The sequence below is a fragment of the Microchirus variegatus genome (assembly GCF_963457635.1).
Source record: "Microchirus variegatus genome assembly, chromosome: 22".
NCBI classification, from domain to species: domain Eukaryota; kingdom Metazoa; phylum Chordata; class Actinopteri; order Pleuronectiformes; family Soleidae; genus Microchirus; species Microchirus variegatus.
Genome location: NC_139823.1, coordinates 7,814,746 through 7,942,500, shown reverse-complemented (window position 1 = coordinate 7,942,500; position 127,755 = coordinate 7,814,746). Strand labels below are relative to the sequence as shown.

Sequence of the window (127,755 nt, the reverse complement as noted above, 5' to 3'; positions counted from 1 at the left end):
TCCCTCCTGCTATAATGCTATAAAGAAAGTTCATATTTGCATAGAGAAGCTTGTATGGAAGACACTGTGGTGACGTCTCGATGACGTTGTCTTTTACCGCCTTGCGTCCTGTCCAATCGGCATATAACAGCTTTAAATAACCTTTATGATAGGAATTCAGCGACCTACATTACTATTCTCAACAAGTTGATTTTAATTCTGTGTGTGAGATTTGTTGTTATCGCTAACAAACTAAACATTTACACAAATATATGCTGACAGAAAGACTTTTTCATTTTATTTTCTTGAGTTACAAACACATTACTTTAAAAAAAATCACCATTCCTATACATTAGCACCAGAGTATAGTATATTTTTAGTACACATTAAACCGTTCAACAAATATACAGAAAACAGCAAAATAATTTTTTTTTTTTTTACTTCATTTTGCTCATCAAAGAAATCATGAAACTTGTAACAACTTATTAAATAGGCAAAGTACAGTATCTACAACGTATCCACATGTCGGTCAAAGCTACAGTATATACATCTTTTATGTATGCTGGGCTCGGGATGGGAGATGCATTTGTCTTAGACGATATGTCCCAGGCGTTTCTTGATAAAGTGGGACACTAAGGCTTGAGGCCTCTGCTGGTACTCCACCAGCACGTCATGGGAGGAAGTGATCTGGTCTCCCTCGAAGCGGTTCAGGAGTGCGACACAGATGACAGCCGCTGCAGAAAAAAAAGAGATACATATAGCCATTATTGACCTATATATCAAAGTAGGTTATATCAGAAAACTATTATTTTCAAATTCAATTCAAATTTCACCACAATAACAAATACCTTTGAGGCCACAGACGCGGCACATTGCTGCAAATACAGTGGACTCCATTTCGATATTCCTCACTCCGGCCTCGTAAGCTTTCCTCAGATATTCCAGTTTTTCTTCATGAGAGAAGGAGCAGAGCGCCCCATCCAGTCTGCCTTGACCTAGAGAGACACAGCCCATGATTTGTCATTAACGATGTACGTGACCAGAAGACGTTCCTGATTACCAAATAGGATAATAATCGCAGATAACCCGTGCAGAACACACTGTTCATTTACCTTCGTAGAAGTCGTGGGTGCACATGGTGTTTCCGATCACTGATGGGACGTTTTGGAGCTCCAAGGAGCACTGCAGAAGCTCGCGGGCCACTCCCTCATCCAACTCCGTACTCCTGGTGATAATCTTACCCAGAACCACCTGCTCAAACTGGGGCTGGAAGGAATAATCCACTGCTTTATCTGTGATTACCACTGTCCCTGGAGCCAGACCTGTAGTGACAACGGGGGGGGGGGGGTAGATTAAAGTTCTGTCTCGCTGCCACTCACTCTGAAGGGTGAAGATAATGTTAACAGAAAACCCAGAGAACTCACCGACTCCACCGGATGTTCCAAGGCGAAAGAGGACCACATCGTGGCACTGGGCGTGGTGCAGCAGTTTGATGAGCTCATGCAGCATAATGGAGATGGACGGGACGCCCATGCCGTGCTATATAATGTGAACAATGTAGATGGAAAATAAGTTTAAAGAACAATGTAACTTGCCAACAGAAGTAAAGCCTAAACAGTGATGTTTGCCATCCATTGTGGAAAACTAGAAAATGAAATACTCACACTTATAGACAGCACTGGTCCCACTTTGTACATGCAGTAGCGATCTGTTCCTTCACAGATATCTTTGACTTCCTCCGGGTTCCCAGGAAGCTGCAGCTCCTGGTGGATGAACTGGGCAAAAGCCTTCATGCGATTGGCACTGCCGCCAACACACACAAACTGTGGGAGACAGAAAAGGAGAGAGGACTTCTGAATTTAGTATTCCGGCTTTTGGAGTTGTGCACTCCTTCTGAAAACCTGTCCTCATTTCACAAACCTTAATGTCTCCGAACATTTCTGGAAGGTTGTGAGTCTTGGTGCTCAAGCTGAAGTGGTAGAGAATGTCCTCTTCCATAGTTTCCAAGTAGGGATTTTTCACTTGGACGTGTTGTCTGAGAAAATAAAGTTGTATGTTATTACATTGAAAGAACACCCAAGTGAATCCAAACAGTTGGACCTAAGAACATGCTTTTAATGGACAATTTAACGCGTGTCCAAAAAATACTTACTTGATATACTCATTGTGGTCATTCCCCATACAGTTTAGTAAAATCGGTGCCATGACTGAAGGAGAAAAGTTGATAATGTCTTCAAAGTTGCTCTCTGATAAAACGTCTTGTCTGCTCACCGCTCCTGTTTGATATTTACTTTGAGTTTCTCTGTCTACGCGGCTGATATAGTGTTGACCTCTGACCCTGCCCGTGATTGGTTCCAGTGGAGAGGAGTAGCACCTGTCCTCATGCGCATGAAAAACATCCACGAGTCGCGAGCAAACAAAGCCGATCCATCAGGTGAAAGACGATTGGCCCATTTCCAAGTGGTCAGTATGCCATCCAAAAAGAAAACCACATCATATACAGCGAAGGAAACAACCCCATGTGATGTAAACTAACTATAAGAGCGCGGAGACTGACAAAAACAAGAGTGTCGTAATGCCCTGACAACCTGTCGGAGGCTAATGAATAACAGACGCAGACAACATACATACTGACGCTTGATAACCTCCGCGATAACCTCTGTCAATGCCAAGCAATACTTTCAAAACAATGACAGGTTAACACAAATGTTTGTTATGACAAAATCAAAATCAGCTCAATCAATTTATACGCCGCATTAGCTGCTTTAAAAGTCATTTGCAAATAAGATAAGATTATGAGATAATCCTCTGTTAGTCCCAGCAGCAAAAACAGTAAAGATAATAAATAAAAAACCCGCATTTCCACATGTGAAAGTACAATAAAAAGTTCAAATGGAATGTACATTATAGAGTTACCAGAATATTTACAGTGCAGTTAAATGTGCCGTTATTTGTAATTATATTAATGTTGATCACATTTCCGCCTTTGTGCTCAAGAGAAAAAGACTGGGAAGCATTTTTAATTTGTTACGATTATAAAACAATTTAAAGACATTAACACAGGAGATATGTGAGTGCGGGGTGGTTTTCTTACTTCAGCTTAAACGTTCCACGCTCGGGCACTCCTCTAATCTGTTAAATTGGAAATATACACCCATGTGAGTCATTCATTTAATCCCTGTCACACTCATAACCTCTGCATTATACAGCCGTCGTGCATCATAAGATGGTAATTGCAGCAACCTGAAAGTTTCACATTTTGTAAGCATTTGCATCACACAGTGTGTGAGTCATACAGTACCACGTCCATTATGACGATGATTCACAGCTTAGGTTCATTTTGTTTTATTAAAACCGGAGGTCAGTGTTTTTCACATTTAAAATACCTCGCACATGAGCTGTTTGTGCATAATCATGAGCTAATAAAACAAAGTGTTTCAAAGAGTCGGCATCACTCACAATCCTTTAACTTTATCATGTGACACATGTGGCGTGGAAGAAAACAAGTAAGAACACAACACAAGAGACCCTTTGTAAACAGTTTGTGTACTGAGATGTGGCAAAAGTATTTTCGAAATCATTTCGGTGTGTGTTTGTTTACCGTCTCTGTGCCGTTTCTGCTGCTTCCATCCTTCTCCGTGGTCGACATGTTGCTCCAGTACTTTCTTCTGTCTTCTAAGAAGTGACTAGTTGGTAAAAAAAAAATGGAAAGAGTAAATTAATAAGGCAACGTTTGTCATTAACAGACACAGTTTAAATGTGAACTCTTATCCTTTTAACTATATGAAAACAAAGTCTGGTTACTTATTACAACTCCAATGCCAACTGCCAAATAGTTCATATACCGTTCCACCAACTCAGCAAAAACTATCCATCCAGAGTGATTTCATTTTAGATTCAGCCATTTTTGTGGCAAACAAAACAAACAAACACAGAGGTGAATATCCAGGTTTGTCGGAAAGCAACTGCTCTGTGGACTGTTCAAGTTCGACCCGTGTGCGGCCTGAAAATGAGAATCTCTGTCTCACCTTTGGCACGCACAATATTGAGAAATATCTAAACATACTGATAATTCCACCTCGATGTATCTTGAAATATGGATGATTGACGACTCTTTAAAAGATAAAATACCACTGTTGTGTAACGATGCTTTGATGAAAAGAAGTGACCACCTCTGACGCGTCTTCTCTGGCATATAAAAAGACAAAAGACCCGCAGAATCTGAGGTATTCAATCCTGGCAGTTGACAACATCTAGCCTAAAAGTAAAACAAAGGAGGGGAATAGCCTGGTGGGTAAAACTGTCCTTAAGCCTGCTGGTTCTGGTTCCGATATATTTAACGATAGCTTTTGCATTACTTATACCACATGTGTCAAACTCAAGGCCCGGGGGCCACGTCATTTTATGTGGCCCGCGAGTGATTAATTGGTCTTAAAAATCTGTGTTGAAATGGGTCTATACTGCTTTAAGGCCTGCATTGACCATAAACTACATTTCCCATCATGCATGGCGATTGCGTTATCCGCAAAGTGACAGCATCCCGCCACTAGATCGCAGTGTTTCATTGTATATGCATCATGCGACGAGTGAAATTGAGATTGAGACTGAGATCGCAGCAGAATGTGTTCACAAACGCCACAACCAAAAACGACGAGGCAGTGAAAGCTCGCTTTATTGTGGCTGAAGAAATCACCTGTGCTTCAAAGTCTTTTTCTGAGGGTGTGTTTTTGAAGCAGTGCATGTTGAAGGTGTTTGAGCAGGTCTGCCCTGAACAGAAACAGACTCATAAAACTGTTAGTTTGTCAAGAAACACCATTTAGTTTACATTATATTTAGTTACATTTCGTTACATTTGACGGTTACGTCTGGACCTTTGAGGGTAACCATTATGCTGATGTGGCCCTCAGTGAAAATGAGTTTGACACCCCTGACTTATACAAACTAGAAAAGCACTCGGAGAGCGCAGACCTCCGCCAAGGCAGCTTAGCCCCCCACAAAGTAGCGATAAAAATAGATAGCGTCTACGGATCACGCAAAATTTAATCACTTGTTCCCGGTTATGCAGCGAAAGTTAGCGGAGTAATGTAGTTATGTTGCAGACTGACAGACAGACAAACAAACAAACTCCGGCAAAAACCTATACCTGTCGGAGGTCAATGTCAAACTTTGTTTGTTTGAAATCAATTTAGATCAATCGAGAGATATGGGAATAGCACGCGCACACACACACACACACACACACACACACACACACACACACACACACACACACACACACACACACACACACACACTGCTCAACATGCTCTCCTTATATATGACATATGACGACATCTAGCCTAACGTAAAACACAGGTCCAAAAATTGTCTGCAATCGACCTTCAAAAGCCCTGATCGGTAATGAATTCGAAAAATCTCAGTCAGGTTTGTCAATGTAACAAGGGCCTTTCTGCATGGATGTTCTCCGTGTGTGTGCATGTGTGGGCTTACTCCAGGTTTCCTCCCACAGTCCAAAAACATGCAGATTTGGGGATTAGGCAAATGTGTATGCATGTTGTAATGGAAGAACAAATCATTACTTTACTATGGTTAAAAAGTCATGCATCTGTACTTTACTTTATTTGTATTTCTAGCAACTTTTACTCACCCATTCACGCCCCTTCTCACGCAAAAACATGGAGTTAAGTGTCCTGCTCAAGGACACATATAGACTAGCAGAGCCAGGAATTAAACCCGCAACCTTCCAGTTGAAAGACAAATCGCGTAGCACATGTCTTTCTCCATTGCGCCTGCATGGGACGTGAATTGTTATATTGGACACCACATCCTCGACAATATTTGTGGCAGCAGTTTTTAAATGAGGCTTTGCCAGATTAAAGCTCCCTTTTTAACAGAGGTATAGCCATTCTAAACAAGTTGCAGAAAATACCCCTCAGACCTTGTCCGTATTGTGTACTAGACCCAATAAATCTTGGTAGTTCACCGCCGGCTTGGATCATATAGTATGCCATATATACAGTACTACTACCATGGCTCAATCCAATTTTTAATACTTTTTCGTCTAAAACTAAAGTACGTTTTATATCAGAAAATTATTTTTGACATATTATGCCCTATTTCTCCAAGTTAACCTAGTTCCCTGGTGTCCTAATGAACATGTCTGTGACATGCTTTGGTCAAAATACCATAAGGATGAAGCACCACAGCAGTTCAATCACCCTGACAAAACAGCCCTGTTCAGAACGCTCTGTTCAGTAGTATCTCTTTAGGTCCACCTTAAAAAAAGTAAAACGAAACTTAAGGAACAGGAAATGACATCAGCCACAGAGGCTATTGGGAGCTAAAAGCAGTTAGCATTTGGAGTGATCAATTGTAGGCTCTAGCAGGCACATTGACGTTATATATATAACATGTATCCACTGACAGATAAATCCTCTGAGGCTGGAAGTTTGTGTAGGACTCTGTGCTGCACTGTGGAGCCAAGAATAGAACTTTTCTGGACTTTACGGACAAAGCGAAGGTCAAGATCGCCTGTGTTATCTCCTGTACTTAGACTGAGGAGGACCACAAAAACATGAGTGAGTCATCTTTTTTCACACTTTGCCGACTGATAGGACGTCCAGAGTCCCAAATATAAGGATTTAAATGATTAAAAAGTTGATTTTGCATAATATGTCCCCTTTAAATATCATATACTTCAAAACGTTTACTTAAGTAATATTATAGTGGCTTCAACTTCTACCAAAGTCATTTTCTGGTAAGATACTTTTTACCCTTTGAGGTACTTTATACAACACTGGGTGTGAGTGTGAGAGTGAATGTGGCCCTGTGATGGACTGGTGACCTGTCCAGGGTGAACCCTGCTATGTCAGCTGGGATTGGCACCAGCGCCCCCGTAACCCTCATGTGGAGGATAAAGTGGTAGAAGATGGCGGTGAAGGTGCTCAGTTCTGGTTCTTCTTGATCTCAATACTGCATTTGACATGGTTATTCATCCTACCGTTATGAACGACAGGCTGAGAACATGGTTTACATCTATGGGTCTGCCCTCCAATGTTTCTACTTATCCTTTTCCCCTGACTAGAGTTTGTTGTGTCTGTGGGTGACGTTACCTTCTTTCAAACGTTCTCGTGTCTTGTTTGCAGAACAATAGCGCCATCTTGTGCCCACATGAATGCACACACTGAATTGAGCGGGTGGTGGTGGTTTTGGTGAGTGGTTAGTGCAATTTCTCCATTCAGCTGCAATAAACAGTGAACCCAAAATGATGGTGGTTCATTTTGGGATTGTAAATAACATCCATGTCCAAACAAAACTTGAACCAAAAGTTCAAAAACTTAATCATGTAACAACTAAATAAGGAGGTAGAGTATAGGATCATTAACAATCCTTTAACTTTTCCATAAAATACAGGGTGGTAATAAACAACCCAAAAGACAAAGTGTATAGAATTTGCTGTGTTTTGGGCTAAATTAATGACTTTGGTCATTTCTCTGTTTATCTTAGCTGTGCAGTTGATGCTCCTGACATTACTCAGAGTGAGGTTCTCATCAATGACATTCTCCTGTACCTTCAAAAAGAATAATGCAATGTTTTGTTATTATTTTTACATTAACCAGAGAGATTAAAACAGTGGAATCCATCTGAGCAGGTAATCTAGTTTTAGCCGCAGCCATTTTGTGTTTGCCTTCTTTGTGCCTGGTCATTGTTATTTTTCATAATCAGTCATTCTTGTTTCTTTCCTAGTCTCTGTAGAATTGTTGTTTTTTTATGAGTCGATGACATTTCCCCCCCAAACGTACAGGGACACACACACACACAACACGGGCCATGTGAGACAAAACAAACACCAAAGGTGAACATAAAGGTTGATCCAGAAGCCACTGCTCTGTGGGTCATTCATTTTGACCCGAGTGGTGCAGCCTGAGCTACTCCTGCTCAATTACAACAACACGGAGAAACATGGTGAATGTACGGACTACGCCACTTGGATGAACATGTCTTTTTCAGTATCGAACAATCATATAGTTATATTGTGCTGTAACAAAATACTGGCTTTCATTTGAAATAACTGTAATGCTTAAATTCATAATATCAAGTATGTATATGACAACACACCGTCATTTTTCCCTGTGTTTTATCCAAAATGACTGATATTGTCTGGCTTATAAATAATAATCTCTGGAATTGTTCCTATCCTATCCTAAATACTGTTTCTGTGAGTTGTGAAAACACCAACCACAGAACAATGGCACCATCTTGAGCCCACACGAACCTACATACTTCTGAATTTGTTGTTGTTCTGATCATATTGAATTGGGTGACTGCAGTTTCGCCATTTAGCTGCAGAACTACAACATTGATGGTCTGCAAAACCCAAAATGTCAGTGTGTACTAGTTACATTTTTACTACTTTACTTCTTAAATATGCTCTGGACCAAAATAAATCCAGTTAGTCGCCTACTAAATATGTAGCAACTTTAGCCATTGAAAACAATGCTGCCATTTTATTTTTGCATTTACATACAGTGTGCCTGTAAATATATGTATATATATATATATTTTTCTTTTTTTTTACAGTGGTATGCTAAATTCATTCTACAAGATTTTGGAATTGTTGTGTAGCCTGATTATTATTCAGTGGTTGTATTACATCCTCATGTTTTCTGTGATAAGCTCTAAAAGATTACTTGACGCTGATATAACTTGCCACTGAACATGTAACATGTTTACATGTTCACACATATACTGAGTAAAATGTGCATGTGCATATAGCCCTCCTATACATTTACCACCCTCCATAAGTGCTCACAATTTAATCAAAATCTGTAAGTGATATAGAAAAAAACATTACTAGTCTATCTTTATTTCAAGTAACCCATTAATTTAATGCTCTATGTAGGTTATTGGTTATTTAATACCCCCCAGTTTTAGTCATTTAATCATGTTTGTTTTCTAAAATAGAAATATAGAATAAAGATTCTAGCAGGTTATTCCAGAGAGAGTTTGAGTCTTCCTGATGCTAATGACATATGTTTAAAGTCATGATAGACATGATGTCATCTTGAGGATTTGGAGGTAGTCTGTGTCCATGCTACCTCAATCCTCTTTGGTCCACCGCCTTACGGAGTTACAATACCGTTTGTCTGCTTCTCATCTAATAGGCAGTGCTGTGTTACTAAGGAGATTATGTATTCTTTATATTAAAGATGACATAATCAAATAACATATTATATAGCATCACATGCTTGATTACAAAGCAAAATTAAACACAAATGATTTGCTCTTACACTTGAGGACAAGTGGCAATAGCAGTTATGTCCTTTTAATAAGCTGCAATTAAAAATTAATAAGTCACTAAGTCCTTGCAAGATGTTTAATTATTTATCAATAATGATTTATCAATTACAAGTCAATTTACAATTTAATTAATACAATAATGGCATAAGGAACACATTAATTATTGTGGTTTTTATACCTGGTATAAACATTGCTAGTTGACAGCAGGGCAAACATACAGAAACAAACAGACATTTATTCTCACACACACCTAAGGTCGATTTGTCTGTCCAGTCTAACCACAAGGTGATGCAGTGGCTTGCATTGTTGCCTTACAGCAAGAAGGTCATAGGTCCAAATCCCGGTTTTACCAAGGACCTTGCTGTGTGGAGTTTGCATTGTGTGCATGGGTCTTCTCTAGGTACTGCAGCGTCCTCCAACTGTCCAAAAACATGCAGATTGGGTTAGACATTAAATAATTTAATTACTTTTATGGATTTATTTGTGTGATTTTATTGTTTTTGTTTTTAAAATGTCCTGTCTCATTTTATGTGATCTTGTCCTTTTGCAGTTTTATCTTACCGTGTATATTTCTGTTTTCAAAGGTGTTGTTTAAATAAAAAAATAAATAATGCAGTTATATGTCCCCCACACATGTTTTAAGATAAATACAAATAGCTAAAATCGTCTTCCGATAATCGCTCGCTATATTTGCTTTTATTTTGAAATGGTTAGCCGGAAGCGTGTGCGTCACTGTTTCCGCTTACCTCTGAGGTAATCGATGCGAGGTTAACTTCCTCCTCCAGTTCGCAGTTCTGGCTTTTTGCCTTCGCAGCGAAACGAGTTGTGAAGTCCAGACGGTGCTAATGTGTGAAGAGTGGCAACGGAGAACATGTCTCCTCGTCTTTTATCTTCCTTAAACCCCGACACCGAGTGAATTTGTCACTTTTTTTTATTGAATTTTTTATCCCACCGAGGCTCCGCCAGCGACAATGTTGGCGTCATGTAGGCTGTGCTCCTCAGACTTTGGAAAACAAACCGGGTATTGTCGGTGAATTCTCGGGAGATGGCAGAATAGTTCGACCCTTGTCAGTCCCGGAGCCTTCGTCAGAGCACTTTGTCAAGGTAAGTCTCCTCATTTCGTGTCTCAAATGTCGTTTTAACCAGCGTGTGTTTGTCCGACGGTGCTGTATAATGAGTGCAGACGTGGAGAAGTTTGCTGATTTCGTGGAAAAGGCTTCGTGACGCTCTCTCACTAGAAACTCTGTCGTCTCCCTATGAGCCTTTTCAACGACTGCTTTTTACAGTGAGGCACATTTTATACAGTTTATCCACCACTTTCTGTTCATAGTGAATACGCTGAGTGAGCAGAGGATTAGATTTCCCGCTGGAAACCGTGTTATTTTGTAGTGTCTGGGTCACAGAGGTTGGTCTGGTTTGTGTGTTGATTAATAGTGATGGTTTCTCTCCTCTGACCACAGCAGCAGGGATGGGACGATATGTGATATATTATCGCGATAAAAAGCTCTGATTGTGGCACATTCTATTAATTGCTATTGATAATGGAGAGAATAATTAATATTTAATGTTTGTGACTCGAAAATCCTATTTTTCTAGTCATTCCAGGATTTGTTCTTTTACTTTCTAAATGTATGTTTACTAACATTACATTAATTTTTTTTATTAATTTGTCATATTCCTCTGTATCCGTTTTAAAAAAAATCTGTACAAATGTCAGACAAGTCTATACTAAAGCACATCTTTTTTTTATATAATCAACGCAATTATAATGTGATTCAACAACAACCCTGCAAATTAAAAGGCCCCCTCTCTCTGTTGCTGTAATTTCAATTTAACAATTAAATCAAGCTCTGAGCATTGCTGCTACTTGAGACCCTGTGAGAGTTTATTGTCATGCAAACAGTCTTTGGGAGGGTCGTTCCTCCTTGTGTCTCATCATTTCATGCTGAGCACATTTAACATCACAATTGTCCTGCAGGGGGTAAGAGCCAAAAGACATTAGAGAGCTTTCTGTGTGGGTTTAAGTTGTCTGTGCTGTATTTGATTTTTTTTTAAAACTACTATTTAAGAAACACTTTAATAAAAAAATCGTCAAAGTATTCTGCATAGAAGAGGCAAAAATATTTGTAGACATTCTGAGTTGGGGAACAATCGGCCCAAACAGGAAATGGTGATGAGAGGGTGCAAACTTCATTACTAAGGTGTTGATGCTAGCTGAAAAACACTCAATAGATAATTGAGCTGATTAAAAGATGTGTGAATGGGAATGTCTCACACTGAACTGTTGTTTTTCTCAGAATCAACTCATTGTGTTAAATCCTTGGTCCAACAAAAAATACATTTCTACATACTAATCAGGCTCCAGCAATAGTTCAGATGAGTCGGGGGCATTGGTGTTTGCTGTTGAAATGGGAATATCCACTGTTTACAGATTTTATATCAAGTAACCAGGAATAAAATGACTTTGTAGTCCTCGTCGGTGGGTCACTGTAGCCCAGCAGTGTCTATTGTTGTCTAATATTGTTATTCAGTGACACTTTCTAATTTCTTGACATGGGGAATTTAGATTTAAAAGCCCCTGGAAGTTCCACAATTAAAAAAAATGTTTTCACCTTGAATACTATAGAAATAAATAAATAAATAAAAAAGTTTTAAACTGTCACAGTTATTCAATGCTGACTTGTTCATTTTGTGAAATTGACATTACATTACATTACATACCTACATTGTAGCATTTGCATGACAGTCTGATAGGCAAACGTTTATAGTTATAGTGTCTGGCATGATGGGTATAAATCAGCCTGGATTCGCCTCTTGGAATTGAAACAGGATAGCGACAACAACTGAAAATGTTGATGATGTTGTGCCTTAGCCTTCGATGGATTGTGAGATACTGATGTTTCCCAGTCAGAGACATAACAGAAGAGGTCATGCTGGGGTTGGAGAAATCACACTTGAAGTTACTCATCATGGTGAGTGGCTGTATTAAGTGGCAGTTAATGGCGAGGTGTTTGTGTGGTTGGTTGATGAGCTGGACAGCGTAATCCCATAGCCGGCCAGTCTCTGGGGTCCAGCCTCATTGTGGGAGCCTGGCATCCGCAGCCACTTGTAAGCGTCGCGTCTGGTTGATAGTGGTCGGATAAAGGGACGTCAGTCAGTCTGGGCTGAGATATGGTTCAACTCCAGGGGAGTCTCTGGGATCCTGTTCCTCTAAGCGGAGGTGACAGGCCCCAGCATGATAGTGTTGACTCACCTTGCTATTGTGACTGGCCTCCTCCCCCTTCTTGTCTCCTGGTCTACAAAAAGTGTATTGTTTGGATTTGGTTCAGTGTCATTGTTTCAGGAGCCAATGTCTCATGAGTCTAACCATGTATTTCCAACAATGGGAGTGGTATGGGCCAAACACACCTACATTTTTCTTGGTGTTCTAGAGGCCTTAAAACTTTCTTAATCTGGGTTTGTAGCAATATTTGGCACCTAAGTAATGTAAAATAGTAATTTTATTCCAGCTTTCCTCTTTGTGTAAACATGCATTAGGGGGGGGGGGGGGTGGCAGAGCTGGGATCTGTGAGATTGGAGGTAGTCACAAGCCTGTATCTCTGTCTCTGTAAATGGGCATAGATGTTCCAGGATGGTGGGACAGATGTAGACACTGTTGTGTTTCATATTTGGCTTCCAATATAGAACACTGTCATGCGATCCAGAATCACACACTGGGGGCAACATTGTGTTGACCAGCATAAAATCGGGGTGAGTCTCGGTATTAAAGGTACAATCGTCCTACAGCATTATTGTGCAAGTCGACACTTGATGAATTGTTGAAGTTTTTCTGTCAATATAAGGGGTGTTTAGGTATGGGGACATAAATGTCCAATAGCAATAATTTCTCAGCTCGGTAATTTGGTCGTTAGAAGCATCTGGCACTTTGGGTTGGAACAATGTAGAGTGAGAGGGAAGCACTCACTTCAGAAAACCCTGAGAGAGCATTTGGGGGTTGGGTGGAGTGTGTGTATGTGTGTATGCATATGTCTGTGAGGAATCAGGTTACACAGTCTGTCATTAACAAGAGAACTGCAGTTATGAGACCAAGATAGACTGCTTCAAGTCTGAACACGAGTCTGAGACTCTGCTTTTCCATGTAGGTGGCTTTCAAGGAAGGGGAGGGAGCATGGAAAGAGAGCAGGATTTGGTTAGCACCAACCCAAGCCTTGGCGATATTTCTTCAGCTTTTGGCCAGATGTATGTGTCTCTGTGTCATGCTGACTTACTCGAAATTTTTTACAAGCAACAGACCTGGCATTCGATGAGGCAGCAGGCTCCAGAGGAACACAGCATTTGGGTTAAATTTGCTTCGACTCGATGATCTTTCTAGAAAGGGACTCTCTGTCTGTGATGTTATTTTTAGTCAAAGGGAAAAAAAAAATCATAAGCCTTATAATTATCATTAGACTTAGCAGCTCAAGCACATGAGCAGAAATGCTGTCTGGGACGTGTGGGCACTGCAGTCTCAGCAGGACACGGGAAGTTAGAGGGAGAAAGAGAACAAGATAAAAGACTGCCTGTGCATCTGCCAGATTTTAGTCTTGAATTAGTGTCTGCCATTTTACATGTTCCTTGTCTTCTGGTGGCTCTGCACAGACTTATTGATTCCTTCTGTTCAGTTTCCAAATGTAGACGGTGGAGACAGTGAGAGGGGAGACGAGACACTACTGTCTGCACAGATGCGCGCACACTCTCAGCTCTGCAGTGCTTCTGGCTCCCCTCCTCTCTCCTCACTAACCCCAGACTGCACTGGAGACAGTCTGCAATACACATTTTATGAGCCCTTCACTTGCTCCAGTGCTCTTCTCTTATCGCTCAGCTGCTGTGGCTTTGTTTCTGTTACTGCCTCTCTCTGGTCATCCCAGTCCCAGATATTGGCTCTAATTTTGTGCCGTGATTTTGACAATGAATTGAAAATAATGTAGAGAAAGACTCTTGGTAATGGGGTCGTAAGCTGCAGTAGTAGTGGTGGTGGTAGGTGGAAGTCCAGTACATTTATCATGTTGGGACCAAAATAACCTAGTTTATATTATTAAGAAAAACACCAGTCACAGAACCCAACCCATAGACTAACATGATAAAATTATGTTGTATTTGTTGTGCTTAATGATTGTGGACATCTGTTTAATTTATTAACAAATACCTTATATATTTTCAGCCTTTTTCTATATGTGCTGAATCGTCTTGAGCATCTGGTATCAGAGATCTAACCTTGATCAGAATCTCCATTGACCCATTAATTAGCACACTAAATAAGATTGATGAACAGAAATTCTACCAAGCCCTAAATATAAATGAACAGTTTCTATCCCACTTCCTTATTTGTGAGCTTAAAACTAAGTTGTAAGAGACTGTTAATCACTGGTCTTTTTCCTTTAGGCCACACTATACTTTTCCGACTGCGTAATGCGTTATCCGTCTGCGTCGCCACGTAGACCACTCGAGCCTTTATACTTCTGCGTCGTGGTGACGGATAGGCGCTGCAATTTCCCGCCCGATCAGTAGGGGTCGCTGCGCAAGGTTGTTGTGCTTTTGGCTACAGTGAGCAATGGCGTCCGAGGGAGGAAGACTGTTGTTGTTGAAACAGTGGCCGTTTGTCACTTTTCTGTGTCCCGGAACACAGTTTTAAGATAATTTGAGGCGAGGAATTGGCCATTTAGAGTCTAAACATGTGCTGTGTGTGTTAAGATATGACGTATTTATAGTTCGGCAGCGACGAAGTCGACGGTGTTCAGCGGTGTTCAGCTCCGCCCTCTGTGGACGCTTGGTGCTCACTGTGAGCCGGCACAGAGCAGCTTCGCTCGGCCTGTCCTGAGGACCAATCGCAGCTCTTGCCGTCTCCGTTGTCCCTTGACGGAGTGACGGACACTTAAAAAATATTTCGTGCAGCCAGAGACGACCCAGAGACTCTACAACAGGTTCTGCGTCGACGCAGAGGACTCTGCGTAACCTACGCAGAGCACTTTACGCAGGAGAATAAATTGGGCTTTAGAAGTTTCTCCTCCCTGGAAGACCAGGAAACTCTTGACCATAAAGACTCCATTGGCAGCAGGATGAAGTGTCGCAGGTCAGTCACGCTACAGACCATAGTGTTGTTAACACATTCATTGTTTTGTTGCAAGTTGTTTGCTGAGTGATTATCATCACAGTGGTGAATGGTTTGGTCGATGTATGTGGGCTGTCGGCTAACTCTGAATCCTGTAGTGCTGTCTCTGCCCAGATAGAGACCAGAATCTATCGGGTCTAAATATTTCCTAAGATTTGAGGATCGGCACATTCAGTTCCTGGGATTGTTTGCCTGATTTACTCCTTTCATGAGGATGGAAATGTATTACAACGATGGACAGGGATACAAATCAAGGTGTCCTTTTGAGAAAAGCACTGCCCCAGAGCAGTGAACTTTGTGAGATGGTCGTTTTGGAGGGAGAATGTTTGTGCATTCCTCTGTTGGCAAACACAGCTCAGGGCCATAAGGACAGTATTTGAATTGGCCGTTTCAGATGTTTTGATGGCTGTGTGAAAATGAATGTCTAATTGCTATGGTGACCATTACGTAAAACACTTCACAAATGCTGTAAAACCTGAGGAGTTGTGTCTCACGAGACTTCACACAACACAAAGCTACCATAAATCTAACGAGAGCCACAGAAATCTTGTCCATAAATTTTACTGTGTTGTGCTTCTCTGTGCAAACAACCTTCAAAGTTTCTACATAATCACGAAACAGAACAATTGTCTGTGGGTTAGACTCTCCCAGACCATCAGTCTTTGTTTCTGTCTTCAAGTATCCCCCGTCTTTCTCACAACTGTTGCCCAGCAGTAATCTTGTCCTGTCTGCTAACAAATCACTTAAAGATACAATAGAACAGATAGTAATCACTCAATTCAGAAATGCTTTACTTAAATTGGGGGTGATTGTTGCAGAGGTGGAAGGTTGGGTGGGATCACAGCAGGAAGAAAAGACAGATGTCTCCAATTACATTTGGTGTTGGTCAAATACTGTGTTTTTCTGTTTTTTTGTGTGTGTAATGACAAACTTTTTTTTTTTTAAAGTGACTATCCTAAAACATAGCCCCAGTTTGCAACTATAGAAAATCTCACAATGGATTTGCCTCTAAAAAAGATCAGGAACTGAAATAGAAATGTACTATTAATGATGCAGAATAGAATGGCAAATGCAACATTAAGTGCAGTTTTTAAGTTAAAAAATAAATAAAAACAAAACTGAAGGTGCCACTGCTCAGGTCAAAACATGCTTTGCATTTAATTTAAAACATTATTTTTTTCCGCCTACATTTCGTCAGACATCCACCACACAAGCCGGCACCTCCCAAAACCGATATAGTGCAGCCTGACACAGATTTGTTACCAAGACTTTATTTAGACCGTCATTGCATGAACCCGCATGTTTGCTGTGATCTCACAGTGTTTAGGGTCCTTCAGCCAAATGCCAAACACAAAGCAATCTTGCCACTAGATGACAGGACTAATCACACTTGTCGTAGATAAATTAGATTCAAGATATTTTAGAGGTCGCAGTGTGGTTTGGGGTTATGTCCTCAGACACTCGCAGGAAAGTGCTGGTACATTCTAAAATAGTAATTTACTTTGAAAATCCAGGTTTAGTGCAGCAGTGCTGTCTGGATTGCAAGCTTTAATTTCAATTCAGCATTGGTTTGCACCCCTGCCCTTGAAGAGAGGATTCATTTTTATTTTACATTCGACTCCAGCACAGTATGAAATGTGTAATGTCCTAATTTTCAAGTAGAAAAAAAAATAAAGGTGTGTGCAGTTTTCACTACAAAAAGTTTTGTATTTGCATACAGGCAGAAAGTTGAATGTGTGGATTTGCTGAGTAGTAGTGTGAATATGAAAGTAGGCTGCTGCAGAGAGAACGGCTTTTGCCCTCAGGTCTATATTACACCCACAGCCACCTAGGAGCAAGCCATCTGTGTGTCCCTGATGGCATGCTGGTACTTTGGCTGTCTGGGTCGGGGACAGGGACAAGAACAGCAGGCTCTGCATTGCCCCAGTCTTTGCCATTTTCCTCCCTTTCCCTCCTGCAGTTTGCTGCAGTTTCTTCGGTGCGCAGGCTATTTGTGCCATGGTAACTGTGCCAGCCTGCCAGCTCAGACGCAGATTCTACCTCTTGTCTCCCTCTTTGCCAGCATGATGACTCAGCAGCTCCTGCAGAGCTTCGAGCCTCCTCCCAGCTCAACCTCAGTGATACACCATGCTCATCAGACAGAGTAGTGTTCTGTCATTTTCTCCTTCCCCCTGACCTGAATACAAAACAAACCAAAAATAATAAACCACCCAAAACCAAATCTGTTTTGTATGCTATTGGGTCAGTTTTATAATCAACAAATCGTTTATCCTTCATCAACAAAGTATAAAGTCTTTGGGAATGTGCACAGCACAGGATGATTGTCTTTTTGAGTTCTCTTTTCTGAGTCTGATTTGCACGTCATGTTTAACAATCATTGTCTAATCACTTTTAGCTCTGCTCGACTTCTCAGTGAAGTGCTCATTAAAGGGTTACAATGATACCCCATTTACTTGCAACTGTATACTGTAGATGTAGGCATATACCATTATTGAGTCCGGTGCTGCCCCAGTGTACTCACATTTGTATTCATAAACTGCTCTTACACTGCTGCACCTGACCTTATACCCCTTAACTAATTCAAGTCTGCTGAGCAGGTGTGCGGCAATAAGCCAATGTGTCACCATTTTGAAAATATGATGTCATCGTGCATTGTCATGCTAGGTTTCTCGCTGCTGCGGCCATCAGGCACAGCCCACACCTGGCTTACCAAGCAAAAGTACTGTTCAACTCGATCAAAACAAAAGCCTGACCCAGGGCTGTACCGTTCCGTACCGTTCCGTACTGTACCAAACTGACTTGTACCATGATGGAAACACAGCATGAGAGAAGGAATGGCGACATGTTTAAACAGCAATATTATCTAATTTTGTATTTCATTCACAGTGAAAGTGAGACAGTGAGTACTGGTATTATTGGCAAGTACTAAAAATAAAGAAAAAAAGTGATCTAGGTGCATCCCTAGTTACAAGTCACTGCTTTTTCACCAAATGTAACCCAAACTTTCTTGAGCTAATTAGCTAAATAGCACAGCATCACAGCAAAATGTGCTGTTTGCCAACCATTTGTTGTGAATTTAGAATAAACACAACATAAATATTGATGGTGGCACCGTTTCCCCAGGTGGTTATTGATATTTCAGTACTGCCCAGTGAGGATTTTACCAGTTTCTTGATACCAAATCCAAAACTATAGTAGATGTGTTTTTAAATGAAATCAGAATAATGTGGACGTAGCACCATTATTGTAGCTCTTTCTTTCTACCACTACTTTACAGAAATACACTGAAATGAAAACCAATAAAAACAGCTTGACCTTCAGAGAATAAAGGAAGGCACTGAAAGAGTCAGACTGACCATCACCACTTTCTCAGTGTTAACCAGTATATTAAGATCAGGCCATTCTTTCTAAGCTTTTGTAAAATTGTGTTTGTATTAAAGTTTACTCAGACCCATGACATGGTTAGTTCCGTTAAAACGTGAACATTTTCAGCTTCAGTTATAATTACCATGTGGTGGTTGCCTATTACAACGCCACATTAGATGATACAGGAAGAGGGGATAAAGGGAAAGATGGTGGGTGAGACAGATAGTGGGGGGAAATAAGATCACACCATTGGCAGGATGTCAGCTCTGTGAAGATACACTGCAGAAGACTGCAAGAGAATTCAATATGCAAGGATAGACGGCTGCAACATACACGTACTCACGTTCACATGCAGAACACATTTGGTTCTGCAAATGCTAGCCCTGCCTCTCGCCTTCCCAAGAATCCTGTCTGAGGTTTCTAGTATCAGAACTAGTCCTGGCCATGTACTCATCAGGCAAACCCGTTAGCTTAATTCATGATATATGACACCGGCTAACCATGGCTCATGTCTTTGCTAGATGTGGAGCAGTTTCCTTTTATTTTTCTGTGCTTCCATAAATCAACACTGTATATTTTACAGTGTGGGAACCACATGTTTGCATTGCATAGGCTGAAAGGTTTACTGTATACATACAACAAACATATAACATGGATAGCTGCTTGATAATAATTGTATGGCTCACTGCTTTTTGTATTGAGCCAATACAAAACGTTTGCGTGGGGGAGATGAATTGAGACAGAGATTATTTCAATGCCTGTTAGTGTCTCGCAGCTGTAAATGTAAACAAAAATGAAAAATGCAGCAAATCATTTACCTACATTAATTGAAGCCATGAAGTGGAGCCCTGTGACATGCCCTACTTAGTTAATTGAGGTGAGTTATTGATCTGCCAGCTGGTGTGAGGATATTCAGCTCTCTGTTGGCTTTCTACATGAATGATATATGAGTCAATAACAAGAAGACTAGTCAGACAAAACCAGTTTATTTAGGGTCTAAGCAAAGGGCTCCAGACTATTGTCTTTCACTCCCCTGCTTATCTCTTTGTCCTGTTTCCTTTTGCCTCCTAGCTTTTCAACAGCCCAGTCCACTGCCAGCATGGTGCCCTTCTTCCCCCTGTCCCCGTGGGTGCTGACACTAGACACCTCCGTGTCCCACTTCTTTTCCTTTAGCCCACCTCAGCCCAGTCTAGCCCATGTCTCTCTCTCTCTCTCTCTCCATGGCCCTGTTTACTGTCATTCTCTGACCCACTGCCCCCCACTTGCCCGTGGTTACACCTCCTGCCTCAAGCCTTCCTGCCCCCTGCCTCCACTGGTGCTCCCCCTTATCCAGGGGGGGCGACAGAGCTCCCGATTATCTCTGTGTGGCAGCCTCTGTTTTGTGCTCCGATTAAGGTAGCAGCATGCAGTCTGTGTGTGAGTGGTCTGTACAGATGCAGCCATTGGGCTAATTCGAACACTACATGCTTAATCATTAATGTCTGGGAGATGGGCACAAAGGCTTGAGGGGGGTGGAATTAGCTGGGGGTGCTGGGGTATTTATCAGTGGCACAGATGCACTGAGGCTCATACACTCACACACACATGCTGCCAAGATAACGGCCCCTTGTGCTCAGTATTGCATAAACGGGTCTCGCTCCAGGCTATGATGTTTCCACAAAACTGACATATTATCTTAATAAAATGAGTCGTTAGAGGCCTTTTTCCTCCCTAGAGTTTACAATGTGAGCTAAACTATTGCTCTCAAATCTGTCACTGGATAAACCAGAGCAAACAAACGCCAACTACACACCGTATGTTGATGCTGCTAGAGACACATTAAATATTGAAAGATAAGATGTCTCCAGGTCTCTAAATGATAGTATTTGGGCACCCACACTCATTCTCCCCGCTGTGCTCCTCTTTCTCTTCCTCCTCCTCTCATGTCTGTCTGCCTCTCTCCCCTCACTGCCAAGCAGTCTGTCCCTCCAACACACGTACACAGAAACATGCACACACAAAGGCACAGCCAATAGGAGAGAACCAGTTTCCCCATTGCTTGCCAGTCAATGCCTTGTTACTAGGACAACAGGAAGGCATGGGACCCACTTTACTTGAGTATTTTAAAGTTGAAGTTGACTCTTTTTCAGAGAGAAGGTCTCCCGGCTTGAAAATTTCTCTCAATAATATGCATAGGTTGACAGCTAATCCTGTTGATATTGCTCTCTTTGTCTTAGTTGTCGCTGAATTATTTGATGATTAAGGTATTTTAAAGCATAATATAAATATCACCATCCTTTATTTCACACCCAATTGCTGACTTTGTTCGAGTGGCACTAATCACACATCCATTAACCACATCCATTTCAGCCGAGCTCAGTCTTGGTGTTCATGTTTTGTGTTTGTTTTCTTTCTCTTCTAGGTCAACAATGACAGCTGGCGACATGTTTCTCTTGGTTTTGATAGTCCTGGTCATTCCCTGCTCTAGCTTGGAGGGTAAGTCTCACCCTCTTCCACCTTCTCAGCATATTCGTCTCAGAAATATTAGACCTAAAGGGAGGATAGGTTTCGGTTAACACAGATGGGCCGGACCTGGTTGAATTTGCGACTCTTGCTACATCAGATCATAGCGTTTTATGTTGCCAAGCTATCCACCTCATTACAGTACAGTAGGCTACATATTGTCTTAAAATGTGTGCAAATATAATGTTCCCATTTTTGTTTCCCCCGTCAAGTGTCTTACATGCACAGACCAAATGTTCACACATTTTTTCCCTCCTCTCATCACCTCCCCCTGTCTGTCTCCCTCTTTTCCACTGTCTCTCAGTGTTATTTTTAAACAACTGCAATGGTGGTGGAATGCAGTGGAAAGTGGACTTTTTAGGCACTTGTCCCCATACCTACTCCTTATATACAGTGTACTATATATATCTATATTGTCTTTCTTTTTTTGCAGGTGAGAGCAGTGTAAGGAACTTTGTGTGTTTGTGTGATGGATCATCATGCGATAGTGTGGACCGGTGTTCTGGCCAGCAGTGCTTCACCTCTCTTTCAATCCTGAATGGGACATCAGTCCTTCAGAAGGGCTGCATTGTGGCTAATGAAGGGTCTCTGCACTGTGGGAGCCCACCATCGCCCGAGCTGGCGGTACAATGCTGCTCTGGGGATTTGTGTAACATGAACGTCTCCTTGGAATCACATGTGAAAGGTGAGCTATTAGTATTTGTAACACTGTGAGAGAAATGCCCTGGATAGAATTTTCAAAAAATTTTCCTATAAATTCTCATGAAACTCATACCCTCAAGTGAATGATATATATACATTTATATATTTCTCAACTTTAATTTTCATGGATGATCTCATTGAGACACTAAGAACAGCAGCAAAACAATAGAGTAGGGCATTCAGTACAGAGGCAATAATGTTCATTAAGTGATGAAGTGCAAGCAGATTTTTAATAGCCAGTTGATGGCAAGAACATTTACCCACAGCCTCTCTCTTCATATCATATCAAGGTAAATATATTGTCCATATGTTGTGTGCTATCTTTCCTAAAGGTTGGGAAATAATATCGATGACCATTTTTTGACTTGTTAGGCAGTCAACAAGATGAGCTCTATTTATATCATGACTGTGGTTAAAATCATTAAACCTATAGACCACATATAAAATATAGATGCCAACCATGAAATTAGAATATATTAAATAGCCATTACAGGTCGACTTTGCTTAAAGAACTCCATTTGAAGTTGGAAGTCTATGGGGAAATGAGTACTTCTCACTTGATTTATAACATCTCACAGTTAACACTTTCCCAGTGAGTTATTGTTCTCAGTCATTCCCATGATGCCAATTTTGTTCCACCATAGATGAAAATGGATGATAAAGCACAGCACATACGAGTGGGCACCAGTGTGATTGACTGCTGGTATTGTCCAATAAGAACCCAGGTGCAGGTGATGCCTATGAACTCTGGGTTGCACACTTGTTGCCAAATCCCGATCGATTCTTGAGGCTTCCTGTGCCGTCACAACTGGTTGCCACTTAAAATAACACCATATAACGTACAATCGACTGGATCAATACATAACGCGAGGCCAAATATATGCACATGAGATAATGGAATTTCATGGAAAGCATAATACCAAATCATGTCTCACTATGATCTATTTTCCCACCAGACACAATTCTAAAAATGTGTCACATAAAACTCAGGATACCTGTTTGTATTTAATTTTGAATAACAAATTGATGAAAAGATGACACAATATAATTAACAAATTATATCTAATCTAATTTCATCAGTGCATACGAAGAAATCACAAGTGTAGCTGGCGGGAAATGTTTGGGAGTTCTCCAACAGCCATAGAAAACTGCTAATTTTATATTCGGTTACAGATAATTTAAACGTCAGCAGCCTCTTCAATAGCTGGCCAACACAGTCATTTTCAACCTGCATGTTTTCTGAACTGAGAGAATGCCATTTAATTTAATGGAATACTAATGGTATTGCTCTAATGGGTTTCCCCCATATCTCTTTCTACTGTTATCAGATACAGAACTGTCTGCTGGCAGACCAGTCCTCAGAGACCAGGAGTGTGTGTGCGAGGGTGGCGTGTGCGAGCGTGACCGTCGCTGCACAGGGCAGCAGTGTTTCTCCTCTCTGAAGATGATTGATGGGGTGGCTGTCCAACAGAAGGGCTGCCTGAGGGACAACGAGGAGGGCAGAACCACCTGTGCCATACCGCCTTCATCGGCCCATGTTATAAAGTGCTGCCAGGGCCATCTGTGTAACATGAACGTCACTGTGCAAGCTCCTGGAAAAGGTGACTTTGTACACATTGTACACCATTGTCTTGGCTGCTGTTTGTGATGGACCTTATGTTACTTAGTTATTTGTGTGTATACTTGTTATAACTTGGGGTGTCTTGTTATAATTCTGCTAGTCATTAGTAATCATGTGTATGCTGCGTCTTTTATCTGAAACCAGGATCTGTCAAGCAAGGAGCATTTATCCCATCAAACCATGAAACGGCTGTTTTTTTTTTAGTTGTAGAATTCATTTCTGAGACTTTTTGTTGGGGCTTCATACTCCAGCCTTTGCAAGTGCAGAGTTGCTATTGCCTCCATCTATCTTGACAGAAAACAAATCACTTCATGTCAGCATTGTTATAATGAAAAAGTTGTGTGGCATTGTTAGGCTTAATCAGCACTGTTAGAACTTTGACTACTCTTGTATAATTCCCTTTTTTTTTTGTTTATGAAACTCTCTTTGCAGTTGCACTTTGTAAACACCATCATTCTTATATCGACGCATACTGAGTGTTTACTTGTTAAATACTAACCTTGTTTTCTTCCTGAATCTTTGCAGAGGAGGAGGTGAAGGCCCTGATTAAACAGGAACATGAGTGCATATGTGAAGGCACCTCATGTGAAACTGGAAATCGCTGCATGGGCCACCAGTGTTTCTCCTCTCTGACAGTCAACGGAGGCTCCTTGGTGTACCAGAAGGGCTGTTTTAAAGTCTACGAGCAGAGCACGTTGACCTGTAAGACCCCACCTTCCAGGGACCAGATTGTGGAGTGCTGCCAGGGGCCCCTGTGTAACATGAACAGCACTGTGGAGTTGCCTGTCAAAGGTACAGTTCTATACTTCCCTAAATGCAACACAAATTCAGTTTGTTTCCCGACTGTGACGCTCAAGGGCTCAATCTGTTTGTGTCAATGGAAATGCGAATCACCATGTAGTTCAGCCATTGCTTGTGTTTTAGAAGTAACATATAATTTCCTGATGAGTTGGCCGTTGCTGTTCTGTGTCGACCTGATGTACACCTCTGCACGGTCTCACTCCTGGCACTCCATGAAACAGAAGTGACGAGGCAGACGGGGCAACTCGAATATTATTTAGTCACGGTCCACTTCCCACCTGTCCTCTCGGAGTCTGTCAGAGCTGGCTGACACAAGCCAAGAGTGTGAAGCCACCTGAGAGTGAAGGACAAGCAGGCAACTAAACAAAGAGTTATTGTGAACTGTTTTGTCTCTTTTCACCTCTACTTTCTCTCTTCATGAAAGAATATTTGAACCTAAAATGACTCTCTTGCATTCAGGAAGTGAAGGCAGGTAACTGTCGTCATTTCTAAAGACCACACTAAGACACTGCCATTCAACTGCACCGTCTTGTTGAATGTGTTACTAGTTATGTGTATTTGGGAGAAAGAGTTCATTATGTGAGTTGAGAAAAGGGGATCATTGTCTATGCTGCAGGCAGAGCTGAGCACTCTTTCCCTTGGAATTTTTTTTGGAAACTGTGAATGGTGGTCAGTTCTTGAGGCTTGAGATTTGCTTGCACTCTTACCCTCAACTGGTGTTCTGAGAAACTCAGCAGAGTGCTTAAATGTGCATCATCGAGCCTCAGCATGTGTTGTCTGGTCAGAGTTAAAAGGCTATTTAAATTGAATTGAATCCAATATACCACATTTTTCTTTTGTCGTTTTTCATCAAGCGTCTACCGTGTACTCGGCCTCAATTTGCAGCCAAAAGAAAAAGTTAATAGTCAGAAAGTTAACATTTTGTTATATGAATAGGCCACATCAATGACCCTGAAGAATTTCACACATTTTAAATCTTTCTCCACCCTCACAGCTGATGAGCTGCCAAACTACAGTGTGACCACACTGACTGTTGTCATTGTGGCGCCCATCATCGTCCTCGTCATCCTCTCTGCTATCGCGATCCTGGTGTTCAGACGCATTCACCACAACCAAATGGAGAGGTTAACATCCCGAGATGCTGAATACGGAACTATTGATGGCCTCATAGCATCAAATGTGGGGGAGAGCACTCTGGCGGTGAGTAGTGGAATACTAAAGAGTTAACCATCAGCACAAGAGAATGCCGCCCACTCATTACAAAAACTGATGCTAAGAATATTTTGAAAATGTAGGTTATCTTAAGTGTTTGTTTTATGAAAGCCTAAACAAAGGTGGCTTTGTGCACAACTTCCAGGAAGATACAAACCATATGCTTTGTCTTTGAAATACTTCATTTTGTTGTCGTTATGGTTGCACAGTTGATAGGTCTGTCTGTTTTATTTGAACACTTAACTAAACAAACACTCATCTGCACCAGAAAAAAGTAAAGATTTTGTTGCTGTATAGTGTTTTAATTTTTAAATGACCCATCTATTATTCAAAATAGTTAGAGCACATCACCGTGTTGCAATTTTGGGTGGTAGGTTGAGTACTTGTTGTGTGTCTTTAAAGTCAACTCTTGAGATGTATATGTGTGCACTAGTACTGGAAGTTGGATGGAAAACCCCTTCTAAAATTATGTGTTGTGTTAACTTGGGGGGATTGTGCTGACTTCTCCTTATTTTGTGATTTTCTAATCCTGCTTTGTGATCAAGGCATTCATGCGGCGGCACTGTTATCAACAGCTAAGTCTTCTGTGCTGTGATTGGAACAAACATGGCACGAACCCTAAACTGACGACATCTTGTAGTTGCTCAGACATAATTTTTTTCTTTTGAACAAAATGGTTGTCAAATGAGACTCTTCATTCTTTTAGCTATTTAAATCACAAATCAGTGAAGAGTAGACCTTTATTTATTTTTTGTTAAATGTCATAACTTACCTCTTTATTTCAGTAAATGTTATGAACATATATACACTGGTACAGAGAAAGTTACAGTCCTGAATTTAGTTGAACTCTGTGTGGGTGGTGCTCGTGTACAACTTGTTTTGCATCTTCTCTGCCATTTTTCCAGTTGGTTAGAGGAATGTCTTTTTGCTGTTTATTTTCTCTCCACTCAACCGTGGACTGCAAGTTCTCTTGAGAGTGGTTTGTGTTTTGAGGCCCGCTAAGCCGATCCAGAGTTTAGGTGGAGTCCTGTGGTTAGCGTTTAGTTTGAAAGACAACCCAGCTCATTTATTGGCTCCCACACTGTGTAATCATGTTGTATGCTCACAGTCTAGTTTGTCCCCTAACAAAATACATGGCTGTTGCCATCCATTTTCTGATACCGTGTGGTTATAAAAGATGTTATTGTACTGTAGTGTAATTTTTTTTTAATTTGTGGAAGCCTTTGCTGTCATCTTTGTCAACTTGTCAAACCCATACTTATTAGCTTTATGAAGTACCATGTCCAATTAGTGTATGGTCATACATGTGCCGAGAGAAATTGTTTATTTTGGCTTTTTTTCAAGCGCTTTCCAAAGTCCATCAGTACTCCTGGCAACGGAAGGGTCCAAACGTGGAGCAGCAGAACGTTTGTTTCAGCATAATTAAAAAGTGCCTGGCAGCAGCATGAGAAATGTTATTAGCAACCGTGGTTTAGCTGCGAAAAGCAAATCGCACTGAACCACATGTGCCTGTCCCTCTGCAGTCTGCTGCCCAGAAGTCATCTGTGAATATTGCAGTGCTCTGATTGCTCTGCTGCCTAACAGCCTTGTCCAGATATATGTTCCCTAAAAACAATGCTCTCTCTGCAGAGTAGCTCATCATTCATTTTGTGGCATCTGCCTTTCATTCCTGTGTTGCGATTCCAAATAGTCTCTCAGCATCGCCGCTCTCTGTTGTTTTTTTGTCAGTGTGCGGTCATTGTCTTTGCTCGGCAGCTCCTGTCTCTGTGGACGTGTACTGCCCTCCTGTGGCAGCACCAGTGTGCTGCACACTTTAGAGCAGAGATAAAAATAAAAGGCTCAGCAGCAATGCACCTGTTTTGGAGTCTGGATTTGGCTGATGGATTAGATCAAATCGCCAGCACCCACACCAGTCATGAGGGAGGGGGATAGCACTTCTGATGTTTACTCAGCAGGGGGCACTCTGCACCTCCAGCAGTGACACACACAAATACTCAGCTTATACCCGTCCATCCCCTGTGGGTGCCACATCAAAGGACGCCTGTCTGTATTAGTATTTGATCCGTCCCACAAGCTCCTTATTTCGTCATGTTTAGCCTTGAGCCAAACATGACAAGCTACAAGATTCTTTTGGAAAGGTTTTTCATTTAGATGACGCACATTCAAATACACAAGTCTTAATGTAGTCTTTATTTCTGTCTTTCTCTTTCCCAGGATTTACTGGATCATTCGTGCACTTCTGGTAGTGGCTCCGGACTTCCATTCCTTGTTCAGAGAACTGTTGCTCGACAAATTACACTCAATGAGTGTGTGGGTAAGTATCCTGGTCATGGCTGTTTTTTTAAATCTATAATAGCCTTCTCATTCATTTAAATAAGTTGCTTTCCGCAAAAAAGGTGGTCCTTGCTCAGTTTACGCCTCAGAGCTTAAGCAACATCATGTCAGACATTCAACATACAGTTTTTCTAGTGGTGCATATCATGTCAATGGTTCTCTTCCTATTCAAGTCAATGGGAAAGATATTCTGTAGATCCCACTTTTTTGTGTGTACGTTTACTGATGATGATTCATTCTCCTGTGCCTCCTCATGGTAGATCTTCAGAGTTAATTAAATACATGCAAAACAAGTACTTTTTGTACACAAAAAAACAACAGTTTGAAGCACATTTTTTGGTTGCAAAATGGATGAGGGCTGTGTTTTTCTGAGACTGAGCCAGCATAAATGTGCAATAGTTCCAGCAATGATGTCCCTTGAGACCAAAATTGCCCAAACTTGACTTTTGATGAGTTGTGGTGTGTTAAGTGTCTTTTACCAATGGCATAAACATGTTGTCATTGTCTTCAGGGTTCAAGGTCAACTCGTATTGCAATAAGAGGCTAACTCATTGTCTTACACCACTTACAGTGTCTGTTGCTTCCCTTCTTCAAGTCTGTATGAATTTATTTATGGCCACTATGGGGCAATACAATTAAAACACATTCACCCACAAATGCCACTTTTTTTTCCAATAGTGACCTGAAGTCACTATACAATCAAAATATAACAACTATGAAAAAGTGTAAAAAGTGAAAACATGCTTGGTTTCTGTCTGTTAATTTGGTCCATTTGCTTTTTGTCTTGCAGGTAAGGGCCGTTATGGTGAAGTGTGGCGGGGTCAGTGGCAGGGGGAAAGTGTTGCTGTCAAAATCTTCTCCTCCAGAGATGAGAAGTCCTGGTTCAGAGAGACTGAGATCTACAACACGGTGCTGTTGAGACACGAGAACATCCTTGGTATGTACGGGGTTTGCACGGACGCTTTAAATCCTTAAAACATGTTCGTTAAAATGTCAGTGTCAAAGCATCATATGCATTGAGTTGACTTATCCCATTTATATCTGTAAACACAGGCTTCATAGCTTCGGACATGACCTCGAGGAACTCCAGCACTCAGCTGTGGCTCATCACTCACTTCCATGAGATGGGCTCTTTGTACGACTACCTTCAACTCAGCACCCTTGACGCATCCAGCTGCCTCCGCATGGCACTCTCCATCGCCAGTGGCCTGGCACATCTCCATGTGGAGATCTTCGGCACTCAGGGCAAACCGGCCATCGCCCACCGAGATCTCAAGAGCAAAAATATATTGGTTAAAAAGAATGGACAGTGCTGCATTGCTGACCTTGGTGAGAATACTTAATTGTATTTATTTTTCTATGTTGTCATATTTTTTGCACATTGTCTCACCTCTTTTTTCATGTATATATCATTAAGTTGCACCAGTTACTACAAACATTCATAATTTAGGTATGCAAACATTTATAACTTCTATTGGAGGAACCAGAAGTGTACAAACATTTACAGAGTGTTGCTGAATGTCAGGCAAATATTTATTAAAGGACGCACGACACATATTACCATTAAATTAAATAGTTCTCATTAAATAAAACACCACAGTGTGAATTTCCATAACAGTAAAGCTACAAAAATTGCTAATTTAATGTTTTTGTTTGTGGGATTTGCATGAGAGTTGCATTTGCAGTGTTGTCACTCCACTCGCATCTTTCCTCTCACCATAATTTTTGTAAATGCTGGAAGAACAACCCGCTATTAAATGAACCTCTCAGCCCTTAACCGAAACTAATTTAAGAAGAACTCGGGCTACTTCATCCAATAAGCCTATGTTCACTCAGCAGGTACTTGAATACACTTTCAGGTACAAGCCATAACAGGCTTGACATGGTTACAAGAGCGATGTAATAAATTCTGCTCCGGATGACGCATTCTCTCGTCCTGACGAATATGGCAGCAGTTGTTTGTCTCCCAGGAGACTTGTTGTATGTGAGTGCATCCTACACACAAAGTAGTAATTCAGTGTTAAACCTGCTCATAATGTGTTTTTGTCAAAATCATTTGCTTAATGGAAGCTGATAATGGACTTTCACAAAACTATCACAAGTGTTAGATGATGTTTTTTTGGTGCTGAAGTGCATGGGTTGTGTGTTGGAAGGGGATCTTTAAAAGTCTCTGTGTTGTCCTATTAGGTCTGGCAGTAATGCATTTTCAAGACACCAACGAGCTGGATGTGGGCAACAACCCTAAAGTGGGCACAAAGCGCTACATGGCCCCCGAGGTCCTTGACGACTCTATCCAGATGGACTGTTTTGAGTCCTACAAGAGAGTGGACATCTGGGCTCTGGGCCTCGTCCTGTGGGAGATCGCCAGAAGAACAGTCAGCAATGGTCAGTGTGTTTTACGAACGCAAACACACCTCCGTATCTGCTTTTTAAAAAAAATAAATCATCTCATAATCTGATGTCTATACACCTTAATGTCTTTCTATGTTCATCAGTTGTCAGTATTACTACTATTCGACTGCTTTATTTGAAGAGATCTGACTCCAGTCATGAATGTTCTTCTGTACTCGCAGGCATTGTCGAGGACTACAAGCCGCCTTTCCACGACGTGGTCCCAAGTGATCCCAGTTTTGAGGACATGAAGAAAGTTGTGTGTGTGGATCAGCAGAGGCCCAACATCCCGAATAGATGGTTTTCAGACCCTGTAAGTCAATATTTTCAACCCTGCAAGTCAATGATTTTGCTCTCCAGAAGAAAAGCTCATCGATGTATTTCTCCAAATTCACTTTCAGACTTTATCCTCCATGGCCAAGCTCATGAAGGAGTGCTGGTACCAGAATCCATCAGCCAGATTGACAGCGTTGCGCATCAAAAAGACTCTGACAAAGATCGACAACTCTCTGGACAAAATCAAAACAGACATTTGAGCCTGCCTTGAGAACATGAGACAGACGTACACTAAAGGCCTTTAAAGACATCATGAGGGTGGACCAGTGTCGAGAAATCTCAACAATCAAAAGACTTTGATAGGATCAGTGCCCTTATAGTGGTACAGACCGATATTTATTTTGAAACACTTGGCAGGACACATTTTGGCATCCAAAGATGGCTTACCGGGCATTCCTGAGACTGCCAGTGGTCTTGGAAAATAGGAAAATATCTACTCCACTTATTATAACACTGTTAGGAACGTTCTTCAAGGAAGAAACTGGTTACCTGGGCATTTCAGTAGGCTTGTATTTGTTAGAACTACATTTTTTTTTTTATTAGTTTGGAAAATATCATTAACATATTAGCAGCATCACGTTATCTCTTCATTATAGTACTTCAGTTTGCCTTTGATTTATCGTGGATTGGTTTGGAGAAGAAGTCAACTTGCCAACTGAGCTTGCCAATTTACCCAGCATACTTTTTGAAACACTAAAGTCTGGTTTATACTCGGCGCAAGGGTTTGTGGACAGAAATGAAGTCTTCAGAACTGTTCGGTGTGCTATGGATCCAAAAGTTCTCAGCGCTGAATTTTTGTGTCTACTTTAAAGGAGCGATTGACAAACACGGGGCAGGAGTCCGATGTCAGCATTATCAAAGGCTGTTTGGGGTACAGACACTATCTCTTTTACTACAGCATATTAGATGGTATTCTTATACGTATTTAACCTTTATTTGTACTTGGAAGTCACATTGAGATCAGAATCTCTTTTACAAGTGAGACTAAGACAAGACGGGGTCAATGAGCAGCATCATACTTGTAATTGGTTCAACAAATAGCATTAGAAAACTATAGGGACTAAGAGTATAGATGAAGACGTGTGTAAATCGGTCAGACTTAAAGGTCAGGACCCTCAGATGGGTCACAGGATAAAACATACATCAAATAAATGTGATTTATTTATGAAAAATATGTCGCCTTTAAGTGGCTGGTTTATCTTGTTAAAAATAATATTAGGTGTTTTAGAACTGCTTTTGTCAAAACATATATATATATTGTGAATTGGGATGCAATGATATGTCGCCCCTAAAAAGTGGCTCCCCGTATAATAATTAAAATGCTAGTGTAAATAAAAGGTGACAATGTTTAAAAAAAATAATGTAAAAAGTGGTTCACATAAGTTATTTTTTAAACAAAGTTATTCATAGCGGACACTGTTACAGCAAATACCGGTCAACACTGCATTAGTACCTGAATATAGCCTTTCGTGTACTCTGATGTAACCACTAATGTATAATATGCATCTAAAGCAGGCGCTATTTCGAGGAAATATTCTTCTTGTTGACTTCCCGGCTTATCCACATGCCTCGCGGTCCACAGCATATTGACATTTGACGTCGCCTCACGCGAGTATAAACAAGGCTTCAGGGTCACAGCATGTAGTGTTTTACTTTGTGGTGTCATGCACTCCTGTTTACAATGCGGTCAGAACAAGTTTCTCAGGATCTCGCCGATCCTTCTCAACATTCTAGCTGTACAGCTGTCAGTGGCGCTGCTCTTTTTCCTCACTCGTCCATCACAAAGGTACTCCCGTTGCAGTCGTTTTGTATATCACCATGGATTTTTCTTTTTTTTTTTACATTGAATTATACCGTATACCTGTTGTTTCTTCAGCTTTACAGACACAAACACTAAAAAAAAAAGAACAAATAAAATATCTGCTAGATGACACTGAACTCGTGTTGTCCAGAGGCCTGTGAGTGAGTGAGTGAGTGAGTGAGTGAAGCCTGTAAAGCCTGTAAAGCCTGTATACTGTCGTCTTAACGCGTGCATTGTTGTCTTAATGCGTGCACTGTCAAGTAAATGAAGTCAAACTTCAGCTTTTTTTTATTATTATTATTATTTCTTTAACATTTTATATCAATTAGTGATTTATATGAATTAAATAGAAAAAAAATATTTAATCTGTCTCACTTGTCTTGATGCTGTTGTCAGTTTGCGTCATCCTGAAGAATCCTGAAGTTATTCATGGTACTTGCCGGTGGTTTTAAGTGACATTTATTCTGATGATTACTTTAATTGCATAATAGCTTGGGATCTTGTGTATGAATTGTGTTGATGTTGACATGACACTTTGGTCTCTGACCACAATTGGCTGCAATACTAATGACACTCACTCCACCAGCAGCAGTTCTAGGTTTCCGTGGTGTTCTGTGCTAAATAGCAAATGTCTAATATTAGTCACACTTTTACCGCTAAGCACAAAAAATATATTATACATTATTATATTCTAGTTTCACTGAGCTGATTAATTTTCACCTACATCTGACCTAATTATCATATCAAATACTGATCCATTTTTAAAGATTTTAACCCTTCAAATGCCAGTTTTTGTTGCGATGCCACCATTTATTTAGATGGAAAAAATTCCATATATTAACTTTATACGTCATGGATTATTAGAGCCTGGGATATGTCACTAATTAGCAGCAATACTTGTGACAGTGCCATCTATTGGAAATTGCATGTTTTTTCCTATATACAGTATATCCAACAATGATGCCATTTGTAGTAAAAAAAATATAATTTCTGAGGCAAAAGCCCACAATTATTGACACCTACATATAACATACATGTTTTTTGCTTTAATGGAAGTGAGATCAACATTTTTAATGGGTTTCAGTGGCACATTGTCACGCAATGTCAATTTTAAGTGTCCAATTTACCTAACCCCAAATCTGCATGTATTTGCCATTGTGTGGCAACATTTGGCAACGGTTTGCATGTAATTGACATATTTATTAAATTTAAAGGCACAATATGTGAGAATGTGGCCAAAAACGGTTACTACACTCAAATTCAAAATACCATATAGGTTTCTTTTTCTCCGCCACTGTAGCTCAGACGTAACTGGCAACCCGTGGTTGGTCGGCAGCTGAGAATCTACTGACTGCAATGATTGGTAGACGGCGGTAGGTGGCGCTGCATGCCAAAACATGATTTCAAAACATAAACATGATTTGCGGTCTGCAAAAGATACACATATTTTGGCTGTACTGTTATTGGTGAGTTCAGTTTGTTATATGAACATTATTCCTGAGTCTCTGTGACATATTAGGAGGATTTTATGGCCAGTTGCTTTAGATTTATTACATAATGCACCTTTAAACTGTACACACACTGCAGCTTCAATCAATTCATTAGCCAGGGATTTGGTTGTTTATTTTTTTTAATTTGACATCTCGTACAGTCTGTACAGTGCCAGCTGAAGTACATCGCTGCAGCTTTGAGACTATATTCGTTACTTGAAACACAAACTCCATATTTCAGTGGCTGCCTTTACTTTCATATTTCATAATATTCTTCGCACTAATGTATAGCTTTGCACTTTGACAAGCTTGAAATCTGCACTTATGATGCACCAAATCAACATTTGGCTTGGAAAAAAGGTCAAAAACCGCACTGAAACTACATTTACAACAGAAATCCGGGCAGATCAGTCAAACACGAACGATAGATTCAAGTTCAAGTTCGAGCAGTGATTAATATACTACGAGAAGATAGATGCTTGGAGACTTTTTGAATATTCAGAGTCAATTGATCTGTGTGGCACAGAGCAACAGAGTCAACCCGGTTTTTGTATTTCCTTATGGTTCTGTGTAATTAATAACTTAACCATGAATGAACTGCTCTGTTATTGGCTCGTTATCAGTTAACTTTTGCCAGCCATAACATTATAATCTCCACTTAGTACAGTAGTATGGTACAATAAGAGCAGGAGTTTCAGTATTAGTGGCGTTTGTATAAGTAATAACAGAGCAGCAGGTAGTTCTATTGTTTTCAAAGCTGTGATGTCTGTAGTTTGCAACCTTGCTGCATTTTTCTCGTGTAGTATCTGGGTTTAAAGCTCAGTTCAGCCCTTCACTGGCCCTGGTGACACTGGCACCTGTTGTTGCCATGGAGCCTGAGCAGCAGAAACACGACTCATATCACATGTTTCTGACCTGCTGTAAATACCTGGTCGCGTACAGGTGAGCTTTGCACACAGGAGAGAGTCCAACGGACACGTTCAGCTTTAAATGTGACCCCGCGTGTGTTTTACTTGGCGTTGGGAATCCATTTCGCGCTGCTCTGATCCGAGTGCCGCTCACATCCGCACAGGAGGAGGAATTGCAGTGCCCACATGGGTGTGAGGTAGGCAGCTTAGGGCTGGATTATCAAACAGGCAAAGTAAAGAACTGCCAGTTCACCCAGGAGCCACCACAGTGTTGTTAATTCATCTTTGGCAGATTCCGTGTGTGCTTACTTTCAAGTTCAGTGTCAACATCACAGATATTATTATTCTATTTGGTGGCTCTGTGCCAGGACCCAGGATTAACTGTAAATCTACGAATCCCGAACATTCATGTAATATCAGCCGCACACGTGTGCACATGGAGTTCGAGAAAGTTAAATCTCCTGTCATGTTCATATTTCTGTAAGCGTGTGTGTGTGTGTGTACGTACTTGTTTTTATTGCCTTTTTAAGCAACATCTCTGGTATAACACTGTCTTTTCTGAGAATAGTAGTCCTCATGGGAACCAAAACCCAGTCTCAGTGAGGAAGAACCTCACCTCTGCAGGCTAAAGTTAAAGGTGCATTATGTAATAAATCTAAAGCAACTGGCCATAAAATCCTCCTAATATGTCACAGAGACTCAGGAATAATGTTCATATAACAAACTGAACTCACCAACAACAACAGTACAAACAAAATATTTGCATTAAAAAAAATATTTTGCAGACTGCAAATCATGTTTATGTTTTGAAATCATGTTTTGTGGCATGTGGCGCCACCTACCGCCGTCTACCAATCATTGCAGTCAATAGAGTCTCAGCTGCCGAGCAACCACGGGTTGCCAGTTACGTCAGAAAACGAAACCTAAAAGACCTCGGTATTATGAATTTGAATGTAGTAACCGTTTTTGGCCACATTCTTACGTATGGTACCTTTAAAGTTTAACTGGTTAAGGTTAGGGATATAGTTTTAGTTAGATGTCCTATTTTATTGAAGTCGATACACAGTTGTTCTGTGTATTTGTTATCTGTTAAGGTTAAGGTTAAGTTTGAGATTGAGATTGAGATTGAGATTAAGGTCAAGGTAAAATGTGAGTTGTGATTAGGTTAAGATTATTAGAGTTTAAGGCTTTGTTCAGGTTGTCTTAATGAGGGAAAGTCCCTGCAAGAAAGCTCTTGTTTTCATTTTGTCAGCACAAAATTTTGTATTATTTTTTACACTTTGGCTTTGGCAATGCAAACAGTGGCGTGCACAGACATTTGGAGGGCAGGGGGAGGAAATTCAAAGTGCACCTACTGTGCACCAGTGGGATAGCAACCACTAACATATAATTTTCTGTACAGCATTGAACATCATTTCCTCTAAGGCAGGCAAGTCCACCCTTTAGGACACTGTCATGAAGGGACAGTAGGGAACTTCATAACGTCACCCTTTTCGATTGGAAAGGCACTCATAGGAAACAAAGCTGCAAGGTCGTTTTATAGAGCACTCATTTAGAAACAATCCACTTTTAAAATGTATATTTTGCTTTATAGGTCATAAGAAAAGTCATTTCTGACTTCTGAGTAAGCGCTGCTCCCATCTGGATGACACCACAGGGTTCCCATCAAAAACAGGAACAGATATTCTGAATAGATACAAGAACTCATGCATTCCCATATCTGTCCATCTCCTAAATTCAGGTCATTGAGAAGGGCCTTGAAGTTTCCTTCAGGACAAATAAAGCAAAACGTGTGTATTTCAGTTCCAGATAGCTGTGACTAAATGTTTTGTGTCTTTGTAGTTTCGCCGTGATCTTGCACGCGTCTAAATGATAAACATATTGTTGAAATTGCACTTATTTTTCCTCAAGAAATTCCAGGTTGTTCATAATATGTTTTCTAAAAAAAAAAAGGGGAGTTATTATGCTATTTTTTTACTGGTCCGGTCCACTTGAGTTCAAATTGTGCTCAATGTCAGTGTTTCCCAACCCTGGTCCTCAGGGAACACTGATGTGCCATGTTTTACATGTTGCCCTGCTCCAAAAACACATGATACAAATTTTGGCTATTTGGCTATTTTGGCAATTTATTATTATTATTTTTTTAAATGTCATATTTCAACTTTTGTCATTCTTCTTTTTCAAAAAATGTTGTTTTAACTTTTGTCAAAAAGAAATTCAAAAAAATTTGAAATTTTCAAATGTCTTTAAAAACAGAAAATATGTATAATAAAAAAATGTATTATAATTTTTTTTTTTTCAAAAATGTAATGTTTCAACATTTGTAAAGAAAAAAAAATTAATGTGTCATTTGAATCAGGTGGGTTTTTTTTGGAGCAGGGCAACATCTAAAACATGGCATGGCCGTATTCCCTGAGGACCAGGATTGGGAAACACTGCTCTATGTGGCCCCTGAACTATTTTATTTTAAACTTTGTTTATTGAGCAAACTTCAAAGCAGGTTACAAGCAGTTTACTGATTCACTTTAAGTGAGAAATCTGGCATTTTGGCCTTGACGACCCTGTGTCATATATACATTATGTGTCAGTGATGTCGAACACGTTGATCTGGTTTGGTCACTAAGTAAAAATAAAGTAAGTAAGTGAGTAAAGAGACAGCTGGGTGGGCAGAGGTCATTTGCATATGTAGCAGTAGCAGCACAGACAGTTGTGTTTGAGCAGCAGCAGCAGCAGCAGCAGGTCTCACTCCTTCACATGTCTGTCTGTGTGTCTGTGTGTATCACAGGTTCTGCAGAGATAATCCTCTTATATTCTCCACAGCAGAGGCGGAGCAAACTCTCTCTCTCTCTCTCTCTCCCTCCTGCACGTTGCCTCTCACTCTCTCTCTCACTCTCTCTCTCACTCACTCACTCACTCACAGAGAGAGCTTCAGTGTCAGGGCGCATGGCCGACAGACTTCAGCACACAACATGCAGCGCTGCGTTTGGAGGAGAGTAGCAGGTGCGTGAACCGTGCGCTTCTGCTGCTGCTGCAGGAGGAGAAGGGGAACGAAAGAGGAGCAGATGCGTCTCTTGCCATGATTTGTGCCAGGAATCAGAGCTTTAAAACGGCGTTGATCTTCCTGTGTGTCGCCCATCTGACAGCAGGTATAGTATAAACTGACCTGTAACTCAACTGAACTACAGTAGAGCTGGTACACAGAGTACACCGAGTACACAGAGTACTCTTACTTTACCTGACATTAAGAATCTAAATCTTAGCATTATTCAGTCGTGGATAATTAGTTAAAGTGTCTTTTAACTGACTTAAACTCAATATTTTATACAAAAAACTCTTATTTTAGGGGCTTTAAACTTTAAACTGAACTGTTTAGCAATTCAACATTAAAATGATATGTTGATATTCCATCATGATGTTGCTGTTAAAAAATGTGTTGGATGATATCACACACCTTTTCAAAGTAAAAGTGTTTGTTTTGATATATGTATATATGTATGTGTATATACATATATATAGTTCACAGCATAATGACATACTTTTTATTATATGATGCAAAAAATGAATCTGCAAATAATAAAAACAGACATAAATGGCATTGAACCAAAGTAATAAAATAATAATAATGACAATAATAAATAATAAAATAATTGTACTTAAAACACTACACAAGTTTATATATAATTAAATATTGAATTTAATAATGTGATAAATATAACCTAATATATAATAATAATAATAATAATAATAATAATAATGTAGGGCCACAGGACATGGACTGTGGGGCCACAAGTGACGAGTTTGAGACCCCTGAAAAAAAAGCAGCAAGATTTGGGCTGTTGTTGTTGTTGTTGTCGTTGTTGTCGTTGTTGTCGTTGTTGTTGTTGTTGTTGTTGTTGTTGGTGATTGAGCTCTAAATTCAAATGATTACCTCCAACAAGCAACCTTTTTGGTGCATTTAAAACATTACATATTGTACTGAATATTGTGAGAGTTAAATTGGCTTTTCCATACATATGCTGTAAGACTGTGGCGAGGGCATAACATTTATTATGACATTTATTACAACATTCTTATTTACACAATTATCGAAAGAAGTCACAGAAATGAAACTCAATGGCAGCTGCCGTAAAAAAACACCAGTAATAAACAGATACACATAGTTAATGTTGATGAAATTCACATACAGTCATATACTATACAGTCGTGACTTAATAGATAAGACTGACTTTTACAGCCCTTAAACTAAGTTTGTTCAAGTATGTAAATGTTTAACTCACTAAAGCGTACTTCTAAAGACATTCACATTCAGTGTCTTTAACTGAATTTGTATTCATTTATTTGTCCCTGAATTTATTTATTCAGATTTCCATCAAATTTTTCTCCAGTTTCACTCACCATTATCCATCTTTTCTCTCTAAGCATTTGATTTATGGATTTATTTATTACACTGATTTCAGACCAACATGTTTTAACAGGACAGGAACAGAAAAATTCACCTTCATCTGAATGGTGTTTATTTATTTTTTTGTAGACCAAATTTGTTTCATTATTCCCCAGATTTAAAACAAATAGTTGGTTAACAATTAACCTGCAATTATTTTGATAAATAATTATTTATTTCGCTTAATAACACCAGACTCTCCTATTATTTTAGTTGTGTATGAGGATATTCCACTTCTCTTTTTTTGTCATATATGGGAATGGTTTGCTGGTTTTCAACCATCTGGCTCTAGAAATTTCAATTAGCATATTTTCCTCCTCATTTTATAGACTTCATTGTGAAAATACTCAGAAAAACGAGTTCATTAAGAAACTCATCATCATTTCCATATTTGCTAATCGCACTGCATTTTCACAGTATATTATAAAGTGGCAGCTTCCAGACTATAAATGAAGGACCAACGGTTTCTTCTTCTTCTTTTTTCTGTTATGATTCATTTTAATAATATTAATAACAATAATCATTTCAGGCAGAGTGTACACTGAGGGGTGTAATGCTGCCCTCCACAGCAGATGAAAGTGATTCCCCTTTCTACTAGACAAAAAACATCTTGTATATGTAGAGTTACAGACATGAATATGTGCACCAGGTGAAAACAAGGTTTTGTGTGTTTTGTGTGTGTGTGAAAGTTAATTTTGAAAGGGGGTAACATTTCAATAATAACAGAATCTGACTTTTAAACACAAATTCAGCTCATACGATTATGTGTCTCTTGTCTATGCTCACAATATACTTTCACGGGGTGTTTTTTGCATTTGACCAATCACAATGTGCATTTTAACATTGGGGAAAACACAGCCCCCCCAAATCTCACTCAGTGTGCTGTTAATTTCCACATCTCCTTCAATGGGACAGAAAAGAGACTTGTGTTGCACTTGGCAAACTCTCTCCTTCCACTTAGACCCATTTTCTTGCGACTGTCAAAAATATCGCTGGCAGCATTTTTGACTATTGAGTGCAATGAGTCTGCTCGCCCGAGGAAATGATTACTCCAGTCTCTGATACTCTTTTTTTGAGTCAGTGTGGTCCAATTTAATTACACAAAGTCAAACTAGACCTCTCTTAGTCTCTCAGTCGTCATAGTTTTTACCTTTTTCTCTCTCTTTTAAAGATTACCTCAACACAAAAGGCCCATGACGACTTTACTGAGCGTCTCAGAGCCAGTCCTTTATATTCTGATTTGCTATAAACACACATAAACTCAGTGATTGTGCACATTATCAACGTTGTTCCATCATATAGTTTATAGGATCAGAGCTGCACATGTTTCTAAACCCATGAGGACGTTCTTGGCAATGAGGAACACTTGAACGCAGGCCAAGATGTGCAGTTTCTTCATCAACCCCAGAGTCACAGTCGCTGATGGATTTACAAAAACTTTGTTGACCTAATAAAACAAAGCAAAGCTCTCAAAGGGACAGTTCATAATGTACGTGAGGTTAAACGTGATTCCTCTCTGTGCTCAGAGAAGCAGCTGCAGGAGCTCAGTGATCATCTGCAACAGTAAAAAACAAGAATACTGTTTTATCTCAGCATCACGCAGCCTTTTCCAAAAGTTGTTGTTGTTTGTAAACCCCTCACTCCCTCACACCAAAGTCTATAGAGAATTATATAGAGAAAAGGGAATTTGAACCACTGCTGCCTTCATCCATGACATCAAATGTCTTATTTTGTGACTTTGGTGATTTGTAACAGTGACAGAAAGCGACAGAATGAAGCAGCAGTCTACATCAGCTGCTCCTGTGACCAGAGGTGGAAAAAGTACTAAAATATTGTACTCAAGTAAAAGTACCAATACTTTGATGAAATATTACTCAAGTAGAAGTAAAAGTAGTTCATGTACTTTAAGTAAAAGTTACTCAGTCACTTTGCGTGGGGTGTGAGGGTAGTAGAAATATGAAAAGGGGTCAGAAATCCAAAACTATTTTGGAGCTCACACAGGATATTACGTCGCTTTTGTGCTGGTGCTAATCACATCATCATTCGTCTGGTTCTGGTGTATATAGGATAGGATTTATAAAGTAACTAAGTACAATACTTGAGTCTATATATACTCAAGTAAAATGCAAAATCCTGATTTTAAATTGTACTTAAAAAAATACAAAATACACAAAAACAGTATTCAATACAGTAACTTCAATAAATGTATTTCGTTACTTTCCACCTCTGCCTGTGACCATGTGAGCTGAAAAAGAAACCCACCGGTTTTCTCTGTGGACTTTTGTGAAGGGAGAGCGATCAGTTTACACAAACTTCACAAATATCTCTCGGCTCTGTTGCGCTCACATGTCTGTGACATGTGGACTGTGTGTGTGTGTGTGTGTGTGTGTGTCAGTACCTCTCGCAGCCACGCTGCGTAACACTTGACCTTTCCCCCCTTCACACGTTCAAGGACAAACAGCAATAAAAGTGGTGACTTCAAACTTGACCCCTGTCGAGCCCCAATTTCACAACAGCTTATATCTTTGCCTTTGAGGGAAAAAACACCCAAAAAACTTAAATAAATGTACAAACTGTGATATTTCAGTGAAAACATATGGGCAACAGTTTTGTCACAGTGTCATTTCAGAGGCAAAACTATCACTTACTGTAAGGTGTACAGTTCGTACCACAATATGTCAGTTTTGTGCAGAGGATCCCTTCAAATATATGGTCTGTTATTAAGCAACAAACACTATCTTCATAGTATTTCATATTTCTCTACCATTATTTAAGGCAGGGTTCATACACAGCAACTCAAAGTGCTTTACAAAGGCACAGAAATACATAAAAAAAAAAAAAAGACAGAAGCAAGACATGAAAATGACATTAAAATCAACATTAAAATTAGAATGATAAGAGATACAAGTGTGATTTGCCAATAAAATGTGTTCATTCTTGTCTCTCAAATGCACTAAGATGATTATGTGAGGATTTAAGGGAAAGCTTCACGAAACAATAATGTTTTTAAAGCCTGATTTAAATGCGCTGACAGTCTGAGCAGCAGCAGCAGCAGCAGACCTCAGGTATTCAGGAACGTTTGTTCCACAGGTGAGGAGCAGAATAACTCTGGATGCTTCATTAAAGACACCAGTGTACATTTTTGGTGTTATACCACACAGTGGTGCCATGGCCAGAATTTATTCCTCACAGCTAGAACGTCACATGTTGAGATCCCAGTTAAAGACTTGATATCTCCGTCTTATCGCCTTTATTGTACCTGTACCTGTATGAATGACTGTGTGTGTGAGTGAAAGCTACAGCTCCCCCTGTGACCCTCAATAAGACAGCACTGTTGAAATGAATGAATGAATGAATGAATGAACGATGCAACACAATTAATTGCACAACCCTGCTTCTTATTCTTGACTTTCAGGGCTACAGAAATAAGTAACTTTATTTAATTGTCATTGTCCTTGCTCACGTTGTTGCCAGGCAACTCCCCAGGTATGCGGTGACGGAATTACTTCTCTCGCTCTCATTCCAGCCATGTTTGTTCTGAACTTAAATCCTAATCTGTTTTTTTTTTTTTTTTTCTTTTTGGTCTGCTCTTTACAGCGGCTAGAGCTTTACAGAACTCTTTATAGAAAAGATATTTCTGATTGAGGATATGTTAAGCACAGAATAATGGCTAGTTTACTTAGCAACAAACAGCAGGTGTGACATGTTTTCTTTCTCCCATGACCATCAGCATATTTCAGGTGCAGTAAAATGCATGTTAATCCCTCTTCAAAATTGCTATATAATAAAACACCATTTAAACCCATTGAAATAACATGTTCAGTCGGTCAAAATGTGCCTATAGGTCAGACAGTGAGAGAGACATTACATTTTTTAATCTCAGATTTAAGTTTAAGTTTTTTACTCCTCATATAGACGTGGTCATCTCGTCTGACCTTCTTCTCTAAGAAGATTTTCAGAATGTTCTTTAATGTTTCTTCCAAGTGTCAAGGATTGACCTGTGTCCCATTGTCCTCATATTTTTTTTCTTCTTTCTAACAAACACTGTGGAGAGAATTGAAAATAGCTGTGGACATTTTTACTTCAGCTGTATTATTATGGATAACTGATGCAGTAAAATGTGGAGCCTTCCTATGATTTTTAAATAATATCTTTAGGTTTTTTTTTCTTCCATGTTCTCTTTTATACAGTGAGCTGGCAGTGCAGCCTCTCTTATCAATCACTCACCGTGTTATCAAACAAAGCATGACAGCAGTTCCCAAGTAGAACACAAGATTATCTGGGTGTTAAAGTAAGAGGCATTACACAGGTTGCTCCACCTTCAGCCATCTAAGGGCATAGACCTCCTTACGTAACAGGTGCATCCATATGCTTTAACTGTGACACTGTGAATGAAAAGCGTTGCTACTGTGAATAAAACAATTCCCTTTAATGCTTTCAGGTCTGAGGTGCGTGTGCCAGCTGTGTGCCAACCACGTTTGTGAAACGACCTCCGACGGTGCCTGCTGGAACTCTGTGATGCTGATCGACGGCAAGGAGGAGACGGTGAAGTCCTGCCTGACGCCCACCGAGATGAAGGGCCAGATGTTCTGTTACAGCTCCCGTAACAACGTGTCCAAAAGAAACTGCTGCTTCACCGACTTCTGCAACAACGTGACTCTGCACCTTCACTCAGGTAAAACCCCCCCCCTCCCCGAGTGCAACATCATTGTTATTTTTATTGACATTTAAACAACCTGGCGCTCCCGCAGCGACGCTTTTGCTCCAAAACTGATTCGCTCAGTCAGATTTTTGTTTGTGCGTTCATTTCGGCAGCAGCAACAGCCCTAATCAGTGTGGGATTTCCCACTCATTCTGGCCCTGACTAGACGAGGTGGATGTTGAGCCTACTAGATCCTGTGACATAACAAATCTGGCAGAGGCTGTGAGATGGTGTTTAGTGATCCTCACCCTCCCTCGTCTGATTTATAAATAAATACTTTGTCGGGCTTGTCGTCCTGCTGTGAGTTTAAAAGCCTCTCATGCATCTGTTGTTTGGAATTTCTCCTTAAAGCAGAGGGCGATTACTTTTTTCACCCACGGACACAAAACCCTAAACTGCTAAATGTATGGGTTTATTCATGCTTTTAAAGATTATATTTTTTATTGTTCATCCAGACTAACTTCTCAGTTCACCATATAGGTGTACACACATTTAGAAAACACTGTGTTGCATTCAAACTATTATTTACTCTTAAGTATTACAAGTGCTCCTGAGTTAAAGGTGCCATATGTAAGAATGTGGCCAAAAACGGTTACTACATGCAAATTCAAAATACCGTGGTCCTTTAGGTTTCGTTTGCTGACGTAACTGGTAACCCGTGGTTGCTCGGCAGCTGAGACTCTACTGACTGCAATGATTGGTAGATGGCAGATTGGTAGAATATTTGTTTTTAATACAAATATTTTGTCTGTACTGTTGTTGTTGGTGAGTTCAGTTTGTTATATGAACATTTTTCCTGAGTCTCTGTGACATATTAGGAGGATTTTATGACCAGTTGCTTTAGATTTTTTACATAATGCACCTTTAAGGTGGCAAAGATGTTTATCAGGACTGAGGGTGATTGCTGTCACGCCGCAGGAAAAGTGATGTGCTGGCTGAACTCCTGAACACAAGAGAGGAAGGTGAAGTATCAGACAGTTTGCCAATGTGTCAGTTCCATGAGGTTTATTGACAATCTGGCACAAAAGTTGTGTACATAGACCATAGAGCATAATACAAATGGACATGGAGTCTTCTGGTTTGCTGGTGAAGCTAATCAGGAAGTAAGAATATATTGAATAGCCACCAGGGGGCAACTCCAGGGTCTCAGTTTGAATGTATAACATCAGTAAACATGAGGAGTTAATGGCGTTTTAACACTTTTTCAATAGAACATCATTCATTAAATTATAGTATGTCCTAGGTACAGCCGAGTAAATCCTAGTATGAAACAAGCATGTGTCCACTTTTGATTTTTAATTCCAAATAAAACAAAAAAACAAACAAACAAGGAAGACTGTCCATTTCCTCCACTGATGTTTGCATCAAACGTATATTTAAAGCTTGCTGAAATAGTGCGAGGGCGGCCACTTTCACAAAACGTGAAGGTTTTACAGGAGATTTAGCGCGAGGAGCCCTGCAGACTGTTGATAAGACTGTTGGAGCGACAGCCTGAGGCCGGGATGGTGTTGACTGTGAATGAGGGAGACTACAATGAGTTTGTTCCACTGTGCTGCTCGTGCGATATTTAATGTGTATTTCGTACATGGAAACTTGAAATTGCAGTTTTTTTTATGTGATAGCAGTTACTAGTTTTGTGCGGCTGCATTTTCACTTTAGTTTAATAGTGTCCATCCGTCAATTGCTGAGAGGATGTGTCAAGCAGTTTGTTGCAAAATCGCCTCCTCGTCTCACGCGGAGCGAAACATCTCTGTGTCTTTTGCCACCAGGTCAGAGTAAAGTCTTGTTTTTGCATCATATCATCTGAGCCCCAGTTGGACACATGGCAGGATGTGTTTTTTAGGTAAAAGGCTACAGATGTCTGAGGAAACTGTGGTTTGGTTCACGAGGCATTGCGTCGCCCACTGGGGCATCTGTAGATGTGTTGCTCTCCTGGTGGAGACATTTTATGCTTTTGGGAGTTTGAAAAAGGCTAAAAAAACAACAAAAGTGAAGGGATTGGATTTTTTTTTTACCCCCCAATAAAGAAACACCATGTGGGGTTTCTCAGCAGCGGCGCCCTCTGTAGGCAAAGGTTGTTATTAATTTCAGATTGTGAGCTGTGAAGTGGTTTTTAATCACCTCATCTGAGTTTTTGACTGTGCAGTCCCACTCAGTGAACTGAAACGCTGCAGATTAACGGTGAATAATGGTTCTCCGGATTAGGCAGATTGGACACTCTAAATTGACCGTAGGTGTGAGTGTGAGAGTGGATGGATGTGTCCCTGTGATGGACTGGTGACCTGTACAGGGTGTACCTCACCTTTGGCAATATGTCAGCTGGGATTGGCACCAGCACCTCCATGACCCTCATGTGTGGAGAATAAAGTGAATATTTTTCTTCATATTAAAACAACAAAAACTAAAATTGAACAAAACACTGATTCATTGAAATAAAAATAAAAACTAGAGTTAACCCCTCGATAACTAACTAATACTGAATTGTGTGTTTAAAAAAATAACTAAAAATAACTACAATTGTGGTGAAAATGTCTTAAAATTAAATTAATCAAGTGTATTTTTTTTTCTCTGCTGGCAATTTTGAAAAGTTCCATTTGAGACATAATACTTATTATCACCTTTTTGTATCTTGCACCTGGCAAGTGCACCATATTACAAAAAAAACTCAAACTAATAACTAATAAAAACTAATTAAACTAATTAAAATGAACTAATTTTAAAAATAAAAAGTCAAAAAGAAATAAAAACTAAAACTAATGAAAAACCCAAAACTATTAAAGGTGCCATATGTAAGAATGTGGCCAAAAACAGTTACTACATTCATATTCAAAATACAGAGGTCTTTTAGGTTTTGTTTTCTGATGTAACTGACAACCCGTGGTTGCTCGGCAGCCGAGACTCCACTGACTGCAATGATTGGTAGATGGCGGTAGGTGGCGCCACATGCCAAAACATGATTTCAAAACATAAACATGATTTGCAGTCTGCAAAATATTTTTTTTAATGTGAATATTTTGTCTGTACTGTTGTTGTTGGTGAGTTCAGTTTGTTATATGAACATTATTCCTGAGCCTCTGTGACATATTAGGAGGATTTTATGGCCAGTTGCTTTAGATTTATTACATAATGCACCTTTAATACCTTGGCTCTGAGAAAAAGAAAGAAAACTCACATAGTGGTGCTTTAAATCTGCATTATATCATATGTTAAAATACTCCAAGTTGAGATATTAGTTCCTGCAATCATGCAAGTTTTCCATATCAAGGTATCCTTTAAAGTAATGTTTTGTTTTTCCTTAGACCTCTCATTTAATAATATGAATGCTTAATAATGCTAATAATAATAATAATATGCTACAGTGCTGAACACCTTTGTAAGCACTATCTGTAAATCTCACTTTAACACCATGGCCACCAGCTTTGCTGTGTTTTTCTGTGTGTGTCAACATCTTTGTCCCGCCCACACAAACAGAATGAAGGTCATGGATGAAGATGCCAGGTTACATCGTTCTGCCAAGGCCACTGTGCTGTTTATCACAAGGCTTTACTGCACAGCACAGCTGCTTTTGATCGGAGCATCGCGACGACGATGACTTACTTTGACGGGCAATGATTCAAATTTAAGACACTCGAGGAAGAAATAGTCTGCCACGTTTTTTTTTTATTGGCAGGAATAAAAGTTCACCGTTTCCCTCCATCTCTATAACTTAATATTATCTGTTAATTATATATTGTATATTAGAAGGGACGATTTCAATCCATAGTGTCTTTTCAACAATCACCACCAGAGGGTGCAACCATCATAGGGAGGGAAAAAAAAGTTATCTCTCTCACTATTCTACAGCTTCATCGTCTTCAAACTGTTATTTTAGGGGAACACTGTTGCATTTAATTAATCTCACTGCAAACATTTACATGTGTGTGTTGTATGTGTATTGTCAGAGAGGCCTTTGGAAGAACCCAGCTGGAGCAGGCTGCAGCTCACTGTGGTCGTCCTGGTGCCGTCCTGCCTGCTGTTCGCCGGGGTCCTGCTCGGCGTTCTCATTGTGCAGGGCAACTACTGTGCCTACAGTCGAGCCCACAAGCAAGACCCGGAGGAGCCTCTGGACGACCAGATGCTCATGTCACCTGACAAATGTCTCAAAGAACTCATCTATGACATGAGCACGTCAGGTTCTGGATCGGGTGAGGGAAAAAAAAAAAAAAACGCTGCTTCACAGACACAAAAGCACAGACTGTGCTCATTTGCTGTTAATTTTAAAGCTGCCTTAAAGGCGCCATATGTAAGAATGTGGCCAAAAACGGTTACTACATTCAAATTCAAAGCTGAGACTCTACTGACTGCAATGATTGATAGACGGCGGTAGGTGGAGCCACATGCCGAAAACATGATTTGCAGTCTGCAAAATATATTTTTTTAATGCAAATATTTTGTCTGTACTGTTGTTGTTGGTGAGTTCAGTTTGTTATATGAACATTATTCCTGAGTCTCTGTGACATATTAGGAGGATTTTATGGCCAGTTGCTTTAGATTTATTACATAATGCACTTTAAAGCTCCTGTGTGTAACTTCTGTCACCAAAACATCGCTAATGTTGCTTTACCACTTGTTCTTTTTCAGCATTCATTTTGGTATCTCACTATCCAATCCAATCCAACTTTATTTGTAAAGCACTTTAAAACAACCACAGGTAACCAAAGTGCTGTACAGAAGAATTAATAAAACACAGAATAAATAATAAAAGGCATAATAGCTCACAAGAGGCAACAACATGCATCTAAAAACAACTAAAATAAATTAAAAATGTGTTTTAAAACCATAATAAAAACAGATCAAATGAAATAAGTAAAACTAAACTACCACTATCACTACCTCACTCATGTCTCAGAGAACCGAGAAGTTCAGAATATTACATATGACCTTTATTACTACAATTCCTTCTATAGCTGTGATGCACTGAGACAAAAACATTCTCTGCCGCTCATCATCATCATCATCATCATCATCCTTTGCTTCTCAGGTCTGCCTCTGCTGGTCCAGAGAACCATCGCTCGGACGATAGTGCTGCAAGAGACCATTGGGAAGGGTCGATTCGGCGAGGTGTGGCGGGGCAAGTGGCGAGGAGAGGACGTGGCGGTGAAGATCTTTTCCACCAGGGATGAGAGGTCCTGGTTCCGCGAAGCCGAGATTTATCAGACGATCATGCTCAGACACGAGAACATTCTGGGATTCATTGCTGCTGACAACAAAGGTCTGATTAGCTATGATGAAGTCACCTCACTTATTCAGCTCTGTAGATATGTCGCAAATAAGTGTGCGAACGTATTATGTTCTGTGTGCTGCAGATAACGGCCTGTGGACTCAGCTGTGGTTGGTGTCAGAGTACCACGAACACGGCTCCCTGTATGACTACCTGAACAGATACACTGTTTCTATGGAAGGCATGGTTGTCCTGGCGTTATCAATAGCCAGTGGGCTGGCACATCTTCACATGGAAATCATTGGCACGCAGGGTAAGACCATACCATTAAGATCAAGAATAATGAAATTATATCAGAGAATTCAAAGGATTGTGACAATGGTTTGCATTTATATAGCACTTTTCTTGTCTTGATGACCACTTAACGATGCTTTACACTGTAGTTTTGACATTCACTCATTCATCTATCTTTCATCTTTCATTCCCATTCACTGCTGGTCCACCCAGAGTTAAGTCTCTCATGGGGCTAGGGGCCAATTCCAATTCCTATCTTAACCCTCAATCTTAACCCTCAAGCTCAACCCTTAATCTTAACTGGCCCTCAAAAACCAAGTGTTGAGGGTTATTTTGTCACTTAGAAATGAGACACACATTAAATGCAGATACGTCTTCAGACTGTAGGGGGCAGAATAACGCGAAAGCTGCGTCCAGTCTGTCAACTCCAAAAAAGAAGAAGAAGAACATATTTACGTCACGATTATTTATTACGATCCATTTGTCAGTCAAGTTATTAGATTGTCAGTTAGTTATAAGATGATAATCATACAAATACCACACACCACGGCTTATTGAAAAGTAAACAATAGCAAACTATCGCGTGTCCGCACCGGCCTGCTATTGACAAAAGATCGTAAAATAAAAATAAATGTTACGCAACGATGACGTAAGTAATCAATAAAATGGGCCTAAACTAAGATAATACAATGGTTTTCATAATTTTTATATCTCTATAAGTGTCACATCAGCATTGAGACTAGCAGAGCCGGGAATTGAACCCACATCCGAGTTGAAAGACATGCTCTACTACTGAGCTACCGTGTGTGTGTGCGCAGTAGAACCAGTGGCAGGTGGTTGTGACTTCATCCATAAGAATCTCAACCCCTGATTTGAAACCTCGAGATTTGCATAACAGGCAGCACTTTGTTGATGTTTTTTAAAACAGACATTCACAGATGTTTGGACACAGCTGTCACAGTGGTGTCATCATGTGCTACTGAAGAAGACCTGAAACTTGAGACAGATCTCTTACTCCTCTGGAAAACCTTTACTGACTTCCATTGAAAAAAACAAAAACAAAAAAAAAATTCTGCCCCCTGGTGGCCATTCTGTATACTCTCACTTTTGATTAGCTTTTGACCGGCAGACAATGTCTACTTTTTATGTACGCTCTATGAGTAAAAGCACTATATACTGTACTAAAATATAATCTAATCTATAATCTAATGCTCAAGAAGTATAATAATCAAGATTCATATTCCAGTGGTTTGTCTTTTTATCCTCAAGACATTAGATTTAAATTGGATATGTACAGTATATATTATATTTTGTTAACAATTCATATGTGAATCTACAGAATATGTAATTCTGTAATTTTAATCAATTGTATTTTTTTTTTATTTCAGGGAAGCCTGCTATTGCTCACAGAGACCTTAAGTCTAAAAATGTCCTGGTGAAGAAAAACGGCACTGCAGCCATCGCTGATCTGGGTTTAGCGGTGAAACACGACTCCAGCACCAACACCATAGACATACCGTCCAATCACAGAGTGGGAACTAAGAGGTAGGATAACGGCGCATCACACAGTAAAACACACGTCAAAACGAAAACATCGAATCAAATGGATGTTTTGTATGAAAGCACACAGCCCACAATGTTCTTCACATCTACGAGAACATCACATTTATTATATGTCGCTTGTTTTCGTGGAGCTGCTCCGTAGTTCGACGATGATAATGTGTCCTGCAGTTCTGAATTTAGTCCACACTCACATCCATTAAGGACATCTAAAAGGGTTGTTTTTACATTAGACTTTAATCATTTTGTCCTCTGCAGGTACATGGCCCCAGAACTCCTGGACGAGACAATCAATATGAACAACTTTGAGTCATTTAAGCGAGCGGACATCTATTCGCTCGGCCTCGTGTTCTGGGAACTGGCCCAAAGATGCTCTGTTCGGGGTAACTTCTATGACACGCAAAAACTCTCACACAAATATACACACCCATCAACATTTATATTACTGCTAAATGAGAAGCTAATGTATGGTTTAGTTCGCTGCACTGTGGCAGTAATGGTACATACGTGACAACACTCGCCCCCATCATTTTCAGTTGTACTTTGTACTCATTTATAGTTAGTATGCTGTGTTTTTTTTGCGTACACTGAACACATGATCCATCTTGTGTGTGTGTGTGTGTGAAAAGCGTGATCATTAAAAGAACCGTTTGTGTCATTTTAACAGAACTTAATGAAGATTTCCAGCTGCCTTATTACGACCTTGTGCCTTCAGATCCGTCCATTGAGGACATGAGGAAAGTGGTGTGTGATCAGAAACTCAGACCCAGTATTCCTAACCAGTGGCAGAGTTGTGAGGTGAGATGAAATGATCGGGCCTGACGTAGCCTCACATAACATGCTGTCACTGTCGCTGTGATGATGTCATTCCTTGGTGCGTGTGTTTATATAAAACTGTAACTCGTAGCGAGTGATATTTTTGTAATTAAAAGGTCCTAGGAGTAACATTTTTGAGCGTTTATTGGCAGAAATTGAATATACTGCGTAAGCATATAATCCCTTTAAAAATAATAATAGAACAGATGTGTCAAACTCAAATGCCCTCGGGGCCAATGAGCGTCTAGTCTGGTCAAGAGGGGGCGGACTAGAGAAAAAAAGTGGGGACAAAATAGCTGAGCTAAAATTCTTTTGTACAATGATTTGAGTGTGGTATCGAAATAAAGACATTCATGATGATATTTCACAGAATTGCAAAGCAAAAGTGGGTTAGTGTTTCGATAAGGAATGATGTAAACATACCTGACAAAAGTGGTCATACTATAGCAGGTCAAATTTTGGACAACATGCTATAGTATGACTTTTTTTCATTTTTTGGACGACATGCTATAGTATGACTTTTTGGTCAAATTTTGGACGACATGCTATTGTATGACTTTTTTCCAAATTTTGGACGACATGCTATAGTATGACTTTTTTTTATTTTTTGGACGACATGCCATAATATGACTTTTTGGTCAAATTTTGGACGACATGCTATAGTATGACTTTTTGGTCAAATTTTAGACATGCTATAGTATGACTTTTTTTTTTTAATTTTTGGACGATATGCTTTAGTTTATCTTTTTGGTCAAATTTTGGACGACCTGCTATAGTATGACTTTTTGGTCAAATTTTGGACGGCATACTATACTATGACGTTTTTGAACATTTTTGACCATTTTTGGACGACATACAATAGTATGACGTTTTTGACCATTTTGGACGACATACAATACTATGACGTTTTTTACCAATTTTGACCATTTTTAGACAACACACCCATTTTTGGTATGTTGTCACGATTCGATTTAAAATCGATTCCCAATTCAAAAATGGGGTTAGTGTCTAAAAATAGCATGACTCTTTTGACCATTTTTGGACGACATACTATACTATAAATTTTATGACCATTTTTGGACGACATACTATACGATGACTTTTTTGTCCATTTCTGGATGACATCCTGTACTATGACGTTTTTGACCATTTTTGGACGACATACTATAGTATGACTTTTTTTGACCATTTTTGGACGAAATACTATACTATGACTTTTTTGACAATTTTTTGACGACATACTATAGTATGACGTTTTTTGACTATTTTTGGACAACATACTATACTATGACTTTTTTGACCATTTTTGGACGACATGCTATAGTATGACTTTTTTGACCATACTATTTCGTCCAAAATCTGACCAATATTTTGGAAAAAAAATGTTGGTCCAAAATTTGACCAAAACGTCATTCTACACTATGTTGTCGACCTCAATGTCATACTACAGTATTTCGTCCAAAATCTGACCATTTTTTGAAGAAAATATTTTGGTATACAATTTGACAAAAACGACATACAATACTATGTCATCAAAAATCGGTAAAAAAAATGTTTTGCCCAAAATGTGACAAAACGGCATACTATACTATGTCGTCGACCTCAATGTCATACTACACTATTTCGTTCAAAATCTGACAATTTAAAAAAAAAAAAAAGTTTTGCTCCAAAATTTGACAAAAACGTCATACTATACTGTCGTCGACCTAAATGTCATAGTACACTTTTTCATCCAAAATCTGACAATTTTTAAAAAAAAAAAGATTTTGGTCCAAAATTTTACAAAAACGCGTACTATAATATGTCGTCCAAAATCGGAATTTTTTTTGAATTTTTTTTTTAGCCCAAAATGTGACAGAACGTCATACTACGCTATGTTGTCGACCTCAATGTCATACTACACTATTTCATCCAAAATCTGACCATTTTTTTTAAGAAAAAATGTTGGTCCAAAATTTGACAAAAACGACATACTATACGATGTTGTCCAAAATCAGGAATTTTGTTTAAAAAAATTTTTTTAGCCCAAAATGTGACAGAACGTCATACTACACTATGTCGTCGACCTCAATGTCATACTACACTATTTGTCCATAATCTGACCATTTATTTGAAAAAAAATATTTGGTCCAAAAATTTGACAAAAACGACATACTATACTATGTCGTCCAAAATCGGGAATTTTGTTGAATTTTTTTTTTCGCCCAAAATGTGACAGAACGTCATACTATACTATGTCGTCGACCTCAATGTCATACTACACTATTTGTCCATAATCTGACCATTTATTTGAAAAAAAATATTTGGTCCAAAATTTGACAAAAACGACATACTATACTATGTAGTTCAAAATCAGAAATCTTTTTGAATTTATTTTTTTTGGTCCAAAATGTGACCAAAACGTCATACTATACCATGTCGTCGACCTCAATGTCATACTACACTCTTTCGTCCATAATCTGACCATTTATTTGAAAAAAAATATTTGGTCCAAAATTTGACAAAAACGACATACTATATTATGTCGTCCAAAATCGGGAATTTTGTTCAAAATTTTTTTTTTAGCCCAAAATGTGACCAAAACATCATACTATACTATGTCTTCGACCTCAATGTCATACTACACTATTTGTCCATAATCTGACCATTTATTTGAAAAAAAATATTTGGTCCAAAATTTGACAAAAACGACATACTATACTATGTAGTTCAAAATCAGAAATCTTTTTGAATTTATTTTTTTTGGTCCAAAATGTGACCAAAACGTCATACTATACCATGTCGTCGACCTCAATGTCATACTACACTATTTCGTCCAAAATCTGACCATTTTTTTAAAAAAAAGATTTTGGTCCAAAATTTGACAAAAACGTCATACTATACTATGTCATCCAAAATCTGTAATTTTGTCGACATTTTTTTTTTTTTTAGCCCAAAATGTGACAGAAAGTCATACTACACTATGTTGTCGACCTCAATGTCATACAACACTATTTCGTCCAAAATCGGACAATTTTTTTGAAGAAAATATTTTGGTCCAAAATTTGACAAAAACGACATACTATACTATGTCGTCCAAAATAGGAAATTTTGTTGAATTTTTTTTTTTTAGCCCAAAATGTGACAGAACATCATACTACACTATGTCGTCGACCTCAATGTCATACTACACTATTTCATCCAAAATCTGAAATTTTTTTTGAAAAAAAAGATTTTGGTCCAAAATTTGACAAAAACGACATACTATACTATGTCGTTCAAAATCAGAAATCTTTTTGAATTAATTTTTTTTGGTCCAAAATGTGACCAAAACGTCATGCTATACCATGTCGTCGACTTCAATGTCATACTGCACTCTTTCGTCCAAAATCTGACCATTATTTTGAAAAAAAAATGTTGGTACCAAAATTTGACAAAAACGTCATACTATACTATGTCGTCCAAAATCAGGAATTTTGTTGTAAATTTTTTATTTAGCCCAAAATGTGACAGAACGTCATACTTTACTATGTCGTCGACCTCAATGTCATACTACACTATTTGTCCATAATCTGACCATTTTTTGAAAAAAAATATTTGGTCAAAAATTTGACAAAAACGTCATACTATACTATGTCATCCAAAATCTGTAATTTTGTTGACATTTTTTTTTTTTTTAGCCCAAAATGTGACAGAAAGTCATACTACACTATGTTGTCGACCTCAATGTCATACAACACTATTTCGTCCAAAATCGGACAATTTTTTTGAAGAAAATATTTTGGTCCAAAATTTGACAAAAACGTCAACATAGTATAGTATGTCGTTTTTGTCAAATTTTGGACCAATTTTTTTTTTCAAAAAATGGTCACATTATGGAAGACATAGTATAGTAGGATGTACTACATAGTATAGTATGACGTATTTGTCAAGTTTTGGACCAAAAAAACGTTTTTCCAAAAACTTGGCAGATTTTGGACGACATAGTATAGTATGTCGTTTTTGTCAAATTTTGGACAAATTTTTTTTTGAAAAAATTGTCACATTATGGAAGACATAGTATAGTAGGACGTATTACATAGTATAGTATGACGTTTTTGTCAAGTTTTGGACCAAAAAAAGTTTTTCAAAAAATTTGTCAGATTTTGGACGACATAGTATATTATGTCGTTTTTGTCAAATTTTGGACCAATTCTTTTTTTTCAAAAAATTGTCACATTATGGAAGACATAGTATAATAGGACGTACTACATAGTAAAGTATGACGTTTTTGTCAAGTTTTGGACCAAAAAAACGTTTTTCAAAAAATTTGTCAAATTTTGGACGACATAGTATAGTATGTCGTTTTTGTCAAATTTCGGACCAATTTTTTTTTTTCAAACAATGGTCACATTATGGACGACATAGTATAGTAGGACGTACTTCATAGTATAGTATGACGTTTTTGCCAAGTTTTGGACCAAAAAATTTGTCAGATTTTGGACGACATAGTATAGTATGTCGTTGTTGTCAAATTTTGGACCAATTCTTTTTTTTCAAAAAATTGTCACATTATGGAAGACATAGTATAATAGGTCGTACTACATAGTATAGTATGACGTTTTTGTCAAGTTTTGGACCAAAAAAACGTTTTTCAAAACATTTGTCAGATTTTGGACGACATATTATAGTATGTCGTTGTTGTCAAATTTTGGACCAATTTTTTTTTTCAAAAAATGGTCACATTATGGAAGACATAGTATAGTAGGACGTACTACATAGTATAGTATGACGTATTTGTCAAGTTTTGGACCAAAAAAACGTTTTTCCAAAAATTTGTCAGATTTTGGACGACATAGTATAGTATGTCGTTTTTGTCAAATTTTGGACCAATTTTTTTTTTCAAAAAATGGTCACATTATGGAAGACATAGTATAGTAGGACGTACTACATAGTATAGAATGACGTTTTTGTCAAGTTTTGGACCAAAAAAAGTTTTTCAAAACATCAGTCAGATTTTGGACGACATAGTATAGTATGTCGTTTTTGTCAATTTTTGGACCAATTTTTTTTTTCAAAAAATTGTCACATTATGGAAGACATAGTATAGTAGGACGTACTACATAGTATAGTATGACGTTTTTGTCAAGTTTTGGACCAAAAAAACGTTTTTCAAAAAATTTGCCAGATTTTGGACGACATAGTATAGTATGTCGTTTTTGTCAAATTTTGGACCAATTTTTTTTTTCAAAAAATGGTCACATTATGGAAGACATAGTATAGTAGGACGTACTACATAGTATAGTATGACGTTTTTGTCAAGTTTTGGACCAAAAAAATGTTTTTCAAAAAATTTGTCCGATTTTGGACGACATAGTTATAGTATGTCGTTTATGTCAAATTTTGGACCAATTTCTTTTTTTCAAAAAATGGTCACATTATGGAAGACATAGTATAGTAGGACGTACTACATAGTATAGTATGACGTATTTGTCAAGTTTTGGACCAAAAAAACGTTTTTCCAAAAAATGGTCAGATTTTGGACGACATAGTATAGTATGTCGTTTATGTCAAATTTTGGACCAATTTCTTTTTTTCAAAAAATGGTCACATTATGGAAGACATAGTATAGTAGGACGTACTACATAGTATAGTATGACGTATTTGTCAAGTTTTGGACCAAAAAAACGTTTTTCCAAAAAATGGTCAGATTTTGGACGACATAGTATAGTATGTCGTTTTTTTCAAATTTTGGACCAATTTTTTTTTCAAGAATGGTCACATTATGGAAGACATAGTATAGTAGGACGTATTACATAGTATAGTATGACGTTTTTGTCAAGTTTTGGACCAAAAAAAGTTTTTCAAAAAATTTGTCAGATTTTGGACGACATAGTATATTATGTCGTTTTTGTCAAATTTTGGACCAATTCTTTTTTTTCAAAAAATTGTCACATTATGGAAGACATAGTATAGTAGGACGTACTACATAGTATAGTATGACGTTTTTGTCAAGTTTTGGACCAAAAAAACGTTTTTCAAAAAATTTGTCAAATTTTGGACGACATCGTATAGTATGTCGTTTTTGTCAAATTTCGGACCAATTTTTTTTTTTCAAACAATGGTCACATTATGGACGACATAGTATAGTAGGACGTACTTCATAGTATAGTATGACGTTTTTGCCAAGTTTTGGACCAAAAAATTTGTCAGATTTTGGACGACATAGTATAGTATGTCGTTGTTGTCAAATTTTGGACCAATTCTTTTTTTTCAAAAAATTGTCACATTATGGAAGACATAGTATAATAGGTCGTACTACATAGTATAGTATGACGTTTTTGTCAAGTTTTGGACCAAAAAAACGTTTTTCAAAAAATTTGTCAGATTTTGGACGACATAGTATAGTATGTCGTTTTTGTCAAATTTTGGACCACTTTTTTTTTTCAAAAAATTGTCACATTATGGACGACATAGTATAGTAGGACGTACTACATAGTATAGTATGACGTTTTTGTCAAGTTTTGGACCAAAAAAACGTTTTTCAAAAAATTTGTCAAATTTTGGACGACATAGTATAGTATGTCGTTTTTGTCAAATTTCGGACCAATTTTTTTTTTTCAAACAATGGTCACATTATGGACGACATAGTATAGTAGGACGTACTTCATAGTATAGTATGACGTTTTTGCCAAGTTTTGGACCAAAAAAATTGTCAGATTTTGGACGACATAGTATAGCATGTCGTTTTTGTCAAATTTTGAACCAACATTTTTATTTCAAAATAATGGTCAGATTTTGCATGAAATAATGTAGTATGACACTGAGGTCGACAACATAGTATAGTATGACGTTTAGGTCACCTGTCTAAGGGCACTGTATAGCTCAGATGGTAGAGCACCCAACCTATTCATGTGTTGAAGCAAGATTCCTTACTGTGGCCAACACTGGTCTCGAATCCCAAACCAAGCGGTATTTCCTGCATATAATTTCCCACCTGTCTGTTTCCTGTCTCTCCTCCCCACTATACTATCTATTATAAACGCCCAAAAATATTGTCAGATTTTGGACGACATAGTATAGTATGTCGTTTTTGTCAATTTCTGGACCAAAATTATTATTTTTTAAAATGGTCAGATTTTGCACGAAATAGTGTAGTATGACACTGAGGTCAACAACATAGTATAGTATGACATTTAGGTCATTTCACTGTATAGCTCAGATGGTAGAGCAACCGACCTATTCATGTGTTGAGGCAAGATCCCTTACTGTGGCCAACACTGGTTTCGAATCCCAAACCAAGCGGATTTCCTGCATATAATTTCCTGTCGTTGAAATAGTGCAGTATGACACTGAGATCGACAACATAGTAAAGTACAACGCTTTGGTCACATTTTGGGCTAAAAAAACAAATTTCATGAACATTTCCGATTTTGGACGACATAGTATAGTACGTCGTTTTCGTCAAATTTTGGACCAATTTTCTTTTTTTCAAAAAATGGTCACATTATGGAAGACATAGTATAGTAGGACGTACTACATAGTATAGTATGACGTTTTTGTCAAGTTTTGGACCAAAAAAACGTTTTTCAAAACATTTGTCAGATTTTGGACGACATAGTATAGTATGTCGTTGTTGTCAAATTTTGGACCAATTTTTTTTTTCAAAAAATGGTCACATTATGGAAGACATAGTATAGTAGGACGTACTACATAGTATAGTATGACGTATTTGTCAAGTTTTGGACCAAAAAAACGTTTTTCCAAAAAATGGTCAGATTTTGGACGACATAGTATAGTATGTCATTTTTGTCAAATTTTGGACCAATTTTCTTTAAAAAAAAATGGTCACATTATGGACGACATAGTATAGTAGGACGTACTACATAGTATAGTATGACGTTTTTGTCAAGTTTTGGACCAAAAAAACGTTTTTCAAAAAATTTGTCAGATTTTGGACGACATAGTATAGTATGTTGTTTATGTCAAATTTTGGACCAATTTTTTTTCTTCAAAAAATGGTCACATTATGGAAGACATAGTATAGTAGGACGTACTACATAGTATAGAATGACGTTTTTGTCAAGTTTTGGACCAAAAAAAGTTTTTCAAAACATTTGTCAGATTTTGGACGACATAGTATAGTATGTCGTTTTTGTCAATTTTTGGACCAATTTTTTTTTTCAAAAAATTGTCACATTATGGAAGACATAGTATAGTAGGACGTACTACATAGTATAGTATGACGTTTTTGTCAAGTTTTGGACCAAAAAAACGTTTTTCAAAAAATTTGCCAGATTTTGGACGACATAGTATAGTATGTCGTTTTTGTCAAATTTTGGACCAATTTTTTTTTTCAAAAAATGGTCACATTATGGAAGACATAGTATAGTAGGACGTACTACATAGTATAGTATGACGTTTTTGTCAAGTTTTGGACCAAAAAAATGTTTTTCAAAAAATTTGTCCGATTTTAGACGACATAGTATAGTATGTCGTTTATGTCAAATTTTGGACCAATTTCTTTTTTTCAAAAAATGGTCACATTATGGAAGACATAGTATAGTAGGACGTACTACATAGTATAGTATGACGTATTTGTCAAGTTTTGGACCAAAAAAACGTTTTTCCAAAAAATGGTCAGATTTTGGACGACATAGTATAGTATGTCGTTTTTTTCAAATTTTGGACCAATTTTTTTTTCAAGAATGGTCACATTATGGAAGACATAGTATAGTAGGACGTATTACATAGTATAGTATGACGTTTTTGTCAAGTTTTGGACCAAAAAAAGTTTTTCAAAAAATTTGTCAGATTTTGGACGACATAGTATATTATGTCGTTTTTGTCAAATTTTGGACCAATTCTTTTTTTTCAAAAAATTGTCACATTATGGAAGACATAGTATAATAGGACGTACTACATAGTAAAGTATGACGTTTTTGTCAAGTTTTGGACCAAAAAAACGTTTTTCAAAAAATTTGTCAAATTTTGGACGACATAGTATAGTATGTCGTTTTTGTCAAATTTCGGACCAATTTTTTTTTTTCAAACAATGGTCACATTATGGACGACATAGTATAGTAGGACGTACTTCATAGTATAGTATGACGTTTTTGCCAAGTTTTGGACCAAAAAATTTGTCAGATTTTGGACGACATAGTATAGTATGTCGTTGTTGTCAAATTTTGGACCAATTCTTTTTTTTCAAAAAATTGTCACATTATGGAAGACATAGTATAATAGGTCGTACTACATAGTATAGTATGACGTTTTTGTCAAGTTTTGGACCAAAAAAACGTTTTTCAAAAAATTTGTCAGATTTTGGACGACATAGTATAGTATGTCGTTTTTGTCAAATTTTGGACCACTTTTTTTTTTCAAAAAATTGTCACATTATGGAAGACATAGTATAATAGGTCGTACTACATAGTATAGTATGACGTTTTTGTCAAGTTTTGGACCAAAAAAACGTTTTTCAAAACATTTGTCAGATTTTGGACGACATAGTATAGTATGTCGTTGTTGTCAAATTTTGGACCAATTTTTTTTTTCAAAAAATGGTCACATTATGGAAGACATAGTATAGTAGGACGTACTACATAGTATAGTATGACGTTTTTGCCAAGTTTTGGACCAAAAAATTTGTCAGATTTTGGACGACATAGTATAGTATGTCGTTGTTGTCAAATTTTGGACCAATTCTTTTTTTTCAAAAAATTGTCACATTATGGAAGACATAGTATAATAGGTCGTACTACATAGTATAGTATGACGTTTTTGTCAAGTTTTGGACCAAAAAAACGTTTTTCAAAAAATTTGTCAGATTTTGGACGACATAGTATAGTATGTCGTTTTTGTCAAATTTTGGACCACTTTTTTTTTTCAAAAAATTGTCACATTATGGACGACATAGTATAGTAGGACGTACTACATAGTATAGTATGACGTTTTTGTCAAGTTTTGGACCAAAAAAACGTTTTTCAAAAAATTTGTCAAATTTTGGACGACATAGTATAGTATGTCATTTTTGTCAAATTTCGGACCAATTTTTTTTTTTCAAACAATGGTCACATTATGGACGACATAGTATAGTAGGACGTACTTCATAGTATAGTATGACGTTTTTGCCAAGTTTTGGACCAAAAAAATTGTCAGATTTTGGACGACATGGTATAGCATGTCGTTTTTGTCAAATTTTGAACCAACATTTTTATTTCAAAATAATGGTCAGATTTTGCATGAAATAATGTAGTATGACACTGAGGTCGACAACATAGTATAGTATGACGTTTAGGTCACCTGTCTAAGGGCACTGTATAGCTCAGATGGTAGAGCACCCAACCTATTCATGTGTTGAAGCAAGATTCCTTACTGTGGCCAACACTGGTCTCGAATCCCAAACCAAGCGGTATTTCCTGCATATAATTTCCCACCTGTCTGTTTCCTGTCTCTCCTCCCCACTATACTATCTATTATAAACGCCCACAAATATTGTCAGATTTTGGACGACATAGTATAGTATGTCGTTTTTGTCAATTTCTGGACCAAAATTATTATTTTTTTAAAATGGTCAGATTTTGCACGAAATAGTGTAGTATGACACTGAGGTCAACAACATAGTATAGTATGACATTTAGGTCATTTCACTGTATAGCTCAGATGGTAGAGCAACCGACCTATTCATGTGTTGAGGCAAGATCCCTTACTGTGGCCAACACTGGTTTCGAATCCCAAACCAAGCGGATTTCCTGCATATAATTTCCTGTCGTTGAAATAGTGCAGTATGACACTGAGATCGACAACATAGTAAAGTACAACGCTTTGGTCACATTTTGGGCTAAAAAAACAAATTTCATGAACATTTCCGATTTTGGACGACATAGTATAGTACGTCGTTTTCGTCAAATTTTGGACCAATTTTCTTTTTTTCAAAAAATGGTCACATTATGGAAGACATAGTATAGTAGGACGTACTACATAGTATAGTATGACGTTTTTGTCAAGTTTTGGACCAAAAAAACGTTTTTCAAAACATTTGTCAGATTTTGGACGACATAGTATAGTATGTCGTTGTTGTCAAATTTTGGACCAATTTTTTTTTTCAAAAAATGGTCACATTATGGAAGACATAGTATAGTAGGACGTACTACATAGTATAGTATGACGTATTTGTCAAGTTTTGGACCAAAAAAACGTTTTTCCAAAAATTTGTCAGATTTTGGACGACATAGTATAGTATGTCGTTTTTGTCAAATTTTGGACCAATTTTTTTTTTCAAAAAATGGTCACATTATGGAAGACATAGTATAGTAGGACGTACTACATAGTATAGTATGACGTTTTGTCAAGTTTTGGACCAAAAAAACGTTTTTCAAAAAATTTGTCAGATTTTGGACGACATAGTATAGTATGTCGTTTTTGTTAAATTTTGGACCAATTTTTTTTTTCAAAAAATTGTCACATTATGGAAGTCATAGCATAGTAGGACGTACTACATAGTATAGTATGACGTTTTTGTCAAGTTTTGGACCAAAAAAACGTTTTTCAAAAAATTTGTCAGATTTTGGACGACATAGTATAGTATGTCGTTTTTGTCAAATTTTGGACCAATTTTTTTTTTCAAAAAATGGTCACATTATGGAAGACATAGTATAGTAGGACGTACTACATAGTATAGTATGACGTTTTTGTCAAGATTTGGACCAAAAAAAGTTTTTAAAAAAATTTGTCAGATTTTGGACGACATAGTATAGTATGTCGTTTTTTTCAAATTTTGGACCAATTTTTTTTTTCAAAAAATGGTCACATTATGGAAGACATAGTATAGTAGGACGTACTACATAGTATAGTATGACGTTTTTGTCAAGTTTTGGACCAAAAAAACGTTTTTCAAAAAATTTGTCAGATTTTGGACGACATAGTATAGTATGTCGTTTTTGTCAAATTTTGGACCAATTTTTTTTTTCAAAAAATGGTCACATTATGGAAGACATAGTATAGTAGGACGTACTACATAGTATAGTATGACGTATTTGTCAAGTTTTGGACCAAAAAAACGTTTTTCCAAAAAATGGTCAGATTTTGGACGACATAGTATAGTATGTCATTTTTGTCAAATTTTGGACCAATTTTCTTTAAAAAAAAATGGTCACATTATGGACGACATAGTATAGTAGGACGTACTACATAGTATAGTATGACGTTTTTGTCAAGTTTTGGACCAAAAAAACGTTTTTCAAAAAATTTGTCAGATTTTGGACGACATAGTATAGTATGTTGTTTATGTCAAATTTTGGACCAATTTTTTTTCTTCAAAAAATGGTCACATTATGGAAGACATAGTATAGTAGGACGTACTACATAGTATAGAATGACGTTTTTGTCAAGTTTTGGACCAAAAAAAGTTTTTCAAAACATTTGTCAGATTTTGGACGACATAGTATAGTATGTCGTTTTTGTCAATTTTTGGACCAATTTTTTTTTTCAAAAAATTGTCACATTATGGACGACATAGTATAGTAGGACGTACTACATAGTATAGTATGACGTTTTTGTCAAGTTTTGGACCAAAAAAACGTTTTTCAAAAAAATGGTCAGATTTTGGACGACATAGTATAGTATTTCGTTTTTGTCAAATTTTGGACCAATTCTTTTTTTTCAAAAAAATGGTCACATTTTAGAGACATAGTATAGTATGACGTACTGCATAGTATAGTTTGACGTTTTTGTCAAGTTTTGGACCAAAAAAATGTTTTTCAAAAGAATTGTCAGAATCAAAAAGGACATAGTATAGTATGTCGTTTTTGTCAAATTTTGGACCAAAGTTTTTTTCTCCAAAAATGGTAACATTTTTGAGACATAGTATAGTATGAGGTACTGCATAGTATAGAATGTCGTTTTTGTTTAATTTTGGACCAAATTTTTTTTCTCCAAAAATGGTCACATTTTAGAGACATAGTATAGTATGAGGTACTGCATAGTATAGTGTGACGTTTTTGTCAAGTTTTGGACCAAAAAAACGTTTTTCAAAAAAATTGTCAGAATCAAAAACGACATAGTATAGTATGTCGTTTTTGTCCAATTTTGGACCAAATTATTTTTTCTCCAAAAATGGTCACATTTTAGAGACATAGTATAGTATGAGGTACTGCATAGTATAGAGTGACGTTTTTGTCACGTTTTGGACCAAAAAAACGTTTTTCAAAAAAATTGTCAGAATCAAAAACGACATAGTATAGTATGTCGTTTTTGTCCAATTTTCGACCAAATTTTTTTTCACCAAAAATGGTCACATTTTAGAGACATAGTATAGTATGAGGTACTGCATAGTATAGTGTGACGTTTTTGTCAAGTTTTGGACCAGAAAAACGTTTTTCAAAAAAATTGTCAGAATCAAAAACGACATAGTATAGTATGTCGTTTGATTCCAAAAATGGTCACATTTTAGAGACATAGTATAGTATGAGGTACTGCATAGTATAGTGTGACGTTTTTGTCAAGTTTTGGACCAAAAAAAGTTTTTCAAAACATTTGTCAGATTTTGGACGACATAGTATAGTATGTCGTTTTTGTCCATTTTTGGACCATTTTTTTTTTTCAAAAAATTGTCACATTATGGAAGACATAGTATAGTAGGACGTACTACATAGTATAGTATGTCGTTTTTGTCAAATTTTGGACCAATTTTTTTTTTCAAAAAATGGTCACATTATGGAAGACATAGTATAGTAGGACGTACTACATAGTATAGTATGACGTTTTTGTCAAGTTTTGGACCAAAAAAATGTTTTTCAAAAAATGTGTCCGATTTTGGACGACATAGTATAGTATGTCGTTTATGTCAAATTTTGGACCAATTTCTTTTTTTCAAAAAATGGTCACATTATGGAAGACATAGTATAGTAGGACGTACTACATAGTATAGTATGACGTATTTGTCAAGTTTTGGACCAAAAAAACGTTTTTCCAAAAAATTGTCAGATTTTGGACGACATAGTATAGTATGTCGATTTTGTCAAATTTTGGACCAATTTTTTTTTTCAAAAAATGGTCACATTATGGAAGACATAGTATAGTAGGACGTACTACATAGTATAGTATGACGTATTTGTCAAGTTTTGGACCAAAAAAACGTTTTTCAAAAAATTTGTCAGATTTTGGACGACATAGTATAGTATGTCGTTTTTGTCAAATTTTGGACCAATTTTTTTTTTCAAAAAATGGTCACATTATGGAAGACATAGTATAGTAGGACGTACTACATAGTATAGTATGACGTTTTGTCAAGTTTTGGACCAAAAAAACGTTTTTCAAAAAATTTGTCAGATTTTGGACGACATAGTATAGTATGTCGTTTTTGTTAAATTTTGGACCAATTTTTTTTTTCAAAAAATTGTCACATTATGGAAGACATAGCATAGTAGGACGTACTACATAGTATAGTATGACGTTTTTGTCAAGTTTTGGACCAAAAAAACGTTTTTCAAAAAATTTGTCAGATTTTGGACGACATAGTATAGTATGTCGTTGTTGTCAAATTTTGGACCAATTTTTTTTTTTCAAAAAATGGTCACATTATGGACGACATAGTATAGTAGGACGTACTACATAGTATAGTATGACGTTTTTGTCAAGTTTTGGACCAAAAAAACGTTTTTCAAAAAATTTGCCAGATTTTGGACGACATAGTATAGTATGTCGTTTTTGTCAAATTTTGGACCAATTTTTTTTTTCAAAAAATGGTCACATTATGGAAGACATAGTATAGTAGGACGTACTACATAGTATAGTATGACGTTTTTGTCAAGTTTTGGACCAAAAAAACGTTTTTCAAAAAATTTGTCAGATTTTGGACGACATAGTATAGTATGTCGTTTTTGTTAAATTTTGGACCAATTCTTTTTTTTCAAAAAATTGTCACATTATGGAAGTCATAGCATAGTAGGACGTACTACATAGTATAGTATGACGTTTTGTCAAGTTTTGGACCAAAAAAACGTTTTTCAAAAAATTTGTCAGATTTTGGACGACATAGTATAGTATGTCGTTTTTGTCAAATTTTGGACCAATTTTTTTTTTCAAAAAATGGTCACATTATGGAAGACATAGTATAGTAGGACGTACTACATAGTATAGTATGACGTTTTTGTCAAGTTTTGGACCAAAAAAAGTTTTTAAAAAAATTTGTCAGATTTTGGACGACATAGTATAGTATGTCGTTTTTTTCAAATTTTGGACCAATTTTTTTTTTCAAAAAATGGTCACATTATGGAAGACATAGTATAGTAGGACGTACTACATAGTATAGTATGACGTTTTTGTCAAGTTTTGGACCAAAAAAACGTTTTTCAAAAAATTTGTCAGATTTTGGACGACATAGTATAGTATGTCGTTTTTGTCAAATTTTGGACCAATTTTTTTTTTCAAAAAATGGTCACATTATGGAAGACATAGTATAGTAGGACGTACTACATAGTATAGTATGACGTATTTGTCAAGTTTTGGACCAAAAAAACGTTTTTCCAAAAAATGGTCAGATTTTGGACGACATAGTATAGTATGTCATTTTTGTCAAATTTTGGACCAATTTTCTTTAAAAAAAAATGGTCACATTATGGAAGACATAGTATAGTAGGACGTACTACATAGTATAGAATGACGTTTTTGTCAAGTTTTGGACCAAAAAAAGTTTTTCAAAACATTTGTCAGATTTTGGACGACATAGTATAGTATGTCGTTTTTGTCAATTTTTGGACCAATTTTTTTTTTCAAAAAATTGTCACATTATGGACGACATAGTATAGTAGGACGTACTACATAGTATAGTATGACGTTTTTGTCAAGTTTTGGACCAAAAAAACGTTTTTCAAAAAAATGGTCAGATTTTGGACGACATAGTATAGTATTTCGTTTTTGTCAAATTTTGGACCAATTCTTTTTTTTCAAAAAAATGGTCACATTTTAGAGACATAGTATAGTATGACGTACTGCATAGTATAGTTTGACGTTTTTGTCAAGTTTTGGACCAAAAAAATGTTTTTCAAAAGAATTGTCAGAATCAAAAAGGACATAGTATAGTATGTCGTTTTTGTCAAATTTTGGACCAAAGTTTTTTTCTCCAAAAATGGTAACATTTTTGAGACATAGTATAGTATGAGGTACTGCATAGTATAGAATGTCGTTTTTGTTTAATTTTGGACCAAAAAAAGTTTTTCAAAACATTTGTCAGATTTTGGACGACATAGTATAGTATGTCGTTTTTGTCAATTTTTGGACCAATTTTTTTTTTCAAAAAATTGTTACATTATGGACGACATAGTATAGTAGGACGTACTACATAGTATAGTATGACGTTTTTGTCAAGTTTTGGACCAAAAAAACGTTTTTCAAAAAAATGGTCAGATTTTGGACGACATAGTATAGTATTTCGTTTTTGTCAAATTTTGGACCAATTCTTTTTTTTCAAAAAAATGGTCACATTTTAGAGACATAGTATAGTATGACGTACTGCATAGTATAGTTTGACGTTTTTGTCAAGTTTTGGACCAAAAAAATGTTTTTCAAAAGAATTGTCAGAATCAAAAAGGACATAGTATAGTATGTCGTTTTTGTCAAATTTTGGACCAAAGTTTTTTTCTCCAAAAATGGTAACATTTTTGAGACATAGTATAGTATGAGGTACTGCATAGTATAGAATGTCGTTTTTGTTTAATTTTGGACCAAATTTTTTTTCTCCAAAAATGGTCACATTTTAGAGACATAGTATAGTATGAGGTACTGCATAGTATAGTGTGACGTTTTTGTCAAGTTTTGGACCAAAAAAACGTTTTTCAAAAAAATTGTCAGAATCAAAAACGACATAGTATAGTATGTCGTTTTTGTCCAATTTTGGACCAAATTATTTTTTCTCCAAAAATGGTCACATTTTAGAGACATAGTATAGTATGAGGTACTGCATAGTATAGAGTGACGTTTTTGTCACGTTTTGGACCAAAAAAACGTTTTTCAAAAAAATTGTCAGAATCAAAAACGACATAGTATAGTATGTCGTTTTTGTCCAATTTTCGACCAAATTTTTTTTCACCAAAAATGGTCACATTTTAGAGACATAGTATAGTATGAGGTACTGCATAGTATAGTGTGACGTTTTTGTCAAGTTTTGGACCAGAAAAACGTTTTTCAAAAAAATTGTCAGAATCAAAAACGACATAGTATAGTATGTCGTTTGATTCCAAAAATGGTCACATTTTAGAGACATAGTATAGTATGAGGTACTGCATAGTATAGTGTGACGTTTTTGTCAAGTTTTGGACCAAAAAAAGTTTTTCAAAACATTTGTCAGATTTTGGACGACATAGTATAGTATGTCGTTTTTGTCCATTTTTGGACCATTTTTTTTTTTCAAAAAATTGTCACATTATGGAAGACATAGTATAGTAGGACGTACTACATAGTATAGTATGACGTTTTTGTCAAGTTTTGGACCAAAAAAACGTTTTTCAAAAAATTTGCCAGATTTTGGACGACATAGTATAGTATGTCGTTTTTGTCAAATTTTGGACCAATTTTTTTTTTCAAAAAATGGTCACATTATGGAAGACATAGTATAGTAGGACGTACTACATAGTATAGTATGACGTTTTTGTCAAGTTTTGGACCAAAAAAATGTTTTTCAAAAAATGTGTCCGATTTTGGACGACATAGTATAGTATGTCGTTTATGTCAAATTTTGGACCAATTTCTTTTTTTCAAAAAATGGTCACATTATGGAAGACATAGTATAGTAGGACGTACTACATAGTATAGTATGACGTATTTGTCAAGTTTTGGACCAAAAAAACGTTTTTCCAAAAAATGGTCAGATTTTGGACGACATAGTATAGTATGTCGATTTTGTCAAATTTTGGACCAATTTTTTTTTTCAAAAAATGGTCACATTATGGAAGACATAGTATAGTAGGACGTACTACATAGTATAGTATGACGTATTTGTCAAGTTTTGGACCAAAAAAACGTTTTTCAAAAAATTTGTCAGATTTTGGACGACATAGTATAGTATGTCGTTTTTGTCAAATTTTGGACCAATTTTTTTTTTCAAAAAATGGTCACATTATGGAAGACATAGTATAGTAGGACGTACTACATAGTATAGTATGACGTTTTGTCAAGTTTTGGACCAAAAAAACGTTTTTCAAAAAATTTGTCAGATTTTGGACGACATAGTATAGTATGTCGTTTTTGTTAAATTTTGGACCAATTTTTTTTTTCAAAAAATTGTCACATTATGGAAGACATAGCATAGTAGGACGTACTACATAGTATAGTATGACGTTTTTGTCAAGTTTTGGACCAAAAAAACGTTTTTCAAAAAATTTGTCAGATTTTGGACGACATAGTATAGTATGTCGTTGTTGTCAAATTTTGGACCAATTTTTTTTTTTCAAAAAATGGTCACATTATGGACGACATAGTATAGTAGGACGTACTACATAGTATAGTATGACGTTTTTGTCAAGTTTTGGACCAAAAAAACGTTTTTCAAAAAATTTGCCAGATTTTGGACGACATAGTATAGTATGTCGTTTTTGTCAAATTTTGGACCAATTTTTTTTTTCAAAAAATGGTCACATTATGGAAGACATAGTATAGTAGGACGTACTACATAGTATAGTATGACGTTTTTGTCAAGTTTTGGACCAAAAAAATGTTTTTCAAAAAATTTGTCCGATTTTGGACGACATAGTATAGTATGTCGTTTATGTCAAATTTTGGACCAATTTCTTTTTTTCAAAAAATGGTCACATTATGGAAGACATAGTATAGTAGGACGTACTACATAGTATAGTATGACGTATTTGTCAAGTTTTGGACCAAAAAAACGTTTTTCCAAAAAAATGTTCAGATTTTGGACGACATAGTATAGTATGTCGATTTTGCCAATTTTTGGACCAATTTTTTTTTTCAAAAAATGGTCACATTATGGAAGACATAGTATAGTAGGACGTACTACATAGTATAGTATGACGTATTTGTCAAGTTTTGGACCAAAAAAACGTTTTTCAAAAAATTTGCCAGATTTTGGACGACATAGTATAGTATGTCGTTTTTGTCAAATTTTGGACCAATTTTTTTTTTCAAAAAATGGTCACATTATGGAAGACATAGTATAGTAGGACGTACTACATAGTATAGTATGACGTTTTTGTCAAGTTTTGGACCAAAAAAATGTTTTTCAAAAAATTTGTCCGATTTTGGACGACATAGTATAGTATGTCGTTTATGTCAAATTTTGGACCAATTTCTTTTTTTCAAAAAATGGTCACATTATGGAAGACATAGTATAGTAGGACGTACTACATAGTATAGTATGACGTATTTGTCAAGTTTTGGACCAAAAAAACGTTTTTCCAAAAAATGTTCAGATTTTGGACGACATAGTATAGTATGTCGATTTTGCCAATTTTTGGACCAATTTTTTTTTTTTAAAAATGGTCACATTATGGAAGACATAGTATAGTAGGACGTACTACATAGTATAGTATGACGTATTTGTCAAGTTTTGGACCAAAAAAACGTTTTTCAAAAAATTTGTCAGATTTTGGACGACATAGTATAGTATGTCGTTTTTGTCAAATTTTGGACCAATTTTTTTTTTCAAAAAATGGTCACATTATGGAAGACATAGTATAGTAGGACGTACTACATAGTATAGTATGACGTTTTGTCAAGTTTTGGACCAAAAAAACGTTTTTCAAAAAATGTGTCAGATTTTGGACGACATAGTATAGTATGTCGTTTTTGTTAAATTTTGGACCAATTTTTTTTTCAAAAAATTGTCACATTATGGAAGACATAGCATAGTAGGACGTACTACATAGTATAGTATGACGTTTTTGTCAAGTTTTGGACCAAAAAAACGTTTTTCAAAAAATTTGTCAGATTTTGGACGACATAGTATAGTATGTCGTTTTTGTCAAATTTTGGACCAATTTTCTTTTTTTCAAAAAATGGTCACATTATGGAAGACATAGTATAGTAGGACGTACTACATAGTATAGTATGACGTTTTTGTCAAGTTTTGGACCAAAAAAACGTTTTTCAAAAAATTTGTCAGATTTTGGACGACATAGTATAGTATGTCGTTGTTGTCAAATTTTGGACCAATTTTTTTTTTCAAAAAATGGTCACATTATGGAAGACATAGTATAGTAGGACGTACTACATAGTATAGTATGACGTTTTTGTCAAGTTTTGGACCAAAAAAACGTTTTTCAAAAAATTTGTCAGATTTTGGACGACATAGTATAGTATGTTGTTTTTGTCAAATTTTGGACCAATTTCTTTTTTTCAAAAAATGGTCACATTATGGAAGACATAGTATAGTAGGACGTACTACATAGTATAGTATGACGTTTTTGTCAAGTTTTGGACCAAAAAAACGTTTTTCAAAAAATTTGTCAGATTTTGGACGACATAGTATAGTATGTCGTTGTTGTCAAATTTTGGACCAATTTTTTTTTTCAAAAAATGGTCACATTATGGAAGACATAGTATAGTAGGACGTACTACATAGTATAGTATGACGTTTTTGTCAAGTTTTGGACCAAAAAAACGTTTTTCAAAAAATGTGTCAGATTTTGGACGACATAGTATAGTATGTCGTTTTTGTCAAATTTTGGACCAATGCTTCTTTTCAAAAAATGGTCACATTATGGAAGACATAGTATAGTAGGACGTACTACATAGTATAGTATGACGTTTTTGTCAAGTTTTGGACCAAAAAAACGTTTTTCAAAAAATTTGTCAGATTTTGGACCACATAGTATAGTATGTCGTTTATGTCAAATTTTGGACCAATTTTTTCTTTCAAAAAATGGTCACATTATGGAAGACATAGTATAGTAGGACGTACTACATAGTATAGAATGACGTTTTTGTCAAGTTTTGGACCAAAAAAACGTTTTTCAAAACATTTGTCAGATTTTGGACGACATAGTATAGTATGTCGTTTTTGTCAATTTTTGGACCAATGTTTTTTTTTCAAAAAATGGTCACATTATGGAAGACATAGTATAGTAGGACGTACTACATAGTATAGAATGACGTTTTTGTCAAGTTTTGGACCAAAAAAACGTTTTCAAAACATTTGTCAGATTTTGGACGACATAGTATAGTATGTCGTTTTTGTCAATTTTTGGACCAATTTTTTTTTTCAAAAAATGGTCACATTATGGAAGACATAGTATAGTAGGACGTACTACATAGTATAGTATGACGTTTTTGTCAATTTTTGGACCAAAAAAATGTTTTTCAAAAAATTTGTCAGATTTTGGACGACATAGTATAGTATGTCGTTTTTGTCAAATTTTGGACCAATTTTCTTTTTTTCAAAAAATGGTCACATTATGGAAGACATAGTATATTAGGACGTACTACATAGTATAGTATGACGTTTTTGTCAAGTTTTGGACCAAAAAAACGTTTTTCAAAAAATGTGTCAGATTTTGGACGACATAGTATAGTATGTCGTTGTTGTCAAATTTTGGACCAATTTTTTTTTTCAAAAAATGGTCACATTATGGAAGACATAGTATAGTAGGACGTACTACATAGTATAGTATGACGTTTTTGTCAAGTTTTGGACCAAAAAAACGTTTTTCAAAAAATTTGTCAGATTTTGGACGACATAGTATAGTATGTCGTTTTTGTCAAATTTTGGACCAATGCTTTTTTTCAAAAAATGGTCACATTATGGAAGACATAGTATAGTAGGACGTACTACATAGTATAGTATGACGTTTTTGTCAAGTTTTGGACCAAAAAAACGTTTTTCAAAAAATTTGTCAGATTTTGGACGACATAGTATAGTATGTCGTTTATGTCAAATTTTGGACCAATCTTTTTTTTTCAAAAAATGGTCACATTATGGAAGACATAGTATAGTAGGACGTACTACATAGTATAGAATGACGTTTTTGTCAAGTTTTGGACCAAAAAAACGTTTTTCAAAAAATTTGTCAGATTTTGGACGACATAGTATAGTATGTCGTTGTTGTCAAATTTTGGACCAATTTTTTTTTTCAAAAAATGGTCACATTATGGAAGACATAGTATAGTAGGACGTACTACATAGTATAGTATGACGTTTTTGTCAAGTTTTGGACCAAAAAAACGTTTTTCAAAAAATGTGTCAGATTTTGGACGACATAGTATAGTATGTCGTTTTTGTCAAATTTTGGACCAATGCTTCTTTTCAAAAAATGGTCACATTATGGAAGACATAGTATAGTAGGACGTACTACATAGTATAGTATGACGTTTTTGTCAAGTTTTGGACCAAAAAAACGTTTTTCAAAAAATTTGTCAGATTTTGGACCACATAGTATAGTATGTCGTTTATGTCAAATTTTGGACCAATTTTTTCTTTCAAAAAATGGTCACATTATGGAAGACATAGTATAGTAGGACGTACTACATAGTATAGAATGACGTTTTTGTCAAGTTTTGGACCAAAAAAACGTTTTTCAAAACATTTGTCAGATTTTGGACGACATAGTATAGTATGTCGTTTTTGTCAATTTTTGGACCAATGTTTTTTTTTCAAAAAATGGTCACATTATGGAAGACATAGTATAGTAGGACGTACTACATAGTATAGAATGACGTTTTTGTCAAGTTTTGGACCAAAAAAACGTTTTCAAAACATTTGTCAGATTTTGGACGACATAGTATAGTATGTCGTTTTTGTCAATTTTTGGACCAATTTTTTTTTTCAAAAAATGGTCACATTATGGAAGACATAGTATAGTAGGACGTACTACATAGTATAGTATGACGTTTTTGTCAATTTTTGGACCAAAAAAATGTTTTTCAAAAAATTTGTCAGATTTTGGACGACATAGTATAGTATGTCGTTTTTGTCAAATTTTGGACCAATTTTCTTTTTTTCAAAAAATGGTCACATTATGGAAGACATAGTATATTAGGACGTACTACATAGTATAGTATGACGTTTTTGTCAAGTTTTGGACCAAAAAAACGTTTTTCAAAAAATGTGTCAGATTTTGGACGACATAGTATAGTATGTCGTTGTTGTCAAATTTTGGACCAATTTTTTTTTTCAAAAAATGGTCACATTATGGAAGACATAGTATAGTAGGACGTACTACATAGTATAGTATGACGTTTTTGTCAAGTTTTGGACCAAAAAAACGTTTTTCAAAAAATTTGTCAGATTTTGGACGACATAGTATAGTATGTCGTTTTTGTCAAATTTTGGACCAATGCTTTTTTTCAAAAAATGGTCACATTATGGAAGACATAGTATAGTAGGACGTACTACATAGTATAGTATGACGTTTTTGTCAAGTTTTGGACCAAAAAAACGTTTTTCAAAAAATTTGTCAGATTTTGGACGACATAGTATAGTATGTTGTTTTTGTCAAATTTTGGACCAATTTCTTTTTTTCAAAAAATGGTCACATTATGGAAGACATAGTATAGTAGGACGTACTACATAGTATAGTATGACGTTTTTGTCAAGTTTTGGACCAAAAAAACGTTTTCAAAACATTTGTCAGATTTTGGACGACATAGTATAGTATGTCGTTTTTGTCAATTTTTGGACCAAATTTTTTTTTCAAAAAATGGTCACATTATGGAAGACATAGTATAGTAGGACGTACTACATAGTATAGTATGACGTTTTTGTCAAGTTTTGGACCAAAAAACGTTTTTCAAAAAATTTGTTAGATTTTGGATGACATAGTATAGTATGTCGTTTTTGTCAATTTTTGGACCAATTTTTTTTTTCAAAAAATGGTCACATTATGGAAGACATAGTATAGTAGGACGTACTACATAGTATAGAATGACGTTTTTGTCAAGTTTTGGACCAAAAAAACGTTTTTCAAAACATTTGTCAGATTTTGGACGACATAGTATAGTATGTCGTTTTTGTCAATTTTTGGACCAATTTTTTTTTCAAAAAATGGTCACATTCTGGAAGACATAGTATAGTAGGACGTACTACATAGTATAGTATGACGTTTTTGTCAATTTTTGGACCAAAAAACGTTTTTCAAAAAATTTGTTAGATTTTGGACGACATAGTATAGTATGTCGTTTTTGTCAAATTTTGGACCAATTTTCTTTTTTTTTAAATGGTCACATTATGGAAGACATAGTATAGTAGGACGTACTACATAGTATAGTATGACGTTTTTGTCAAGTTTTGGACCAAAAAAACGTTTTTCAAAAAATTTGTCAGATTTTGGACGACATAGTATAGTATGTCGTTTATGTCAAATTTTGGACCAATTTTTTTTCTTCAAAAAATGGTCACATTATGGAAGACATAGTATAGTAGGACGTACTACATAGTATAGTATGACGTTTTTGTCAAGTTTTGGACCAAAAAAAAGTTTTTCAAAAAATGTGTCCGATTTTGGACGACATAGTATAGTATGTCGTTCTTGTCAAATTTTGGACCAATTTTTTTTTTCAAAAAATGGTCACATTATGGAAGACATAGTATAGTAGGACGTACTACATAGTATAGTATGACGTTTTTGTCAAGTTTTGGACCAAAAAAACGTTTTTCAAAAAATTTGTCAGGTTTTGGACGACATAGTATAGTATGTCGTTTTTGTCAAATTTTGGACCAATGCTTTTTTTCAAAAAATGGTCACATTATGGAAGACATAGTATAGTAGGACGTACTACATAGTATAGAATGACGTTTTTGTCAAGTTTTGGACCAAAAAAACGTTTTTCAAAAAATTTGTCAGATTTTGGACGACATAGTATAGTATGTCGTTTTTGTCAATTTTTGGACCAATTTTTTTTTTCAAAAATGGTCACATTATGGAAGACATAGTATAGTAGGACGTACTACATAGTATAGAATGACGTTTTTGTCAAGTTTTGGACCAAAAAAACGTTTTCAAAACATTTGTCAGATTTTGGACGACATAGTATAGTATGTCGTTTTTGTCAATTTTTGGACCAATTTTTTTTTTCAAAAAATGGTCACATTATGGAAGACATAGTATAGTAGGACGTACTACATAGTATAGTATGACGTTTTTGTCAAGTTTTGGACCAAAAAAACGTTTTTCAAAAAATGTGTCAGATTTTGGACGACATAGTATAGTATGTCGTTGTTGTCAAATTTTGGACCAATTTTTTTTTTCAAAAAATGGTCACATTATGGAAGACATAGTATAGTAGGACGTACTACATAGTATAGTATGACGTTTTTGTCAAGTTTTGGACCAAAAAAACGTTTTTCAAAAAATTTGTCAGATTTTGGACGACATAGTATAGTATGTCGTTTTTGTCAAATTTTGGACCAATGCTTTTTTTCAAAAAATGGTCACATTATGGAAGACATAGTATAGTAGGACGTACTACATAGTATAGTATGACGTTTTTGTCAAGTTTTGGACCAAAAAAACGTTTTTCAAAAAATTTGTCAGATTTTGGACGACATAGTATAGTATGTCGTTTTTGTCAAATTTTGGACCAATTTTCTTTTTTTCAAAAAATGGTCACATTATGGAAGACATAGTATAGTAGGACGTACTACATAGTATAGTATGACGTTTTTGTCAAGTTTTGGACCAAAAAAACGTTTTTCAAAAAATGTGTCAGATTTTGGACGACATAGTATAGTATGTCGTTGTTGTCAAATTTTGGACCAATTTTTTTTTTCAAAAAATGGTCACATTATGGAAGACATAGTATAGTAGGACGTACTACATAGTATAGTATGACGTTTTTGTCAAGTTTTGGACCAAAAAAACGTTTTTCAAAAAATTTGTCAGATTTTGGACGACATAGTATAGTATGTCGTTTTGCTTTTTTTCAAAAAATGGTCACATTATGGAAGACATAGTATAGTAGGACGTACTACATAGTATAGTATGACGTTTTTGTCAAGTTTTGGACCAAAAAAACGTTTTTCAAAAAATTTGTCAGATTTTGGACGACATAGTATAGTATGTCGTTTTTGTCAATTTTTGGACCAATTTTTTTTTTCAAAAAATGGTCACATTATGGAAGACATAGTATAGTAGGACGTACTACATAGTATAGAATGACGTTTTTGTCAAGTTTTGGACCAAAAAAACGTTTTCAAAACATTTGTCAGATTTTGGACGACATAGTATAGTATGTCGTTTTTGTCAATTTTTGGACCAATTTTTTTTTTCAAAAAATGGTCACATTATGGAAGACATAGTATAGTAGGACGTACTACATAGTATAGTATGACGTTTTTGTCAATTTTTGGACCAAAAAACGTTTTTCAAAAAATTTGTTAGATTTTGGACGACATAGTATAGTATGTCGTTTTTGTCAAATTTTGGACCAATTTTCTTTTTTTTTAAATGGTCACATTATGGAAGACATAGTATAGTAGGACGTACTACATAGTATAGTATGACGTTTTTGTCAAGTTTTGGACCAACAAAACGTTTTTCAAAAAATTTGTCAGATTTTGGACGACATAGTATAGTATGTCGTTTATGTCAAATTTTGGACCAATTTTTTTTCTTCAAAAAATGGTCACATTATGGAAGACATAGTATAGTAGGACGTACTACATAGTATAGTATGACGTTTTTGTCAAGTTTTGGACCAAAAAAAAGTTTTTCAAAAAATGTGTCCGATTTTGGACGACATAGTATAGTATGTCGTTGTTGTCAAATTTTGGACCAATTTTTTTTTTCAAAAAATGGTCACATTATGGAAGACATAGTATAGTAGGACGTACTACATAGTATAGTATGACGTTTTTGTCAAGTTTTGGACTAAAAAAACGTTTTTCAAAAAATTTGTCAGGTTTTGGACGACATAGTATAGTATGTCGTTTTTGTCAAATTTTGGACCAATGCTTTTTTTCAAAAAATGGTCACATTATGGAAGACATAGTATAGTAGGACGTACTACATAGTATAGTATGACGTTTTTGTCAAGTTTTGGACCAAAAAAACGTTTTTCAAAAAATTTGTCAGATTTTGGACCACATAGTATAGTATGTCGTTTATGTCAAATTTTGGACCAATTTTTTTTTTCAAAAAATGGTCACATTATGGAAGACATAGTATAGTAGGACGTACTACATAGTATAGAATGACGTTTTTGTCAAGTTTTGGACCAAAAAAACGTTTTTCAAAACATTTGTCAGATTTTGGACGACATAGTATAGTATGTCGTTTTTGTCAATTTTTGGACCAATTTTTTTTTTCCAAAAAATGGTCACATTATGGAAGACATAGTATAGTAGGACGTACTACATAGTATAGAATGACGTTTTTGTCAAGTTTTGGACCAAAAAAACGTTTTCAAAACATTTGTCAGATTTTGGACGACATAGTATAGTATGTCGTTTTTGTCAATTTTTGGACCAATTTTTTTTTTCAAAAAATGGTCACATTATGGAAGACATAGTATAGTAGGACGTACTACATAGTATAGTATGACGTTTTTGTCAAGTTTTGGACCAAAAAAACGTTTTTCAAAAAATTTGTCAGATTTTGGACGACATAGTATAGTATGTCGTTTTTGTCAAATTTTGGACCAATTTTCTTTTTTTCAAAAAATGGTCACATTATGGAAGACATAGTATAGTAGGACGTACTACATAGTATAGTATGACGTTTTTGTCAAGTTTTGGACCAAAAAAACGTTTTTCAAAAAATGTGTCAGATTTTGGACGACATAGTATAGTATGTCGTTGTTGTCAAATTTTGGACCAATTTTTTTTTTCAAAAAATGGTCACATTATGGAAGACATAGTATAGTAGGACGTACTACATAGTATAGTATGACGTTTTTGTCAAGTTTTGGACCAAAAAAACGTTTTTCAAAAAATTTGTCAGATTTTGGACGACATAGTATAGTATGTCGTTTTTGTCAAATTTTGGACCAATGCTTTTTTTCAAAAAATGGTCACATTATGGAAGACATAGTATAGTAGGACGTACTACATAGTATAGTATGACGTTTTTGTCAAGTTTTGGACCAAAAAAACGTTTTTCAAAAAATTTGTCAGATTTTGGACGACATAGTATAGTATGTCGTTTATGTCAAATTTTGGACCAATTTTTTTTTTCAAAAAATGGTCACATTATGGAAGACATAGTATAGTAGGACGTACTACATAGTATAGAATGACGTTTTTGTCAAGTTTTGGACCAAAAAAACGTTTTTCAAAACATTTGTCAGATTTTGGACGACATAGTATAGTATGTCGTTTTTGTCAATTTTTGGACCAATTTTTTTTTTCAAAAAATGGTCACATTATGGAAGACATAGTATAGTAGGACGTACTACATAGTATAGAATGACGTTTTTGTCAAGTTTTGGACCAAAAAAACGTTTTCAAAACATTTGTCAGATTTTGGACGACATAGTATAGTATGTCGTTTTTGTCAATTTTTGGACCAATTTTTTTTTTCAAAAAATGGTCACATTATGGAAGACATAGTATAGTAGGACGTACTACATAGTATAGTATGACGTTTTTGTCAAGTTTTGGACCAAAAAACGTTTTTCAAAAAATTTGTTAGATTTTGGACGACATAGTATAGTATGTCGTTTTTGTCAATTTTTGGACCAATTTTTTTTTTCAAAAAATGGTCACATTATGGAAGACATAGTATAGTAGGACGTACTACATAGTATAGAATGACGTTTTTGTCAAGTTTTGGACCAAAAAAACGTTTTCAAAACATTTGTCAGATTTTGGACGACATAGTATAGTATGTCGTTTTTGTCAATTTTTGGACCAATTTTTTTTTTCAAAAAATGGTCACATTATGGAAGACATAGTATAGTAGGACGTACTACATAGTATAGTATGACGTTTTTGTCAAGTTTTGGACCAAAAAACGTTTTTCAAAAAATTTGTTAGATTTTGGACGACATAGTATAGTATGTCGTTTTTGTCAAATTTTGGACCAATTTTCTTTTTTTTTAAATGGTCACATTATGGAAGACATAGTATAGTAGGACGTACTACATAGTATAGTATGACGTTTTTGTCAAGTTTTGGACCAAAAAAACGTTTTTCAAAAAATTTGTCAGATTTTGGACGACATAGTATAGTATGTCGTTTATGTCAAATTTTGGACCAATTTTTTTTCTTCAAAAAATGGTCACATTATGGAAGACATAGCATAGTAGGACGTACTACATAGTATAGTATGACGTTTTTGTCAAGTTTTGGACCAAAAAAAAGTTTTTCAAAAAATTTGTCCGATTTTGGACGACATAGTATAGTATGTCGTTTTTGCCAATTTTTGGACCAATTTTTTTTTTCAAAAAATGGTCACATTATGGAAGACATAGTATAGTAGGATGTACTACATAGTATAGTATGACGTTTTTGTCAAGTTTTGGACCAAAAAAACGTTTTTCAAAAAATTTGTCCGATTTTGGACGACATAGTATAGTATGTCGTTTTTGTCAAATTTTGGACCAATTTTTTTTCTTCAAAAAATGGTCACATTATGGACGACATAGTATAGTAGGACGTACTACATAGTATAGAATGACGTTTTTGTCAAGTTTTGGACCAAAAAAACGTTTTTCAAAACATTTGTCAGATTTTGGACGACATAGTATAGTATGTCGTTTTTGTCAATTTTTGGACCAATTTTTTTTTTCAAAAAATGGTCACATTATGGAAGACATAGTATAGTAGGACGTACTACATAGTGTAGAATGACGTTTTTGTCAAGTTTTGGACCAAAAAAACGTTTTTCAAAACATTTGTCAGATTTTGGACGACATAGTATAGTATGTCGTTTTTGTCAATTTTTGGACCAATTTTTTTTTTCAAAAAATGGTCACATTATGGAAGACATAGTATAGTAGGACGTACTACATAGTATAGAATGACGTTTTTGTCAAGTTTTGGACCAAAAAAATGTTTTCAAAACATTTGTCAGATTTTGGACGACATAGTATAGTATGTCGTTTTTGTCAATTTTTGGACCAATTTTTTTTTTCAAAAAATGGTCACATTATGGAAGACATAGTATAGTAGGACGTACTACATAGTATAGTATGACGTTTTTGTCAAGTTTTGGACCAAAAAACGTTTTTCAAAAAATTTGTTAGATTTTGGACGACATAGTATAGTATGTCGTTTTTGTCAATTTTTGGACCAATTTTTTTTTTCAAAAAATGGTCACATTATGGAAGACATAGTATAGTAGGACGTACTACATAGTATAGAATGACGTTTTTGTCAAGTTTTGGACCAAAAAAACGTTTTCAAAACATTTGTCAGATTTTGGACGACATAGTATAGTATGTCGTTTTTGTCAATTTTTGGACCAATTTTTTTTTTCAAAAAATGGTCACATTATGGAAGACATAGTATAGTAGGACGTACTACATAGTATAGTATGACGTTTTTGTCAAGTTTTGGACCAAAAAACGTTTTTCAAAAAATTTGTTAGATTTTGGACGACATAGTATAGTATGTCGTTTTTGTCAAATTTTGGACCAATTTTCTTTTTTTTTAAATGGTCACATTATGGAAGATATAGTATAGTAGGACGTACTACATAGTATAGTATGACGTTTTGTCAAGTTTTGGACCAAAAAAAAGTTTTTCAAAAAATATGTCAGATTTTGGACGACATAGTATAGTATGTCGTTTTTGTCAAATTTTGGACCAATTTTTTTTTTCAAAAAATTGTCACATTATGGAAGACATAGCATAGTAGGACGTACTACATAGTATAGTATGACGTTTTTGTCAAGTTTTGGACCAAAAAAACGTTTTCAAAAAATTTGTCAGATTTTGGACGACATAGTATAGTATGTCGTTGTTGTCAAATTTTGGACCAATTTTTTTTTTCAAAAAATGGTCACATTATGGAAGACATAGTATAGTAGGACGTACTACATAGTATAGTATGACGTATTTGTCAAGTTTTGGACCAAAAAACATTTTTCAAAAAATTTGTCAGATTTTGGACGACATAGTATAGTATGTCGTTTTTGTCAAATTTTGGACCAATTTTTTTTTTCAAAAAATGGTCACATTATGGAAGACATAGTATAGTAGGACGTACTACATAGTATAGTATGACGTTTTGTCAAGTTTTGGACCAAAAAAAGTTTTTCAAAAAATTTGTCAGATTTTGGACGACATAGTATAGTATGTCGTTTTTGTTAAATTTTGGACCAATTTTTTTTTTCAAAAAATTGTCACATTATGGAAGACATAGTATAGTAGGACGTATTTGTCAAGTTTTGGACCAAAAAAACGTTTTTCCAAAAAATGGTCAGATTTTGGACGACATAGTATAGTACGTCATTTTTGTCAAATTTTGGACCAATTTTCTTAAAAAAAAAATGGTCACATTATGGACGACATAGTATAGTAGGACGTACTGCATAGTATAGAATGACGTTTTTGTCAAGTTTTGGACCAAAAAAAAGTTTTTCAAAACATTTGTCAGATTTTGGACGACATAGTATAGTATGTCGTTTTTGTCAATTTTTGGACCAATTTTTTTTTTCAAAAAATGGTCACATTATGGAAGACATAGTATAGTAGGACGTACTACATAGTATAGAATGACGTTTTTGTCAAGTTTTGGACCAAAAAAACGTTTTCAAAACATTTGTCAGATTTTGGACGACATAGTATAGTATGTCGTTTTTGTCAATTTTTGGACCAATTTTTTTTTTCAAAAAATGGTCACATTATGGAAGACATAGTATAGTAGGACGTACTACATAGTATAGTATGACGTTTTTGTCAAGTTTTGGACCAAAAAACGTTTTTCAAAAAATTTGTTAGATTTTGGACGACATAGTATAGTATGTCGTTTTTGTCAATTTTTGGACCAATTTTTTTTTTCAAAAAATGGTCACATTATGGAAGACATAGTATAGTAGGACGTACTACATAGTATAGAATGACGTTTTTGTCAAGTTTTGGACCAAAAAAACGTTTTCAAAACATTTGTCAGATTTTGGACGACATAGTATAGTATGTCGTTTTTGTCAATTTTTGGACCAATTTTTTTTTTCAAAAAATGGTCACATTATGGAAGACATAGTATAGTAGGACGTACTACATAGTATAGTATGACGTTTTTGTCAAGTTTTGGACCAAAAAACGTTTTTCAAAAAATTTGTTAGATTTTGGACGACATAGTATAGTATGTCGTTTTTGTCAATTTTTGGACCAATTTTTTTTTCAAAAAATGGTCACATTATGGAAGACATAGTATAGTAGGACGTACTACATAGTATAGAATGACGTTTTTGTCAAGTTTTGGACCAAAAAATCGTTTTCAAAACATTTGTCAGATTTTGGACGACATATTATAGTATGTCGTTTTTGTCAATTTTTGGACCAATTTTTTTCAAAAAATGGTCACATTATGGAAGACATAGTATAGTAGGACGTACTACATAGTATAGTATGACGTTTTTGTCAAGTTTTGGACCAAAAAACGTTTTTCAAAAAATTTGTTAGATTTTGGACGACATAGTATAGTATGTCGTTTTTGTCAAATTTTGGACCAATTTTCTTTTTTTTTAAATGGTCACATTATGGAAGACATAGTATAGTAGGACGTACTACATAGTATAGTATGACGTTTTTGTCAAGTTTTGGACCAAAAAAACGTTTTTCAAAAAATATGTCAGATTTTGGACGACATAGTATAGTATGTCGTTTATGTCAAATTTTGGACCAATTTTCTTTAAAAAAAAATGGTCACATTATGGACGACATAGTATAGTAGGACGTACTACATAGTATAGTATGACGTTTTTGTCAAGTTTTGGACCAAAAAACGTTTTTCCAAAAAATGGTCAGATTTTGGACGACATAGTTTAGTATGTCGCTGTTGTCAAATTTTGGACCAATGTTTTTTTTTCAAAAAATTTTCACATTATGGAAGACATAGTATAGTAGGACGTACAACATAGTATAGTATGTCGTTTTTGTCAAATTTTGGACCAATTTCTTTTTTTCAAAAAATGGTCACATTATGGAAGACATAGTATAGTAGGACGTACTACATAGTATAGTATGACGTTTTTGTCAAGTTTTGGACCAAAAAACGTTTTTCAAAAAATTTGTCAGATTTTGGACGACATAGTATAGTATGTCGTTTTTGTCAAATTTTGGACCAATTTTTTATTTCAAAAAATGGTCACATTATGGAAGACATAGTATAGTAGGACGTACTACATAGTATAGTATGTCGTTTTTGTCAAATTTTGGACCAACATTTTCATTTCAAAATAATGGTCAGATTTTGCATGAAATAATGTAGTATGACACTGAGGTCGACAACATAGTATAGTATGACGTTTAGGTCACCTGTCTAAGGGCACTGTATAGCTCAGATGGTAGAGCACCCAACCTATTCATGTGTTGAAGCAAGATTCCTTACTGTGGCCAACACTGGTCTCGAATCCCAAACCAAGCGGTATTTCCTGCATATAATTTCCCACCTGTCTGTTTCCTGTCTCTCCTCCCCACTATACTATCTATTATAAACGCCCAAAAATATTGTCAGATTTTGGACGACATAGTATAGTATGTCGTTTTTGTCAATTTCTGGACCAAAATTATTATTTTTTTAAAATGGTCAGATTTTGCACGAAATAGTGTAGTATGACACTGAGGTCAACAACATAGTATAGTATGACATTTAGGTAATTTCACTGTATAGCTCAGATGGTAGAGCAACCGACCTATTCATGTGTTGAGGCAAGATCCCTTACTGTGGCCAACACTGGCTTCGAATCCCAAACCAAGCGGATTTCCTGCATATAATTTCCTGTCGTTGAAATAGTGCAGTATGACACTGAGATCGACAACATAGTAAAGTACAACGCTTTGGTCACATTTTGGGCTAAAAAAACAAATTTCATGAACATTTCCGATTTTGGACGACATAGTATAGTATGTCGTTTTTGTCAAATTTTGGACCAATTTCTTTTTTTCAAAAAATGGTCACATTATGGAAGACAGTATAGTAGGACGTACTACATAGTATAGTTTGACGTTTTTGTCAAGTTTTGGACCAAAAAAACGTTTTTCAAAAAATTTGTCAGATTTAGGACGACATAGTATATAGTATGTCGTTTTTGTCAAATTTTGGACCAATTTTTTTTTTCAAAAAATTGTCACATTATGGAAGACATAGTGTAGTAGGACGTACTACATAGTATAGTATGACGTTTTTGTCAAGTTTTGGACCAAAAAAACGTTTTTCAAAAAATTTGTCAGATTTTGGACGACATAGTATAGTATGTCGTTTTTGTCAAATTTTGGACCAATTTTTTTTTTTAAATGGTCACATTATGGAGGACATAGTATAGTAGGACGTACTACATAGTATAGTATGACGTTTTTGTCAAGTTTTGGACCAAAAAAACGTTTTTCAAAAAATTTGTCAGATTTTGGACGACATAGTATAGTATGTCTTTTTTGTCAAATTTTGGACCAATTTATTTTTTTCAAAAAAAGGTCACATTATGGAAGACATAGTATAGTAGGACGTATTACATAGTATAGTATGACGTTTTTGTCAAGTTTTGGACCAAAAAAAAGCTTTTCAAAAAATTTGTCAGATTTTGGACGACATAGTATAGTATGTCGTTTTTGTCAAATTTTGGACCAATTTTTTTTTTTTTTTAAAATGGTCACATTATGGAAGACATAGTATAGTAGAACGTACTACATAGTATAGTATGACGTTTTTGTCAAGTTTTGGACCAAAAAAACGTTTTTCAAAAAATTTGTCAGATTTTGGACGACATGTCGTTTTTGTCAAATTTTGGACTAATTTTGTTTTTTCAAAAAATTGTCACATTATGGAAGACATAGTATAGTAGGACGTACTACATAGTATAGTATGATGTTTTTGTCAAATTTTGGACCAATTTTTTTTTTTTTAAATGGTCACATTATGGAAGACATAGTATAGTACTACATAGTATAGTATGACGTTTTTGTCAAGTTTTGGACCAAAAAAACGTTTTTCAAAAAAATTGTCAGATTTTGGACGACATAGTATAGTATGTCGTTTTTGCCAAATTTTGGACCAATTTTTTTTTTCAAAAAATGGTCACATTATGGAAGACATAGTGTAGTAGGACGTACTACATAGTATAGTATGACGCTTTTGTCAAGCTTTGGACCAAAAAAAGTTTTTCAAAAAATTTGTCAGATTTTGGAAGACAAAGTATAGTATGTCGTTTTTGTCAAATTTTGGACCAATTTTTTTTTTTTAAATGGTCACATTATGGAAGACATAGTATAGTAGGACGTACTACATCGTATAGTATGACGTTTTTGTCAAGTTTTGGACCAAAAAAACGTTTTTCAAAAAATGTGACAGATTTTGGACGACATAGTATAGTATGTCGTTTTTGTCAAATTTTGGACCAATTTTTTTTTTTTAAAAATGGTCACATTCTGGAAGACATAGTATAGTAGGACGTACTACATAGTATAGTATGACGTTTTTGTCAAGTTTTGGACCAAAAAAACGTTTTTCAAAAAATTTGTCAGATTTTGGACGACATGTCGTTTTTGTCAAATTTTGGACTAATTTTGTTTTTTCAAAAAATTGTCACATTATGGAAGACATAGTATAGTAGGACGTACTACATAGTATAGTATGATGTTTTTGTCAAGTTTTGGACCAAAAAAACGTTTTTCAAAAAATTTGTCAGATTTTGGACGACATAGTATAGTATGTCGTTTTTGTCAAATTTTGGACCAATTTTTTTTTTTTAAATGGTCACATTATGGAAGACATAGTATAGTACTACATAGTATAGTATGACGTTTTTGTCAAGTTTTGGACCAAAAAAACGTTTTTCAAAAAAATTGTCAGATTTTGGACGACATAGTATAGTATGTCGTTTTTGCCAAATTTTGGACCAATTTTTTTTTTCAAAAAATTGTCACATTATGGAAGACATAGTGTAGTAGGACGTACTACATAGTATAGTATGACGCTTTTGTCAAGTTTTGGACCAAAAAAAGTTTTTCAAAAAATTTGTCAGATTTTGGAAGACATAGTATAGTATGTCGTTTTTGTCAAATTTTGGACCAATTTTTTTTTTCTTAAATGGTCACATTATGGAAGACATAGTATAGTAGGACGTACTACATAGTATAGTATGACGTTTTTGTCAAGTTTTGGACCAAAAAAACGTTTTTCAAAAAATTTGTCAGATTTTGGACGACATGTCGTTTTTGTCAAATTTTGGACTAATTTTGTTTTTTCAAAAAATTGTCACATTATGGAAGACATAGTATAGTAGGACGTACTACATAGTATAGTATGATGTTTTTGTCAAGTTTTGGACCAAAAAAACGTTTTTCAAAAAATTTGTCAGATTTTGGACGACATAGTATAGTATGTCGTTTTTGTCAAATTTTGGACCAATTTTTTTTTTTTAAATGGTCACATTATGGAAGACATAGTATACTACTACATAGTATAGTATGACGTTTTTGTCAAGTTTTGGACCAAAAAAACGTTTTTCAAAAAATTTGTCAGATTTTGGACGACATAGTATAGTATGTCGTTTTTGTCAAATTTTGGACCAATTTTTTTTTTTAAATGGTCACATTATGGAAGACATAGTATAGTACTACATAGTATAGTATGACGTTTTTGTCAAGTTTTGGACCAAAAAAACGTTTTTCAAAAAAATTGTCAGATTTTGGACGACATAGTATAGTATGTCGTTTTTGCCAAATTTTGGACCAATTTTTTTTTTCAAAAAATTGTCACATTATGGAAGACATAGTGTAGTAGGACGTACTACATAGTATAGTATGACGCTTTTGTCAAGTTTTGGACCAAAAAAAGTTTTTCAAAAAATTTGTCAGATTTTGGAAGACATAGTATAGTATGTCGTTTTTGTCAAATTTTGGACCAATTTTTTTTTTCTTAAATGGTCACATTATGGAAGACATAGTATAGTAGGACGTACTACATAGTATAGTATGACGTTTTTGTCAAGTTTTGGACCAAAAAAACGTTTTTCAAAAAATTTGTCAGATTTTGGACGACATGTCGTTTTTGTCAAATTTTGGACTAATTTTGTTTTTTCAAAAAATTGTCACATTATGGAAGACATAGTATAGTAGGACGTACTACATAGTATAGTATGATGTTTTTGTCAAGTTTTGGACCAAAAAAACGTTTTTCAAAAAATTTGTCAGATTTTGGACGACATAGTATAGTATGTCGTTTTTGTCAAATTTTGGACCAATTTTTTTTTTTAAATGGTCACATTATGGAAGACATAGTATACTACTACATAGTATAGTATGACGTTTTTGTCAAGTTTTGGACCAAAAAAACGTTTTTAAAAAAAATTGTCAGATTTTGGACGACATAGTATAGTATGTCGTTTTTGTCAAATTTTGGACCAATTTTTTTTTTTTAAAAATGGTCACATTCTGGAAGACATAGTATAGTAGAACGTACTACATAGTATAGTATGACGCTTTTGTCAAGTTTTGGACCAAAAAAAGTTTTTCAAAAAATTTGTCAGATTTTGGAAGACATAGTATAGTATGTCGTTTTTGTCAAATTTTGGACCAATTTTTTTTTTTTTAAATGGTCACATTATGGAAGACATAGTATAGTAGGACGTACTACATAGTATAGTATGACGTTTTTGTCAAGTTTTGGACCAAAAAAACGTTTTTCAAAAAATGTGACAGATTTTGGACGACATAGTATAGTATGTCGTTTTTGTCAAATTTTGGACCAATTTTTTTTTTCAAAAAATGGTCACATTATGGAAGACATAGTATAGTATGACGTACTACATAGTATAGTATGACGTTTTTGTCAAGTTTTGGACCAAAAAAACGTTTTTCAATTAATTTGTCAGATTTTGGACGACATAGTATAGTATGTCGTTTTTGTCAAATTTTGGACCAATTTTTTTTTTCAAAAAATGGTCACATTATGGAAGACATAGTATAGTAGGACGTACTACATAGTATAGTATGACGTTTTTGTCAAGTTTTGGACCAAAAAAACGTTTTTCAAAAAATTTGTCAGATTTTGGACGACATAGTATAGTATGTCGTTGTTGTCAAATTTTGGACCAATTTCTTTTTTTCAAAAAATGGTCACATTATGGAAGACATAGTATAGTAGGACGTACTACATAGTATAGTATGACGTTTTTGTCAAGTTTTGGACAAAAAAAACGTTTTTCAAAAAATTTGTCAGATTTTGGACAACATAGTTTAGTATGTCGTTGTTGTCAAATTTTGGACCAATGTTTTTTTTTCAAAAAATTGTCACATTATGGAAGACATAGTATAGTAGGACGTACTACATAGTATAGTATGACGTTTTTGTCAAGTTTTGGACAAAAAAAACGTTTTTCAAAAAATTTGTCAGATTTTGGACAACATAGTATAGTATGTCGTTTTTGTCAAATTTTGGACCAATTTGTTTTTTTCAAAAAATGGTCACATTATGGAAGACAAAGTATAGTAGGACGTACTACATAGTATAGTATGACGTTTTTGTCAAGTTTTGGACCAAAAAAACGTTTTTCAAAAAAAAATTCAGATTTTGGACGACATAGTATAGTATGTCGTTTTTGTCAAATTTTGGACCACTTTTTTTTTTCAAAAAATTGTCACATTATGGAAGACATAGTATAGAAGGACGTACTACATAGTATAGTATGACGTTTTTGTCAAGTTTTGGACCAAAAAAGCGTTTTTCAAAAAATTTGACAGATTTTGGACGACTATACTATGTCGTCCAAAATCTGACAAATTTTTTGAAAAACGTTCAAAATCAGAAATCTTTTTGAATTTATTATTTTTGGTCCAAAATATGACCAAAACGTCATACTATACCATGTCGTCGACCTCAATGTCATACTACACTCTTTCGTCCAAAATCTGACAATATTTTTGGGCGTTTTTAATAGATAGTATAGTGGGGAGGAGAGACAGAGAGGTGGGAAATTACATGCAGGAAAGACTGCTTGGTTCGGGATTCGAAACCAGTGTTGGCCGTAATAAGAGATCTTGCCTCAACACATGAATAGGTCGGGTGCTCTACCATCTGAGCTATACAGCACCCAGAAAAGATGACCAAAACGTCAAATTATACTATTTTGTTGACCTCATTGTCATACTCCACTATTTCGTGCAAAATCTGACGATTTTTTTGAAAAAAAAATGTTGGTCCAAAATGTGACCAAAACGTCATACTATACCATGTCGTCGACCTCAATGTCATACTACAACTCTTTGGTCCAAAATCTGACCATTATTTTGAAAAAAAAATGGTCCAAAATTTGACAAAAACGTCATACTATACAATGTCGTCCAAAATTTGACATTTTTGAATTTTTTTTTGTAGCCCAAAATGTGACCAAAACGTCATACTATACTATGTGGTCTACCTCAATGTAATACTGCACTATTTCGTCCAAAATCTGACAATTTTTTTGAAAAAAACATGTTGGTCCAAAATTTGACAAAAACGACATACTATACTATTTCGTCCAAAATCTGACCATTTTTTTGAAAAAAACATGTTGGTCCAAAATTTGACAAAAGCGACATACTATACTATGTCGTCCAAAATCGGAAATCTTTTTGAAAAAACTTTTTTTTTCCAAAATGTGACCAAAACCTCAATGTCGACCTCAATGTCATACTACACAATTTCGTCCAAAATCTGACCATTATTTTGGGAAAAAATATTTTGGTACAAAATTTGACAAAAATGACATGCTATACTATGTCGTCCAAAATTGGAATTTAAATTTTTTTTTTTTTTTTAGCCCAAAATGTGACCAAAACGTCATACTATACTATGTGGTCGACCTCAATGTAATACTGCACTATTTCGTCCAAAATTTGACAATTTTTTTGAAAAAAACATGTTGGTCCAAAATTTGACAAAAACGACATACTACCATGTCGTCCAAAATCAGAATAATTTTTTTCTTAGCCCAAAATGTGACCAATACGTCATACTATACTATGTCGTGGACCTCAATGTCATACTACACTATTTAGTCCAAAATCTGACAATTTTTTTGAAAAAAAAATGTTGGTCCAAAATTTGACAAAAACGACATACTATATACTATGTCGTCCAAAGTAGGAAATTTTTTTGAATATTCTTTTTTTTTAGCCCAAAATGTGACCAAAGCGTCATACTATACTATGTCGTCGACCTCAATGTCATACAACACTATTTTGTCCAAAATCTGACAATTTTTATGAATAAAAAATGTTGGTCCAAAATTTGACAAACACGTCATACTATACTATGTCGTCCAAAATCGGACAATTTTTTGGAAACATTTCTTTTAGCCGAAAATGTGACCAAAACGTCATACTATACTATGTTGTCGACCTCAATGTCATACTACACTATATCGTCCTTAATCTGACCATTTTTTTGTCGTGACCATCAAAAATTTGTCAAAAACGTCATAGTATAGTATGTCTTCCAAAAATGATAAAAAATGTCATACTATAGTATGTCTTCCAAAAATGTTCAAAACTGGTCAAAAACGTCATACTATAGTATGTCGTCCAAAATTGGTCAAAAACGTCACCGTATAGTATGTCGTCCAAAAATGGTAAAAACGTCATACTATGGTATGTCGCCAAAAATGATCAAAAACGGCATAGTATAGTTTGACGTCCTAAAAAGGTCAAAATTGGTAAAAAACGTCATAGTATAGTATGTCTTTCAAAAAAGTCATACTTTAGTATGTCGTCCAAAAATGGTCAAAAACGTCATAGTATAGTATGTCGTCCAAAAATGGTCAAAATTGGTCAAAAACGTCATAGTATAGTATGTCTTTCAAAAAAGTCATACTATAGTATGTTGTCCAAAAATGGTCAAAAACGTCATAGTATAGTATGTTGTCCAAAAATGGTCAAAATTGGTCAAAACAACATTGTATAGTATGTCTTTCAAAAAAGTCATACTATAGTATGTCGTCCAAAAATGATCAAAAACGGCATAGTATAGTTTGACGTCCTAAAAAGGTCAAAATTGGTCAAAAACGTCATAGTATAGTTTGACGTCCTAAAAAGGTCAAAATTGGTAAAAAACGTCATAGTATAGTATGTCTTTCAAAAAAGTCATACTATAGTATGTCGTCCAAAAATGGTCAAAAACGTCATAGTATAGTATGTCGTCCAAAAATGGTCAAAATTGGTCAAAAACGTCATAGTATAGCATGTCGTCCAAAAATGGTCAAAAACGTCATAGTATAGTATGTTGTCCAAAAATGGTCAAAATTTGTCGAAAACGTCATAGTGCAGCATGTCGTCCAAAAATGGTCAAAACGTCATACTATAATATGTTTTCAAAAATTTTCAAAATTGGTCAACAATGTTATCGTATAGTATGTCGTCCAAAAATGGTAAAAAAAGTAATTGTATAGTATGTCGTCCAAAAATGGTAAAAAAGTCATACTATAGTATGAAATGAAACGAAAAAATAAAATGTCATACAATAGCATGTCTTACATATTTTCTTGATGAAAAGTCATACTTTAGCATGTTGTCTAAAAAATAAAAAAAAGTAATTCGATAGCATGTCATCCAAAATTTGACCAAAAAGTAGATTACACCCCCCCCCCAACCAGAAATGTTCCTTTCTAAACAAATTTGAAATATTCTCATTATTTTATTTTTATTTTTTAGTTGTCTATTTTAAGTGATATGATGAATGACACTGTTTCCATGTCCATGTTCCAGGCCATGCGTGTTATGGGCAAACTGATGAGAGAGTGTTGGTACGGTAACCCTGCTGCTCGACTCACTGCTTTACGGGTCAAGAAGTCTCTGTCTCAGTTGACCGTCATCAAGGACACAAAAGAATAGATGGATCTGTTGCCCTGCAGATCAGCACCGGTGTTGGAACTGTTGCAACAAGAGGAACTGAGAGCAAACGAGGACCAACTGAGCTCTCTGTCTGCCTGAGGCTGCCCCCTGCAGGACATAGTTACACTGCGCACCCTCAGAGAGCCTCATCAGGTGGTTTTTGCTGTTGTTGTTGTCGTTGTTGTTGTCGTTGCCAAAGTATTCAGGAGGTGTCTGAGGCTGCTTTTTGTTTTGCACACAGACATATGAAATGAACCTATTTGAACCAAACAGCTCCTCTTTAGAAAGGAAGAGCCGTGAAGAAATAAATGTATGTTTAATGTATATACAGATTATTTTTGCTACCTCACACATTTAAGTTGCCAAAGCTTGAAGTTGCACATTGTGGTGTGTTTGTTTTTTTTGTGTGTGCCATATTTTGTAGCAAACACAGTGTTGCTGTGCTAAAGGACAATCACAGGAGGAGAACATTGGATTAAACAAAAATTGAATTGATTGCTCCGGAATGGTTGCTCCTTGACATTTCCCTTCTCATCTAAGAGGCTTCTTCAGTTCTGTTTTGCGTTGAAGGATTTTTACTCCCAAACAACCAGCAAACATCCTGGTCATAGTTCTACTTATGCCATTAAATCAGTAGCAACGAGCCTCGTTGGTCAAGAAATCTACAAATCCAGTTTCTACTGATTCAGAGACATTTGCACAACTGTGACCGAGATACGTGAGAATCTACACAGATATTTAAAGGTGGAGGAATGAAAAACAAACAAACAGTGACTTAGCTCTGATGAGCGGTTTGCCATGCCAGCTGTAGTTGGTTGCAGTGGTCAGTGATCAGTCTGTTGGTCCAAACGCATCCACACCTATACTGACTGACCTTTCATATTCCCCAGGAGACGACCTCTGATTCCTGGAGTTAAGACACAACTGAGGTTCACAGAAAACTGCTCAAAACTAATGAAAGCTGAGTTCACTTCCTGGTCTGTCTTTAATTGTGGTTACAGTAGGAAACACTGACAGATGCAACAACTTGACCTTTTCCCCCGACTCCACCCTCAGGGCAAACCCTTGCTTTTAACCGTCTTTTAAGAGTGCAAAGACGTCTCTCAGTTTTGACGGCCCGGCTTACCCGCGATGAGAATGTACAAGTGTTAAACTTGAGAACCGAAGCTTGTGAATTTTTGCACACTGAAAACTTTTCAGCTCACCGTTTAATCCTAGTTTTTTTTGGACAAAATAAGCTCTATCGTGAATGTGGAAAAATGTGTTTTACTCAATTTATACCTTATTTGCACTTTGGAAATTCAAACAGTTTGGGTTATGGATGCAAACGAATTGTCCATTGTCATGAGAGGCTTTTGGGAAGTGCTCACAGGTAAATCTGTGCACTCACGTGTGCAGGCTTACCTGTGTGTCTCTGTGTGATTCTGATAAATCATTGTAGTTCTTGTGAAGCTGTGAAACTGGTACTTTGCAGAAAACAAACAACTTTCCATGTCTCCCCACACACTTGGTGGTTTCATATTCATGTCTATAGTTACATAATCTCAAGTTAAGGTTTATATTGTTTTAGCTGCTATAGCAAAAGTTACATAACCACAAACTCTCTTTTCCTGTCATGAAGGTATCAGAATTACTGGATGTGCATCAGCATCATCATCAAGTTTTTTTTTTTCTTTTTGTGAAAATGCTCAGTTCTTCAGTCATGTATTTATTTGACTGTGCTGCAATGCTACATTTAAGCATCTGGCTCTGCCTCTACTCACTGAAGACACCTATAAATACCTAGAGTTATAGAGTTATATAAGTTGTAATTAATTCCAAAGTGGAGCGACAGTGACGACCATGTGCAATTTATGACCTGTGTCTTTTTTATATTATTGTATGTGACATAGCTCAATATTAATAAATGTGACACTGCTTTCATTAAAATATGACATGCTGTTTGTTTTATTGACCTCCACCAGGAGGTATATGTTTTCGCTGGAGTTAGCTTGTCTGTTAGCAACATAACTTGAAAAACTCGAACATTTTCAGGAAATGTCCGCAATGAACAAGTGATAACATTATGGACGTGATCTGTAGATGCTATCACTATTTTTATTGCTAGTTTGTGGGAGGCTGAGCTGCTTTAGCGGAGGGCTGCGCTCTCTGAGTGCTTTTCTAGTTACACTTTAAGATTAATTGAATTTCATAAAATTTGAGGAAAATTCAATCTCAAAGAATTCCTTAAAATTCCCTGAACATTTCCACAAACCTTCCTAAAAACAAAAAAGTTATTCCCACAATAATAATAATAATAATAAAAATACAAATCTGGAAACTTTCCTTACAGTTTCCCAAAATATCTGAGAATTCCTTCAGAATTTATTGGTACTTCTCCACGCTTTTTCCTGCATATATTTTCTAAAACACTCATCAAATTTAGTTAAACTTTGCTAAAACCTTTCTTACAATTAACCTTAAATTATCTGAATTCCATAACCCAAACTAAAACAAATATACCGAGATCCTCCTTGAAAACTCTTAGGAAACTTTACTCAGATTCTTAATTTCCATTCTATCTTAAACATTCTGCTCCAGTCTTGACAGCACATTTATTAGTGGAAAAAAATATTTTACCTAAATATACAGTACATTTTAAGAAAACATCTGATCTAGTTCTTCTTATTATGGCTCAGTAGTCTTTATTGCTATGGCGAATTAAAATGTTTAGATTAACATAATAAATTAAACTTTTCTGTTAGACTAAAATCTAAAGACACCAAATATGTGTAAGTGATTCCAATGCAATGCTATATTTAAGTATCCATCTCTGGCTCTGCTCACTGAAGCTATCTATACATATTGTTGTTTCAAAGAGGAGTGACCACCATGTTCAGTTTCAAAGTCTTTTCTTCCATTTTATATATGATGACACACGCTAGTTAAATATGAATAAATGCTGTACTTGCTTTTGCGTGATTACATTGCTTACATCAATAAGTGAGGTCACTGAGTCAGAGCAAGTCTCTGGTGCACATCAGTGTAAGTAGGGCACGATGTCACAGAGACTTTTTTGGTCCCTTTATTCATGTTTCCCATCTCACTTTTACCATCTGATGTGACTCTGTCTGCGCTTTATCTTTTGCTGCTCTATTCGTGTACGCGCTGATGTGGATTTGTCCGTTACATACAGAGGAAATGAAGCTGGGACAGCGAGGCTATCAGCGCGACACAGATGAGTCATTCCCTAACTGATTCATTGCTGTAAGTTGCTTTACCAGATTTTTACTGCAGTACCTGTCACCTCAGAGAAGGTCACACAGTTTGCAGGAAGTTAGCTGCACTTCCCTGTAGTAACAACACTAAGTGAAGAGTCTGGTTTGTTAGTTTATTGGCAGAAGTTGAATCCACTACTACTAATAATTATCTTTGTGTAAATGCTTTAATAAAACAATCATTTGGTTACGTTAAAGGTCAAAGGTCATAGCATTTTGTTTGTAGTTCAGGGAAGGGCCTTGCTTTATGTTTCTACAGCAGCCTGAAGCGACACATCAGAGCAAGTGTTTCATGTTTTGAAGTGAAACCATAGAATGCAAACAAAGAAAATTGACATCCTTTTTTAGTATGTGTAGGCCACCGTAGTCCCCTGATTTGTAATAATCTGCAGTCTCACTAATATCATTAACTTTTAACACACCAAACTTTTGGATTATTATTATTATTACTCATTAGATATGTGCCGTTCATATTAAGGTGAAAGTTCACCCAAATGCCAACCTCTCCTCAGAACAATAATAATAATAATAGTAATAATGGGCTGCTATTATTGAAGTGAACATAACAGCAGCCCGTTTTTTGACAGGTCACAGTAGGAGAATCACAGGTGTACATAATCAAAGTAGTGAACGGCTGAGTTCCATTTAGCTTCCTCAGTTGCAGGACACACACTGGCTCACTGTCACACTTTGACCAGACTTACACGAACTCAACAGTGCCATCGTCAATGTGATCAGAAACACCTGTGCTTTTCCTGCTTACACGTCTCAAAAGGGCCCATTAGTGGTGGACTTGTTATGCTTCAATACATGGATGCATATTCACAATTCATATTCTTATATTAGACTATTTTTTATGCTATTCTTGTTGGACCAACATCTGACAAAAAAAAAAGAAGCTACTTGCCCCACTGGTTGCGTCTTTTTCTTCTTCTTCGCATTACAGCAGGTGGCAAGTGGTCACCAATTCTTCCCGATTCTCTACAGCTCCTGCTTAAAGAAGGATTCTGATATCAAAAGAATTGAATCAGGTGTGTTGGAGCAGGGGAACACCAAAGGTATGCGGGGCGGTGGGATTCGAGAAACAAGTGTATTAGGTAACATCTCTGCTGAGGGTCATGGAGTCAGAGGGGTTTGCTGTGATGAAATGTGTGTTATGTGTACCGCACAGTACAAAAGCTAAAAAAGAAAATTAGAAATGAAGCTTTTGTACGCGATGAAAGATCACACTCTTTTCATGTATGTTACACAAAGTCCTGTTTGAAGGCAGTGGCATGCTAGTGGGAGAAGGTTGGTGCACTGTGGTTCAGTTTTTCTTTGTCTCCCTCACTGCTCGTCTGTGTGTATTCTTTTCCCCTTTTTTTTTTTTTTTTTGATCCCACTATGTCTGATGCCTTCAGTCCATTGACCCATGCTGTCTGTGTGGGGAGTGTGAGTGACAATGGCCCTGAGCTAAATCAGCCTTTTGTCTGTCTCCATAAGACGAGCCTGCAGAAATGAGAGAGTGAGGCAGAGCTGGAAGCAGGTGCTGGTGGGGGCATGAGGTGGCAGTTTCTCATGCATTGCTGATTTCTGACAGACCATAAATCAAATTGCAAAGTCTGCAAAAAAAAAAAAGAGTAAAGGGGACTGTTTGAAGGGGAATTATACAAGAAACATTCTTCAGCACTCTCCTTCCCTTTCTTTTCACAACAACAGGCCAGGCCTTCTCAAGAAAGAGAGAGAGAAAAAAAAGAAAAGGGTTAAAGGAGGTGAGGAGGAAAGTGTGTATGAGTGAGGCTGTGATCTGCAGGTTCACCACAATCATCATCACATGGTGTGGATTTCCGCGCTGACACTTTTTTTTTTCTTCGGTTCGTGCTGCACAGCAGAAGCAGGACCACACCTCGCAGCAGTCACTAAAGAGCAGCAGGACATAATGGTGCTTTGAGGACTACTCTAGCATGCAGTCCACCATGAACTTCAATGGACTTCAACAGCAGGGCAGCCAAGAGAATGACATTCTGGATAATGTTCAGAGGAAGAAGAGTTCTCTGTGGTCCCGGCGTTCACTGAGGGGGAACAAAGATCGGCAACTTCAGAACACAAGCTTTCTGCCCAGAGTTTGCAAGGTGAGTTATTGGAAATATACACTTTACATAGACTGTGACATAAGAGTGGAGCAATATTTTTCTTCTTCATTATTACTTTAAAATGAGAATCACTGCAATGATTTGGCACAAATTGTGCAGAAGTAAATACAGCAGGTCCCGGGCAAATGCCCCGAAAGCCTTTTAACTATTTTAATCTTCCAAGTTATGCAACACTATAGGATCAACAAGTTTCCTAAACATTTCAGAACAAGTCCATTGTTTTAGAGAATAACTTTGCATTTCTCCCTTTGCAGCCCAAACTAACCCCCTCTACCTCACTGATCGATTACGCCGACCCACAAAGGTAAAAACCTGATGTGAAACTTCTTTTACGTTTTCCTCTGCGCTTTTACCACATGCAAAACTTTATTCTAACTTTAAATGAATCACTAGTATTTGTCAGAATAATAAAAACGCATCTTTTTTTTCTTTTTTTTTTGCACAGGATCACAGTTGAACTGGAGAAACAAGACAATGAAACATTTGGTTTTGAAATTCAGGTATTAAAAATTGAAGTGAAGGAACATTTTTTTTTAAAGTTCACATTGATGCCTCTTTTTTTTTTTTTTAGGGGGGATAAATGATATCTTCATATTTGTCTTTGTTGCAGACGTATGGACTGCAGATGAAGAACAGCTCTGCGGTGGAAATGTGCACGTTTGTCTGCAAAGTGCAGAGGGACAGCACTGCAGAGAACGCCGGCCTGACCACAGGTGAAGCAGCCACATCCTCTCCCCCACCCTATAACACACACACACACGAAACCCACATTCACTGGTGTAGATAGTGTGACAGATATACCTCTGGTCAGATATATGCTGTAAACGCCCACACACACGCACACACTGACGCTTAAGCACAATAGATAGCAATCGAGTTCTCATAACTGATGACTTCCCTTTTTTGCCTTCATTTACTGTAGGAGATGTTATTGTTACAATAAACGGGGTCAGCATCGAAGGGTCATCACACAACGACATACTCGGTCTGATAAAGGAATCCACCAACAGGCTGAAGTGAGTGGCAGCGATTCTAAAGCCAACATTTATAACTACTTTCTATTGGAAGGATGTGTGATACATTATGTTTTTTGTTGTTGTTCCAGGATGGAGACTGTGTGTGGGAATATAGTGAAGCAGATAGAACTGGAGAAGAGGATGAAGCTGCTGAAGGTAACACTGCAGTTACTCACATACTGCTGCTCTGTGATAGTCTGAGTATTTGTACATGCACATATTCTAACTGCAACTCTTTTTTTATTTTGCCTATACAGCAATCACTACATGAGAAACGGGTGGAGCTGCAAGAGCTGACATTACAGGAAAAGCGCCTGATGCGAGGTGAGTGTTGGCTCAGCTGTCAGACCGCAGCACTTCCTTTCCCATCACCAATTACGCGTCTCTAAAGTCACACTGTTAACGATGTGAATTGAAGTGTAAACTCCAGATCGTGTAGAACATGAAAGGAGTTCCCCCCCCTGAGAGAAGACGCTGCTGACGAACTTCCTGCCTCAAACTTCTTGACAACTGGAGCTTTTTGCTAACTGGGGACTTAATTATGTTTTCAGGTACCTTGAGCAACAGCAGCTTCCGCCTCTCCATGGACTCTTCTTTGAGTTCCCCCACAGGCCGCTGCAGCCGGCGTTTCTCCAGTGACAGCAGCTACAGTGACCAGGCCAGCGTGTTCGGGGACGTGTGCTCTCCCAGCCCCTGCAGTGCAGCCAGCACCGCAGACGACAGCTGCTTCTTCTCCAGAGATTTCCCCTCACAGGACAGCTCGGGCAGGTTTTCGCTGAGCTCGAGCCTCCATCACAAGCCCCTCAGCCGCTCCAGCAGCTCCAGCTACGCCGGCAGCAGCAGCTCCCTCTCTCCCTCGTGGGAGGAAACGAGGATCTCGTCCTTGTTTGGTACTCTGCCCAGAAAAAGCAGGAAAAGCAATGTACGCAAACACATCTTCAAGTTAATTCCTGGACTCCAACGATCAGTCGAGGAGGAGGAGACGGGGCCAAACACTCAGTGACCTGTTGCTCTCCTGCTTCTTGACTCTTACTTGATAGAGAAGTGATTGATAATGAAGTGTTTGCACATGCTTAAAAGGTTGGGTTTAGTGTTTGCTTTAACAGAGACATGGAAAAGACTGATATTGTGAAGATGGTCTACTGTACAGGAAGAGGAGTCTGGCTCACTGCTTGGCACAAAAGCATTATGAAAATGTGTAAATGTGTAAATGAATGTATTCCTCAGATTGTCATGGCTAAACTAAATAAATAATGTATTTTACTAAATAAATGCCTTTACCCCTCTCATACCATTTATAACAGTCTGAAATGCAGTACCTGCGTTCATGAGAATGGCTTATTTTAAAAAGCTCCTCACCACAGATGTCTGCTTAAGCAAAACAGGATGTGGGTATATGTCATACCGTCGTATGTATACTACTCACCTGTTTCTCATTTCAAAAATAATTTATACACCAGTCACTTTCAGTATTCAGAAGCCCTGAAACTGTTTTCTTGTCCAGTCAGTGTACTGTATGTTGACACGTTTTCAAAAGCAATTTTTATGATTAAAAATTAAAATGATGCACATGCTTGTGTGAGTTTTATAAACGTACTTATGTATTTTCTGTTCAGATACTAAAGAGCAACACAGCATGCTCTATTTACAGCTGTCATTTCAATAGTACTGTTTAAAGTGTGGAATGATGCAGGAAATAAACAGTTTTAACACAAACGAGCACTGGTTTTATTGAGTGCAATAGTTTTCAAGCTATTTACATATACGTACATGTACATTTCCTGTAACAGGTCTGTTTCCTGCTGTTGTGGCGAGAGCGACAGACAGACACCTAATGGGGCATCATGCATCTTACTGATAAATATTCACACCCTTGACACTCTCGATTGTTGATATTTACATCACATGTTGATGCACTTGTCTCATTATTATAAAGGAACGAAATAAAATGGCTAAACTTTAGGTTTTATGGAACAAACTAAACCCAGAGGAAAATCATGTTGTGCAGGTTATTGTCATTTGAAACTTAATGAGTGTTTGCAAAGAAATATCTGAATGTAAATCCTTTATCTGACTTTTTTTTTTTATTCCTTAAACCTCAAAATTGTAAAGCAGCACAAAAGTGAAAGTTCTTTCCACTGCTGTGTGCAGAGAGCGCTGATGTTTTAAGAACATTATATCAGCATTAAGGTGCTTTACTAATGATCTTTACTTACATAAAGCTCCTGCCTATAGGAGAATGTTGATCCAGACTACAGCATGCACGTTGTCAACCAGCAGAGATTAGAGCTGGAGTACAATGCAGTATATGCAGATGCCAGAGCAACAAAGAGTCTTTGTTGGGTCCACAACAAAACCACTGTTCTTCAGTGATTTCAGCGCACATACTCAATGACATGGTGGTCGCGCACGAGAGCTGGACCTTGCACCGATTTACAATGCAGAATAGTGTTTTGGTAACACTGGATCTGACCATGTGAGCTCTGAGGATGTTTGACTTTTCAATTTAAGAAACTCTCTGCAAAGAACAGCATCACATCACAGCAGATGAGTGCTGTTTGACTATTATTCAGCATCACAGGAGGGAAGAAGAGAAAGACATGGAGACAAGTTCAGCTCCTCCAAAGGCCCAGAGACTCACATCAGAAGAGGAGAATGCACTGGTGTCCCAGGTACTGGAGATCATCGGTGGCATCACTCTGGAGGCCTTACACACCATGGATCAGCCCGCGGAGAGAGCTGTGTGTTTGATGGAGGAGGGAGACGACTCTGTGTTCTACAGCGACGAGGATCAGACTAATCAGGAATGCGAGTTGGCCAACACACTGTGTGGGGTCGCTGCCAATGAGGGCAAATATCTTATTAAAAGTGAAGGAGTGGAAAAACCAATCCCACAGGCGAAGGGCGAAGCAGAGGGAGAAGTCTTAAATGACAAAGAGAATTTAGCGATGGAGAAAGACACAGCTTTGCAGTTCATTCTGACTGAAGAAGAAGAGGAGGTGGAATACAAAGAGCTCCAAACACAAAATACTGAGCATAAGCATCAGTCAGACTCTACAGGACCAGGAGCAGAAGCTGGTTTAACGGAGCAGAATGCATCATCAGAAACAGGTAAGATGAATTTAAATTGTTTAGCATTCAAATAAATAGTTTGTATGGAATATAATATGTTTTTCCTCTTTATTCTCTTTACAGCAACTCAAAACAAGGAACAAAAAAAGGCTCAGATATCAAACCTTGAACCTACTGATGTAACTAATGAGGAGTGTCACGCAAGGCTGGACAGAAAGGAACAAGTCCCCACAGAGATGTCGGGTGTTGAACTCCAGATATCAGGCGACGGACAAATTACGCTAGAGCAAGAGCCAGAGCGGGAAGACAACTTCCATTTTCCTGTGGGGTTTCATCAGACGGCGACCAGCACAGGCTACGCTACGCTGCCTCTGCTGAAGAAATCCAGGGACAGCGGCGACAGTCACCAGGAATCCTCCTCCTCCTCGTCTTCCAAGTACAGCACCCTGTCCTACCGCAAGATCAGCAGAGGAAACACTCGCAAGAAGATAGAGGAGTTCGAGCACATGATCATGAATTTATAAGAAGGTTTCAGCAGTAACTCTCCTGTTCACACAAACCTCACACATAATGGTTTCTTAATGAACCGTGTTCTGTTTACATCTGTTGTTTAGTCTGTAACTGTAGAGGAACGCCAAACAAATCATCTCACGCTAACAAGGTAGATTAAGCGAATGGAATGCTCTGAGATTATAATCCTACTAGCCGTAATGAAGGTGTTGTTTTGTGTTCGAGTTTATAGCATCTGAACCTTTGGAGTGAGCTTAACTAAGAGAACACACTTGTCCACACATGCCCTGATGTTTAGTGGATTAAAAAAAAAAAACAAAAAAAAACATGATAAAATAAACAAGTCTCATCGTCATCTGTTTTACTTCCCGGATGAAAATGCATTTCCGACAGTTTGTGGTTAAAGCTTCTGATAAAAGATGACAAAATCATGAAATCACAGCACAAGTTCATTTGGCAGAATGAACCAACACTTCCCCCTAGTGACAAAGAAAGTTCACAACCAAATCTACACGTAAATAACACAGCAATAAAAAGCACAGAAGCATCCATTTCACCCAAAGTGGCCTCACCAAATATAAAGTATATGACATCTAAAAAGTAGATGCGACACATTTTACACAAACAAAGAAATTCTATTTCCCATGCGTATTTACCTCTGCAGTAGAAACACTTGAGGCACTGTGCATGTCTTTGGCTTCAAACATAATCAGAATAACACTTAATAAAATGGAGTGAACCTCAAACCTGTAGCCCAGTTAAAATAACAATAATAAGAAAAAAAATAGGCCCTTTTACCAAATTACCAGTGCAAAGTACCTTAAAAAATGTCCTTAACCAGGGAACATTTTTTTCTTTTCTTTTTTTTCTTCTTTTCTGTGTTTTAAATCAAGATCAGTCCCCGCTGAAGGAATCCAAACAGGACATTAGAAACATTGCACGTCTCCCACACGCTCCACATAATATGAAAGTTCCTCCATACAGTCCTGTGTTTTGAGGTTGGACCACAGATGACTCCAAAGTGCGAGGCCACTGAAGCTCTCTATAGTGCAAATTGGACATGTAAAAAAAAAAAAATCAGCATCACTCTCACCACTAAAAATTGTAGTGTGTGAACTGCCACTTCTGGAGGCTGTTGTGAGAATCACACGTTTTGAGGCAAACAGTGTCTCCTTTAGGTCCCGCCTCCAGGCAAATGTGATTAAGAAACTCTGTTATGATGTGGTCCGCCTTCACAAAGATAAAAACAGGAGACAGAATTAATGCATAAAGCAGAGGTGTCAAACACATGTGGCCCAAACGTGGCCCATGAAAACATTCTCCTTTGAACACAGTGGGTGTGGTGATTTAATATAGACTAGAAATAGATTTGCTAGCAATATTTTTTATAATAGTAAGGATTAGACATTTGGTTGTAATTATCACAACATTAAAAGTACCATAAATTTACATACACTACTGTTCAAAAGTTTGGGGTCATCTATACAATTTTTTTGTGTTTTCCATTAAAAGTCATACTTTTATTCATCAAAAGAGTTGCAAAATGAATGGAAAATTAGAAATAATGATTTTTATTCAAAACAACGATTTTGCCCTTCAAACTTTGCTTTTGTCAAAGAACCAGCAAAACTGTTTTCAGCTGTGCTAACATCATTGCACAAGGGTTTTCGAGGGTTATCTAATCATCCAATAGCCTTCTAACGCCATTAGCAAACACAATGTACCATAAGAACACTGGAGAGATTGTTGTTTATGTGTTTATTCACCTATGTACATATTCCATTAGACGGTTGCAGCTAGAATAGTCGTTTACCACATTAACAATGTATAGAGTGTATATACATGTATATGTATATGTATATGTATATATATATCAGCTTATATTATTTAATTGATTCCATATTTATTTCTCTGTTTTTGATAATAATAGATTTATTTGGCATCATAAATATGTTATTATTCTGAAGTACACATCATTTTGTAACAAAACAAGACCTTTCACTTTGAAAATTTGAAAATTTCACTGTGAAATATCATCATCAAATATCTTTATGGTGATATCATGGTGGAATATTATGCTGAGCTCATGCTGCTCAGCCGCTACAGAACCACAGACCGCCTCCCTCATGACCAGTCTAGACACCTCATTGGCCGTTTTGAGTTTGAAACCCCTGGTATAAAGCTTTAGCCTCTGAATACTCACTGGTTTTCCCACAATTAAGTTTAAACTGATGGCAACATTTCATTTCTGCAGGACAATGAATCCGGCAAATTCAGTCCTTTGATTACACATGACACAGACAAACATCGACCTACCAGAGCTGTGGTGGTGGCTTTGTGGAACCAGCGCTGTGCTGCTTTGGCGTTATCGCACGGTTGCAAAGCTAAGCCATTGTTCTCGCCTTGCGGTGCAACACACAGGTCCTGCTGGCGAATAAGCTTCATCCAGGTGTAATTAAAGTGCTGACTCTACAAAAACCAGAAAAAGAGGAAGGGAGTGCCAAAGGTTGTAATTATGCTCTGTGGAAATAAAGAGATGTTGAAATAATGGCTGAGTGGGGCTGAGCTGAGTCCAAGAAGACCACAGTTAGAGAAGGCTTGGTCTGCTCTTGAACTCCACCCTTGTTTATCGTGGCTTGGGTCCTGTCTTGGACTCATGCATAAGTAGATTCTTGGATATTTTTTTTACGGTATCCCCTCCATAATTACCACGCTCATGAGGCTAAAAGTGCACTGAATGTGCACACATTCCTCAGAGACACAGAGGAATTGTGACACACTTGATTTGTTGTGTTCAGTAAAAATAAAAGCACTTACCTCCTTACTGAGATCACATATCTCGAAGGACAGAGAGCTGTTCTGCAGCGTGAGGCATTTTCTTAAACCACGATTGAAGACCTACGGGGAAAAACAGCATGGTAAACAACATTTGTTTACATGGCGCTGCTTTTATAACTTTAACGCATTCTATCTGAATGTTGTCAAAGAAGAGAGTATGCGTAGTTATATCAAATTATACAATTATATATACAGTATATTATCAGTGAATGCAATGATAACAAAACACACATCTTTCTTCTCCAATGTCTAATGGCAACTACTACCACAAGGTGGAAGCAGCAACAAGTATTTAGTTAATTTGTTGTTATTGCCGTGTGACAGAATTATCTTTGATGTAGAAATGTAAATTAAAGTCTGAATGGAGCACCGACACTGATTTCCTTCCCCATAAAGACTTGCGTTTGAAGAAAGCACACGTTGGAACACTTACTTCACTGTAAAGTACCATGCTCTTTTTTTCCACATACAGTCTTTTCTAATAAACTGTCTTGTGGAGACACTATCATTTCTGAACAACTGCCGAGTTTTGATTAGAAACTCTTGCCATGGTAAAGGCCTGTATCCCGGTCTAAGTTTTAGAGAAACTGATCCAGGCTTTTATCACATCTCGGCTGGATTATTGTTATTCTCTGTATGTGAGCTTCGACCACATTTTAAAATTGTATTGTTGGTTTTTAAAGCTCTTTATGGTTTGGCACCATTTTATGTCTCATCTTCACACCCCAGCCCGAGCTCTGAGATCTAATAACAGGTTGCTTTTAAATGTGCCCTAAAACCCGATTAAAAATCCTGGGGCCTTTCCTGTAGCTGTCCCCAAACTATGCAACAATTTACCCATTGAAGGAAATCACATACCATGCCTTCGGCTTTGACTACAGGAGCTTTCATATCTGGATACACGTTGTCCAGGTACCACTTGAAACTTTTGCATTTCAGCTTCTTCCTCAGCTCGATCTGGTCGGTGAGGTTGCCGACGTCATTGAACTGCTTATTCAGCAGGTGCTGGAAGCCGTGTCCGTAGAAGAGGTCCTTGTACTCGTCCAGCCAGACCTCGGCCACTCTCGCCAAGTTGCGCTCCACCGTCTTCTGCCTGTCTTTGGGGAACTTGTACGGGTTCTGCCCTCGGAAAATGTGTCCCACTCGAGAGCAGGGGATGATCTCAATTTCCCCTCCGCACATCCAGATCTGTTCAAAGGCAACGTGTTAGACAAAGAAAGAAAGAAAAGTTCCCAAACAAGCAATTTTCTTATGTCTTAATTAGCAATATACCTTAAATGAAATCTCCATGTTCTCCCCGCCCCAAACATCCAGGCCTGGGTCATAAGCACCAAGCTCATAGAAGTATTTTTTGTCAATGGAGAAAAGGCCTCCAGCCATAACTGGACACCTGTAAGACGGATTATATGAATTTAAAGCCCCAGAAACCCAAATATCAATGAAATATGAACAGAAAAGTAAAAACTTGGTACCTGATGGGATCTGCGATGGTCAAGTTGTGCTTCTTGATGTAGTCCGCTGGAACAGTGCTCCAGCCAAACACCAACGGCCACTGGAAAACACCTCTTTGGAAGGTGTCAACCAGCACATAACTGGACAAAGAGGAAGAGCAGAATCTCCAGTGTCAAAGTGACATTTTTTTTGTTTTTTTTCTTCTATAAGACATTCAGCATGACTCTAGAACACTCAGTATGTCCTTAGACATGATCTCATTCAGTCACCTCAGGTCCTTATCGTTGATGACTTCAATAACTGGACATGGCACCGTCTTGCGATCCAGATAGATCCTCTCCAAAAGCGGCTCCAACCAGCCCACATTACACTCAATGTGGGAGTCTAGGAAGGTAAGGACCTCACCTACAGGAGAGGACAACAAATCAAGTCACATCTGCATATTATACGTGTGATATTTATGGTCCTGTCAAAGAAAGGTAGCATGTACTATAAATAAGATGTATAATAGTGCACTATAAATACACTAGGGAACAGGTGAAAGTCTGAAAGAGGTTTCAGCAAAGACATACGATACTAAATACAATATATAATTTATGCAACATACTGTGTTGCATATTGTATTGATTGCAGAAATCGAGATGACTATAGAGAATAGAGAATGTAGGATTTCAACCTTCAAATAATGATTATATTGATGGTACATGAACTTACAACTGGGTGAATGGTGCCTCAGTCAAAGCCTAAGCAGGTGTGCATTGCCTGCATTCGCACTATGTAACTTCTGGTTACATAGCATATAGTTGGACACTGAACTCTATGTCTCGTTATGTCATGCTGATTAACATTATATCCAAACCATGGGGTATTGTGCCAAACCGAACTGTACCATGATGGTAACGTGGCATTTTAGAAACGTTTCCAGTATGTCACAGTCACAGCACTTTATCCAGTCAGGCGCCAAAACTCCGCCCTGCTCATGTTTACCTGTTATATTAATGCACCCTTATGACAGCTCTATTTACCTTTCGCAACAGCAGCTCCGGCAAGCCTGGCTCTGATCAGACCCTCTCGCTCCTTCAAACGCACGATCCGCACTTTGGGAAACTGGGCCATGTACGCGTCCAGTGGCGCTTTTAGATAGTCTGCCAGAGTACAAGTAAGCTGTGAAACGACTACAGACAAGTTCTAACATGCAGACAAAAGTACATAAAGATTAAAAAGGAAAAGGGAAGCCTATAGCACTTACACACATCATTAATAATTATTCAAAACAATGAGGATAAACATAAACTACAGTTTAATTACTGTTAACTGCAAATTCGTTAACAATAAGTGTAAAAAATCTTAATCCCCTTTGTGGCAATTTGTTGCCCTGGTGTTTTGAGTAAATAAAGACTGGACACAAACAAGCCACAGAAAGACTACTATTTAGCTATAAAAAATAGTTCAAAAGCCTCTAATGAGAACATATTTATCACATCATTTTTAATTACGTTGCAATAACACCTTAAGCCAGAAAAGTTGGTGAATGCTTCATGTACTTCATAATTTACTACCAATATATCAAGTTTAGTTTATCTAGTAATTGCCATATGCCATATACAAGAATGTGGCCAAAAACGGTTATTACATTCAAATTCAAAATACCGAAGTCTTTTAGGATTTGTTTTCCGACAACTGGCAACCCGTGGTTGCTCGGCAGCTGAGACTCTACTGACTGCAATGATTGGTAGACGGTGGTAGGTGGCGCCACATGCCAAAACATGATTTCAAAACATAAACATGATTTGCAGTCTGCAAAATATATTTTTTAATACAAATATTTTGTCTGTACTGTTGTTGTTGGTGAGTTCAGTTTGTTATATGAACATTTTTCCTGAGTCTCTGTGACATATTAGGAGGATTTTATGGCCAGTTGCTTTAGATTTATTACATAATGCACCTTTAAGTACATATAAAAAAACCTTAGACTTCCTGTAGATTCAATTGAGGTCATGTGTTTGATGCGTGATGGTCACTGAGACACTCTTTTACCTCTGGTGCTGAAATCATCCACCAGAATGATCTCTTTGAGCAGGTGTGGTGGAGACCTGTTGAGGACACTGTGCACAGAGCGGAGAAGCGTGGACCACACTTCGTCCACAAAGCAGAAAATCACACTGGTGGAGGGCAAGTCGTCGTGAACCAGATTCCGCGTGCACCTGGAAAGAAGAGCAAAAAAGGCTGATGCAGCTTTGCAATGCAAGCTTTCTGAGAAAAACCCCCCCAAAAAAAACCCAAATGTGCCGAGAAAACTCACGTTTCAGGCCTGGTGTCTGGGAGGGCACGGTCCACTGGGATCTGGTCACTCAGGTAGACATTAAAATAACCTTCATCCCATCTCCTCTTCACCTCTGAGTTGTCTTTACTGGCAACAAGAGCTGCATGACCAAACTGACCCACAGCTTTGGGATTCCTCGGAGCGATAGTCACATCCAGTGGAAGCACTCTGTGAACCCCTCCTGGTTTTCTGACAGCAGTGGAGTTATCCTTGGAGGCCTCTAGTGCTTCGAGCTTCTTTACAGGTTTAGCGTACTCCTTTGTTGCGTTTAGGGGACTCTTATTAACAGCCATCTCCTTTTTCTGCTCTTTATTTACATTCAACTCATTTTCTTTGGCATCCTTGTTGGAAGACTTTACTTTAAGAGGCTCTACCTCTTTGTTCTGAAGCTGCTTCTCGTTTGTTCCAGTCTCGTCACGCTCGTCCTTGACCGTTTCATTTGTCTTTGAATCCTCTGGCTGTGGAGTTTTATCAGGCAACACCTCTTTCTGAGGAACATCTGCTCTAGTTTTCACCAACTTGTCTACATTCAGGTCCAGGTCGACAGCTTTTTTCTCTGCAGGACCACGGTGCTTTGATGCAACATTTTGCAGAGCAGCTTCGTCTTGGTGTTCGGAGTCAAAGCCACGAGCTTTGGGGAGATGATTCCCCCGTCTGTACACCGGGTCCAGGTCGATGCCTGGGTCCACATCCACCCTCTGCACTGGGCTTATAAACCTCCTCTTCATCAGCTGTGTCACCCGGGCCTGATGCTTAAAAACCTCCCTCTCTTTGATCACTCTCTCCTTCAGCAGCTGACTGTTGGAGTCGTTTATTGATATACGGAGTGCAGCCATGTCAAAGAGCAGCCAGATGACAGAGGCGACGAACACGAAGGCGAGAACCCTCCCACTCCCTCTCAAGTATCTCCTCACCTTCATCATTGTTTTTTTTTAGACTTTAGGGAAAGTGAACTGTGGAATGAATTAAGTGTCAGGTCGCAATAGCGCGGGGGGGACTTTTGTTCTGAAGGCAAAGTTTCCTCGGTATTAGAGAGGTTAGCTGCCTGCGTGGCATGCTAGACACAGAGGGAGAGAGCGGCGGCGGCGGCAGGAGTCAGTGTTGTCACTCACAAGTACAGCAGGGTCTGACACCCATAGTCCAACACTCACACACACACACACACACTCACACACACACACACACACACAGTGTAAAGTTATTTCTCTGTACCGTGTCGCTCCAGTCACGTCCAACAGCCCGGGGACATCGCGTGTGTCTCACCAACTTCTGCCCGCTACGAAGAACAAACTTGGTGAAAGTCGCCGAAGTTCTTCCGCTAAAGTTCCACGGTGGCAAAAGTCCTGACTGACACGCTTTTGTATGAAGACTCGGCGAAAGGCTAACGCGTTGTCACTAAACTGTGATTGGACAGATTGACAGAGGGGGGGAAAAAAGAGAAGTGCACAGCGACTTAAGTCAAGAGAGCCGGAAGTAGCGCCGGAAGCGATGTGTCCTTCCTTCAAAATAGAATCATCAAAGTGAAGATTATGTAACAAGACAAACGTTTCTTTTTGACTCGGTGGAATGACAAACCTCCAGAAAATGTATTACGTTCTTATTATTTCGGTTGAAAAAAATTAACAAAAGAATGTTATCGAGAAAAAGTAAAACTTCAACGACAAATTTGCATAAACTAATAATTAGCATAAACTAAACGAATAATACTAATCACTAATAATAAACTAATTATTATTAGTATTATTATTATTAATAATAATAATAATTAAAAAAAATAAAAAGATTGCTCGATGTCAATATCTGACCTATGTCTGACCCATATCTGAATATGGAGACTTGTCCACATCATTATAAAACTCTAATATTTAACTTCTTGGACCATAACATACTTCCCCAGAAAATATAACCAAAAGCATTTACAACGAGAGACACAGGTCATTATTATTATTCTGATTATTATTATTATTAGTGTTAATACTATTATTATTATGAAATTGGATTTGTGGTTAATCGGTGAGCAGCAGCATATTGCAGTGATACTCCATTTCAAATAAACAGGTTCAGCATATTGCAGGTATAGGAAGTAGAAACGTTGCGTAACTTGCTTTACCACTGATCCTCTCTGACAATGAGTGCTTTCTTGTGCTGAGATGTGTCATGGAAAATGAATGCATGTGAGCTTTTATTTATTTAGGCTCCATGAGAACGCAAACCTGACAGACCGGTAGGATTTTATATATTATCTCGATGTTGTTGGTCCAACTAAATTAATCAAGGAAGTTCTTAATGAATCAATTTATAATAACATTGGAAATAACTACAAATACTGGTTGAAATGCATGCAGCTGACGTTTAACCAAATATCTCTGTTCATAAATATGCATATTAATATAACAAAGCAAGAGATTAACAATATTCTAAAAGGTACACACACACACACATACGGGCACAGACACACATGCACAACCACATTTATAAAACCTGTGTTACTGCAGCCATTAGGCAGTGATTAGTGAAGACAACGACAGGTTTTCCTCTTCATCAGTAGGCCTCTCCTGGGAGTCTGATTGGTCCCATCCAGCCTATTAACAGTCCCCAACATGTGGAGGGAGGGGAGCGCTACCTCCCATGGCGGCTGCCCTTAGCCACACTACACACTCTTTCATTAGTGTGTTAGCTAAATGCTTGCCCTCAGGACAGGCCCCGAGCCATTCAATGCATGTGTTAGCGTATAATATATATGCTCCATCCATCGGGCAATTCTTTAATTTATTCATCCAGTTCTGCAGTCACACTCGGGTTACGGCCTTCATTTGGTTAATGTGAGTGTATTCTCTCTTAATTGATCAGGCATAGAGACAAACACCCGCAAAACAAGAGGTGACACACCAGTGAAAGTCAGTCAACAGTGTGTAAATGTCCACGCAACACTGTTTATTTGAATATAATTAAAACAAACAAATGAAATGTTATGCAGGAATAGGAATATTGACCTGTGACTGATAATATAATGGATTAATGCATTTTGAGTACATTGAGATGAAAGAATAAGTGTCAGTGAAAATAGGTCAGAAACCAATGGACCTTGGAGCAACACAGTCTTGTGACCTACACTGTATTTCACTTTTTTATAGTTTTTATACAAAGGTCAATATTTTAAGTTCCATTCTTTTTTGGATTATTTTATTTCACAATTAAAAATACAACAAGGAAGCATTTTTAGATTCAGGATGTTCGTGTGTTGAATGCAAACAAAAACATGGACGCTCTGCACAATAGAACTGAAATGACTAGATTACCCAGCAGCCTTTCAATCCTTTGATTCATTTCATTAAATTAACTCATTTTACAAGCTAAGATCTATTTTTTTTACTGCCTGGCTTCTAAAATATTCAATTTTGTTTTGTAGATCAGTTACATCATCGATGTTATATTGGTCTCTAGAGAATTGTAAAGGGCACTTCTCACAACTTTTACGGACATAGCATATAAAACAATAAAATAAATATTCAAAAGACTAATCAATAAAATAAGTCTTAGTACACAGTACAGTTGATGATTTGGATTTCATTTCATTTATTTGCATTTTATTGTGTTCAGCAGCTGATATAGAGATGATATGAACCATCCTTGCACCCTGTGGTCCTTCAGCTGTTGTCTGAGGGAAAATTATTTTAATAATAATAATAATAATAACTTTGATTTATAAAGCGTCTTTCACGAAACCCAAGGTCGCTGTACAAGTAGAAAAAAAGAGACAAATCAGAACAAAAACACTAACAAACAATCAGGAACAAGTGCCGCTTCAACTGATTTAAACGACTCCAGATTCTTTGAGTGTCACACGGTCAACGAAGTTCAACGCTTAATTCCACACACATAAAAAAATAAAATTGCTTTTTTGTTGTAATTGACATCTATAAATTAAATGGTCATGGCGTCTCCCATCGAAAAAGGATTAGACAAAATGAAGGCAACTGTGAATCGTGCACTGACACATGCACATGTTAAAAGTCTTAAACGCATTTGTATGATATCTTCAGAACATGTTATTTAGACCCTGGAATTAAAATGACAACAGTTGGTACGTGTAATTTACATAGAGGTCATGTTGTGCTAATGTGGCACTCGTTGAAAACGACAGCCAGCAACAATATGGTTAAGTCTGACCCACTGACATTTCCAGCTCCAAATTATGCACATTGTGTGAATTAAATTAATTAGAGAATTCATTAAGAAATATGGCTTGCGGAAACGAGTGTAATATTTAGTTATGTGATGTAATTTTCTTTCATTGTTAAAGCTAATTTGTTTCATAACAGATCCTGCGGTATTTTCGCCCCCTGTGCTAACTATGATGTATATAATTTGTTAGCCATTTAATTAATTATGATTAGAGTTAGTGAATGTACAGCTTTTTTTTTCACAGATGGTTCCCATCAGGGAGACCTTTGCACAATTAACTTATAATCAATTACATCCTTCTTTTTTTTTTTTTTTTTTTTTTTGCTGTTTGTTACATCTTGAAGATAAATATCCACAGCATATGCATCAAATAAATGCTTTACTCGGAATACATCAAATGAGCAATTATCTTTAATTTGTCCAATAATTCAAAGCAGCAGCAACTTTGGTTCATTTCATGCTCTGTGAGATACACACACCTGTACGCCTGTGTGGTCTGTTCACTTAGAGGCTGTTTCATCAGTGTTTGGCTGTTTACCTTCTCTGTTTGATGGGTTTCTCTAATCATGAATATTTCTCCCACCATTCTGAGAGAAAGGACCTTAAAATATTCATCGGTACCTTTACCATGCAGCATGTACTAATTATACACAAGGTGAACAAATGCATTGTTTCCCCCCCTCTATTTTACACATTTTGTTTTTTCAATCTGATGATTTTTTTGTTGCCAAACCTATAAGTGAAAAACCTATGAGTCTGACAGAACCTCCCTATCGTTGTACCTGCTTTATTCCACAAGATGGAGCTTTAGTTCTGCTCATGTTGTGCATACACGAGTTTCTGGAAGAATGTGCACGACACAGATCATGATGTTCAGTGGCTTGTGCAACATACATGTGTGTTGAAAACATTGTAAAATAAGCTTGAAAATGAGCAAAATTCCACATATATTTGCTTCACAAATTCTCACAATTGTTTGCTTTTCTTCCATCTGGGAAGAAATTACTACCACGGAGCAAAAATAAATCTCTTTTTGATGACAGAAGAGACAAGACGAGACTATTTTTTCCCGTCGCTGTATGTTAATTCTTCTTAATTCTTGATTCCATATATTTATTTTGTTCTTGCAATTTTTTTGCTATATCACTCTTTCTAATCATATACGACTGTTTCTACTGTCTCTGCATCGCTGATGAGGCCTTAATTTGATTAAATCTGGTTTAATAACATTAGAAAATTCCTGGAAATAAGTTCAATAACACCCCTCTGTTTAAGAAGTCGACAACCTTTATCTTTTTTTCTTTTCTTTTTTTTTGGTCAGGTGACATGAAGGTGAGACTGATTTGGCTCCCCCTGGACATGACTTAATGTCTGACATAAAAAATAACTACATAATTTGTCTCAATCCAGAGGGCTGACTTGGCATGGACAGCAGCAGTCCTAAATGTCACCCTATAATGAGTTCTGGCCAAAGGTACACAGTTAGGACAGTGCCCGCTGGCACCTGGGATGCCCAGTGGCTAGCTTTTTAGCCCACAGCCATTTGGACAACCCCAGTTTTCCTTTGTGAACACTGCTGTACACCATTTGCATCCCAACAAAAAGTTTAAGTGTTGTTGGGAAGTTTCGGTTTAACCCGGCAAGCAGAGGACAACAGAATGGGAACAGAAGGGCTAAAATAAAGCAGAGGTCACGAACAAGATATCGGGACAAAGCAAAAAGAAAATGTCTAAAATCGTGCAGATGTACAATTAAAATTAAATGTAAATAAACCTACACCTCATCATTACTATACCCTTGTGTTTTACAGCTTATCAATACAGTAACACACTGATACACGACCTGATGATCATGAACCTTCACTAACCTGCTGTCTGTCCGACAGAAAACAGGAAGAGTTTCATATTTGAGGAAGTTGACTTCTTTTGTTTGAGACCAAGTGACAACATGCTGCGGGGTTTATTATCTCACACAGGCGCAGGAGATGAGGGAACACTGTATCTAAATTAACTTTCCCTATTTCCTGCTGAATGAAATCAATTCCGTCCCTTTATGTTACTTTTCATTTGCCTTTTGTCTTGTTGCGGAATCTTTTCTCTTTCTCTCTCATTCATCTGTTTTGCCCTTTCCTTGATCTGATAGCATTAAACATATAATTAAGTCATAAAGGAGGGGACTGATGAGTGTAGCAGATGGTAATTGCGTCCTACATTTGAATGAAATGATATGCATTGCTACAATTTACAGCCTTCGCCTCATATTTTATTCAGCAACCTTTTATCTCTTTTCCTGCAGAATTATTCTGCAATAAATTTAGACATCTTATCAATAGCTGGAGTGATAGTGACAGAAACACGCAAGGAACGAGCCTCGGCCGTTTTATGCTGTTTAAAATAATTTTCCATAATAAAGGAGCTATCCGAGCTGCTCTATCACTGTAGAGGCGGGTAGACCCATTTCTAGTAAGACAGGTTTGGACTCTGGTTTGTGGACAAGCTGTCAATCGCCTGTTCGTCGGAAGAAATGTGAAAAGGTGGAGGAAGAATGTTTAGTCGAGTTTGGCTCAGGTTTGTGTAACTCACACAGAGAAATTTACGCATTCCCTCAAATATTAAACTTACTGGCCACTTAATTAAGTAAGCCTTTCTATCATCTTGAACCACTCCGACCATTGTCCTCTGACCTCTGGCTTCAAAAAGGCATTTTCCTGCAGAGAACTGCAAGTGGGTGTTTTCTCCTTTTTGGACTATTCTCTGTAAACCCCAGAGATGCTTGTGCATGAAAATCCCAGTAGATCAGCAGTTTCTGAAATACTCAGACCAACACCAACAACCAAATCACTTTTCCTCCTCATTCTTATGTTTGAAATTTGGTTTGAGCCTCAGCTGGTTGTCTTGACCATGCACGAGGGTGCAGGGCCGTTTCTAGCTGTTTGGGGGCCCTATGAGAGATACTATTTGGGGGCCCCTATTTTTTTCAAACTTGAGGTAGAGATTCCTAACTTTTTTGATTACCCCACAAACACTTAAGACAGGTACTTTTAATTCTCAAAAATATAATCAAATATGAGTCTGAACTTGCAGTTTGGGGGCCCCCTGGTGGCTGTGGGGCCCTATGCAGCTGCATAGTTGGCATATAGCAAGACACGGCTCTGCGAGGGTGGGCTAAAACAAGTTCATACCCTGACTAAGAAGGATTAATACCAGAGCAATTAAACTTGGCATGCATTAAATTTAACCTTTTCCTGATACTGACTGCATTGTTTCCTATACCAGATAAACCCACATTTGATAGCTAATTGAGGCTTTGAAAATGAGTACATTTTGTGAACATGGACAAAGTGTGTGTCACTGTGGTGTTATCAAATATTTGCAGAATGAAATTGGTTAGTCCCCAGGGACATACATGTTGACGTGGTTGCTAAATTAGGGGGATGACGCTGCAGCTTTATCAACTGTGCAAAAGTGGGCAACTGAATTCAGGAGGCGTGAGGGAGAGCCGTGAAGATGACCCAAGATCCAGAGTTGCACCCACGTCATTTGCTGGTTAGATATTTGCATTAACATGCAGTTGAAAAGTTGTACCTAATAAAGTGGCCAGATGAGTGTATGATATTCATGAGTTCACTACCGCTTTATCCTCCACAAGAGGGCCGCAGGCGGGGGCTGCTGGAGCCAATCCCAGCTGAGATAGGGTGAAAGGCGGGTTTTCACCCTGGACAGGTCACCAGTCTATCACAGGGTCAACATACAGAGATTAACAACCATTCAACCATGTCGTTTTGCTACACGGCAAAACAGCGCGTGCCACTACGACGCCGCTGTGTTTATCATTTTCCTGATCTGATCTTGCAAAATCTAATTTAAGGGTTTAAAATGGCCATTTTGTTCCAGTGTTTGGTGAGAAAATACACATTTAGATCCAAATACTATAGTGCAAACTTACAGTTAGTTACAGGTCACAACACAGTTCAACAACATTCCACAATGTGCGGACACACAAATGTCGCCATGAAGTTGTCTTTGCACCTCTCGAACATTCACGATAATAGTATGTATTGTAAGCTTGTTGCATTGGATTGTATTGATTTTTTACAAATGTACCTGCTGAATAAAGGAACAGCCTGTTAGAGGAAAGAACCCAGTTTGAGCTCAATCTCTGTATTTCCTTTAGTCACTCACTCATCTTCTGCTGCTTTATCCTCCACGTGAGGGTCGTGGAGGCCGCTGGTGCCAAACCCAGACGAGGTTCACCACGGACATGTCACCACTCCATCACAGGGCCTTCCTGTAATCACAGAGACTTAAAAGTCAGAGGAACTGAAACTGACCATATTTGTCGTCCTAATACACATCGTGCTTCTTTCCCAGGTAGATTCTGTCCATGAAAGTCCATCATCACAAAACCTTGATGTTCAACATCCGTCCGAGCACTTTCACAGGATCATTTGCACCTACAACGGAACTTCCGCATGCAAACTTAACTTAACTCCTGTAATAGCAATAAGCAGAACAGTTGAATGGAGAAATGCCAGAAGGAGCTCTTTGTTCCACTGACATGCTTTTCCTCTCACCAGTCCCTCGTGAAATGCTGGACTCCACTGATATTTGAGAAGTGGTAGCTGGGGCGATATAGATTTAATTCTCATGTTACCCCCGACCTGCCAAGTACAGGCTTTGGTTGCCAGCTGGAAGGCTTTCATATGTTGGTGCGCAATGGTGGGGGCATTGGCGGGGGCAGAAGAGAGGAGGACAAGTATACAGTATATACACAAGTGTCTGTAGACCTTGAAGGTGTGACAGAAGTGCTTTCCACATCCAGACACCCCAGGCACTTAGCGTTTAGTCATGATGCAGGTCCATTACCTTTAAGTACGAGTACTTATGTTTGGTCGCCTGTTTTTACAGCCCCTCTACCTTGAAAAGGAATCTACCCGGGGTGACCCAACTCTATTTATTGATGCCTTCTGAGTTTCCACTTGCTGGTAATAGACTGGAAAACACAGATAATGTGTTTGATCGATCAACTTGAACAAATTTCATTTGTTGGGATCAATAACAGTTTACAGTTGACGGAGCTCAAAGAACTACATTTATTTGAGCTTTTTGATTGAAGCTGTCTTGGCAAGGCAGCCAGTGTGAGCCACTCCAGACCGGGCCTATATGTGGCAGGCATGGGCTCTTCTGTTCTATTATCGCTCGCAATCTGTATTTAAAACTAATATCAGTGTGTGCTGCATGGCTCGGGGCCAAAGGCACCAAACAATAGAATGTGAAAAATAACAATTCCCTCACATTTTTCATTGGTATCCATTTTTTTCATTTGAGGGTGTAATGATTAGATTATTTTTTTTTTTTTTCAGCAGCATGATTTGTATTATGTTTTCACTGTGTTCAAAACATAATAGAAAAGTGATGTGGAACCAAAGGAGAGAGGGGGAGAAAAAAAAAGGAAATTAACTGACGTGCTGAAGAAGGACGTCTCCATGGCTCAACCTTTTGCAGTTTTCTTCATGTTTCTGCTTTTCATGATCATGCTCTATGGAACGCCCTAAAGACATGAGAGCCTTTGCTCTGTGTCATACAGTTGCAGGCCAGGCCGCTACCTCCTGCACACACAGACAAAAACAGCATGAGATGGGAAGTCCACATGGATAAACGTTTTCTGTGGTAGGTGTTGCTTCAGGCAAGTGATATTCAGGGGGAATTTACTGTGTATACCGTTGTTACGGCAATAACCTTCTTATAGAGGTGTGTTTGCAAAAGCTTTTTACTCCAGTGTAGTAAATGGGCTCATGTTGGCCTCAGCTTGAAAGACTATATATATATACTGTATATGGATGTGTATAAATGGATATTTGTTTTATATGAGAAAACTTAACGATAAATCTAGTTTTTGTTATTAAAATATGACACGGAAAGACCAGAAGCAGCAATTAACTAGTATTTTGAGCTGATGTATATAGTGAATACTCACTTACGTTTTGAAAAAAACACCTTACCCAAAGTCCGCACTACTTTTGTTGGTGCATCATCTCAGTTTTCTGCTGCATACGACTGGAATCATCTGCAACACACACTGAAATAGTTAATTTGTTCCAATTTCTTCTTTTAAAAATGTGAGGGCATAAATGTGCGACTGTTGCACCTGCTTTTAACCATTTTTATTCAACACGTGACTGTTACGAATTGTTTAATACTGTTTGTTGTTGATGTTTCTCTTCTTGCTGCTTATGTGGCCCCTTGTTGTGCTGTCTCTTGACCAGGTCGTCATTATTAGTAAATGAGAATTGGTTTTCATCTGACTTACCTGGTTAAAGGTGCCATATGTAAGAATGTGGCCAAAAACGGTTACTACATTCAAATTCAAAATACCGAGGTCTTTTAGGTTTCATTTTCTGACGTGACTGGCAACCCGTGGTTGCTCGGCAGCTGAGACTCTACTGACTGCAATGATTGTTAGATGGCGGTAGGTGGCGCCACATGCCAAAACATGATTTCAAAACATAAACATGATTTGCAGTCTGCAAAATATTTCTTTTAATGCAAATATTTTGTCTGTACTGTTGTTGTTGTTGGTGAGTTCAGTTTGTTATATGAACATTATTCCTGAGTCTTTGTGACATATTAGGAGGATTTTATGGTCAGTTGCTTTAGATTTATTACATAATGCACCTTTAAATATAGTTAAAATTAAATTAAATATAAATAATGACTGAAACTAGACTTACATTTTCAGATTTACACAGTGAATGGTCCCGGATCTGAAAGCCAAAGTGCAGGTTATTAAAGGTTTGAGAGATGGACTTAAGCTCATTTTGACATGAATATAAAGACTATAACACCAGCAACATTGGTAATATTATTATGATCTTGAACAGGGACTTAGATGTCATTTTATATACATCCACACACAAGTAGAGCAGCAACTAACGATTATTTTCGCAATCGATAAATCTGTTGATTATTTTCTCGATTAATCGATGAAACGTTTGGTCCATAAAATGTTAAAAAACCTTGATCAGTGTTTGTCAAAGCTGGAAATTATGATGTTCACGAATGTCTTATTTTGTTCACAAACCAAAATGATTCAGTTTTAATGATTTCTTTGTTTATGTGGAGCAAAGAAACCAAGAAAATATTCACATTTAAGAAGTTAAAACAATCAGAAATCTTGTTTTAATAATGAAAAAAGCTTCAAACCGATTATCAAAATAGTTGGCGATTAATTTAGTAAACAATTAATGATCGATTCATCGATTAACCGTTTCAGCGCTACATCCAAGACACATTGTGTAGCTGTTACGTGCCTCAATCTGTTCTCTAACTACTATTAGTTAACCCTGTCAATCTGCTGTTTAGTGTTAGACATATGATGTGCTGAGGGCAAAGGACTTTGTTGATGCTATGAGTGGCCAACAACAACAACAGTAATAGCTGAGGTAAAGTTTGCTTGACAATCCTCTACAAATGAGCCCCATTGTCATTATGAAAACACTGATAGTCGCCATTTCAGGGATTTAGATCTTTCACTAAAGGAAGCACAAAGAAAAAATGTTCCAACAACAACAACAAATCTTCATCTGTTATACCACGTTGCGCTTTTCACTCATTATTCACTATTCTAACTTATTCTAACCTTTAATGTTTTCATTAACCATCTCTGAGTTTGTGACCCTGGCTAAAACTTAATGACCAGTGTTGTAAGATGTTGGTGACAACGGCACCTTTTTGCAGTCTGGTCTTCCTGCGGGCTCCGTGTGACTGATTTGTGGCTGTATTCATAGGGAAGGGCGCCGACTTAGAATGGAGGACAATGCAGTGAGACTGCTGCTCGCCGTGCCTTAGATTTGGCACAGGTTAGGGAGAGACATGAGATGCATATTGTTTGTGTTCATTTGAATAAGGACAAATGTCAGATTTCCATGGCTCCAGGCAGCTTGCATGTTAGATGATCAACTCTTTTGGGCCCCTGGATGTGGGGTCATCAGTACTGCTTCCAGGTCACTGTCACTGCATGCCGGTTTGGGGCCATAATTGACCTTTTGACAGAGCGCAGGGAGACAGCCTTCCTCTCAGGGCAGGAATAATCACTTTAGATTTACTTGTGGCTGTGCTCCTGTTAGCTAATTAAAATGTTTGTTCTATTAAAAAAAAAATGCAATTTGTGATGTAAGAACAATGTTTTACGGTTATTTGTTTGATTTTTCATCAGCTGTGGTACCTTGTAAAACAATTGAAAAATTATTGGCACAGACTAAGTCGTAGATTTTTTTTTTAATCAGTTGCCTGATGTTTTTCATGAAGTGATATAAGTCGGTTGTCTCTTATGTGTGAACAAATGAGTCAGCACTTCTCATCTGGACCTTAGAAGGGCCCTTATTTCTTTGTTCTTGTGTGTGGCTGCAGAGAAAGGTTGAACACAGCCCACATCCCCATCAGTCCATGAGCTCCCTCAGGCTTCTTTTCCGGTCCAGGATCACCAAAGAAGTGTGCGTTAACCCTTCACTGCGTCATTATTCCTCAAAACATTGCACCCACAGCTATAACTCTGCCTTCATTGTCCTTAACAGTAGCTCTCATTTACCCCTCTCTCTTATCTTACTTGCTTTTGCTTCTGCTGCTGCAACGTCCCCTTCCAATTCATCTTCATCTCAACAATAACATGGACAACTTATTCTATTTCCCTCAGTTCCTATAAGCTTAAACCTGTTTTAATATACACGGCTCTTTCCGTTACGCAATGCTTGAAGTGATGTAGAGTCTTAGTTTCAAACATTATGTATCGAATCCAGTTGCACGAGTGTAGAAAAATGCTCCCAGCATCTTTTGCTGGGATCTTGAGAGTATTTACACACACACGCGCATACACACGAGCACACACACACACACACACACACACAAAATGCCAAGGGCCAAGCCTTTGAGACCAGGGTATTACATTATTAATTAAAATACAAGTCGCCTTGTTGCCCATGGGTATACAATGTAACACACTTGATTGAATCAGGTAGTGGCAGCATAGGCCTTTTGTATTTTGCGCTTGAAGGGACGAGAGAAATTTGAGCTCGGCTGGATTACTCTACACACAAAAACATGTTTTAAGAAACGCTTCTGAGCTGTCATTGAAGGCTATGACAGTTTTCTTTTTTTCAAAAAAATGCAGTTAAATTCCCATGCAACTGCCCCCCCACTGACTTAATATTGACCTTAAATAGCTGATGAAAAGTTTAAGCAAACGTTATTTTCTATGCATCTGTGATGGCCGTGACGTTATAGCATACTGGATATTTGTTGATGGTCTCAAACTCAGTGAAGATACTGTCAGAACAATCATTCACACATTTTTGCAATGAATCCAGCTTAACTTCATCTGTCCATAAATTAATTTGGGCAAATGTGTAATTGATGATTCATTAATCTCAGGTCTTGTAAAGCCTTTTTAAAAAATATTTAATTTCAGTGGGAAGTAATGATATAACAGACAGGGAGACAAGCAAAATAAAAACACTATTACATGAAAAAAAAAAAAAAAAAGACTAACCCACAAAACTAATACTCAAACCCACTTTGTTGATAGTTAAACGTTAAGATAAGCTAGATAATTAAGTGACAGGTTAACTAGAGTCAATTTTTGTCAAAAAACTTTGTTGAATTTTATGAAATATAACAAAAAAATATGGATGATCAACTTGAGAGCATTACTCCTGCAGCCACAATTATCACTGGTGTAGATGTGGATAATATTTATTTTTGTACCTATTTCACATTCATTGTTTGGTCTATTAAATACAATTAAAAAAAGCAATTTCCCACAGAACAAAGTAGTTTCTGATACATTTTTGTTCATTGAGTAATACGTGTAACATCTGATTATCCTATCAAGCTTTTCTATTGATTAATTCATTATTATTTAGGAGCTGTTTATGTACAAACCTCTCTGATCTCAGGTCACAAAGAGTAAAACTTTTGTTGATCTTTTTTTTTGTACCCAACCAACCTCAAACTTTTGGACCAATTCTCTGCTCTTAATGAAGTGTTGTCTCGTCTATAAGACCACCACAGAGCGAGGCGTACTTATAGCTTCAACAGGATGACACCTTGATAATTGGTGTTCTCAATTTAGAGTCACCCACCCTCCCATCTGCCTGCAACCATATATCCATGTACCTGTAAGTACGGCCCTTTACATCCTTTTGTGCCATTAAAAAAAAAGAAATGACAACTGAGACAAAGAAGAAAGTATTCACACCAAGTGTACACTAGAACCTGTTTAAATCCAATCTTTTCATTCATGTGTACCATTAGCCAACAGTATACTGTGCCTTGACTGAGACGTCTTTTCATTTACACCTTTTCCCCCTATAGTTTGTCATAAAGCGAGGACAAACTGTGGGAGTCTCCCTTTATCATCATTAAGGGTCTGTTCTACAGAAGTGTGAATATGTAATCTTTTAATAAGCACCCTGACAGAAGAAAGTTAGTCCCAGTTCTTTTAGTACTGGGGTGGGAGCGGTAATACTGGACAAGAGGTAACTGTAATGAGTGTTGGTGTGTGTGTGAGTGTGTGTGTGGGTTAAAAAGAGAGAGAGAGAGAGACTCATTTCTAAATTCTCCTCTTTCCTCTCCTCTCTCCTCTCCCTTGATTCCTACTGACCTCCAGTCTAGGTCTGTTAGATGCAGTCCAGGTCATAGCAGACAAAAGGACGATGGAAATATCAAAGCCAGCCCAAGGCCTTTACATTCAGTTTTCTGCTCCAGGTAATCACAGTGTGTAGATCAGTGCACAGCTGAGGCCTTGTCTTCTCCTTAGCCCCGGTCTCTTATTCCCACTTTTATGGGGCTGAATTTACTGAATGCTATTAAAAGCAAATCACAGATTACAGCTTAAAGTCTTAATGTAAATCCTCATCAGTGAGACTGAGGAGACACATCTCAACGCACTGACCTGGTGATACATGAAAGAAACGTTGATGTAACACTTAATGTTTAGATGTTTACTGTCAATAAAGAAGTTTAAAATGAACTGGTCTCTTTGTCTTTTACTCATGAGCAAATAATTATCTTTATTTATCTGACACACTAATAAATGATATCAATTGATAATGGATGGATGGATGGATGGATGATTTAAAAATCTAAAACTGGGCTTTTCATCATCAGTAAAGATGAGAGGAGGAATCAGATACTGATCCCAAATTAGTCATTAATTAAGTTATAGTAATACATTAATAATAAAGTAATTTTAGGACCACATGTAAAAAAAATGAAAGAAATAAAAAAAAGGCTGAATTTCTGACATCAATCTCTTAAGTCTGAGTTTTTTTTGTTTTTTTTTTAATCTCAGAATTTTTACTTTTTTTAAAAGACGCCATAAGTAAGAATGTGGCCAAAAAGGTTACTACACTCACATTCAAAATAAAGAGGTCTTTTAGGTTTATTTTTCTACACCATTGTAGCTCAGACATAACTGGCAACCCATGGTTGTTTGGCAGCTGAGACTCTACTGACTGCAATGATTGGTAGATGGCGGTAGGTGGCGCCACATGACAAAACATGATTTCAAAACGTAAACATCATTTGCGGTCTTATTAATGCGAACATTTTGGCTGTACGGTTGTTGTTGGTGAGTCTGAGTCTCTGTGACATATTATGAGGATTTTATGGCCAGTTGCTTTAGATTTATTGCATAATGCACCTTTAAAAGTCAGAATTCTGACTTTTTTTCCCCTCAGTCCTGACTTTTAATCTCAGAATTATGACTATTTTTATAATCTATTTTTTTAAAGATTAAAGTCAGAATTCTGAGAATACTGACTTTAATCTCATAATTCATGCTGTTTTTGTGTGTCTTTCTTACTTTTCCGTACCATACTAATGATTGTGTATGAATAAATGAAAAGTTATAAATAATCCATCACAAAGCTGAACTTTTTTCAATCAGAGAAATTGAAAAATCTTTACTTTCCAGCAAATCAGTAAATCTTATCATCCCTTTAATAAGTGTGGCTATTAATATCCAAACGAGAATAATGAGATATGATTAACTGTGGTTGTCAGTCTCGTGCTAACATGTATATATGTACTGAATGGAGAATCGGAGAGCTTTGGAATGATGGCACCGTCTATCCATTAGACATAGACCTGAGTGCGTCTGGAAACAAAGTGTCTGTCAGTATAGCAGCCCAATTGTGTGAGATCGTGGCTGGCTATTGGGCATGCGATGTTCTGAAGTGTATCGAGAGGCACAGCTGAGTGAGTCGAATAGTCTGTGGTCTATTGATAACTCGTGCCTGTTTTAAAATCCTGGCACAACAATGTAACTAGGGTCTTGTGTGCTCCACTGAGCAACAATACCTTCTCTCACTGGCAGCTTCGGCATAACGATGACAAACAACAATGAAGGAGCGCTCTCTCTTTTTTCCATGGGCCTGTCATTCCTGGCACCTTTTGATAAGCATTTTTTTTTTTTTTTAAGTTTAGCCACCGATAATACCACGGGTATTTATTAGAAAATAATACAGTTTTAGTGTTGTTATTGTGATAAACAAAAGCAGCTTGTCAAGGAAGATCAGTAGACGGCTGATGAAAGCGCGGCACAAAGGCTCACTTTTTGCACTTTTGAGTGTCCTATCTTTACGTCTATCTTTTCTTTTCTACTTTCCCCTCACTGTTATCTTGCACACACACACACACACACAGTATACGACCACACACTGGCCGTTTTCATTTCTCCTCTTTCTGTCTGTCTCAGTGTGTGTGTGTATAACGCTGGTTGGCTGGGCGAGTAGCTGCGAGGTATGGTGGAGTGTAAGCGGTGTTGATGTGGATGGCCCCTGGTCAGAGGCCAAGGCCTGGCTGTTAAAACGCAGACTCTTTTATGCGTCAGAGCCCGCACTGCCAGTCCCGTTCCACCCCTGACGCTAGGGGTGGGGAGGCATTTACCCACCACATGCGTTCGTTTCCACTGGCATTGCTTGATGCAGGGCTAAATGGCATTGTTACAACGAGCCTCTGAGAAGTGTTGACAGGTCCATATGCTAATTTTAATGAATACAAGGGAGCTGTGGTTTTATTCACCTCAACTCAGCTGCAGAATCCTATCTGCTCCTTGACTAGCAAATATAATTGCAGCAAAATCAAATGAGCTCATTAGGAAATGTATTGAATTTACACATTATTTCCAGTA

At 36.9% G+C, this 127,755-nt stretch overlaps 5 protein-coding genes across 6 annotated transcripts; 3 read left to right on the top strand and 2 right to left on the bottom strand.

Annotated features, from left to right (window-relative positions):
• Positions 1 to 570: 570 nt before the first annotated feature.
• On the bottom strand, positions 571 to 2,184 carry upp2 (uridine phosphorylase 2; the record flags this gene model as incomplete). Its single annotated transcript, XM_083908290.1, has 7 exons — positions 571 to 713; positions 828 to 974; positions 1,092 to 1,301; positions 1,404 to 1,518; positions 1,644 to 1,802; positions 1,900 to 2,014; positions 2,132 to 2,184. The coding sequence occupies 7 exons, from the start codon at positions 2,182 to 2,184 to the stop codon at positions 571 to 573; spliced, it is 942 nt and encodes a 313-aa protein (XP_083764416.1).
• Positions 2,185 to 10,212: 8,028 nt separating this feature from the next.
• On the top strand, positions 10,213 to 32,675 carry LOC310943346 (activin receptor type-1-like). Of its 2 annotated transcripts, XM_083908893.1 has the most exons (12): positions 10,213 to 10,383; positions 21,195 to 21,268; positions 21,729 to 21,980; positions 23,326 to 23,598; positions 24,144 to 24,410; positions 25,414 to 25,619; positions 27,846 to 27,945; positions 28,756 to 28,902; positions 29,019 to 29,294; positions 30,153 to 30,350; positions 30,539 to 30,669; positions 30,758 to 32,675. In XM_083908893.1, exons 2-12 carry the CDS (start codon positions 21,202 to 21,204, stop codon positions 30,890 to 30,892), a joined length of 2,052 nt encoding a protein of 683 aa, XP_083765019.1. In that variant the 5' UTR covers positions 10,213 to 10,383; positions 21,195 to 21,201; the 3' UTR covers positions 30,893 to 32,675. The 2 variants fall into 2 exon arrangements, with proteins under 2 accessions (XP_083765019.1, XP_083765020.1); XM_083908894.1 differs by lacking the exon at positions 10,213 to 10,383 and having other exon boundaries at positions 21,199 to 21,268; positions 23,326 to 23,606; positions 24,146 to 24,410.
• acvr1c (activin A receptor type 1C) lies at positions 31,429 to 93,782 on the top strand (the record flags this gene model as incomplete). Its single annotated transcript, XM_083908450.1, has 13 exons — positions 31,429 to 31,537; positions 34,787 to 34,925; positions 35,036 to 35,081; positions 35,986 to 36,033; positions 37,812 to 38,037; positions 43,774 to 44,007; positions 47,976 to 48,218; positions 49,055 to 49,285; positions 49,380 to 49,547; positions 50,917 to 51,073; positions 51,347 to 51,471; positions 51,756 to 51,886; positions 93,657 to 93,782. 13 exons carry the CDS (start codon positions 31,429 to 31,431, stop codon positions 93,780 to 93,782), a joined length of 1,983 nt encoding a protein of 660 aa, XP_083764576.1.
• Positions 93,783 to 98,982: 5,200 nt separating this feature from the next.
• Positions 98,983 to 101,190, top strand: cytip (cytohesin 1 interacting protein; the record flags this gene model as incomplete). Its single annotated transcript, XM_083908266.1, has 8 exons — positions 98,983 to 99,150; positions 99,426 to 99,475; positions 99,617 to 99,671; positions 99,782 to 99,884; positions 100,094 to 100,187; positions 100,277 to 100,343; positions 100,445 to 100,511; positions 100,739 to 101,190. The coding sequence occupies 8 exons, from the start codon at positions 98,983 to 98,985 to the stop codon at positions 101,188 to 101,190; spliced, it is 1,056 nt and encodes a 351-aa protein (XP_083764392.1).
• A 3,674-nt stretch (positions 101,191 to 104,864) lies between these two features.
• On the bottom strand, positions 104,865 to 111,305 carry galnt5 (polypeptide N-acetylgalactosaminyltransferase 5; the record flags this gene model as incomplete). Its single annotated transcript, XM_083908449.1, has 10 exons — positions 104,865 to 104,999; positions 106,086 to 106,238; positions 106,587 to 106,667; positions 107,466 to 107,795; positions 107,880 to 107,997; positions 108,080 to 108,199; positions 108,329 to 108,464; positions 109,085 to 109,204; positions 110,097 to 110,263; positions 110,362 to 111,305. The coding sequence occupies 10 exons, from the start codon at positions 111,303 to 111,305 to the stop codon at positions 104,865 to 104,867; spliced, it is 2,304 nt and encodes a 767-aa protein (XP_083764575.1).
• Between the last annotated feature and the right edge of the window lie 16,450 nt (positions 111,306 to 127,755).

Coding starts and splice junctions, on each gene's coding strand:
- LOC310943346 (XM_083908894.1), top strand. CDS start 21,202: ATGACAGCTGGCGACATGTTTCTCTTGGTTTTGATAGTCCTGGTCATT. Junction 24,411..25,413: donor TGTGGAGTTGCCTGTCAAAG/GTACAGTTCTAT, acceptor CCACCCTCACAG/CTGATGAGCTGCCAAACTAC. Junction 30,670..30,757: donor ATAGATGGTTTTCAGACCCT/GTAAGTCAATAT, acceptor ATTCACTTTCAG/ACTTTATCCTCCATGGCCAA.